The sequence below is a fragment of the Prinia subflava genome, chromosome 2, assembly GCF_021018805.1.
Source record: "Prinia subflava isolate CZ2003 ecotype Zambia chromosome 2, Cam_Psub_1.2, whole genome shotgun sequence".
Classification (NCBI taxonomy): domain Eukaryota; kingdom Metazoa; phylum Chordata; class Aves; order Passeriformes; family Cisticolidae; genus Prinia; species Prinia subflava.
The window spans coordinates 102,736,184-102,858,079 of NC_086248.1; the positions used below are offsets into that span (position 1 = coordinate 102,736,184).

The window sequence follows — 121,896 nt, forward strand, 5'->3', positions numbered from 1 at the left end:
AGGAATTCTGGGAGGACAGGCTGAAATTTGGGATGCGGCTGCTGGGCAAGCTCAAGGATCCTGTTCTCCACTCCTGACTAGATTCAGATGTTTTGGACGAGGTCCCACTGGCTTTCCATTCCCTTTTCCCTCAGACCACGAGGTTTGTTCCAATGGATTCCAAAGAGACCAGGATGAGCCTTTTCCTGGGCAGTTCCCACCCTCACGCCTGGGCCTTGCAGATGTTGGGTCAGATGTGAGCACGTCTGGCACCTTCACGTGAGGGGTGGCCAGAGATGACACCATCCCAAGCTTGGCAGCTCCCACCTTTCCCAATTTCCTGCTTTCTCCTCTTTATCAGGTGCCTCTTCCCTGCTTTGGCTGCACAGGACTTGAAATTTTGTCCCCACCAAAGATGAAGATGTTCATCCAGGTGTTGACTGGGAGCTGCTCTGATTCCTTGGATTTTTGATCCTTGAGGACATTCCTACCATCCCAGACACTTAGATCCCATTTTCCCTTTGTCTGTCCCACAATTCTCCCACCCTGTTCCACCCATGGAGCACATCCTGCTGGGAATGGTGATGCCCATCCTATTCCACGTGCCCACAGGGACAACCACAGCCACAACATCCTGCTCCTCAGACAAAGCCTTTGTCTCAGGAACACGAGGACATGGAGCAATTCCAACATTTGTATTCAGCAACATGGGCCTGGAAAAGCGACTGGATGTGGGATCGACTCTGAAGGCTCCACTCCCACATCCAGCCATCTCCCTCTCCCTTCTCTCCTTCCACACAGATAAAATTAATCTCTCCTAAGGAAAAGAAGCAGGAAAATTGATTTTTTTTCCCATAAAAAGAACATTTTTAGGAATACCAGGACTGCTAAAAATGAAAAATTTTCCATGGTGTCTTATTTAAACATTCACGGTTGGAATGAACAAGTTCCCGGCTATCTCCACCTGATTTCTTCTCTTTAATATTTAACTAATATTTATTTTAAATTTAATTTTGAAATGATGCTCTTATTTGCATTGGGAGCCATGGCTGGGGAGGCGGTTCCCATTTCCCAAGGGATAGCCGGAGTCTGGATGGGCTTTTTCCACCTCCATGCCTTGCAGACACACGGGTGCCTTCCCTCCAAGCTGGATAATTATCCCCCTTCCCCTGATAATTATCATAATTAATCCAGGATAATGAACTCTCCCAATTGTGCTGCTCCTCCAGAAGAAAGGCAGGATTGGGTTTTTCCCTTGAATTCAGGAAATTGGGAGATGGCGGCTCTTGAAGAGCCGCCCTTCAGGAGGATTGTCGGAGACAAAAGGCAACTTGTGGGATTTATTGAGGTCTTTCTCTGATAAGACATGGAAATTATGGATTCATCAGTGCCTAGAAGTACTTCAGGAAGAGGTGGGAGATGGTGGGGGAAGACTGACGCGGGAAGAGGGAAAGGTGAGGGTGGAGTGGGATAAAAAAGCTCCCATTGCTCCTTCTCACGGGCTGTATTCCCAGTTTTTCCTCTAGGATCCATCTTGGTAAGGTCAAGAGCTCTGCTGGGTTGGGAGCATTCCCAGGAGCTCCCAAGCAGAACAAACCATGGGAAGATCAGGATGAGGATGAGGATGAGGATGAGGATGAGGGTGAGGGTGAGGGTGAGGGTGAGGGTGAGGGTGAGGGTGAGGGTGAGGGTGAGGGTGAGGGTGAGGGTGAGGATGAGGATGAGGATGAGGATGACAGTGAGGGTGAGGGTGAGGATGAGGGTGAGGGTGAGGGTGAGAATGAGGATGATTCACATTCCTGAAGTTGGGAATTAAGATGAGCATGCCCACCAAAGCTTTCCTGGAAAAGCCAAAAGCACATCCCAAGGTCACATCCAGCACCAATCTGGGAATACACACCAGGATCCCACTCCTGAATTCCAACAATTCCATACATTGGGAAAAGCTACTTGAAGGAGGAACCACCGATAGTCCCTCTTTTTCCCTACCCACAGAACCTCAACCCTAGAACAGGTGCCAGAATTCCACCAGGAATTACACAATTGCACCGGCCAATTTGACTTGACTATTTGAGGAACTCTCCAACAAAGTCCCCACATTAAATGGGACTGCTTAATTCCAAGAAAGATTTTCCAAGGCCTTAGCAAGGCTAATGAAGGAAAAGCCGTGAGCGTGCCAAAATTTTGTCTCTTTAATATCCTAAGGTTATCCATCCTTTTAACTCTGGAATGATATCCTTCAATCCTAGGATCTCAGGGGCAGGCAAATTGGCTTCATCCACAAGGATACCTGAAGATCCAGAAAGTTGGGATACATCCCTATTTCTGGCATTTTCACTCCCTGTTTTAAGGTTCCTTCCTGGTCTGTAATTATGTGATATGCTGATGAAGGGAAGGAGCTGGTGGAATAAAATAAAACACTGGAAAAGCCCAATGGGAATAAAGCCCCATTATTGGGAATGGTGCACCGGCAGTTATCCCGATGGGAATAAAAACTTCCTGGGACAGCATTCCTAATGCTCCCTAGGGACAATGAGGTGGGGATCCTGGGATGGTGGGATGAGATCAGAGATCAAGAATGGGCAAAATCCCCTTGGAGAGCCCAGCAGCCTCTGGAAAAGCTCCGGAGCAAAATCAACAGAGGGCATCTGCTGGTTGTTTGCTGTGGGCCACGTGATGCCCATTCCCGGCTTTCCAGCAGCACGTTTTGCTGGATAAACAAGATGCGCAGGCATCTGGAATGACGGCCGGAGGAGCTGGCTGGCTGCAGAAAACCGGGAGTTAACGGATTCATCCCCAGCTCCCACAGCACAGGGAAAAGGATGAACAGAGGGAGATGCCCAGACCTAGAAAGAAAGGGAAGAAGGTCTTCCTCACATCCCAGGAAAATCCTGCCATGGATATTTTCTCCCGGCAGGCAGGGGAATTTTCACCTGACTGAAATATCCAGGTTTTGGGTTCATCCCGGGAAATATTTTTGATGTTTAATGATCAGTTGCTGAAAACTGACATGTCCTTGGGTTCCCAAGAAGAAAACAAACAGGAGGAAAATGGAATCTGAAGCCTCCTCCCAAAACCCTGGGCTTTAATAGCTCCCTGTTATTTCCTAACAAAACCCCTGTGCTGCTGGAGAGCTTCCATCCTGGCTGAGGTGCTATGATTCCCACCAGGAATTTGCTGCTCAGGGAGGGAGATAAATGACCAAAGGAGGGTCCAGCACATCATCCAAGGAGCAGAATTAAGGGACCCAATTCCCAAATTCCTTACACATCCGATAAAAGCAGAGATGTGTCCAGTGCAACCAGTCCCAGCCATTTGGGATTGATGGGATTTGGAATGGGTGCCGGAACAGGGAGACAGGAGTGTGTCCCAGCTTTCTCAGTGCTCTGGGAGACTGCTTTTCCAAGGAGATCCATTGGAGACAGCCTCTCCGAGGATTCTGATGGACATTTATAGCCCTGTGAGTCATTCCCGGCCTTGTTTAAACCAGTTAGACCTGGCCAAGACCTTGAAAATAGCTCCATTTATCCCAAACGGCTCCATTCCCGCGCTCCAGGTATAAATAGCCGACAGAGCTGCTCCGAGCTCAGCAATGCAGGCACTGCTCATTCCATGCCACCCCCCATGTCCCCTCCTGGCAGCCTGCTGCCAGGGCACCCCATTTTCCCAGGAATTAGGTATCCCTTGCAGAGCCTGCAGGAAAAAAGCCAGAGTGGAGATTTCTGTTTTCAAAAAATCCACGGGAGCTTGGGATCAGGCCCTGTCTGGGAGTCTGCGGTTCCATGACCACTAATAGCAGGCCAGGATCACCCCATAAATCTGCTCGGGGTTGGCACAATCCCTATTCTGTGCCTTGGGATGAGGGAACAGTGGCGCCGCAGTGACAGCAGGACTCCCGGTTCCCCTTGGCCTGGCACGGCTGGATCACAGTGGGAATTTTGGAGCCACCCCATCCCAGCACCACCCTGCAGGTTGCTGCCACCTGCAATGATATTTTCATTCTGTTCCACTCTTTTCCAGGGAAAAAAATTCCATTTCTACTGGGGCTTGAAAATCTGGGGAAGCTTTGACTGTGGGATCAGCTTAATTTTACCAGACAAATGGAAATCCTTTTTTTCTGCTAAAAAAATTATTTTCTGATGGAAAGCCAACTCAGGTTGAGGAGGAGCCTTTGGCACCAGCTCCCAGCCCTAGGAAAGGCAGAAAACAGGGGATTTCAGGCTACCTGTCCTGAGTGGGACGGGGACAGCTCATCCCAGCCAGGCTGGCTCCCATGGCCAGAATTCAGAATATTTCCAAGAATTTTCCCCCCTAAAACAGAGACAGTGATTCTCTTCCAGTAAAATTCAGAATTCCTGTGTCCTTGGGATCTCATCCCCTATGCTGGTGGCCCATAAATCCTGTGGATTTGGGCTACTAAATCCAGGGATTTTGGCCTTCAAAATCCAGTGATTTTGGTTACTAAATCCAGTGCCTTTGGACTGGTAAATCAAATGCCTTTGACTACTGAATCCATTTCCTGACACCACAAAATCTGGTGTTTTGGCTACTAAATCCTGTGCCTTTGGCTTCTGAAAACCAACATTTTTGGAGCTACTGAATCCAATGGTTTTGGACTGCTAAATCCAGTGCCTTTGGCCTCCTAAATCCAGTGGTTTTGGGCTATTAAACCCAATGTTTTTGCCCTGGTAAATCCAATGTTTTTAGCATGTTAATTCCAGTGATTTTGGCCTCTTAAATCCAGTGTTTTGGGGGGCCACTAAAGGCAGCATCCTTGGGCTGCTAAATCCAAGTGCATTTCCGGGGAAGAGCTGTTCTGCAGAGGGATGGAAAAGCTCTGTGATGGCGGCAGCTCCAGCTCTCTCCAAACATTTCTCCCCCCTCACACAGATTTTTTTTTCCCTCAGAGGAAACAGTGCCCAAATCAACACCCGCCCCAGGAACAGTTTTCCACGGATCAGACGGCACTTTCTGCTGGAAAAACTTCCAATCAGCTGCATTCCCGAGCTGGGCTTATTTTTCACAGTTTTCTGAGTGCGTTTTGTTTTGGTGCCAGAGTAAAGAGCTGCAGGGACAGACTCCAGGCCAACCTGCAGCAGCAGCATCCTCACTGGATTTTGGGAAGGAGAGTGGGCTCTGACCTACATTCTCAACTTCGAAAAAGACAGGTTATCCCTTAACATCCCACTATGCTTCTCCTTGAATATGAAGTTGAGATTTGGAGGCCGAAGGAAAACCACCCTCTCCCCCAAAAGCAGCCTCCGGCTGTTTTGCAGCTCCGGCTGTTTTGCAGCTTCCCAATCCCTTTTCCAGAGGGTGGAACAACCTTAACCAGAGCTTTTTAAAGCTCTCCCACCTCTGCCTCCTCTCTTCCTCCAGCTTGGTGTCCCGGCGGCGGCAGAACAAGACGGCTACAGAGCCCGCTGGAAGCCGGTGGCGCGGAATACACTGGGAGGCCTCTTTTTTCCTTGGAAAATATTTCCCTGCCGCAGGCTGCGGTGACAGCAAACATTCCTGCCGGGGCTGGCGCGGGGAGGCATCACTCTGCGGGATGGCTGGGGCTCCCGGGGCGGCTCCAGCCCTTCCCTTCCCAGGGTGCAATCCCGCTGCTGTTCCCAAGGGATCTGGGCCCGGCCGCACAAAGGCTTTTTATGCTTCAAGCACTCGGGGTTGTTTTTCCAAGGGGGAAAAGAGGAGCTGGTGTGGCCCCCTGGGAATATCCAGGGGAGCCCTGGTCGCTCTGTGTCCCCTCGGCTCACCAGGAAAAAGGGAGGACTGTTAAAAAAAAACACCTCGGATCCGGAGCAGGGAAGTCAGGGCTGTGGTTGTGAATCAACAGAGCTGCTATTTCCAGCTTTTTGGGAGCAGGGATGGTGCCTCCCCTCCGTTGGACAGGTGTGTGCCAAGGGATTTGGGGAGCTGCCAGAATGGTGGCACGTGGCACACGCTTGGATTTGTTCCTTCTGTGAGCTTCCATGGGCAATTCCAGTTCTATGGAAGAAAAGCCATGGGGATCCCAGGAACTCTGCTGGTACCAATCCAAAGGGCTCAGCTGGACCACAGCAGGAGCTCCTGGTTTTCCTTCTCTTTTACAGCAAGGAAAAGCCATTCCCTGGGGCCATGCAATGATTCCGGTCCCACCCTGCCCTCATCCCACAGGGAAGCAGCGAGGTCTCCACTTATCTGCAGGAGCAGCCTCCCTGTCTCCATTCCCAACATTTCCAGCCCCATTTTCCAGCTGATTCAATCTCTGCCGAGGAGACAGAACTTCCCAAGGTCTCCCACCAGGACTGAATTCCACTCTGGAGAGGACCCAGAAACACTACACAGCTCATCAGTCCCGGCTCCACTTGGGAATAGTGGGGCTACTCCTTATCTCCAGAGATAGTGGCTGGGGATGTGCTGGGAGAGTCCTCATCCACCGGGATTTACCTGATGGGGCACTGAGATTCTGGTTTATATTTTGGGGTTTATCCCAGCTTTCACTGAAAGGGTGCAGTCACATCTGAATTTTCAGGGTGAGGGTGCCAGAGCATCCAAATTTCCACACTGAGCATCCCGATTTCCACAACGAGCATCCCAACTTTCACTGGAGCACACAACTTTCACTTCAGCCCCTTTTCCCCCTCCACTTCCATGACAAAAGACCCCCTAATGGGATAACATTCCCAATCCACAGGCACCATCCCTGCCCTGTGAGGCATCCCTGCATCCCGAACTTCCACTCCAGTGCTTGCCCTTTTAGGCTTGGGCCGTGGGGAGGGGGGGTGTTGTTTCCCACTGGTTTTCCCAGCTGGCTGGGAAATCGGGATGCAGCCATGACCCCCTGAGTGCCAATCCCAATCTCTGCTCCCATTAACACCTCATCAGCTCCCGGGGATCCCTGCAAACACAGCGCCGCTATCCAAGGAAATCCGCAGGCCTTGTGATGCAGAGCCCCCGGAGCGGGAAGAGGATGAGGAGCGGGATATTTCCTGGCCCTTGGATGTGCAGCTACTCCCAGGGCCGGCACCTCAGTGGGCAAACAACACCTGGGAGAGCAGGGAAGCCAGGATGTGGATTCAGGAAGCATCCCTGCATCCCGCTGCTCCATGGAGATGCTAACAGGCTCCCCATTATCCCGGCTTCCCGCTGCTTCCGCCACGGGATGGTCCCGCTGCTCCCGCCACGGGATGGTTTCGCTGCTCGATAAGGAGCAGCGCGAGGGGCTCGGCTGGTACCCAGCCACCGGCCTTGGGAAGGAAGGGAAGGAGGGATCCAGGATTTATTCCTGCGGTCAGGAACAAGGCGCTGACAAACAGCCGCCGCTGCCACCTCCTTTGTTGGGAATGCTGCAAGAAGCATCCGGAGGCTGCGGCGGAGATAAAGCAGCCTGACAGCTCCAGGGAGGTCAGGGCTGGGAATTCAGGATGCTCATCCATCCCTGCTCACCGGGAACGGAACAAAATTAGGGAGGAAACATCCGCTGGAGCACCCCCAGCTCATCCTGCTGCTGCTGGATCCATCCCGAAGGATTCAATCCCTGCAATCTGCTTCCACTTCCCCATGACATCACCTGCAGGCTCTCCCAGAAAATTCTGATACACAGGGATCCTTGAGTCCCACTCCTAGGCACCCCAGAATTCCACCCTGTGCCTGAAGGCATTTTCCAAGCATTTCCTAAACAGGATTTGCCTATGGAAAACCTTTGGTGACCCAAAAAGGGGATTTTTGGCAAGGAATGTCCATGCCAAGGATGTGTCAATGGGCATGAAGCATGGGACACACTTCCCATGCCAAGCTACAAAACATTCTTATGGAATTTTGTATCTCGCTGTGCTGGAGCCTGTGCCATTTGGAAAACTGGGAAAGGGGAATCAAACCTCAGGCCGGCTGGAGTAGGATGCTCAGAATCCCTCGGGATTGATCCCTGATGGAGCTTGGGATGGGAGCCAGAGGCAGCATTCCCATTATTCCCATCACTCCCTAGGAAAGTGAGTATTGCACCCTGGAAAGGCAAAAAAGTCTGGCTCACACTCAGGATTTATCCAGAGGGAGACATGGAAGGTCCAAAGGGAAAATCAACCCATTTGGAAGCAAAAAGGGAGCAATTCCTGTTATCTCCCAGTGCGCTCCAGCTGAGTGATGAAATCAAATGATCATCCCACGTTCCGGGCAGATAACGCCTTCTCAATCCCTCAAAATCAGCTCCCACTGGTGGATTCTCCATGCTGGAATTTCAACAAAACTCCCAGAGCTGCCTTGTTCCAAGAACAGGTGGGTTTTTGGGAAGAGCCAGTTCAGGAGCTTGGTGTATCCCATGGGAGGGGCAGGGATGGGAATACTGGAGGGATCAGCCCCATCCCCTCCCTCCTCCCTGAAGGAATTGTGTGATTCCAGGTGCTGACATCATCAGGGAGTTCTGCCCTTCGGCTCCCAGGACAAGGCAAACCCCAAGGCACATCCCAAGGGTTTCCCTGCCATCCCATCCTATCTCGGTCTCCTCCTACAGCACTTCCCCATGGGAAAAGCAGCTCTACCTGTGGGCTGCTGGAGCCTCCAGGGCTGGAAAACCCACATTCCATCTATCCCAAATCCTTTGGGATTCCAAGTCATGGATGAGCAGAGCCCAAACTCCATCTCAAACTGGGCCCTCCCATAAGGATAATTTTCCAGGAGTTTCCCAGGTTTCAGTTTAAAATATCCCGAAATATTCCCCAGACACAGAATCCAATGTTTTGGGAATAAACGCATGTGAAGCATCATTTTTAAAGGAAAATCATGGAGTCACAGTAGATTTAAGGATGGAAACATCCAACCATTCCCTCACCACTAAACCACATTCCCAAGTTTTAAACCTCTGCAGGAACTTAGATACCTGAGCATCTGTGCCAGAGTTTTCCAACCTTTTCCATGAGAGATTTTTCCCTAAAATCCATGGAAAAGAGAAGGTTGTGTCCCATCGCTCCCTTAGACATGGCCACACCTCCAGCACTCTCCCATTGCCCCCAGTTTTGCCTCCCAAGGATTTATCCCAGAAAAAGAGATTAGTTCCCTTCCCAGCATTCCTATTATCGCAGAATTCAGTGGACACCTCGCCAGGTGGGAGCTGCTGACGGCCGTGCTTGACTGAAATAATTTTATTTGAACACAATTCCCTGTTTCAACATTTTTAAGGAGCAGGGGTTTATTTAAGATGGATTCAGTTTTAATCAGTTTAATGGGATTTTCTGGTTTTTCATGGAAGCGCTTCCAAATGGTCCTGATTAACTTTTCCGAATCAATACGCTTAAGGGCAAAGCATACAATTATCCCAGCAAATGAGTTCCTCCTTGGATCCTGATGGAGTTCTGTCTTGGATCTGGACCTGGATTCCCTTCCCTGGCTTGTATTCCATGAGGGAAAGAGGCAGCACCCCAAGGATCCCTTTCCCAACTCATATTCCATGAGGAAAAGGGAGGATCAGACCCAGTTCCCCTTTCCCAGCTCACATTCCCTAAGGAAAAGGGGCAGCACAGGTGAAAATCAGAACCTGGATCCCCTTCCCCACATTCCCTGAGGAAAAGGAGCACCACAAGCACTGGAATGCCAGAAGAAAACCTCTGGCTCTTGCCTCACCTTTCACATCCCAGTTTTTATTCCAACACAGTAAACACCCCAAAAATGCCCAAATCCCTAGAAAAGCTGGGTTGGGATCAGCCCTGATACTGGCACTGGGATAACCTTAAACTACCCCACAGGATCCTATATTCCTGTTATCCCAATCCAAACACAGATGTGGGATCGAGTCCAACTTCCATTCATCTGCAGGCCATGGATCACATCCTGATTCCCATTTATTCCTGCCAGATCCAATATCCCCTGGCTTTTGGCAAGGTGCAGTGTTTTTCTGAACTTCCCAAGGTGCAGAATTCTTTGGGAAATGTCAGAGTTCCTGGTGGATTAAGCAGGAGCCGGAGCAAACAGGAATGACATTATTGTAATTCCTGCTGTGCTGGGTCATTTTCCTGCGATATCATGGCTCTCATCCTAAATCCTACTCCTTGCATCATCCTTCCCATTCCGTGCCCCCAGGTTTTTATTTATTCATCCCATGGATAAAAGCAAAAAGAAGGAAAAGAGAATTTCCTTCCTTTTTCCTCGCTTTTTCCTTCCTTTTCCCTTCATTTTCCCTTCCTTTCCTTCCTTTTTCCTTTGTTTTTCCTTCCTTTCTTCTTTGCATTTGGGTGAATTCAAACCCCACTGAAATTCCAAGTTTTTAAAATATCTTTTTAGGGAAATATTCCCAAATTTCCCCAGCAAATCCTGCATTGTTATAAGAATCCACAGCAGCAATTCCCAGCACATTCCCAGCCATGGGATCAAAGGATCTGAATATGGAATTGATACCGGGAAAAATCAGGCCCCTTGGCAGAGCCAGGACCATCCAGTCCCTAAAATCCAGCCCTTCCCACTGCTCCGGGAACAGGGAACAACCCCTACCAGGGCAATATGGATTCACTGCTTTTTTAGGGAATTCTGGCTTCTTCCAGGATATTCCCAGCTTCCCTTTGGGGTTTATCCCTCTCCTTGTCCCACCAGCTGCTCCAATCGCCCAAACCAGTGGCAAATCCATGTTTTCCTGTTTTTTTCTGTGGGATCCACCAGCTCACAGAGGATTCCTCAGGGATGGGATCCATCCCTCACATTCCCTCTTCCCACCAGGATCAGGTTTGGGGCTTGCATGAACCACATCCTGGGGAATCAAAAGCTTGGGAATTGCCACCCTTCCTGAACTTCTGGCAGAGGATGGGTGCAGGGATACAGGAGGAAAACACTCCTGGAGTTGAATTCCATGGGATATCCAAAGGGAGGGCTCTTCCTCGAGGACACAGGGATTCTGGGAAGGGATTGGGAACGCCGGGACATTCTCTTGGGAATGCTGCTCCAGCCCAGTTTGCACCAGGGAATTTTTTCCCACCCAGCTGGTGCAGGGGCAGAGCCGAGTGGGAAAAGCCAGATTTAAGTGAAAATCACTCCTGGAAAAACAGGAAAACCGTGGAAAGAGACAACTAGGATCTTCCAGCGGTTTTTCCAGTTGTTTGCAGATGAATTTAAAGTGGCAGTGGTGCCATATAATGGGGGGGTTGGGGGGGTGGGGGTGGGGCGTGGCTGTGATGGCTGTTTCCTCATGGATGAGCAGCTGGGATTTCCGGGAAAACCTTCTCCTCTCGGGAGCAACTCAGGCTGCAGTAATGGCTGGAAAAGGAGAGAATCCATGGATTTGGGCAGGAAAAGAAATCAATGCCTGAATTAAAAGAAGGAGCAGCTTCCCAGTGAGGGCGTATCCAAGGTTTCCAGGTGTTCCAGCCCATCCCAGTTTCCCCATCCCATCTCTGGGGGTATGGGTAGCTTGCCGGCTCCCTGATTTCCTCCCTCTGGAGCTGCTCCAGCTTTTCTATTTCTGGCCTCCATTCATCCCCAGCTGGCTTTCCATAAAAATTCCCAGTGCCTCAGACCTGGCAGCCAGGAAAACCTCCAGGAGTCCATAGGAAGCGGCAAAGCCTCTGGATCCTGTGATCCAAAATTATTGTGGAATGAGGGAGTGGGGAGGTGATGTCAGCCTGGATTTTGGGTGGATAATGAATCCCTCTGTCCTGGCTCCATCCTGTTCTTCCTAAAAATTTACCACAACCACAGAGGGAGAATCTTGGAAATATTCTGGGATTTCATATGCAGCTGTCGCTGCCTTCCTTCTATTCTGTATTCCCAGTTCTTTCCCTTTCCATAAGTTTTGGGATACAGAGATCCCAGCAAGGAGAACCACACCTTATTCCCAGCCCAAATTCCCACAGAATTTGCTTCCCAGTGTTCCTTTGCCATTCCCAAGTTGGAAATCCAAGTTCATCCATTGCTGTTGAATCCAGCAGGATTCAGGCAAATTCCAGGTGCCATTTCAATATTAATCAAGATCCCTCTGAACCTGTGAGGATTTTTTCCAGCAGATTTATGAAAAAGAGCCAGAGAGAATTGCCTCATCATCCCCAAATTCCTTGGGAGCTGAGGATCCTTGAGGCTGGGATCAGACTGGAGCAGGGACAAAGATAATTCATGGACTGGTAAGAGCCACTGGAGCTTCCCTGCATTCCTTGTACATGGCCCCATCCCAAAGCGGAGCTGGATCTACTCCTTATTCCACTCCACAATCTTGGGATCCCTGAGCTTTGGGACACCATGGTTGTCCCCCATCCCTGCATCTTGATCCCCCATCCCAGTGAGAATTTTTTTGAGGAGCAGACACAGGAGCATTGAGCAGGGTCTGGAATGTGGCAACAGCTGCCAGAGCCCAGGAGCTCCCGGGAAAAGCGCCAGGCCCGGAATAAGGAACTCCAGTGTGGATCCCAGACTGGATAAACACGTCCCAGCTCCCACCTGGCATTGAGAATGAGGCCCTGACCTCTGGCTCCACTTCCCGATGGGATAATGCTGCCTCCTCTCCCACCGGGAAAGGGAAACGGAGGCTTTGACACTTTTCCCAGGTTTTCCACGGAGAAAACAGCAGGAAAATACCCTGAGGAGCAGCCATGGATCCACAGAAGCGACATCCAGGATCCGAACACCATCAAAATTTCAAGCTTCCTGAATTTTTGGGAGATATTCACTTTATAAATTCCTAAACTGGATAAATCCTTTTTTTTTTTTCTTATCATTCATCCTGGGATTCTCCCAAAGTATTTTTCCAATATATTCATATACTACACAGGAATTTTTGGGAATTCCTTTACTTCCCAAAAAAAATCCTGATTTTTTTTTTCCTCAGGATGGAGCAGAAGGCTCCAAGTTAAGAAGGGGAAAAGCATGGGGAGTCTCAAGTTTGTTACCCAGAAGACAAGGTCAGATTTTGGCCAAGAAACTGTTCCCAATCTAGGTTTTCACACAGTTCCCAAAAAATTGGGAGTTAAGGAGGGAAAAAAAAATATTCAAAATTGGCTTTTATAGAATTTGGGAAGGATCCTATTCCCACAGTTCTTGTCTTTCTTGGGAATGCCTTGGAGATTTTAATCAGCCTTAAAAAAAAATCCAGAGGAAAAGGATCGAACATTTCAAAACATCCCAAATCCCAGGATTTTGCGGCTCCCAGGAGAGGGCAGCAAATCTCCACGTTTCAGGCTGTCCTCGGGAAAATCAGGAAGGGCGGGGGAAGGGCGGGGGAAGGGCGGGGGAAGGGCGGGGGAAGGGCGGGGGGAGGGCGGGAGGGGGAAAAGGGGAGGAAATTTGGGAGCAGCCCATGGAATTGAGGCTGGATCACTGTCCTTTAGGATCCTTTCCAGATATTCTTGAATTTTGTGGAATTCGTGGATTCCGAATTGTTGGAGGTTCACGGAAGATCCAGGGGATGGAAAAGTGATTCCATAGGGGATTTATCTGGAAAAGGGGAGCAGGGCTCTTTAAATAGGAATTCCTCCAGGAAAATCCCACCTCATTTAGGGGTTCATTATTTCCCAGCATCCAAAGTCTCCTTTCTACATCTCCTGCTTTTTCCAAATCCTTGGTGTGGATTTGGGATCCAGCCCCGGTGAGAAAGAAGGACAGGGATCCCTGGACAGGTATAATGGGAATAAAGAGGAAAATTAACTGGATTCCAGGTTAAGGAGAGCTGAACAATTCCCTTGGACATCGGGAAAATCAAAATCCACTAAATCTCAGGATGGTTTCCTTGGAATTCCTTGACTTAGAGGCTCCCTAAAAACCCTGGATCTTAAAATCACAGAACTGCTGATCCAAGATCCACGGATTCCTGTGGAACCACCAAGCAAATCCCACTTTTCCCTCAGCATCAGAGCAGGTTCTGAGGTTGGGATCTGAGCTTCTGAGGGTGGGATTGAGGAGAATCCAAGGACTTTTAGGAGTTGGGCTCTCTGCAGGTCCTTTCCCATTAGGGATATCCCATGGGTATTTTATGGATGCTCCTGGAATGAGAAGCAAGCCAAAACTTCCTAATCAGAGCATCCCTATCCCACAGCAAGTCTCCAATCACCTGGAATTGTCCCGCTGAAGCCAAGGTTATTCCTGCTCCTCCCAACCCAGAATTTTCCATGGAATTCTGGGATCACTGCATGGCCCAAATCCATGGCAGAGTTTCCTCCTTTACAGTAAAGAAGCTTTTAAAGGTTTCCTGTTGCTCTGGGAGGTAGAGGGGCCCCACAGAATCTGTGGCTGCTTCCATTGTTTAATTACATGTTTTCCGGTTTCCGGCTGCAGTGGGAACACCCAGAGCTCACGGGCTGGCACCCGGGAATTTCTGTGTCAGCACAGCATGATCCCATTGTCCTTTATCCCACTGGAACACCCCATGGAATTGGGGGTGGAGATGGGGTGCTAGCATTCCCTGGATCCTGGGTATTTCCAGCAAGACCAGTGCCAGCTGCACCATTAACCACGGTCATAGATTTAAGCAGTGAGGAGAAAATCCACCTGTTTTCCCAGGATTTCCAAGCCCATTCCCAGGAGTATCATGTGGATGTTTATCCTTATTCCCAGCAAGGCAGTCGGCCCCCAAATGGGGTCATCCAGCCAGCTCCAAGTTCCCAAAAATTTCCAGTGTTGTGATTTTGGGAGGACTGAAGCAAGTTTGCTCCAGCATTTCCTGGCCAGGATTGGCACAAATTGGATAAGGAACATCTGAGGAAAAAGGGAATGTTGGAAAAAAGGAGGATCTGGGGAGATTTCATTCCCTACCACTCCATGACAGGAATTAGGTGGGAATTGGGCTCTGCTCCCAGGGAATAAAAGATGGGATAAGATGGAATGGCCTCAGGGGAGGTTTAGGTTGGATATTGGGAAAATTTCTCTCCTAGGGTAGTGGTGGAGTCCTTCTTCCAGAATGGGTTTAAATCCATGTGGATGTGGCACTGGGGGTCCTGGATCAGTGCTGGTTTAATGTTGGATTCCATGATTTTAGAGGTTTATTTCAATTTCAATTTCAATTTCAATTTCAATTTCAATTTCAATTTCAATTTCAATTTCAATTTCAATTTCAATTTCAATTTCAATTTCAATTTCAATTTCAATTTCAATTTCAATTTCAATTTCAATTATTCCTTTGTTCCATGACTCTACTACTATTTGATTCCATGATTCCATGACCTGGGCTGAGCTGCTGCCAGGGATTTTTTGGCACAAATATTCCTAGATCCCTCTCATCCAAAAAAAAAACACCCCAAAACCCCCCAAAATCAGATTTTTTTTAAAAACCCCCAAAGATGGAATTTCCTCCCATTTTTACTCCTTGCATTCCCAATTTCAGCACAGACTCCGAATTGGGGTGGAATTCCCGGTGGATTTGGATGTGGGGCCAGGCCGAGCTGGTCCTCACCTCTCCAAACCCGGAATCCCGGGATGCAGTGCCGCAGGAAAGGAGCTCCAGGGGGAAGGATCCGAGGGCCCTGCAGCGCAGGGCGCAGGGAAGACGGGAATGCGCGGCGGGAACGCGCATCGGGAATGCGCGGTAGGATTGCGGGATGAGGGATGCGTTGCCAAGGCAACCATTCCTTCATCTCCTGCCTCCCCCCGGAGCCGCGGGGAGATGCGAGGGCGGGGTGCGGGACTGGGGATGTGGGATTCGGGATTTGGAATGCGGGAGGGGGAATCGGGTTGCGGATCCCGCCCTCCGCAGCGCCGGGAGGGAGCCGCTGGAACGGGAATGCTCCGGCCGGGAGCCGCAGGACAGCGCAGCCCGGCGGGAGGAGGGCGGAGGGCACTGCGCTGTTTTCCAGCGGAAATCCTGGAGCAGAAAGTTGCGTCGCGTTTATTTTTTCACGGAAAGCCGATGCCTGCGGCGTAGGGATGCGGGAGAGGGGAAAGATCCCGCATGTCGACCCCTGCTCTGTCTTTCGCTTTAAAAGGTCCGTATCTTCTCAGTCATCTGATCCAGGTCAAGCAGGACTTTCCGTTGGCGACAGATCCCACCAGAGCATCTTCCCAGAGCCTCTGCTTCCCCCCGGTGGGAAGGCGTGATGCTCCTTCAATTCCTGGAATACTGAGAGGTAAAATATTCCCGGCTGGCTTTCTCCTTGACGGGGTGAATGAAACCCCGGAGCTTTGTGGGGGCTCCTTAAGGTAGATGGCATTGATTCCCAGGCCAAATGGGGATTGGTTCCTAGGCCTGGTTGGGATTGAATCCCAGGCCAGGTTTGGATTCCCAGGCCATCCCACCTGGTTTGAGGAGCCCCATGCAGGCTTAATTCCCACCCCACCCCACAGCCTCTGAGATCCCAAAAAACCAGGATGCTCCAGTCTGAGGAATGATGTGGAGGTGTCCGGGCAGGGAGGGGGTTGATGGAAGGAGTTGGAGGGTGGTGGATGGAGGTTCCCAATCTGGGGGGGGATGTGGACACCGGTATTTCCGTGCCTCACAGCCCTCACTCCTGTGCCCTGCCTGCAGGTTGACCCCATTGCCAGTGCTCTGTTGTCCATGGATCACCTTCCACCATGAGCACAGACGTGGAGCAGCTCCTGGCAGCCGGAATTCCCCTCTGGAGCATCTCCAGCTGGGCCGGCTCTGAGCCACCCCCCCACAACAGCACAGCAGTGGCAGCAGGAGAGGCCGGCCGGCCCCCGGCAGCCCCAGAGCGCAGCGGGAGTGCGGCAGAGATTGCGGGCATGGTGATACTGCAGTGCATCTACGGCCTGGTGTGCCTGCTGGGGCTGCTGGGCAACGCGCTGGTCATCTTTGTCATCCTGCGCTACGCCAAGATGAAGACGGCCACCAACATCTACCTGCTCAACCTGGCCATTGCCGACGAGCTCTTCATGCTGAGCGTGCCCTTCGTGGCCACAGCAGCAGCGCTGCGGCACTGGCCCTTTGGCCGTGCTCTCTGCCGGACTGTGCTGGGCGTGGACGGCCTCAACATGTTCAGCAGTGTCTTCTGCCTCACCGTGCTCAGCCTGGACCGCTACATCGCCGTGGTGCACCCGCTGCGCGCCGCCTCCTACCGCCGCCCGCGCGTCGCCAAGCTGGTCAACGGCGGCGTGTGGCTACTGGCACTGCTGGTGGCCTCGCCCATCCCAGTGTTTGCCGGCACAGCGGTCACCCGTGACGGCCGCGCAGTGGCCTGCGACCTGCTGTGGCCCAGCCAGGCGTGGGCGGCCGCCTTCGTGGTGTACAGCAGCGTGCTGGGCTTTGTGCTGCCCGTGGTGGCCATGGCGCTGTGCTACCTGCTGCTGGCCGGCAAGATGCGCGTGGTGGCGCAGGGTGTGGGCTGGCAGCAGCGGCGGCGCTCCGAGGGCAAGCTGACACGCCTGGTGGTCACTGTGGTGGCCATGTTTGTGGTGTGCTGGCTGCCCTTCTACGTGGTGCAGCTGCTGGAGCTGCTGCTGCCTGGACGCCTGGACGCCAGTGCGCACAATGCCTCACTGCTGCTCAGCTATTCCAACAGCTGCGCCAACCCCATCCTCTATGGATTGCTCTCCGAGAATTTCCGCAATTCCTTCCATGGCGTGCTGCGTCGCTGCCGCGATGCTGGCCTGTGCTGCTGCCGTGCCGCCGATGGCAACGGAGGGGATAGCGAGGATGAGGAGGAGCCGCTGGATTACTGCGCCGCGCCCCGCGGGGACACCAAGGGCTGTGTGTGCCCCCCAATGCCCTGCCAGCAGGACCCCCTGCGCCCCCAGCCCTGCTGCACGCCTGGGGCCCTCCTCCCCAAAACCACCCCCTTCTAGGGCAACCCAAAATCGGGGATGAAAGGGGATCCTGGATGGGAAGGGCCTTCCATGCCGGGTCTGATCGCCGGTTGTGCTGCGCTGCTCTCCAAAATAAAAAGCCATAAGACTGGCCTGGGATGGAGTGAATTCCATGGACTGAGTGGTTATTGCTGTTTTTCTGGCATCCAGGAGCCTTCACCACAGATGGGGAGGATCCCAAAATCTTATGGAGCACATGGCCCTTCTGAGTAATAAATAATTAATTCCCATTTCTTCCCAAGAGAGAAGGAGACACTGGGAAAAATCCCAAAGCCTGTCGGCTCTGCTGAATCCACAGGAGAATGACATTCCACCATACACACCTCCCTCCCCCAAATTCCTGGGATTTTAGCACACCGAGGACCAAATATCCCACCCATCCCCCCCACACACACACCCCAGCCCCCCCCAAAAAAAAGAAAAAATAAAAAAAAATCAGGAAAACCAAATTTTGATGAGCTTGGAACCCCAAGATAAGGAACAGCACATGGAGGTCCCATGGAACAAGCCATTTCCAGCTTATTTGGGGTTTAACTTTGTCCTTGGAATGGTATCGGTGTTGTCCATTATTTATGGCTCATTTCTTCCATTTTAATTCCACTATTAAGGGGAAGTAATCAGTTGGGAATGTTTTCATCCCAGTGCTGCCCTGAATGATCTGAGGTTTTCCAGAAGGTTTTCCAGAATTTCTGAAGGAATTTTTGGGAAGGGGAGAAAGAACACTCCCTGAGCAGTTCCTCTAAACCAGACTGGCAAAGCTTTATTGGCATCTACACAGGATCTCCACGAGACAATTCCATCACACAGGGTAAAATTCCAATAAATAAATAAGGATTTACAAATGGGCTCCGGGGTTGGGGGGAGGGGAGAGAGGATAAAACAGGGAGTGTCGGGAATTCAGGACTTCAACATGTAAGGAAGGAATTTGTGATAAGATAAAACTCCGCAGTGGGAATTCGAGATAAGAGGGCAGGAGGGGATTTTGGGAGTGTGGTAGCAAAACCTCAGATCCACCCAGGAACAAGCTGGGGTTTGAGCTGGATAGTGAGGACAGATCCATGGGTAGCAGATCCTTCAGGTGGGATGATGCCTTTTAGCAAGATCTTTCCACTCTCAAACCCTATCCTTTCTTTCTCTTCCTTTTACTTGGATATTTTCACAAGTGACACCTTTATATTTTGATATCTTTTTCTGGGTAATCACGGATAATTATGGGTAATCACAACAGCTCCCTCCTTCCCACTGCAGCCAAACTGTCCTAAAATAAACCTGGCACATCCACAGATTTACAGCCCTCACTCTGTATGGTTTGACTTTAATCCATCCCAAGGGATCCATGGACACGACCTTCACTTACCCAGCCTTCGGGATAATGACCTTTTAGGAAAACTACAACACCTCTATTTTGATTTTCCTGGGAATTTGCAGTGGAGGTTTAGCATTTCAGGGGGGATGCTGCATGCTGGGAAGTTCATAGCGTGGGAATGGAGACTGTAGGGGAACAGAACCCCCTGGCTCTGATCCCAGGCTTCCAAGACTTCTGCCACTCCAGGATAATATTTCACTGGCATAGAGCTGCCGGCGCTCGCTCCAACGTTCCTGCCCCAAAGACAGCCAGAGCAGGACCCCCTCTGGCTCCCCAGGGAAGGATGGAGCTGGAAAACCAGATCCTTCTCCAGAATTCCCCCCCATATCGTGCCTGAGAATGAGCGACGCACTGGATCCCGCCCCGTGGGAATGTTTTGTCTTGGGATTAGTCAGCCCTGCACGAGGGAACAGGGGAAATCCCTGTGGGCGAGAGAGGTCATAAAAATATCCAAAATCCAACAATTTAAGGCAACAACAGCAGAAAGTCATGGAAGGAACTGGATATGGCTCTGCAGCACCCCCAACCTTTCCTACACAACCCACCTCGACAGCCCTCATGTCCCTGTTTAACCTCCACATCCCGCAAAAAATAATGAGAGGGGATGGGAATTAGGAATTTGAGTCCCACCTTGGTGGCACAGAGCCGGGTCTCTGTTCACCAGTGGCTTAAGGTGACAAGTGCCTCCCACAACATCTTCGTTCCTCCTTCCCTCAGCTTAAAACAAACAAACCCCATCCCAAAGAAAAGCAGGAGCCTCCCAGCTCGGGAAAACCATCCAGCCCAGGGGAGGGGGATTTGGGTCGAGGTGTTCTTCCAAAGTCCCCGCCTTGATCATCCCGGGCTCTCATCCCACGGATTTAGAGTCACTACCACATGGAACTGTTCCTTCTGAGTTTTTCCTTGAGGTTTTCCCGAGCGCCGGCTCGGGGAAAGCCGAAAGCCAGGGAAGCGGGAAAGGAGCGGGAGCAGAGCAGCCTCTGGGTGTTCTGTTGTCCCTGCTCTCCGGCCCCAGCATTCCAAGACCCGGCTGGGAAGCAGCCAGTATTTCTGGGAGCTGGGCGATCACAGCTTTTCCCGAATTATCATTCAAAAATTCCAGCCGGGGGCCAGGGGATAGGGAATAAATGTCACCCAGTTCGGCCTCCCAGTGTCCGTCCTGTCCGCTGTTCTTACGGCTTCTGTGCGGAGGGGACGGGCTGAAGTCCCAGCTCCTTCTCGTGGGGGCCGCTGTATTTGTAATCCATGGAGCCGTGGGAGCAGCAGCGCTTCCTGGCCAGGTGGAATCCCAGAGCCAGCAGGGCCAGGAGGCTCAGGAGGGCACCGCCGGCGATGCCCACCAGCACCCCGGGGTGCAGCTGCTCCGCTTTCGGCGGGGGTCGGCTGGGGACGCGCGTGGGCGGAACGGGCTCGAAATCTCCCGAGAAGGGTTCCTCGCCATCCCCGTCCAGGATAGGAATGCAGTCGACGCCGTAGAGGTGGAAGCCGTGGGGACAGTGGCACTGAAATCCGCCGGGAGTGTTGGTGCAGTTGAACTCGCAGTGACCACTGTCGCACTCATCCACGTCCACGCACAGCTCATCGCCGTCCAGCAGGAAGCCCTCGGGACACTCACAGGCCCTGCCGGCGTCGCACACGGCCGGGCACTCGGTGGCGTTGCAGTGCAGGCGGCAGCGGGTGGCATCCTGCGGATCCACGGCGTAGCCGGGGTGGCAGCCGCAGCGGTAGCCGTGGGGCAGCTCCTCGCAGCGCTGCTGGCACGGCGCCTCCCAGCAGGGCGGCAGGTGCTGGCAGTGCCCGTCCACCATCCTGTAGCCGCTGTGACAGTGGCACTCGAAGCCACCCTTGGTGTTCACGCACTTCTGCTCGCACGGGCCGGGCTCGCTAGCGCAGTCGTCGATGTCCTCGCAACTGATGCCGTCGGCCGCCAGCCGGTACCCGACGGAGCACATGCACACGAAGGAGGTGTCGGCCACCACGCAGTGATGCTGGCACTGTGCCCCCTCGCAGGGCGAGCGGCACCCGCGCCCGTCTGGGCCCAGCACGGCGCCCTCGGGGCAGGAGCAGCGCGGCCGCCCGCGCTCCTCCGCGCACGAACCCGCGCAGCCACCGCCGCCCAGCTGGCAGGGCCACGCTCCCGGGGTGTCGCGGCCCCAGCGCGGCCCCGCGCCGTCCTCATCCTCGCACCGCAGTTCCAGCCCGAAGTCAGGGATGAACGCCACGCTGCGCGGAGGCAGCGCCAGGAACTCCGTTCCGTGGGCGCCGAAGGGGGTGGCGTAGGTGACGGGGACATCGCGCGGGGCGGCCAGGCGGGGACAGCTGCCGCCGTAGGTGTACTGGCAGAGGAAGCCGTCGGCCGCCTCCTCGCAACGCCGCTCCTCCCAGCGCAGCTCCCGCGACACGGTCACGCAGCGCTCGCCGCAGCGCTTCCCCGACGCCGCCCAGTTGGTGTAATCGGTGCTGCGGTCGCCGGTGACCCAGCGGAAGCCGCGGAGCCGCCGATCGGGATCGGTGCAGGGCAAGGAGGGCGACAGCGAGAGCCCGAGCCAGAGATGCCCCTCGCGGTTCTGCAGCAGCAGCGCGATCGCCTCCTCGGCCACGGTGGAGCGCACGGTCATGAGGTGCCCCCCGCCCCGCTCGCAGCCCTTACTGGCGCCAGAGAAGGGCCGGGACACCCAGAACACGGCGAAACACTCGTGCTCCAGGCACTGCGCGCCCGCGGGGGACAGGTCCCGCGGCTGTGCCAGCGCCACCGTCCCGAGCAGCAGCAGCGGCAGCAGCGGCAGCAGCGGCCGCATGGCCCGCGGAGGGGGCGGCCGGCGGCGCCCCGAGCTGAGCATGAGCCGCTCCTCCCGGCCGCCCCCTTTATAGCGGCCCCGGCGGGGGAAGGAAGCGCCCGCGGGGCCAGGAGTGACTGCGGCGGTGAATCCCGGCCGGGCGCTGCCCCCGCCCCCGCCCCGCGGCCCCGGGTCCCCTCCCGCATCCTCCCGGCGGCTCCGCCCCGGCGGGGCCAGCCCGGGAGCGCGGGGGGGCCCGCCGGGGGGTCCCGAGGGAGGGATGGGGGACGCGCTGGGGAAAACAGGGTGAGTCTTGGGAAAAGGGGGAGCAGCAGCGGGATTTCGCTGGAGGGGGCCTCGGGGTGGGAGCAGTGCCGATGGGAATTGTCACCCCGCTGGGATGTCATGCAGTTGCTGCCACACTGCTGGCACTGCGGAGGTCACAGCTCAAATCCTGTGTCCAGCTCTGGATCCAGCATGGAAAGAAGAGAGGTTGGAACATGTCCAGAGGTGGGAATGGAGCTGGGAAGGGACTGGAGCACAAGGAGGAAGCTGGGAAAGGGGTTCAGCCTGGGGAAAAGGAGGCTCCAGAGGGGACTTTTTGCCTGTCCACAATCCCCGACAGGAGGGTGGATCCAGGTGTGATCAGGATCTGCTTCCAGGGAACAATGAACGGGATGCAGGGAAACAGTTTAGATTTGATTTGGGAAAACTTCTTTAATAAATAGCTAACATATAATTATATATTTCCTTCTATAGTTATATATAATTTATATAGTTCTACTATTTGGTATTATTGTTATTAAGCATTATTATGACCCTTTTCCCCATCCTTCCTATTCCCCATGCACACCTCCAAATGGGTATCCTGTTCCATCAGTTTATCCTTGGGGGATCCCTCTGTGCTGCCGGAACAGAGCCAGGAGCAACCTAAAAATACAACCTAAATATCCCAAGCTTCTCCACTCCACAAAAAGGGGATGTGAGGCTGTTTTCTCATGGAATTCCAACAGCCTCAGGCACTACAATTAGTCTTTGGGATGAGCAGCAAATCCCAAATTCCTCCGATCATGGCAAGGAAGTTTCTTTATTAAACTTTATTAAATTTGATTGAACTTCATTGAACTTTGTCCTTTCTTAAACCCTTGGGGTTTGTTTTGTCCTCTCACAACCCTGGGTGCTTCCTGTAAATGCCGTGAGGCTGTGTGGAAAAGAGAAGTTGGGAATAATAATAATAATAATAATAATAATAATAATAATAATAATAATAACCCAACCCTTATTTAATCCCATTGTACATGTCACATCTGCCACAAAAATGGAAAAGAAATGCCCATGGGATTTAATTCCAGCTGCAGGGATGAACCTAAAGGAGAAAGTGTCCATGGGAGAGCTTGGAACAAAGAATTTATCCAAGCAGGATCATTCCCAGGAATCTCCTGGAGAGCTGGATAACTCTGACTGTTCCTGGCTTTAGGAACACCTGTTGTTCCCACAATTTTCATTTCATTATTTCAAATTCTTCTTCCACTTCTCCTTTTATTTGTTCTTCTGGTTTTTTCCAGAGAAAATCACCAAGCAAAGGGGGAAAACATCCGAGAAAACCATAGGAAAAGAAGGAAAATGGAATGTGGTGGATGGAGAAGGGGAAAAAAAAACCCAATAAATTTCTGCTCTGTCTGGGTTTTTTTTTTTTTTGGTTTTTTTTTTTCAGTAGCTGCAAACCCAGATAAAAAATTCCTTGTCAAGGTTTTCTCCAGGAAAAAACAGAGCCTTCCCAAACAATGATCCCAATCGTCTGGCCTTGCCCCATTGACAACGTTTGTCTCTAAAAGATAATCAGAATGGGGTGGGAGGAACAGGATTAATCACGGTCTCATAATTCCCTTTTATCCCACTGCTCCAAGGGCTGAGTCAGGGTGCCACCACTGCCCTTCCTCCCTTCCTGCTGACAGGCTGCTTTTCCTCTTCCCCAATCCCATTAATCATATTTTCCCTGCCTTTCCCTTTGGTTCTGACTCATCATGGCTGTCCCTGTCACCCTGCTCAGAGTGGGCACTTGGAATGCTTGGCCTGACCCCTGGATCAGGGAGTTTGTGTCAACAGTGGGGAATTTTTGGCTTCATTGCAGGGTTTTGGGATGAGGTTGCTCCATTGGAATGCTGGCAGTTGTCCATGAGGGAATGGAGAGCAATGGAATTGAAAATAATATGAAATATCATGTGATAATAGGATCTAAAAGGGGTTGGTCCTATTATATGATCCCAAAATAGCCCTTGTGCAGAGCGGTGCTGAAATCAACAGGATTGCTCATGGATTTGGGGCCTTGGTTGTGGGATTGGGACCTTGGTCATGGAATCAGGACCTTGGATGTGGGATTGAGAATATGGTCATGGGATTTGGGCCTTGCTCACAGCTTTAGAAACTTGGTCATGGTCTTAGGACCTTGCCCGTGGGTTGAGGTCCTTCCTCATGGGCTTTCCTCATGGTTTTAGGAACTTGGTCATGGGATTAGAATCTTGCTCATGGACTTGGGCCCTTCCTCCTAGGTTTAGGGCCTTGCTCATGGGCTTGGGACCCTGTTCGCAGATTTAGGGGTTTTCTTGTGGCTTTGGGACCTTTTTAAAGGGTTTAGGATCTTTTTTATGGGTTTAGGACATTCCTCATGGATTTAGGACCTTCCTTGTGGCCTTAGGATCCAACACAGCCCATCCCAATGCTCCCACCCCATGGCCTCTGTGGAGATGAAGGGAATGGCCCCTGCCCAGGACCACAAATACTGGGAAAGGCTGAGATCATGGGATAAGCTCCAGAAAAGGATTTGGAATAACCACCCACCCGCTGTGGGGAACACGAGGATTAAGAGCACCAGACCATTGATTTTTAGGAATATCTTTATTAAAACCTGCTGCAAACATATTTTGTTTCTTGGTATTTCATCCAGAGAGAGATGTTGGGATAACTGTATCCTGTATATCTAAGAGCTTCATTCTTGAAAACAAAACACTCATCCATAACAAAAAATTCCAAGGAGCAGGATGAACGTCCCATCTCCTGTGGAAGACAGGGCACCAAATTATCCTGCTCCAATTTGTGGGATTCACCAGTCTCTGGATAACTCCCTGAGGAGCCACAAGATGTGACAGGAAAAATGAGAGATATGAGGCTGGACCCAAGTGGAATTGCACCAGGAGGGAGGATGCTACAGCAGGAAATATTCCATTAGGGGAAATGCAACCTAAACCCTGCTCAAATTCCTGTCTTCCCCTAGATCCACCATCATTCCCCACTGGAATACACAGAGGTTGTAACAGAAACCAGGATTGTGATTTTTGGGGAATAAACCGCACACCTCAGGTCTTTCCCAGCTCTGATTCCACCCTCATCCTTCCTTTTCCTTTTTTATAGCCTTATATCCCATTGAAAACCCCAAAGCTGTCACTTCCCACAGATCCCAAGCTGGCATAATTGCATGGGATAATTAATTTCCTTCATTGATCCAGCTAGTCCCAGTGCTCTGCTGGCTTGGGATTTGGGAATGTTCGGCAGGATTTCCAAGAATCCTGCTGCTGCATTACCCCCCATTCTCCCAACCCAGGCACATGGAAACCATTCCTATCAGCTCCATTTTCCTGTTTGCAGCTCACAATGGAGCCTCAAGACAAGAAAAAAGCAGGAAAGGGTTTTCCTCAGCACATGGAATGACAGGATGCAGCTCCCTGCCCACTGCAAAATCCTTTGTGTTCCATTCCTGGAGCAATTCAGCTCCAGGGACAAAATAATTCCAACAGAAACTTCAGGAACCTGCTGGAACCTTCAAATCCTGTGGCTGATCTTTTACAGCCCTTCAGAGCATGGATAAACCATGGAGGAGGTGCTGATGGATGTACTCCTCAGGATTTGGGGGAGAACTCCCAATGAAAAGGCTGGAAGAGTCTCATGGAATTTTGGGAAGTACCTGGGGAGTAACTTGGCCCAGAGAGTTTTTTGGAAGTTACGAGTTTTATACAGAACAATCAGCAAATATTCCAATTCTACCATGTTCCTCACACAGGGAAAGAGGGAAAACACGCTCAGCTTGGAGTCAGGAAGGATCCTTCCCCAAAAAAAAAGATCCAACAGGAAAAGCCCAACCTCCCATGTGGCTGATGGGAAGGAGAGCATTGTTTTCTCTATTTAGAAGTGGATTTAGGCAGGATACTCTGGAAATGAGGAGGTGGTTATTCCAAACACAGCTTTTCCTACCTTTATGCCATTCCTTGGCTCTGTGCTTAACAGTTTTCCCTGGTTTCAAGCGACAGATTTGTAATAAAACACAAAAAATAACCCTTAAACCCCACCCTGGTTATGCCTGGGGGCCTGTTCAAGCTCTGCTGAGGCACATCCCAACTTCAAACCGTTTTCCATCCCAATTTCAAACCCTTTTCCAGGAGAACGAGGCAAATCCAAGGCTGGAACGCAGCCATGAGCAGGGGGAGCAGTACATAAGGCGCTGCAGGAGAATTCCAAGTGAGCAGTTTCCCTTTAGGAACACGATCCAATATTCCGAATTTGCCTTTTGGGGCAAAGATGAGGAGACAAATTCCACCCCATTCCCTCTCCCCTCCCGTTAACCCTTGGAGCAGCAGGACTGCAAATCCCACCGCAACAGCCAGAGGAGCTCACTTCGGGCACAAAGCATTCCCTCCCACCCTTTTATTGGGATTTTTAACCCCCTCCTACCTGCGCTCCCCGCGGCTCTCGGGCTGCTCGGGCACCCAGCAATAATTATCGGCCGCGTTTTTGGCCGGCGGCTTCTCCTTCTTGGCTGCCCTTTTCCTGCAAGCCACGAGCGCCAGGGCAAACGCCAGCAGGAGCAGGATGGCCACCAGGCTGCCCACGATGTAATACAGCAGCAGCTGTGGGCCGTCGGCTCTGGGCTCGTCCGAGCCGGCTCCCAGTCCCGCGGTGGGCATTCCCAGAGTCCACGGGATGCTCGTGGTCCCTGCGATGCGCGTGGTGCGTGGGATGCCGGAGGTCTGGGGGATGCCGGAGCTCTGGGGGATGCTGCTGGGGCTCTGTGGGATGATGCTGGAGCTCTGTGGGATGATGCCAGAGCTCTGTGGGGTGCTGCTGGAGCTCTGTGGTATACTGTTTGGGATCGCCTCTCCGGGACTGCAGCCGTGGCCATCTCCGTCCTGGAGCGAGTCAGGTGGGCACAGGCACTCGTAGCCGCCGAGGAAGTTGCGGCAGGCGCCGGGACACGGATCCCGCAGGCATTCGTCCACATCCAGGCAGGAATCTCCTCCCGGCTGCCGCTGGAAGCCGGGCCGGCAGGCGCAGCGAAAGGAGCCGGGAATGTTGATGCAGAGCTGCGGACACGCGTGGGGCTGGGCACACTCGTCCACGTCGTGGCAGTGGCGGCCAGCGGGCCCCGCGGGGCGGTAGCCGGGCCGGCAGTGGCACTGGAAGCCGCCAGGAATGTTGTGGCACTGGTGCTGGCACGGCCTCGACTCGCACTCATCTACATCTGAGCATCCGCGGCCGTCGGCTGCCAGGGCGTACCCAGGCTCGCAGCCGCACTCGAAGCCACCCGGTAGCGTCCGGCAGGATCCCTGACAGGGATTGGGATGGCAGGAATCCTCGGGAACGCAGGAGGCCATGTCGGCTGCCAGCACATAGCCGGGGTGGCAGGCGCAGCGCGGGGACTCGCCGGGCCCGTCCAGGCAGAGCTGCTGGCAGCCGCCGTTGCGGTGGCCGCAGGTGACCGGGCACAGGGGACCCGGCGGGTGCCAGGCGAAGCCACCCCCGGCCAGCGGCCCCTTGCAGACGGCGAAGGGCGAGTCCCGGCCGCTGTCGCACTCCACCTCGGCCAGCGTCCCGAAGGGAGCGGCGGCCAGGCGGGCGCTGCGCACCCCGAACGGGGTTCGGTAGGTGACCGTGCCGCGGCCGGCCAGCGGCAGGAGCCCGCACATTCCCTGGAAGCTGAACTTGCAGATGAAAGCCGGGAGCGAGCTCTTGCAGGCCCGGTCCGCCCAGCCGCCGGCGCCGTGCGGGCCGGCCGGTCGCAGGGCGACACAGCGGGCGCTCAGGCAGGTGACCGCCGGCTCGGACGCCCACTCCGAGAAGCTGCCCGGCTCCCCTCCGGCCACCCAGGAGAAGCCTCGCAGCGGCTCCTGCGGCTGCACGCAGTGGCCCCTGGGCAGGGTCAGCCCGAGCCAGGCCGGGCCGGCCCAGCGGGCCGTGGCCAGCAGCTCCCGCAGCCGCGCGGCCTCGCCGGCGCTGCCCACCGGCGCCAGGTTGCCCCCGTTATTCCGGCAGCGCTCCTGGGCGCTTTTCCAGTCGTTCTCATCCCGGTGCAGGGTGTAGCAAGCGCTGTCGGCACATAGCACCTCCACGTCCTCCCCTCTGGAGCACCAGGCCAGCAGCAGCAGCAGGAGAGGCCGGAGCGTGGCCATCCCGCCGGACAAACGGACAAATGACCAGAGGAGTCACATCCCGGTGTCCCACCGAGCTCTCCCGAAACACATCCTGTACTCCCGGGTTTCCTATTTATCACCGGAGGCCGCGGCTTCCTGTAGCGTGGAGCCTCGTTGGGCTCCCTGGCTTCCCTTTCCCGCCGGCTCCTCACTCCCATCCCAAAGTTTCGGGAAAAACACGACGCGTTCTTGCCTTTTTCTTTTTTTTTTTTTCTTTTTTTTTTTTTTCTTTTTTTTTCCCTTGTGGTGTTCCTGCCTTTTTTTTTTCCCTCCAAGAATTTGATTTATTCCCTCCGGCAGCAGCTGAGTTTTCCAAGCCCTAATAGGGACCGGGAGTTTTCAGGCACGTGTTGCTAAAAGGGGAAGGAAAACATCCCAGCTGAAAAGCCGTGGGATCAGTGGATTTCAGCCTCTAAAAAAGAAGGAATATTCGGCACGGCCTCTCCCACGCACGCGCGAAGATTTCAGCACTTTTTTCCTTTTCTTTAAATAGATGGAAGAGCCCTAAAATAGGAGCTGGGTCGTGGGAAGGTCCTGGGAATACCAAGCTCAGCCAGGCTCTGGTGCCATCCCATACAGCACTGTCCTGGCATTCCATGGATGAGGATTCCTCATAGAATTTTAGGTTTAGGCTGGAAAAACTCATCTGTCGGCAAGGCAGTGACAATTCCACTAGAACGGGTTGTTCCAGACCTTGATGTAGGGATGTTCTGTGTTAACAACGGGGCTGATCCCAGTTCCCTCCCTGCATTCCCAAGATTTCTCCTGGAGCTTCCCTCTGGCAGCAGCAAATTCAGGATTTAACCCTGGGGATCTTTTCCTGCTTGGCTCAGCCGTGGATCCACTGCCTGCCACAACCCATGATTTCTTGGGTTAGGTGGGTTTGGAATTCAAAATTGGAATTTTGAATTTCTTTGGGTTGGGTGGGTAGGGAATGGTCGTGACCCAACAGAAAAATGAAACCCAGGAATCTGCTCCTTCACTTTCCTCCTAAATAGAAAAAGCTGCCAAAAACCCCAATAAAAACTGTGGATTATTCCCAGATCCGCTCATGCACAGCATTCCTGGGAAAGCCTGACTGCTGGGATATCTTCTGGAATATCCCATCTGAGTGAAGGTTTGGGGATCCACAACTAACGCTCCCAAACTGGAGCACTGTAGGACAACTTCCCAAAAAAACTGGGAGGAAGAAACCCCACCTGAATGCTGTTTCTAATTGGTTTTATCCAGAATTTGAGGAAGGGGGGGAATAGTTTTGGACTTGGAATAAGAGAGCTCAGCACAGAAGGAATTTCCTGCTGCCAGCCCAGGATATGGCTCTGCTGTTGGAAAAACATGGATCGTGGTTTGTCCACCAAGCCGATCCCACAATTTTCCAACAAACAACTTCTTTCCACAACCCAACTTGGCCTTTTTTATCCAACCAAGTTTTTCTGGACAAAATCTGGGGATTTTTAACTACAGCTGCTGTGGATATTCCCAAACTGGGAAAAATCCCCAAATATTTAAATATAATTTAAATATTAAAAGTCACTTCAGGATAATCAAGGAATTGGTGGGAATGTTCTTCATTAGGATGTGTAGGATGTTCAGTCAGGAATCGTGTCCCAGGGAAGAACTTTTTGTCCAAAACCATGGAATATTTACAGAATACTTGCAAAAATAAGGCTAAAAGCTTTTTCCAGTGGCTTTATTTTATTAAATTTTAAAAAAAATTTCCCTGTTTCCAAGTTTCATGTATAGGAAAGCTGCCTCCCATCACTTTTAGGAAGATCTCCATGTTCCAAGCTTATGTGTGAATATTTTTTGTGACTTTTTGGTGCTGCTTTGATTTTTCTGAATGCTCCATACTCAAATTTTCTTGGATGTTCCCATTGAAAATCCAAGTCCTGGCCCCAAACTTTTAAAAGATTTTCTTTCCCAACCCCCCCTTGGCTGAACACACCCATAACCCCCCTTTTCCCATAGGAATCCAATCCCAGGGATCTCCTGAAGAGAGGAATTCCCACCAAAGGGAATATCCAATACTATTAATTAAAGCAAATAAAAAATCGGGAATTGCTGAAAATGAAGGAATTGGTTAAAAAATGTCGCTCTGAAGTTAAAGAAGGAAAAGGGCTTGGAATATGTGATGTCAACGGCGGCAAATCCCAGGCTTGGGATGAGAGACAATGGAGCCGGAGGGGAGGACACCTGTGCAGGAAAACAATTGGAGGAACCCGGCTCCCTCTAGAGACATCCCAAGGACCCGGAGCCGAGGTTGGGAAGCTCTGGGAAGGCTCTTGGAATGGAGGAGCTCCTGTTACATGAAATTTTGGGAATTTGGGCAATGTAGAGGAGCAGAAATTAATGGGAACAGAATTTCAAGTGCCAGGAAAAGGAATTGCTTTGTTTAGGTTTTCACATCCCTTCTCCTCTGCTTTGGGGGGATCCCACCTGGAATTCTGCATCCAGATCTGGCTCCCAGCACAGGAAACACGTAGAGCTGTGGGAGCAAATCCAGAGGAGGCACCAGGATAGTCAGAGGGATGGAACAGCTCTGCCAGGAGGAAAAACTGGGAGAATTGGGATTGCTCAGCCTGGCAAAAACAAAACAAAACAAAACAAAAAAAGCTTTAGGATGATCCAATTGTGGCATTCCAGCTTGGAGCTGAAGGAGCCAAGGAGGAAAACAGGGAGAGATTATTCCCAAGGGATGGAGTGACAGGAGAAGGGAAATGGCTTCCCACTGCCAGGGAGCAGGATTAGATGGAATATTGGGACTATATGGGAGGGTGGGGAGGCCCTGGCACAGATTCCTAGACAAGCTCTGGCTGCCTGGAAGTGTCCAAGGCCAGCTTGGAGCACCCTGGGATAGTGGGAGGTGTCCCTGCCCATAGAATGAGATGAGGAATTAAAATCCCTTGCAACTGAAACCATTCCATGATGTTTTTCACGGAGTGGCTGAACACCCACCTAGATAGAAATGAGGAAAGGAAGGAGCAGTTCCCATCCCAAATACCCTGTTCTTTCCAGCGATCTCCCTCCTTTTCATGGAAGCAGGGAATTTGTTCCTCGGAGTCCAGATTCCAGGCTGGCATTTTCCATCCTTCCTCCCTTTATCCTCTTTTCTTGTCCATGTTTTTCCAATGTTGGAGCAACTTCCAGGCTAAAGCTGGAGGACGGGAGATGTTCAAAACAACCTGGAGCGAATCCAGGAATTCCGTATCTCTCCAGATAAAATCCAAGACAAAATGCCAGGAACTCCATGGGGTTTCTGCCAGGTGGGAGGGAGCTGCTCCAGGTGTTTTGAGCAGCTCCAAAGATTTTGCTGGATGTCAAGTCAGGACATGAGCTCTGAGTTTTGTCCCGTTTTTCCAGGCCAATTTTTGTTTAGAGCCAGGAACTTCATTTCCATTTCCATTTGGAAATGGTCACTGGGATTCCAGGGAGGAGAAATCCCACTGCTCCCCAGCAGATCCATGCTTCGAAATTTCTTTTGGATAGAAGTGGGGAGCTCTTTCCTCCTGGAAGTGAGGAAAGGAGCACAGCTGGAGTATCAGTCTGGATAGCAGCTGGAAAATTTGGAATCATGGCTCTGGAAGCCTTCCATCCAAGAAGGAAAAGCTCCTCAGATCCAAGTGGGAACTGGACAATCACCCTGGAGAAAATCCTCACTTCAAGGGATGTTTTTCCTCTTCCTTTGTTATCCAAGGGATTTTTTATTATTCTTGAATTTTTCCATGTGTTTGGAAACTCGAAATTGCTGACTAGGTTGTCCTGGGTGGTCTGGGGTGGGAATGTGGGGTGACAACAACCTCTCCTCCAGATGGAGCCAATTTAGGAAAAACAGGAATTCAATCAGAGGCTTCCACCGGGATGGATCCCTCCTCCCATCAAGATATTCTCCAAGGGGTATTTCTGGGGGAGTTCTGGAGTAGCAGGGGGGAAGATGAAGGAGAGGATGGACATTAAATCTCAACTCAAATTCCCAGCTTTTCATTCCAACAAGAGATTTGGGGATATTAATGTTGGAATGCCACCAGGACACCTGGAGAGTGCACACACAAAAATCTCCAGGATTTCTCCAAACAATCCAACCCATCTGGAGGGGCTGCACTCAGATTTGGAGCCCAGAGCAGCCGGAGCAGGGGAATTGCTGCAGCTCTGCAAAATTTCCTCTTATTCCCAAATTTCCTAGTCATCCAGGATGAGCCATCAGGGAATTTGGCAGCTCCTTCTGTTCCTGAGGGAATTCCAACTCACCTCAAGCAGGGATTGTCTAAGGAAAGGAAAATTGGGGGAATTTCCACCCCAAAATACAATGAAAATGGACAACTCTCAAAGGATAGGGAATTCCTGTGTGGCTTTTACTGGGATTTGTGTGTCTGTTCCTTGTGGGAAGCTGGAGGCAAGAGGAACATCTTTAGGATATTTGGGAGCATTTCTTTGCATAAATTAGGATTTTCCGCTGAGCATTCCCACTTTTAGTTCATCCCATTTGGTGGAAGGATCAGTTTTTCAGGTGGAATAATAAGGAATAAATTAATGATAATGATAATGATAATGATGATGATTATTATTATTATAATGATATGAAGAAGAAGAAGAAGAAGAAGAAGAAGAAGAAGAAGAAGAAGAAGAAGAAGAAGAAGAAGAAGAAGAAGAAGAAGAAGAAGAAGAAGAAGAAGAAGAAGAAGAAGAAGAAGAAGAAGAAGAAGAAGAAGAAGAAGAAGAAGAAGAAGAAGAAGAAGAAGAAGAAGAAGAAGAAGAAGAAGAAGAAGAAGAAGAAGAAGAAGAAGAAGAAGAAGAAGTGTATTCAGAGGCAGATGCTGCCTGAATAAACATGGAATTACCATGGGATGGACACATTCCAGGGGATCCATGAGGAGTTGATTCCTTCTTCTTTCCCCTTCTGGCTCATGTTTTTTTTTTTTTTCCATGGAAAACAAGTTTTCCCTGCCTACAGAAGCTCTGGGAAACAGAATTCCCAATTTCCACCTAAAATCAGGATCAGGGGATCCAAGGTGGTCCCTGTATTCCCATGTGGTGCCAGGGCAGGGAAGTGCTGAGCTCTGTTATTAAATATCGATTTTCCCCCCTTTGGAGGCTGTTTGCTCATCCCACAGAATTCCCTGACTGTTTTCCCTCTCCCTCGTGTTGGAATTCCCACATTTGTGGCACAATGCAGACTTCAAGTCCTTCCCAAATTCCCGAGAGCAACAAAAGGGATGGGGTTAAAGCGGAATCTGGGCTCGCTCCGGCTGCTCCAGCTCCACCTTGCGCTGAGCCAATCGGGATTTGCTGCCATTCCCGGCCAGAGGGACTGGGAGGGCCGGGAATGACTCAGCCCTGGCACAGTCCCAGCGTTTCCAACACCCCCGGCTGGATTGTTCCCTGTTTTCCCATTTTCCTCCCGCTTTTCATACGCTGTCCCAGCCCAGCTGCGCCGAATCGCTTTTCCCGCTGATGTGCAAAATCCCGGGAAGGAGGTGTCTCTGGAATGTGAAGGGAAAGGCAGGGCTGGAAACATTTCCGAGGCTCGGGAAGCGCCGGGTGTTGCCCGGGCAGGGCGGCAACAACTGGAAGGAAAAGCAGGGTGGGATTCTCCAAAGGGATGAGCGGCTCCTCCTCTGCCCAGCTTTCCCGGGATCATGGCAGTGGCGTGGGATGGGCTGGGAGAGAGGGATAAAAATGAAGACATCCCAAAAAATCAGGGCTGTGGCTCCACAAAAGGGAAAATCCAACCTACAGTGGAAACGGGATAATGAATTCCTTGTTTTCCAAAGGGGTTGGAATGAGATGGATTTTAAGGTCATTCCCAACTCAATCCAGCCTAGGAGTATTGTTCTCCCAATCCTGATCTTCCCAGAATCTCCTCCCCACAGATGATCCTGTTTGGAATGTGGGATCCCTTTGCTGGATCATGTCGCGGAACAAATTCCATTTTAAAAAAAGGGAATTATAAATATTGGCATCCACTGGGAAACCCAGAGCCCCCACGTCAGGATGTGGCTGGTCCAGCCCCTCTCCCCACCCAAGGACAGATCCGAAAATTCAGAAGGGAGAGGAGCCGAAAGTTCAAATATTCCTTAAAAAAAAAAAAAAAATTGGCAGGAAAATGGCTTGAAGCACATGAAAACATTGAGGTCATTCCCAGCAAGAGCTGATCCCAGCAAAGCCTACATTGCTCCCACCGGCAGCATCACTATTCCTGCTTCCCACACTGGGCCCTTTTCCAGGTTTTTCAGTTCTATCCTGCAAATCTTCCTCCTTGGAGAGGAGGAGGAGGAGGAGGGACAGACTCTGGCATGGCCTTAGATTTGCCCTGGGAATGGGGCAGCACTTGTGATTCCAGGGATAGGAGGGGAATCCTGAGGGAAAAATCATCTGTTTTCCTTTCTGCTGATGGAGTTTGTGGCTGGGAGGTGAGAAAAATGGGATATTCCCACTGGAATTTTTATTGCTGGACTGAAAGTTTATCCCAGTTCACTTTGTTTCCCCATTGGGTGCTGACTCTGGGTATCTTTTTCAACCAGGAATAGTGTGGGATTCTCAGTTCCATATTTTCCCCCCTTTTTCCCATTCCTTTGCAAATTGAGAAGGAATTTCTGGAATTCCTTTACTCTTTGGATGTGCTTCCACAGAGAATCAGATGCTTTGGATTGGGAGGAATTCCACAGGCAGAAAGTGGGATTTGGTCATCTATCCATCTTTTTGCAAGGAGCTGCTCCAGGTTTTTCCAGGGAGTTCAGGATGCATGGAAACCAGCTGGGAAGTGCTGCTGGAACTTTATTCCTATCAAATCCAGCTGAATCCAGGATCAACAGGGAATTACCCTTAGGGAATATTATTCCATGGAAATCTCATCCCATATACAAGTATAAACACAAAGCCAAGGGGAGCCAAAGAGAAGTGGGAGCCCATTCCCACTTTTTGATGGGTTTGTTTTCCGAGGCCCAAGGTTCAGCTGGAAGTCCCACTTAAAGAAGGAAAAACTGGGCCAGGCTTCATTCCCAACATCCTGGATCTGGGAAAACTCTGTTTCCACTCCAAAAGTTGCATCCCAAGTCCAGCACATGGATTGGAATAACCATTCTCTGTTTTCAGCTTGCATCCATGGGAGTCAGGCCTTGGATGCTGCTGTTTGCCCACTTAGGGTGTGGGATGATGCAGCTCCCAGTGCCAGGAATTCTTGGGCATTTCCTGTCCTGCATAGCCAGGTCCAGCTCTGATCCACTTCCCAAATCTCTAAAAATCCTCTTCCTGTGTGTTCAGTTTAACTGGATTTAAGTGGGAATAAAATTCCTGTTCCCACCTGAGCCAAAAAAAGGAAATATTCTCCTGGAATGACTGATACTTTGGGTTTTGCCTGGAAGATCTCAAGTTTCCAACCCCTTTGGATGTGGAGAAATCCTTGGAAAACTGCCCCATCCCTGCCCTTGGAGCCCCTAGGAAACTAAACCTAAAAAATGCTGCAGACACATTCTAGATTTGGAATTTTGGAGGAAAAACTGTGATGGGACTCATGTGGCTCCCAGGACAGCTATCGCAGACTGGGTCCTTCCCTTCCAAATCCTTGGGAGAATCCAGGAACAAAGAATTTGAGTAGTTTGAACCCAAACCCTACAAGGTGCTTCCCTAAATCCTGAGCTGAGATCCCTGTTCCATCTCCAAGACTGAGCCTCAGAGCCTACCGGGATGTGTGAGCCTGGAATTCCCATGGGAGGATCCCTGTGGCAGGATCAGAAGTGTTCCACCTCCTTCTGGGAGCTGCTGGAATGACAGAATTCCTAAAGAACTCCCATTTCACCCTTTTCCAGCCCAGGCAGGTTTGACCTTGGTTCCCACAATTTGTGTGGAACAGATGAATTGAAAATCCATGGAAAACAGGAGGGAAGAAAAGCCCTGTGCTATTCCCAGCTGTTGGTGCACCAATTCTCTGGTTTGGATTGGGAAAAACACCTAAATCCCTTTCTTTCATGGAAAAGATTCCCAGTCCTGAGCAAAGCCTGGTGGGATTTCCAGAGCAATTCCAAGCTGCTTTTCCTTTTCTGTGTTGCTCCAAATTTTTTTTCCCTTTGGTTTTGTCTGGTTTAACACTTTTCCCTCTTCCCCCTCCTATTTATCCAAGGAAATGGGGCTGATCGGGAATTCAATGGGAGGAAGGCAGGAGCTGCTGGCTGCTCATCCGGCGGCTGCTGGGGGGATCCGGAGGTGCTTCCCTACTTTTAAATGGGATTGAGGAATAATATCCTATCAACTCCACTAGAAAACTGATGGAGGGCTTGGAAAAATGGGATCCCAAAAGCTGGAGCCAGGACAAACCAATTGTTAGGGAATTCAGAAGTTTGGGAAAGGGGGGAAAACAAAACATGCTCTACAATTCCTGGGAAAACTCAAGCAAGGTTTTAATTCCTTGCTTGGGCTCTGAGAAGAAGTAAATTCCCCCTTTTTGCAGCATTGCTGGGATCTCAGGTTTTCCTGGAATGGGATGGCCTTCGCTCCATGCTGGTGATTTATGTGGGAATCAATCCCTGCTCCTGACCCCAGGATATTTAGTCACCGACCTGGGAGAGAGCTGGGAAGCTGGGAAGTGGCTGGGGTTCAATCCCAAACATGCTCTCAATCCCTCTGGTGTTGGGACAGGGCTTAATGGCCCACGAAAATGTCCCCAGATCTTCCCAGAATCCCAGACTGGATTCTGGCCAGAGGTCACCACTGCTGGGGCAAGACCTGCAGCTCCCTTTGGATTTGTTCCATTATAACAGAAGCTGGATTAACAGAATTTAGGGATCAAATCCCTGCCTTAAACCTAGTTTTAAACCCCATCCCAAGGTTTTCTTGGAGCTGTTGTGGGAAGCCAGGGTGTCACTCCATGGCCAAGGCAAGAGCTTCCAGCTCACAGTGGAGCAGGACACGGATCCCAGCAGGATTTGTCCGGAAAACTTGGCACTCCCAATACAATGCCCGATTTCCTGCTGGGAGGGACACGGCAAGGCAGGAAAACATCAGCACTTTTCCAGAGGCTCCGAGCTCTGCCTCCCTGCTCCCAGCTGCCTTCAGAGCAGGGAGGATCAATCCCATGATTTTTACTGGAACTGCGCTGCCATTAATCCTCACCTTGGATTCAGCTCATGGATGCATCAGAGCTTCTCATAACCTCAAGGATGAGAGCTCCATAAATAAAATTCAGGACTGTTGGGAATGTGGGTGATAAAGATAAGAGCCAGGGAGGCTGGGCAGAGTTTTCCGGCTGGAGAAAGTGTCCCAAGGCTGTGCTTTTCCCTCCTTATCACAGCTCTGCAGGAGCCAGGCACTGGTGCCAAGGGATGTGCCAGAGCTGGGATTGCCTCAGCTGGAGTTTCCCTGCCTCAGCAAGGAAAAAAAAGGGAATACAAAGTGAATATTCCCTGGGCTGCTGGGCAGGGAATCACAGCTGGAGGAAAATCTTCCCTTGATTCTAAGCCCAGCTCCAAGGTTTTTGGTTTTTTTCACCCTGAAAACAGGGAAGAAAATGCTTCCTTACAAGTTTAAAAGGAATTTTCCCTCTTTTCCAGCATTATTTATTGGTGCTTCCATAGGATCCTACTCCGTGCTATGGCTGTGGGCATCCAAAGCTGGATTTGCCTATAAAAAGGGAATGGACGGAGCAAAGGGAATTCTGGGGTTGTGATGCAGCATTGGGGAAATGGAAACAGTCACAAAAAGCATGGATTGGGATCCGTTCTCCAGCTACCAAGATGAGATTTCACTGGTTAATTACGGCCACACTCCCATGTTGGAAAGGAATGAGGGATCGTGTTACTCGTGCTCCCTGCCCTGCTGTAATTCCAAGGGTTTTACCTTTCCCGGGAGCTGACCCAGCTCTCCAGGCTATCTATGGCTGCTTCCAGTGCTCCCTACGGAATTTGGTGAAGGCCAGCTTGGAAATGGGAAGAGCCCTGTGGATAAGCATCTGGATCCTGCCATTGTTACCCCTAAAGGAGCGGCGGGAGAAAGGTGGGGAGGAACCAGGGATGCTCGGAGAGGGACTGATGTTTCCAAAGGGATAAAATCCTTGGATTCTTGTCCCTCCCGGCCACCTGCAGGCCTGATCCCAGCTGGAGGCAGCTTTCCACTGACCTCATCGGGTAAACATTCCCTCCTCCCTGGTTTTGCAGGGAATGAGACACTGGATACACAGGACTGAAGGAAAAAATCTATGGCAAAAAAAAGGGGAGCCTGTTCCTAAAGGCTGAGCCCATTTCCAAATCCTCCTGGCATTGTCTGAGGGCTCCAACTGAAATCCAAGCTGGATCCCTTCTAGGAGGTCTGGGGGTCCAATTCCTCTTTTTTCCAAGGTATGTGCTGTGCCAAGGCCAAGCTTCCCATTAATTCCTCCCAAGGGAGCTGATTCATTTCCCAGTTAAACATCCCAAGTTTGGGTTTTCCCAAAATTACCTGGAAAAGCTGGAAAAGCCTTATCAGGCAGATACTGGGATACCTCGACAGGGCAGCTGGAGCTGGATAGAGCCAAAATGATCCCTAGGGAAGTGGGAAGTATGAACTGGAAGTGGGGCAACATGGAAAATAACAGGAATGTCATTCCCATCCTGCAAAGAAACAGAGAGAAAAGAGATGGGATGGATTTGATCCCAAATAAATGGGATTGGTTGGTTTATTGCCGGTATTGCTGCAGCATCTGTGGCTCCTCTTCCCAGCAGAAGAGGAGCCACAGATGTGTTATTCTGGATATGGGAATTCCCAGCAGCTAACCAGGATTGTTCCTATTGAATGACACATTGGCAGAATTGGAACCAGGCACCATCTCCAGGATTTTTAATGGGAGGAGATGGAAAAGTGGTATCCCCTGGCTCAGCTGATGATTTTAGGAATGTGCAGTGCTGGCACTGCCTTTCCTTGGAGCTTTTCCCTGCCTGATTTCCCAATCTTTATTTCCAAATCTGTAGCATTCCAGACTGATCTCCTATGGAATTCAGGCTTTAAATTTTCCTGGCATTTCTGGCTCTGAGTGGGAATACCAGAGTTTAAACACTCCCACCTGGATTTCAAAAGCCATTCCCTAAAGGTGGAGAATCCACCCTATTCTGGGGTTATCCATCCGGGATCAAACAGCCATGGCTCCAGGGATGAGGAGTGAGCGGTTTCTTTTGGTGGGATTCACTTTCCCCCCTGAAGTTGTTCTCCAGATATCCTAGCTGTTTCCTGGGGATAGCAGCTGCTTGTTCTTCCCATTTTTGTGGGATTTTAGAGATTGTTCTTCCCAGTTCATTCCCTCCTCCTCTGGAAGTCTCGGTGCCAAACCGGGCAGCCCAAACCCCCTGTGGGAACAGCCTGGAATGTACTCAGAGCTGCTGGAAAAATCCTAAGTTGTGGTCCCGGCTCTGTTGCCACAGTAAGAAGCTCTTGGATTCCATCAGCACAGTGGGATGGGGTCATTCCCGGTTTCCCTGTTTGCTCCAGTCAGGATCCCAGCAAGAACAGGGCTCCTCACCATGAGCTCCACATCCTCATCCTGCTTTTCCATAGGGAAACTGTTCCAGCCTCTGCTGCTGGAGAGGTGGGATCTGACAGCCATTCTCTGCCTGGATGCACTTGGATGGCCAGAGCAGCTTCTTGGGAAAAGAGGATTAGAGGGAACAGCCCCTTTCCGCCAGTGCAAACTCCGGCTCCTGCCAACATTTCACTGGGAACATCTTGAAAGGACTGGAAAAAACCCAGGGAACACGGATCCCCAGGAGAGATCTGCCTGCTCTGTCACAGCATGCGCAATCTGCCGTCATTCCCGCCTGGATGCAAGTTTGGGATTACTCAGGGGTGAAGTGATGAATCCATGAGTGTTCCAGATGGGAACCCCTGGGATGGGATGTGTCAACACGGAAGCTCACAAGCACTGCCATCCAGCTGGGATGAACTTTAGTTTTCCAAAGCCTGGATAAAGAGGGGTTATCCTGGATCATGTGCAGATGCCGGGCTTGGAATGAGCAGCCCTTGTGGAAGGAGCAAGGTGTGGGGATCCTCTTGGAATTCTCTTCCCAGCAAAATATCCAAAGAGTTTTTTCCACCTTTATTAGGAATGTTGAGAAGAAGGGAGTGGTGCCAAGGCATCCTCCTGTGCTCCATTCCCAATTGCTCCATGCCAGGTATACCTCCTGCACCTTGTCCTTGGAATTCTGGAATTCTGAGCTTCTACTTCTTTCCCATCCACTCCTGTTTTCCAGAGGGACAAAATTCCCACTTGATCCTTTTAGCTTAGCCTGCAGTGACCTTGTCTGAGCTCTAGGAAAAGGCAGGAAACTCAGATGTTGGCATTCCAGTTGGGAATTCTGGAGCTATAAATGGCTCTCTACTCCTATCTCAGCTACAGGTGTGTGTCCTGCATTCCCAGCTTCTTGCTCTGGAGAGGAAAGTGTTTGTGGAGTCACACAGATCCACTGCTGAACTTTTCCACAGCCTGTTCCCTTGGAAAGTTGGAAATGTGCATCCACAGCATCTCCTGGATGAGCTTGGATTCTTGGACCCGGATCCATGGACCTAAAAACAATATTTAAAGAATTTGGTATTGTTTTTCCCTTCCTTTTGGCTTCCTTCGCTTGTTTCTCCCACATTTTCCCCTGATACTTTCAGGCTCCAACCTGTTTTCCTATTTTTATTTTTTCTAAGGATGGGGTTCCATGTCCTCACATGCCTGGGAGTAGGTAGGGATTAAAACACAGGTCCTACTTATTTTGAGATGTTCTTCCAGCTTCCAATGCAAGCCTGGGCTTGACAACCCCACTGCAGCCATCCTGGTGCTCCAAAGAGATTTTTGGGATAACCTGGAGCCAACTCTCCAGCTGCTGGAAAACTCCTGACTTGATTGATCCCTCTGAGCCATAAAAGCAGATCCATCAGCCATGAAATCAGCAGCCTTTGGAATGTTGGTGGGTACCCAGTATCTGCTGCTATGGTTGCCATATAGAAAAATAAAGGAATGGTAGATGGAACTAGGTGCCACATTATGTCCAGCTCCCAGGTTTTTGCTTGGTATAATTCCCTATGGAATATGTGGATTTTTCCCTGAGGAGAAGGTCCCAGAGGTTGGATCCATCCCTTTTGGTGCTGGAGTTTGCTTTGCCTCTGGCTATCTCAGAAAATTACTCCTCACTTGGAGCCTTCTCTGTGTTTGCAGCAACGTTTTCCTATTTCCCTGCAATCCCAGTTTATAAGGGATAATGAATCCAAACAGGAAAAATCAGAGTGGGACGTTCTGGGATTTGGAACTTCAACTCCATCCAAAGGGATATTTTTTCTTTATCCACCTTGGCATTCCTTCAGCCCTGGAATTCCTGGCAATCATTAAACATCCCCAAGTAAAAGCAGACACTTTAACAAAGAGCTCATGGCCTGACCCAAAGTCATTCCTGCTGCTTTTCCAAAGGTTATCCAGCCATTCCCAGCCTCACTGCTCCCTAGGAATATGAATTTTTAAATCCCAGTTGGGAAAACATTCCTTTTAAAAATGAGTGGGTGGTCTGGGAACAATTCTGGAGATGGATCTTTGTATATTTGAAGGTGGACACGGTTCCAAAAACCATTCCTGAAATTAATTGGAATAATTATTGGGATCATTATTAGGCATAAGCACAAAGCTGAGAAATTAGCTCTGGGAAAACTCAGCAAATCCTTCTCCTCCTCCTCCAGAAATGCCTAATCCGCTCTTTTATCCTGAAGACGGGCATGATCCTGAGCTCCATGTGGGCATCCAAGCCTCATTCTGCAGTTTCAAGGTTTTCTTGGAATTCCAGACAGATTTTAATTTCTGCTGGCTCCAGTTCTGATCATCATTAACATCTGGGAGTGTGATTAATCCCAACAGAGCTGAGGTGGGACATGGACACAGCTGGAGAAAGGCGCAGCTCTGCCCATCCCACTTCTCAGGATATCCAAGCACCTCCCCACCATTCCCAACAATGTTTCGCTTTGTTTCCTTTCCTTTTTTATGGTGGAATTCATGAATTATTTCCCTTCCAAAGGGGATGAGGCCAAGGAGGGGTTGGGGAAAAAGCAAAACTCTGGGAAGAGTCCAAAAATAAACAATTTGGGAACTTCCAGCATGGACTCTCCCTCCCTGCTGCTTTTCCGTGCCTAATGACCATGCTGAGAACGAATGGTGATGGATCAAAAGGGATTAATTGGGATTTTAATGAGCTCAGACATTTGGCTTGGGATGAGCTCCCAATGTTCCATTGGCTTTGCAGGGGTGGGGATAGTGATGGATCTTGGCGTAGACCTTCTCCAAGCAGGAGAGCTGAAAGGAGAAATTATGGAATAGGATAAAGGCAGATGGGAATTTCTTCATGGAATGTGGTGTTAGCATTAGAATTGCTCAGGGGAGTTTGGAGTTCCCATCCCAGGAGCAGTCCTGGAATGGGATGAAAACAAATGGGATTTTCTTCATGGAATGGGTTGTCAGGCTTTGGAATTGCCCAGGAAGGTCTGGAGGCTCATTCCTGGAAGTGTCTTGGAATGAGAGATGAAGGAGATGGGAATTTCTCATGGAATGGGAGGTTTGCATTGGAATTGCTCAGGGACATTGGGAATTCCCATCCCTGGACCAGTCCTGGATGGAATAAGAGTTGAAGGCAGATGGGGATGTCTTAATGGAATGGGTTGTTAGCATTGGAATTGCTCAGGGAGGTTTGGAAGCCCATTACTGGAGGTGTCAAGGAATAAGACATGAAGGAGATGGGAATTTCTTCATGGAATAGGTTGTTAAGGATTGGAACAGCACAGAAAGGTTTGGAATTCCCACCCCTGGAGGTGTCAAAGGAATACCTGCATGTGACACTCCTGGGCTGGGTGACAGGTTGGACATGATGGTCCCGGAGGTTTTTTCAACCTCAGTCATTCCATGGGATTCTGTGGGACTAAAGGCAACCTCCCGAGCAGCATCTGGGGCTGAGCTTCCCCAGCACGGCCCAGGGTGACTCATCCTGAAATTCCCCAAAATATTTTGCCAGGTGCTTGTTTCTCCAGGCAGCTGCTCCTTCCCTGTTTAGTCATTCCTGTGCCAAGATTCCACACCCAAACTGGGACTAAAAAGGGTATTTTCTCATCTCTGCAGGAGCACCTGGAGGCAGGAATACTCTCCCTGAAAATACTTGGGTTCAAGACTCAGATATAAACTGAAATTCCTGGTTTTTTTCCCAAATAATTTGGATTTGCAAACCACAGTGAGCGCTCAGCACTAAGGAAAAATAATCACTGAGGGAAAAATATTATTGCTGGGAAGATATATATTTACATTTTAAAAATTTGGGATAATTCCAGTAGCTAAAAGTCAAGATGCTTCTGTAGGAGGATGAGAAGTTTGGGATCTTGGGAGGGAATGCTGCTTTCTGGGGAACAATGGAAAAACACAGCCAGCTGTTGGAAAAATACCACTATCTTGGATGTATTTAGATTATTTTCCCTACAATTTTCCCTGGTGAACAGCTGGGATCAGCTGGAATTTGTCTGGAATCACCTCCATGAAATCAGCAACTCTTTTAATCGGAGTCTTGGAACATCAGGAGCATAAATCTGGCAAGAAATCCCTGTTTTCTTGCCATTAGGAATAACTTTGGGAGTTGTTTTGCTGGTTTTCTTCTGACTGGGAGCAAGGTGCTAATCTGAATTTATTCCCTGGGATCCTCTGCATTCCACACGGCTTTATCACAGAATATTGAGTTGGAAGGGACCTGTGGAGAAGAGGGGGGAAAAAATAGGGATTTTTCCCCCACCTCCTTTTGCGAGTGGAGTATTTGTTTTATATTGAACTGTAACTAAACAGGAGGCAGGTCCTTTCCGAGCAGGAAAAGTATTAACATCCTGTCCTTTTGCCGGAGACTAAACATTATCCACCTGTTTTCCAGATCCCAGTTGGAGAAATGGGATCTTCAGGATATTCCATAACCCTCAGACTCAACTATTTCAAACTCAGCTATTTAAAAAAATCAATTAAAACCATTTCAATTTGGGCTTGACTGGGAGTGTTAAGGAGTTAAAAATACATGGAGCAGACCTTCAATATCCATGGAATGTGATGGAAAATCCTTTGTTTCCAGAGGCAACTTCTCAGTTTGATGCACAGGGTTTATCAGGGGTTAAAATATCTGGGAGAAGGAGGAAAAGAAGTTTGCAAAGTGCCTAGAGCTTAAAGATGTGTGATAAACAAGCAAATGAGCTGTGCCCAGGATTTATTTCGTGCTAGAAGGAAAACATCATAGATACACTCCTAGAATCTGGATTTCCATTGTCCCAACACATCACTTGTCAGGAGTGTGGGATCAGGATTCCAGAGAATTAACCCCAAAGCAGCCCCACTCCCTCCTCCCCTGAAGTTGTGGGAACACATCCTATTACCAATGCTGCCACACAGGAATGAGCTCCCAAGAAAGGAGAGGGAACATCCAGAATTTACAGCCCAGAGCCAAAATCCTGGGCGCCTTCATGCCTGGGGTGGTGCTGAGCTGGCCCTGGGCTCATTCCAGAGAAACCTTCCCAAAACTGGGACCTTGACCTTGGCGGGAGCCCTTTCAGTGACTCCTGGATGTGTCCTTGCATCAGAAACACAGAGTTGGCATCCGAAGTGTTGACTCCATAACCCCAGGGAACACAGAGCGGCTTTTAATTGATTTGTTAATTATTTTTTATTTAATTATATTTTATTTAATTTATTTATCACCTTGACCCATAAAAGTCATTGGTTTTCCAGAGCTCCAAGTGTTCAGCCTGGAGAAGAGAAGCTCTGGAATGCGGCAATTCCAGGACCTGAAGGAACTACAAGAAACATGGAAAGAGATTATTTCCATGGCCTGGAATGATGGGACAAGAGGGAATGGTTTCCCACTGCCAGAGGGTAGGGATATATGGGATATTGGGAAGGAATTCTTCTCTGTGATGGTGGTGAGGCCCTAGCACAGGTTTCCCAGAGAAGCTGTGGCTGCTCCATCGCTGGAAGTGTCCGAGGCCAGGCTACAGTGCCCTAGGATAGTGGCAGGTGTCCCACGACAGTGGGTGAGACTGGATCATCTTTAAGGTCCCTTCCAACACAAACCATTCCATGATCTTGGAATTTGACGGTTGGATTTGATGATCTTAAAGGTCTTCTCCTATTCCCTCTTGGTTTGCCCTGGTGTCCAGGTTTTTCCCTCCAGAACCTTGGTGGGAATTAAACTTCGCTAGTTTTTAGGATTCTAAAATCTCCTTTTCCAGAGAAAACACACATGGACTTCCCTCGGTTCTCATGTTTTTCAAGTGGCACCAGGATATTGGAAGTGTTCTGCCAGGCTATACAGAACTCCTACTCCTTGAGATTGAACATGAGGGGGAAAATCCATGGGATGTTTGATTTGTAGCACAATCCCACGCCAAAATTTCTTATGAGGAACAGGACAAGAGGCTAAGCAATGCTCAGTGCTGACACATGGAGCAACGGCTGCTCTGTGCTTTCCATCAGGATTTTCTCTGGAATTTGCATTTTTAGCCCATGCTAAAAGCCCTGTCCCTGTTTCAGTGATGATCCAGAGGTTTGCGTGCCTCTTGAGAAAAGGCTTTAGGAAGCTCTCTCTGCAGTGCCATGGTTGATGTCCATGGTCAGATTCCTCCGGATTAAAGGGATGAGCAGGGCCACAGTCCAGGCTGCTCTTTCCAAAGTCTGCAGCATCCTCTGGTGGAGCCATAAGGAAGGGATATCCATTCAGGGAAAACACACAAGGACGTTTCCTTGGGGGACTCCAAAATGTCCCCCAGCTTTGCTGGGAAGAGCCAAAATTGCTAACGCCCCGGCACCACTTCCCGCTGTGCTCCAGGGGGAAGGAATCTGGGGAGAATTCCATTCTTTGCTTTGCTGGAGATCCTGGCTGACCTCGAGCCACAAACACCCAATGGATCAGGAGCAGAACCTGACTGGCAGAGCTGACTCCCAGTTTTTCTCCTTTGCCTGGTTTTAGTCACCATGATCAAAGCTCGAAGTATTTCTCCACTGCCAACCAAGGGAAGTGCTCAGATAAAATCTGAGTTCCCAGGCTCAAATTCTTTCCTGGATTTTGCTGATTTGGCTTAACAGGTTGTTTTATTTCGCCATCCTGGAGCCTGGAATGCTTCACCCACCATGGGACACTCAGGATTGGCATCTCCCACAGCTGCCTCCCACATGTTTCATCCCTTCTGCTGAAATTCAAAAACTAAGGATTGGGAAAGAGCAGTCATAATGTTCTTCCTTCTCTCTCCCCACAGGAGAGACATGGAGAATTCTAGGGAGCTCTTGAAGTGCATCTGAGCACTCGGAACACTTGGAGAATCGAGTGAATCTCCTGAGAAACAAAACTGGTGGCAAAGAACAGAGTGAAATCCAGCCTTGGGAAAATCCCTCCTGGGATGGACACACAGACACAGCCCAGCAGTGTATCCAGAAATCCCCTCCATCCTTGTGGAACCCAGACTAAATTGGTCAGGAGCTTCCCAGCTCCTTTGGGTGAGAGCTGCCAAGCATACCAGTTTTCCGATAAAGGAAAAGCAAACACCATTCCCTTGTGCAAAGATACAGGAATATTATCCTGACATTTTCAACATGGATCACTCATATTGCTGCTCGTTCTTCTCATTCCGACAACTGTGTCTGGGCAATAGAAACATTCCCTGGCTACAAACAAAATAATCAGGATTGAAAACGTGGGTAACACAGATATCTGCCTTTCCTGATTTATTTTTTATGAAGGAATTTATCTTACATTTCCTCAGGGAATTACAGTCAACCAACATTTTTCCAAGCTGTTAAAATGTGAAGATTTTAAAACTTGCACTTAAGTGGGGGGAAAAAAGCTTCTAAGGAGGAAGTTACCTTGGAAAGAAGATTGGAAGTGCTTGGCCACCCACTTTAAAATTATTTTCTGTGATAAAAGACAGGAATGTAGGATCACCAGTGGGAAGAAACAGGGAGACCCTGTGCTTCTCCTAATCCCAGATTTACCCCACTGAAGTTCAGAGCTTTATACCGGTTTACATAAACATCTCTCTTAACTCTGGCACTGATCCCCCAGTACCCGCAGTGGGAGAGACTGAGGAGCTGCCACAGCAAACCGGGAAGTATGTAACGCCCCTGAGGACGCGCATCACCGAGGCAATTTAATCTGATAAAACTCGGCTTTGGAATTGCCCAGGAAGGTCTTTTGGGGAGTGTTGTGGGAGTGGGTTTTTTTGCGGATTCGGGTCGATTCAAGGCGGGGATTGGGGATTTAAAGGTTTGGGTTTTTTGGTTGTTTTTTTTTTTTTTTTTTCCCAGTTCTGTGGGAACGCCCTGCCCACACTCAAAATGGCGGCGGCGCTGAGGCGCTGAGGCCGCGGCCCCCACGGCGCTGTCGGGCGGGAGCCGGCGGAGGGGTAAGGGCAGCCCGGGGCTGGGAGGACCCTCGGGATGGAGCCCGGGAGCGCCGGGAATCAACCCCGGGAGCAGCGGGAGGGATCCCGGCTCCTCCTGCCGGGGGGGAGGCGATTCCCGCCTGCTGCTGCCTCCGAGAGCGCACAGGTGACCACTCCTCAAGTCCCGGCGCGCTGAGCCTCCCACTTATGCCAAGGGCTGGGATAAACATTTCCTATCTCTGCTTTCTTTGCAGCCCTTCCCAGATACCTGCACACAGATACAAATCTTGTGGCTGCACTTAAAAGCCAGAAGATGATGCTGGCTGTGCCAGCGGCACAAGGAGCAACACCGCGCGGCGACATTTCCAGAGGATGGTGAGAGTCGGTGCTGTGCCAGCCTTCAATTCCTCGGGGGAGGAGCCTTTCCAGGGGTGTCCCGAAGGTAAAGTAGTTAGGGAGAAATCCAAGTGCTTTGTGTTCAAAAAAAAAAAAAAAAAAAAAAAAAAACCACAAAAAAACCCCACAAACCAGAAAAAAACCCCAAACTTTAGGAATTTGGCTAGCTGTTTGCTGGAGGGAGAATAATGAAAATTCTCTGGAGCATAAACGGAGATTTTTCTGAGCACAAATTGAGATTTTTCCTGGAACATAATTAGGGATTTTCCTGCAGGATAAATGGACATTGATTCTGGATGATGAATAGGTGTGCTCTGGAGCATAAGTGGAGATTTTCAGGTGGATAAAATGGATTTTTTTTGCAGCAGGTAAATGGAGATTATAAAAATACACAAATATAAATATTTTCTCAGAGATTCAGGCCACTGTTGAGCTTTATTTTTTAAAGGAATTGTACCAATTCCAGTTGCATTGATTCCAATTCCTCATCAGGAACTCCTCAATTGAATTGAAATACGGTTTGAATTTTGCATCAGTTCTGATGCAAGTAAAGTGTCTTTGCAAATAATCTCTTGGATTAATTATGCTTTCTGCAAATCTTGCACACGTGTGCACATTTTTAAAGTATTTATTCCCAAATTGCCACAGAAAAGGCTTGAAAGAAGTTACAAACAAACCCATAAAATGAGGACGAAAGGGGATTTTCATTTAAATCCTTGGAGTGAGTGTTTTGGAGACTTAAGGATTTGGCAGCACTTTGGAAAACTAAAGATCAACTTCCAAATGGGAACAGAAAATACAAATCTCAGGTTTCTTCTGAAGGAAAAAATGGTGGGAATTGATGGATTTGTGGAAAGATGCTTCAGTTGCTGGGGTGGTTTAATCCAGAAGCAGCTGAACTCAGCGATGATCTTGGAACTTATCTCTTCCATCGGGCTCCATATCAGATCCTGGTGTTAAAGGTGCTCCTGTGGGAGCATGGATCAGGATCTTATTGCAGATGGGAATCTCGCAAACGAGCAGCAGGAAATTAGCACGTGCTGCTCTCATTGATTTCTCTAAGCACTGCACACAAACCAGGATTTCCAGCTGGAAAACACGGAGGCAGCAGATGGGCTGGAAGCTCCTGTAGATTTTGGAGCTGAACCTCTGAATCTGCACTGCTTCCAGTGGGCTGGGGTTGTGTCTCCACGTGGGAATAGTTGGCAGGTGTTGGATTGGGAATGTTGCAGAGATCCCTGCTGTCTGTGGGAATTACCCAGTAGGAATCTGGATGTGAGCAATCCTTTTCCAATAGAATATAGGCAATGCTTTTTTGCCCACATTCCCTCAACTTCTGCTGCTTGGAGATGGTTTAGTTCAGGTGGTGGTGATCCATCAAAGCTTGGAGGTCTCTGCCAACCTCAGTAGTTCTACAATTCCACCTGTGCAGGGTGAACAAGGAATTAGGGCATGGAATTCCCCTGGGCTTTCCCTGCTGTACTTGAATGGAAAGATAGGAAAAATCATTCTAACGTTTTTCTGTTTCTTCTGGCAGGATGGAGAAGAAAATCCTGATGAAGTCCAAGGTTGCTGCTCCCAACCTCCTGAGGGCTCTGCATTCCCTGTACCAGCTCGGGCACCTCTGCGACGTGACGGTCCTCACCCAACACCTGGGAATTCAGGAGGAATTCCTGGCTCACAAAGCTGTCCTGGCAGCTTCCAGCAACTACTTCAAGGGGCTCTTCCTGCACCAGGAGATGCTGGACACCCAGAAGTGCACGGTGACTCTGCAGGACATCTACACTGAGGAGTTCACCTCCTTCCTGGAGTTCGTGTACACGGCAGAGGTGGAGATCGAGGCAGGTAAACTCCAGCGGATGAAGGAAATAGCAGAAAGGCTGGAATGCAAGGATTTGCTTGACATCTGTGAAGAAGTGAAGGCAGAGGGCAGGAAAGGCTTGGATTTGAGCCTCCACCTGAAAGGGCAGAGGGGTGAAAACAGAGGATCACACTGGCCTCACATCCAGCAAGAGGAGAACCCGAAGAACTCTTCCCAGATTGTGGCAATTCCCATGCAGAGGAAACTTTGGGATAGGCAGAAACATAAGGAGCTGCTGCCAGGCTATGAGCTCATTGGAGGCCAAGTAGGAGGCCTGGAGGAGGAGGCTACAGCTTTTCCAGCCCCAAAATCCAGGCCAGCAAAGCTGCCCAAGTGCCACAAGACACATTCCCCAAGCAGACTGGATTTGGATATGACCAGCCTGGAAAACAAGGATGGCCATTCCCTCCGCAGGGGGCAGGAGCGGAAGCGGGAATCGCAGGCATGTCCCTACTGTGACAAGGCCATCAGCTCCAAGGGCGGGCTGGCCGGGCACATGCAGACACACACTGGAGACAAGCCCTACCGGTGCCAGCGCTGCCCCGCCAGCTTCGCCCACAGGGCTGCCTACACCTCCCACCTCAGGTACGGCCCTCCTGGGAACGCGCTTCCTCGGGGCTCCAGGATAAATCATTCCTGGAGTCCTCCCTGCCTTAGTTCCTGAATTCCTTGGATCGAAGTGTGTTGAAATCAGGATTTTTCTCTTGGCCTTGCAGAGCGGATGCCTGGATTGAGGTCTCCCAGATGGGGAATTTAGGGACTTTCACATTGGATTAAGGGAGACTTGTGCAACCAGATTTCTTTGGCATCTTCAGATTTGGGGCTTTAAATAAGAGTTTTGTGCCTCTGTCTGGGGATTTAATCTCTATTTCCTTTGGTTCAAATCCGTAATTTCATAGCCTGGGAGGAAAAGTCCATCCTGCATTCCAGATCAGGTGAAAAATACAGATCTTCATGAACTGAGGCATTTTAATTGTCTTTAATTATCTAGTCCAGCTCTTCCCAAACTCTCCCTATTTGCAGACTTTCCAAACATGCTGGGAATTTCTTAAATGGTGCAAGGAACAATTCAAAGGGAAAGACTCTTCCCTCAGGGCCTGAAATGAAACAATTAAACAATTAATGAGTTTCAGTTAAACTTACTGAAGTTGTGCTCCATTTTTAACAGGAAAATCCATGAGTCTGGGCAAGAGAGGAAACTCCTGCCTGTCTACTGGATGGTGGTTCCACCTACACACAGCCCAAACCCCACAGTCTGTGACAAAGATTGTGACAGAGAGACTTGGGATGGGACACCAGAAACCTCAGGGTGTGAGGAAGACCCTGGGAATTCATCCATTGCTGTAGCAGAAAGGAGCAAGGAGCAAGAGGAATTCCAGGAAGCTGAAGGAGCTGAAGCAGGGAATGAAGATGAAGGTGGAATGAGTGTGAAGGGCGAGGAGCAGGGAGACTATGATATGGGATACTCGGAAGTTGAAGGAAGTAGGGACAATGAAGAATGTTCTGAGGAAGAGGAGGAGGATGAAGCTTCAACAGAAAAGGACAGCAAAGAACCTGAACCAGGGTTTAAACTAAAGAAGGCCAGTAAAAGTGTGGCCAGCAAGAAGTCCATCTACGTGATCCACTGTGACAAGTGCCAGGAGCAGTTTGTTTCCCGGAAAAAATACGTGGATCACTGCCGGGATGTGCACCAGAGCCTGCCTGGCAAGGCGTACCAGTGCGAGGTGTGCAGCAAGGCCTTTGCTAGCTACACCAGCTGGAAGGAGCACTGCGCCTGCGTGCACAGTGAGGAGAGGAGGTTCTCCTGCAGCCTCTGCCAGGCCACCTTCAAGAGGAAGCGGGATGTGAGGACTCATTCCGTCCGGAAGCACGAGGGCAGAGCCAAGCGGCCACTGTGCTCTGTGTGCGGCAAGATCCTGAGCTCCCGCACAGCGCTGGTGTTCCACATGCGGACGCACACGGGCGAGAAGCCCTACGAGTGCAGCGTATGTCACTCCAGGTTTGCTCAGCCCTCCCAGCTCAAGATCCATACCAGGTCAGATTCCAGCATGCCCATTCCTTGCCCTTAGAGCAGGAACACCAGGATGTTTGGATCAGTGGGATCCATGATTAATTCTCTTATGCAAAGGCTTTGGCTCCATGTTGCATTTCCCATGGTCAGGATTTCAACATGGATACCCTGTCCAAACTTGCAAGGAATATCTGTCATTTGGGACAGGCTCTAAAATCCCACGATGGCCCTCAGTGATGAAGAGTGAGTCAGGGATCCTGGATAAATGGATCCAGAGCCATGCTTGGTCCTGGAGCAAGGATTTGCCACAAGATTTCATCTCCATGTGCAACTCAAGTCCGTGCTGCTCAGCTGAAGCTTGGTGGGATGAGTTGCTCCCTAGTGGTGTCTGTATGGATGCGACCTCTCCCAGGAGAGGGTGAATCATCCCGTGAAATTTCCCATCTTCAGAGCAAGATTGATGATAATCCTTTGTCCTGACAGATCAAAATCAGGAATGATTTTGGACATTATCCTGTTTGGGTTGGAATAAGTTAAGACCAAACATTAGGCTCAGATTTTTCTGATTCTCTGTCATTTTCTGTCATTTTCCCTTCTTTCTCCTTTCCCATGCTCTGAGCTGTCTGGGAAAAAAGGTGGATTTTGTAGGGCCTGAAAGTGAGGAAAAGGCAAATCTTAAATGAGAATTTTAAATTTTAAAAGGTAAATTTTAAATGGGAGTTTTACTCCTGGAGTGTAGCACCTGTACCTGGAAATCCTCCGTTTTCTGAGGGAGCAGAATTTCCTTTTCTCACTACAGTTAAAATCTAAACATCGTCTCAAATCCAGTATTTTAGGGATCAAGACCTAATTAATTACTAATCATAGGTGTTTTGTCTCCATTAGATCCCACACTGGGGAGAAGCCCTACATTTGTGAGGACTGTGGTGCTTCCTTTGCCGACAAAGGGAAACTCACTGGCCACAAAAGGACACACACAGGTGAGAATTAAGTATTATAGGTGGTTTTCCCATCCCTTTCCTGTTTTATTGCCGAGATATGAAATAAATGCTCCTTTTTCTTTTTTTTTTTTTTTTTTTTTTTTTTTGTAACTCATGGAAGAGTATCCAAGTACCAGGAAGGAATTCATAGGGATAGAAGGACTTTTAGCCTGGAGAAAAGGAGGCTCTGGGGGGACTTTGTTGCTTTCCACAATTCCCTGACAGGAGTCAGAGGGAATTTGGGCTCTGCTCTCAAGGAGCAAGTGATGAGAGGAGTGTTTTCATGTGGTGCCAGGGGAGGTTAAGGTTGGATATCAGTAAGAATTCCTTCATGGAAAGGGTTAAAGGATTATCAGGCATTGGAATGGGATGGAGTCCCCATGCCTGGATGTGCTCAGGGGACAACTAGATGTGGGGGATCGAGGACAGGTTGGACTTGATGACCTTGGAGGTCTTTTCCAACCAGGGTTCTGTGATTTTGCAGACCAACTCTGAAGGACAAAATTCCTCTTGGAGAATTTCCAATGTCTGGTTTCTCTTCCCTCAGGAGAGCGGCTCTTCAGGTGTGATGTGTGCGGGAAGCACTTTGCCACTAACGAGTACCTGAAGTGCCACAAGCGCTGTCACCTGGGAGCCAAACCCTACAGGTGTGAAGTCTGTGGGAAAACCTTTGGACTCAGAGCCTCCCTGGCCCAGCACAGCAATGTCCATGCAGGTAATTCCAAGGCTGGGAACAGGAATGATGGCTTTGTGGTACTTGCCAGTGTGGGTGGGTGCATTTCATCCCATTGCTGGGTTAGGGGATCCCAAAATCATTGAGTTTGGAAGAGAGCTCCAAGGTCATCAAGTCCAAGCTGTGCCAAATCCCCACCTTGTCACCAGCCCAGAGCACTGAGTATGACGTCCAGGCATTCCTTGGACACCTCCAGGGATGGGAATTGTGTTGGAAAGCAGGGCTCGTCCTGACCCTGGCTCACAGAAGCATAGTGTGGTATCCTAAAACACTGCGGCCTGGATTGTGCAAGCTTAAGGAATTTGGAGTAGAGGATGGCTGTAGCCTTGGCAGATATTGGAAAATATTTATCATGGAATGGTTTGTATTGGAAGGGACCGTAGGGATCATGTCATTCCACCCCCTGCCACAGTCACCTTCCGCTCTCCCAGGTTGCTCCGAGCCCCATCTAGCCTTGGACACTTGTAGGGAAAGGGGCTGAAGTGCCTGCTGCTCTCTCCTAACTGCTCCTAACGCCGTGTTTGCTGGTATTGTTCCCAGAGACCCGTCCCTATTTCTGTGAGCAGTGTGGGAAGGCCTTTACGCAGCAGGGGGCTCTGCGGCGGCACCAGCGCATCCACACCGGAGAGAAGCCCTACAAGTGCCGAGCCTGCGAGAGGACCTTCACCGACATGTCCACCCTGCGCCGACACGTGGCGGTAGGACACCCCACGGGATCTTCCTGGTCCTCAATGCCACCTGCAGGGTGCCAGTGTCACCCTGGCAGCGGGAATTTCCAGCCCTCAGGAGGGGCTGTGCTAGGGATGAGTTTCAGGGCAGGGTGGTGAGCCGCCATCTTAAAATCTGTTCCTGAAGTTTGTGGGATTTTCCTCCAAGGGCAGAGCAGCTGCCACTGCTGGCTGCCAACCCAGTCATCTCCCAGTCCTAGGGGAAGAGTCACCATCGCTGGAAGTGACTGGATACAGCCACTTCCTGATGATCATCGTCTCTGAGATCCTTCCCTAAAAGATTCCATGAAAATGTTTGACGAAGGACTCAGGATTTTAGATTTTTTTAATGGATTAACTGCAAAGTCTCCAATGCTTTGACCCTCATTCCAGCCCCATAACACAATGGTTTATCCAACCTTGTGCCACACATGAATAGTAATTCACACATTCCCAGCATTCCACTGGAAAATGCTGACCTCGGCTGTTCCCAGGGACCTCCGGGTCCTGGAAGTGACAGCAAAGACAGAACAGGAGGTTCCCTTCCAACTCCAAGTCAATATTTCGCCTCTGTGCTGAAATTCCAGCTGATTTTGGAAGTATTCCATGGCAGCAGAGCCAGAAATTTGGTATGGACTTGGCAAAAGAGCCTTGTTTGCTTTTGAGTTGAGACTTGGAGCGCAGGATCGTGGAGTTATCCCAAATTTGTTGGATTTAGCTCTGGATAAAGTTAAATGTTTGGCAGTTAAAAATCAGATCTTATTGTACTCCTGTCTCCCACTACCTTTTTTTTCACAGATCCATGACCGGAATGCTCAATGGAGAAGCTTCTTGATCGACCTCACACACAAAAAAGACCACAATTGGTCCAAAATAGAGACTTTTGCAGAAGCACATCCAGGAGAAGATCCCATGCCAGAAATTTGGTCGGTTGACCACGGGAAACTTTATAAACCAGAAAGTGCTAAAGCAGCAGCACATGTGACACCTGGAGTTGGGGGCACTGGGGACACTGAGACCTCTCTTTTGTACTTATGAAGTCAGTTTTAACCCCAAAAATGTGCGTTTTGGGGCAGAACGGTGGGAATTATCCTTTGGAATGCAGGGAATCATTCCCAGTGATCACTGCAGCTGCCTTGGGAACTGCGTTACAGGTGGTAGAGGGGTAATTCCTCATGAGGGTATTTATTCCACTGAAATGTTTGCATCTGTCCAGAGGTTTGTTTCTCCCCTAGCTGTGGGAGCATGCCATTGGGAATGCGCAGGGCAGGGTGTATGTTTATACAACAGCGCGGTGCCGCAGCTGTAAATCACCAATGCCTCCTTTAATAAAGCTGTGAGTGCCGTCCAGCCCGTCCCTCCTTCTCTCGCCCGGATTTCCCTGGAGAACACGCCGGGATTTGGGAATGCCAAAGCGGGGGTGGGCTAAGCTGCGTTGCCTAGCAACGCCCGGTTTGCCTGGTGACGTCGCTTCCGGCGCGCCGCCGCCTCGGCCGGGGTCGTGGCGCGTCACCGCTTCCGGCCGCGCCCGGGGCTAAGCGGGAGCAGCGGCCGGGAACGGGCCGGGAACAAACCGGGAACGGGCCGGGAACCGTGTGAGTGCGGGAGCCAGGGCGGGCAGGCCTCGCCCGTCTTCTTTTGCTCCCCTCTTTCCCCCTTATTCCTCTCCTCTTTTTGCCCTTTTTTCCCCCTCCTCTTTCCCCCCCCAATTCTTTTCCCCTCCCTTTTCTTATCTCCCCCTTCCCTTTCGTGTTTCCCCCCTTTCCTCTCCCATTTTTTCTCCCCGTCTTTTCCCCTAGCCCAGCATTTCCATGTGGTCCGGGATCCTTTGCAAATGAGATTGGAAGTGGGCACGGTGAGGTTCTCCATGACTTGCAGCAGCCTGGGAATCCTTTCCCCATTCCCCTTTGGGCTGGAGCTTTTCGCCTCTTTCTAGCCAGTTGTGCCTCTGGAAGGGGAGGTATTCCTGGGAAATGGACAGTGCTCAAATGGGAATTAGAAGGGTAGTTGTGACATAACACAAGAAGTAGCTGAAAATCATTTTATTGGGGTAAAAAAGTGGCATTTTGGTACCACTGATTGTTTATAAAGTGTTGGGTGAGACATCACTTAATTCCCAGGACATGGAAAGAAATTGCTCAGATTCCAGTAGGAACAGGGTTAGCCTCAACAGCTTCCTCTTTAAATCTGTAGATATATGGTTTGTTCTGGGGTCAGACATTTGGGAAAACACTCCAAAACTTCTGCTCTTTTACAAACTTTGGAGCGGCCTCAGACATTCCCGGGAAGTAGGGCCTGATGGAAGGTTGGAAATGAGCCTTCAAAATGTACAGGCCGTGAGTCCATTTTGAGGAATGCCCATCATTTTTGGGATTTTCAGTGTGTGAATACCATTATGCATCACATAAAAGCTTGGGATTTTTTGTGGAATTTTCAGGCAGTTATTTAGGATTCCAGTTAAATTCTGCTTAATCTTGCCTTCTCTTTATTGCCTGGTGGGGTCAGGAATCATTCCTTAATTCCAGGTGCCTTAACTTGGATGCAGCTCTGTTTGCTCCATCCCTATCCTGGCTTCTGACAGCCCAAAGGGTTTCGTGGAAAATTATAGTTGGGATTTAAGCACAGATTCACTCACTCCATGGTTTTGTTGAGGAGTTGGGAGACTGGTCCGAGGTTGGATTAAATTGTCTTGGAGCTCTTTCCAACCCCAGCAATTCCACGAAACTCAAACCCCAGCCGCCGCAAACCAGCGGAATTCTGCTGGCTGACGTGGGATCTCATTAGCAGGGAGAAGAAAGATGGAAAGCAATCCCGTTCTGCTGGAATCCAAGTCCTCCCCCATCAACCTGCTGAACGAGATGCAGCAGCTGCGGCTGCTGGGCCACCTGTGCGACGTCACGGTCAGCGTGGAGTACCAGGGCGTCCGCGCCGAGTTCCCAGCACACAAGGCCGTGCTGGCCGCCACCAGCAAGTTCTTCAAGGAAGTTTTCCTCAACGAGAAACCTGTGGATGGCCCCCGGAGTAACGTGTTCCTCAATGAGGTGCAGGTGGCGGATTTCGCCTCCTTCCTGGAGTTTGTTTACACGGCACGCGTGGAGGTGGAGGAGGACAGGGTGCAGCGCATGCTGGAGATCGCTGAGAAGCTCAAGTGCCTGGATCTCTCCGAGACCTGCTTCCAGCTGAAGAAGCAGATGCTGGAATCCGTGCTGCTGGAGCTCCAGAACTTCTCAGAATCACAGAATTCCGAAGAGGAAAGCGCCGCCCGCCTGAGCACTGCACCCATGGCAGAGGCTGAGCGGGAGCCTCCAGATTCTTCCATAGCCATGCCTGGTTGTGGAGCATCTCCTGATGGGCTGGCTGCCAAATCCAAGGAGAAGATGGACAAAAAGAAGGAAGTGCTGAAGGCTCCTTATGCCAAGATCCGCAGGGCGAGTGGACGGCTGGCCGGCAGGAAGGTATTCGTGGAGATCCCGAAGAAAAAATACACCCGGAGGCTGCGGGAGCAGCAGCGGAACGCTGAGGAGGAAAAGCAGCCTGAGGGCGAGGAGGGAGAGCAGGAGCAAGAGGAGGACTCCAGCAAACCTGAGGGGACCTCCCCAGAAAACCTTCCCAAAGGCGAAGAGGACAAAAAGAAGCGCGGCGGCGCCTTCAAGTGCGGCACGTGTCAAAAGGAGTTCCTGTACGAGAAGAGCTTCCTGAAACACATCCAGCAGAGCCATGGGATCTCCTCAGCGCTGGAGTTCCGCTGCGAGACGTGCGCGCAGACCTTCGCCAACCGCTGCAACCTGCGCAGCCACCAGCGGCACGTGCACAGCAGCGAGCGCCGCTTCCCCTGCGAGCTCTGCGCCAAGCGCTTCAAGAGGAAGAAGGACGTCAAGAGGCACGTCCTGCAGGTGCACGAGGGCGGCGGGGAGCGCCACCAGTGCCACCAGTGCGGCAAGGGGCTCAGCTCCAGGACGGCCCTGCGGCTCCACGAGAGGACGCACACGGGACACAAGCCCTATGGCTGCCCTGAGTGCGACGCCAAGTTCTCCCAGCCTTCGGCGCTGAAAACTCACATGAGGTAGTAGCTTTCCCTGAACTCAGGGGTTCAGCCCTCAGGGCCACCCAAAATCCCTGTTTTCTCCTCATAACCCACCTGGGCCAGGCCTGTGCTGCAGAGAAATCCAGGTGTGATTCCTGCAGCACATCCTTAGACTCAATACCAAGACAAGCGTGGAAATGTTTGGGAAGGATTTGGCAGGGTTTTTAATGGGCAAATGCCAGATTTGGGGGTGAAGCAGCAAAAACAATGGATCTGGGAACAGGAGGAGGTGACGTGTCACCGATGTCACCCACACAAAGCTGATCCGGCACCCACTGGGTTTTAATTGTCCCAGGGCATTTTTTTTGGGAAAAAATCATCTCTGAGTTTTTGTCAGTATTTTATCTCTCTCAGGGCATTTTGATAAGGGAGAAATCATCCCTAAGGGGTTTTAACCTGATTTTATCAATTTTATCTTTCTGAGGGCATTTTTATCAGGGCAGAAATAGACTCTGAAGGGTTTAACCTGGTTTGATCACATTTTTTATCTGTCTCAGGGTAGAACCCTTTTCGTGAGGGCAAAAATCAACTCTGAGAGGGTTAACCTGATTTTATTAGTTATTTTATCTATCCCAGAGCATTTTTATCAGGGTAAAAATAATTCTGAGGGACTTTAACCTGATTTATCAGTTATTTCATATGTTGTAGGGCAGACATTTTGATCAGGGAAAAAAATCCTCTCTGAGGGCTTGAGCCTGATTTTATCACCTTTATTTTGTTTTTTTGAAGGTGTTTTTGTCAGGGCAGAAATCAACTCTGAGGGGCTTGAACCTGATTTTATCAGTTAAAATCTTCTCTGAGGGATTCAACCTGATTTTTTTTTCTGTTCCCAGAGCCCTTTCAGGAATTTTGGACCCTGGAAACTTAACACTGCCTTAATTTGGGTGTGGTGGCAGCCAGTGGTGGGAATTTTTCATCCTTTGGGATATATTTTGTCACATGGATGTGCCTCTCCAGGAAAAGCAGCCATTCCAACCCCCTGAGAAGCTTTCCCTCACATCCCAAAGGATTGGGCACCACAACCTGGAGAGAATTTTCTAAATTTGGCTGCGTTTCACCTTGAAAAATTCGGTTTTACCATAACATTTTTGGATGTGGGCGTTAATCCAGCAGTGAGGATCAATGGGAATGAGGGAAGGGCTCCTCCTGGAATGTGAACGTTCCTTTTTCCTTGCAGGATCCACACAGGGGAGAAGCCATTTGTGTGTGATGAGTGTGGGGCCCGCTTCACTCAGAACCACATGCTTATCTACCACAGGCGCTGCCACACAGGTGAGGCTGAAAAACTGGGAAAATCCAATCCCTGACATTCTAGGGAAACTGTTGCCTTCAGAAAATGCTGCTTTTAATCTGTTTGTTTATGGATAAAATGAGATGTTGTTGTCTCTTAGGTGAGATTTGTCTGAGAAAGGTTCCCAGGGATATCCCGTGATTTTAAGCTGAGCGAGGGTTGATTTAAATTGGATTTTGGGAAGAAATTCCTCCCTGGGAGAGTGGTGAGGCCCTGGAACCGTCTTCCCAAAGAAGCTGTGGATTCCCCATGCCAGGAATTCCAGGCCAGGTTGGGAGTGGATTGGAGCAACATGGGATTGGGGAAGATGTCCCTGCCATGGGATGGTTTGGAACTGGGTGACCTTTAAAGGTCCTCACAGTGAACATACATTCTGGAATTTTTGTGAGATATTTAAGAGCATTCCCAGAACTCTGCTGGTTTCATCCGTCTTTTCCCCCTTTTTTAGGGGAAAGGCCTTTCATGTGTGAAACCTGTGGGAAGAGCTTTGCCTCCAAGGAATACTTGAAACACCACAACCGGATCCACACGGGATCTAAGCCCTTCAAGTGTGAGGTTTGCTTCCGGACCTTTGCCCAGCGGAATTCCCTGTACCAGCACATCAAAGTCCACACAGGTAGGATGTGCCCCTTTTCTTGGATACACACCCCTCACTACTGCAATCTTCCAGCAACAAATTCTCAGCCAGGTTTTTCCCCATGTGCGCTGCTTGATGTATCATGTTCTCCTGTTCTCCCACTAGTCCTGAGTAACAGCAGTTCCCTGGAATGCTTCCACAGGCTGTGGAGATACCTTAATAACCTGCCAGGATCATTGGTGATGGAGAGCTCTGGTTTAACTCCAAAGGTTTATCCAGGGAAGGAGGAAAATGGGATCTGCTTCCAAAAAGGGAGTTTGTGGTGTGCTCGGACCGATCCTGGGGCTGGGAGCTGCTCAGGGGTTCTTGTTCACAGAAGAGTGAATAAGGGGGAGGAATACTTGGATTCTGGGCAGGATTTGAGTCTCTAATGGAAAATCCATGTAAAAATGCTGTGGCAGCACAGCTTTATGGGGCTGGGAGGAGCCTGCTGCCTCCAGATGGGTCACAATGTGACAACATTTGTACCACCAGGATGTTTTCCCTGACCATTCCCTGCCAGCCAGGGTTTGCTGGGCATTCCTGAGGCACAGCAGCTCTGCTCTGCCCGCATACCCAGCCTGTCTCCCATGCCACATTCCCAGGGGAGCGGCCGTACTGCTGTGACCAGTGTGGGAAGCAGTTCACGCAGCTGAACGCGCTGCAGCGGCACCACCGCATCCACACCGGCGAGAAGCCCTTCATGTGCAATGCCTGCGGCAGGACCTTCACCGACAAATCCACGCTGCGTCGGCACACCTCGGTACGATCCCGCAGTCCCAGCGTGCCGGGAGCACGTTCCCACGTCCCGGCAGCGGCAGCTCGGCGCTGGCACGCCTCCTCAGAGCCACATTCTGTGGATTGATGGAAGCCTGCAGCAGACTTTCAGTTCAGACTGATGGAAGTTGGGGTTCAGTGAGATGTTGGGAAGGAATTCTTCCCTGGGAGGTTGGGAAGGCCCTAGCACAGTTTTCCCAGAAAACCTGTGGGTGTTGCATTCCTAGAATTGTTCAAAGCCAGGTTGGATGGAGCAACTTGGGATACGGGAAGTTGTCCCTGTCCATGGCAGGGGGTGGGACTGGATCATCTTTACGGCCCCTTCCAACCCAAACCATTCCATGACTCTGAAACAAAAACTTTTTCTACCAAGATCATATACAAGCTTGATCCAAACTTCTTGTCATCCCATATCCAACCTTCTCTCTCCTGGTTATTCCTTTACAGATCCATGATAAAAACACCCCCTGGAAGTCCTTCCTTGTCATTGTGGAAGGAGCCGTGAAGAATGATGAGGGGCACAAAACGGAGCTTCCTGACGAGGAATATGAGGTGTCCCCCAAAATCCCAGAAAAGCTGCTGTCCTTCCCGGAGAACAGCCCCTACCAGAGCCTAGCAGCAGTGCCGGGAAGTGGGAATTCCAGCACGGACTGTAAGGCCTCCGGAGCACAGGAATCCCTGTTGGGAGAACTTACCGTGCTCCACACACAGACAGACTCTGGGCAGCCCCAGCTCCATGCCCTGGTGAACATGGAATAATTCTGGATTGCCTCTTGCTCCTGAGGGTGCACCCCTTGCACAGTCCTTGGCCTGAGGGAGGCTGGTGGTGGTAAGCTGGGAAAGAGTGGATTTCCAGCTTTCCTCTGGAAATTCCTTCCTCAGCTCCATCTCCTGATGGTCGGGCAGGATGGCACCACACCAGGGAATTTATGAGAGTTGATTCCCTGGGAATTCAGGGGCTGGATCAGGTACCTTGGTGGTGCAGTTTTGTTTTCCAGGGAATTCAATGCCACGTGGACAATCAGGAGAAGCAATGTTTCTCCATTACATTTGCTGTGTTTTCCCCAGTGGAATTTCATCCAGGAAAGGCCTGGCTAAATCTGCTTTTCAGGAAATGTTGGTTTCTCTCTGCATTTGCCAAAGATCCCAAAGAGTGGGAGCAGCTTTGGAGTTTCATTCCAGGAGTTTGGAGTCCCTGAGCAGTAAAAAGGCACGGGTGGCAGCCAAATGCTACTTCCTTGGTTTTACAATGCCATGGAAACTGGAGCAGCCTGGCACTTGGATCCTCTCAGTTCTCACCTTCCAGCTGCTCCAGCTCCAATGGAATTGGGCACTTAGGCCAGAATATCTCCTACAATAAAGTCTAGGAAAAGGAGCTGTGCTGGAAAAGGCTCTCATTTCAGAGGCTTTTCTTGCTCCATTTTTAGTGGAATAGGATTTGGGAGATTTCCCATGGGCAGGGAAGGAGCCTTGTAGTGTTGTCCAGCTGGGCTGACTCCTGTTTTTTTGTAACAGCAACTCACTGCTATGGTTTAATGCTTCATGCCTCGGGATGGCTTTCCCACAGCTTTTCCCATTCCTTCTCCAATTTCTTTGCCTGTTCCTGTAGTATTTCCCCAGCAATTCCTCAGCCGAAGCTGTGAGCAGAATTTGGGGAAAGGTAAGCACAATCTAGCCTGGTGAGATCCAGCAATAAAGACCCCTGTCCCCTCCCCACCCCGCCCCATGGCACAGCACTGTTTTTTGGGATAAAGGGATGGCAGAGGCATTCTTATGGAATTCTAAGTTAGAAAAAAGGGAATTTTTGTACCAGAGGACATTTCCAAGAGGTTATATTCGAGATATTTATTCCTGCTGGAGCTCAGTTTTTCCCAGTGGAAGGAAAGGGGTTGTAGATATATTTGAAGGCTGAGCGCTTGGATTAGGAGCTGGGGAATGTTTTGTACCTCGGGAACATAGGGAAGTGAGTTACTTGTTTGAGCTGTTTCTATTAAACTGTGGAATATGGAGACCTCCCAGTGACTCAGTCGTATCCAGTGGGACACTTTGGGATATTGACAGGCTTGGAAAGTTCAGCTGGAGAAGAGAAGGTTCTCTGAAAACCTCAGAAGGGGCCTACAAGGAAAAGTGGGAGGGATTCTTCATCAGGAATTACAGTGATAGGACAAGAGGGAGGGAATGGCTTCCCAGTAACAGGGGGAATTGAGGTGGGATGTCAGGAAGGAATTCCTCCCTGTGAGGGTGGGGAGGCCTTGGAAGAGTTTTCCCAGAGAAGCTGTGGCTGCCCCATCCCTGGAAGTGTTCAAGGGGCTTGGAGCAAGCTGGGATAGTGGAAGGTGTCCCTGGAACAGGATGAGCTTTAAGGTCCTTTCCCACCCAAACCATTCGATGATTCTAAACAGGAACTGAACAAATCACCCCCCCCCCAGCCTCCACCATCCCACCACGCTCCAGCCATTTGAGTTTTCCAGAAGAACCACTTCTCCCTCCTTCCATCCATGATTTTCACTTTATTCATGTACAGAGTCACACCAAACATAATGTTCTTGCTAAGGCCATTTCCTTAAATAAGTTTTCCGAGTAGAGAGTGATGGAAGTGGGGCAGGAATACAGTGGGAGTGGCGGAATTGTCACCTGGGAACCGTCACAATTCACCATGGATACAGCAGAGGACATGCTGGAGCTACTCACACACAACTACCAGGTGTAGGGATGGAGTAACAGCCCTCCTGCTCCTCCTGTCCTACAACACCGACACAGGGAATGGCAACTGAACTGAAAAAAATGCCAGGAAAAGTGGAGCCTCCCATGCTATGCTTCCCCTCATCCCGGCTCCCACAGTGCTGGATGCCAGACAAAGCAATTCCTAAGGGTGGGGATGGATGAAATCCCTGTGCTTCCAAGCTTGGAGCTGGGAGATCCCCCCACCCCCAGCCTCCCAAGTCTGGGCTTTTCCATCTGTTTGGGATGAACACAAGGACCTGTGGGAAATAAAGAGATCAGGAAGGATGGGAAAACACCAAACCAAGGAGAATTTGGCGTAGATCAGGATTTTTTGTTTTCAGAACTTTAGAGCCCAAAGACCCAAACTCTTATCCAAAGCCCAACATTCCAACCTGACTTTTTCCAGATGAAAGAGGGGCTGGAGCTGCCTGGAGCCTCCAGAGCAGCCCTTAATTAATGACTTCACTCTTCCCAAAGAGTGACAAATTGCACTAGCTCCCGATGCCTCTGACACATCCCTGAAAAACCAGGCAGCTCAACGCTCCCTCCTTAACCACACATCCACCAATTCCTGCAAGAATTTTTCAGCTTCTCCCAAGCAAACTTCACCCCTGCCACCCAAATTCCAGCAAGGCTCCTGTGGGATCAACAACCGCGTGCAGCCGAGGGGTCAGAATTTAGGAATTGTGCCCGGCACATGTGGAGGGTGAGGTACAAAAATAGATCCTTCCTTGGGTGGAATTATTTGAAAAGTAAAGGGATGGGATGCACCATGAAATGAAGTGAAAAATCAATCCAAGAAAGATGGAAACCAACTAGCACCTAGGGCTGACACTGATCCCAGTGCTCCTGGAATGCCTTTGGCATGGTGAGGATGTGCGGGATATTCCCAATTCCCAAAGCCTCTGGCTATCACCACTTCCAGACCCCCAAATCCAAGTGTATCCAACACTTGTGAATGGGAAAATGGGAACACAACAGGCTGGAAGCGCTTAATTGGTACTGTGCTGGCCTGGATGGAATATTTACATGCTGGAATCAACGGAACAGCGGGAAAACTGGGTGCTGCAAGTGCAGGCACCGAGATGAGCAGGACCAAACACAAGGAGGAGGAGGAATTCCGCTCCAAGGGCTTCTCCTGCCTTGCATCCGCCTGGAGCATCACCACAGAGCGGGGGCTAAAGAAACACAGTGAGCCATGGGAGTGGGAAGCTACGAAAGAAAGCGCGGAATTGGGTCGGGAACTCCCGAAAAGTCCTCGGCTGGAGGCAGGAAGGGCCCGCGGGCATCACTTGAGGTCGCCGTCGCCCTCGCCCTGGATGGTTTTCTTGATGCGCAGCAGCATCGTGGTGAGCCACTGATCCAGCCGCGAGATGGAGTCGAATTCCTTCACCTGGCACCAGCAAAAACGTGGATCAGGGAGGGGGTGGGAAAGGGAATGAGGCGGGAATGCCGCGGGGATAGGAGGGGGGAGTGGCAGACATGGGCTTGTCCTGGGAATAAAGGGGAGGGAAAGAGGAGAGAAATGGGAGCGGGGGAATGCAAAGAAGGACAATAAAGCAAAAGCGGGGAGGAGGGCAAAGAGCGCGAAGGGGAAAAAAAAAAGGGGGGAAAGGGAGGAGAAAATAAGGGGAAAGGGGAAAAAAGGGGAAACAAAGGCAAAGGGAAAGCAAGAGCAAAAGCATCTCCAAACCCACTCTGAGCACTTTAAGCTCCTGTCAAACACCAAAGGAGCCGGAGCAAACCCAGGCAGGATCTGAACTATCCATGAAAACCCAGGAATGTTAAAGGAGGAAGCTGGGACCTTGCTGGAGCAGCTCTGTCCCTGGCCCCTCTTTGCAGATCCCCAAATACTGAACAGGGCACAGGCACCCCAAAGAAGAGAAGGAAGAAGCAGCAAGTGAACCCATGAGTACTCACTGCCTCGGTGTAGGCCTCGCTGTTTTGCTCCTCGTGAGCTTCCAGCAGTTTCTGGGAAAACACCAGGAAAAATTAGGGAATGCTCTGTTCCTGCATATTCCCTCTCTGGCATCTCATCCCAGGGAAGAGACCCATGGAAAGCACCCACTACAAACAGGGATCTGGGCCAAACCCATGGAAAAGTGAGGCTGATGTCCTCTAGAATGCTGGGATAAAGGAGAAAACCCCTGAAAAAGTGGGAAAGACCCCTGGTTACTCACTTTCAATAGCTTGCATTCCCGGGAATCTGTGAAAGCTGGGAACATTTCTTCGTATTTCTCCAGTGCAAGCTGGAAGAGAGAAATCCCTTCACACATCATTCTCATTTTTTTTTTTCCCCCCAGGATTCAAAGTTCCCATCCTCAAACTTGGGAAAGTATCCACCAGGAATCCAGCGTTGACAGTGGCACATCAAGAACTCCAGCCACTACTGAGGAGGGATTTTGGGATAACAGCTGTGAGCCCACCAAGCTCCTTTCAGCTGGCCGAGGTTGGTGAAGAGGGATTGGGAATTCTGGGGTAACTGACCTTGGCATTCAGCTCATCCACGATGAAGTGGCACAGGGCAGCTTTGAAGAAATATTCCTTGGCGCTGTACTTGAGCAAAGGGTTATCCATCGTATTTGTTCCCACCTGGAAAAAAAAAACCAGCATGGAAAAAGGGGCAGGAAAGGAAAGCCTCGATTAAACCAATTCAAATTCCACCCTGAGCCACAGGGCTGTGAATAAAAGGCATGGAAAAAATGCCAAAAAGCTGTTGGGAAGCAGGGAGCTTTTAAACTTATCCCAGGGGAAGTCAGTCCCACCAGGCTGATCCCTGGTTGATGAGGAAATGGAAAAACAAGTCCATTTGGCAAAAAGCTGCTCCAGGATTAACCCACTGGAAGCACCAAGCAGCGATGCTGGTATTCACAGGTAAATATCCAACAAAAGGCAGAGTTGATAAATCCAGGAGGGAATTTTCTGCCAAAGCAAGTTGTTAATACATTCAAAGGGGAATTTTTATTAATTTCTCCCAGCCTTTTCCTGGAAACACTGAAAATCATGGATGTGGCACTTGGGGACACTTGGCCATGTAGGAGGAACAGTGGGACTCTGACATCAGAAAGCTTTTCCAAACTAAACAATTCCCTCATTCTGGCAGTTTTGCCGACCCCCCAAAGCCCTTTTCCTTGGGAAGAGGTGCTATTCCCATGGGATTTGGCTTCTGACCTGCTCGTAGATCTCAATGGCTTTCTGGTACTGCTCCAGCTGCGCCGCATAGGCCGCCACCTTCAGCAGACACTTGTTGGCTGAGCTGCAACCATATCCCAAAAGTCAGGCCCTGAATCCTGGGACTTCACCAGCCTGTACCCCAGCACCCCTTCCCAGAGAGAAAACTGGGAACCCACAACTGGGATTTAGAGGAATTCTCTTGGAATAGCCCAAATTAGAAGTATCTTGGTTCTGGGAGAGTCTGGGATGGATCCCTGTTCCAGCCCTTCCCGCTGATCCCAAGGACTTGCCTGTTGGATTCCTCTCCCTTGTAATAATCCGCGGCCTGCTCATAGTGTGCAATGGCCTGGGGACAGAAATGTGGGATCAGTCATCCTGGGATAAAGCACCCCAGACAACAGCACAAACATTCAGGGAGAGAGATGGGATCCAATGGAGCAGAGCCAAGGAAGGAAATCCTTGCCTGGAAAATAACCCCTAAATCCCATCCAGTTTTATCGTGCAAAATTCCAGCAGGAAATCTGCAGTGGGATTCCTGCTCAGGGAGCTTGGAAGTGGGAATGAGGGAGTGAGTGCTGATGTGGGAACTAAAAGTGACAGAAAATGGCTCCATGACATTCCTGAAGCACTTTTCCAATGGGAAACACTGAGGCAGATTCTCACTGGAGCATTCAGCCAGTGCTGCTGACACAGGGACACACCAGAGGCTTGGGACTGCTCCATGAAAGCCTCCAGGCTCGGAAAACCATTAACTCCAACTCAGGGCTGGATTGCAGCTACACCAGGAATTCCAGTGCTGAATGGGAGATGGGAATTCTTAAGCTCAGGGCATGGAAATCCCAGGATGGTTTGGGTTGGAAGAGACCTCAAGGATGATCTACTTCCACTGGGGGAACACCTTCCACTATCCCAGGCTGCTCCAACCTGGCCTTGGACACTTCCAGGGATGTGGCAACCACAGGTTTTCTGGGAAAGCTGTGCCGAGGCCTCCAACGACATCACTGATGATGTCACCGATGTCCCCTCACCTTCTCGATGTCCACCAGCTCGGCCTCGTAGATCTCAGCAATGGTGATGTGGTGCTTGGCGGCGATGGTGAAGCGGCCCTGGGGACGGGAGGGAAGCAGGATGAGGCGCAGCGTTCCCAGGAAGCCGCGCAGCATTCCCGGGAGCGGGGCCTTACCATGTCTGTGTAGATATCGATGGCTGCGTTTAAGCAGTTGATGGCCTCTGCAGCGTGTGTGAGAGACAACAGTGTCAGCCACATCCCACTCCCAAATCCCACCCGGCAGCTGCTCTAGGGAATATCTACCCACAGAGTGGGCTCTGGAATGATCTTGGCCCCAGCACCCCCAGCAATTCCCAAAGGGAACGAACACCAGGATGACCCAACCCCAAGTTTGCTGTCTGCATCCCCCAACAGAGCAAACTTAAAGGGATCAACTCCAAAACACTGCTGTTTTCCAGGGAATTTGGGAGTTTCACCACTCCAAAAGGACGTTATCCACCCTGAGTTTGTTTCCATGTCTCCTGGGATAGTGCTGGTGGGAGGTGGGGGATTTGATTCCAGACCTGTCTAGGGAAAAATGGATCAGAGACTTTCCCAAAAATCACAACCAGGTTGAAAGAATCCCAAATCCTTTATTCTCACCCCAACAAAAGCCAGGACTGGGGAAAGCCTTGGGGACATGGCAGAGATCCCACTGGGATCCAGCCCAGTGACTGCCTGAAGCCATTTCCTAAAGCCAAGCCAAACCAGGATGGAAGCTGCCAAAAGTCCCAACACCCTGCAGCATCCCAAATCCCAACAAACACCAAGAGGAGATGCCAGGATAGTGCTGACCTCCTGCATCATCCCAAAGCTCCTTCTGGAAAAGCAGGAATGCACCTCTGCCATCACTGAGCATTTGGCAGGGAACAATCCCAGGTTCCACTGCTGGGTTCTGCTGCCTTACCTTGTGGATCCGCTTTTTTGTAGGCATTCCCGGCATCCACAAAGCTGGTGGCTGAGTCGTGCTTGCTCTGGAGCTGCATGTGCAGCTTGGCTGCCTGGCAAAAGGCATTTCCTGCCGCTGGAAAAAAAGGAATACTGATCCCATGAATCCCGGGAATGAGCGGGAATGCACTGCTTTGGGGACCTGAGGAGATTTAGGAATAAAGGCTTCCCAAGCAGGATCACCAGCTGGCATTTTAAAATTCCTCCTAGATCCTCCAGCTCATTCCCTTTGTCCACTCTCCCAGTATTTAAATAGGAATTGCATGGACACAGAGACCATCCCCCATGGAATTATTTACAGGAAAACATTTGGGTGCTCTGGGATCACCCACGCCACCCCAGATCCCAGGATTTGGACTCACCACTCCAGTTTTTGGCGATCTTGAACATGTTGGCAGCCCTGGTGTACATCTCACAGGCCTCCTCCACCCGGGTGTTGCCCCTGGAATGAAGTGGGAATGGTCCTGAAGCTGGGCCAGGAGAGAACACATCTCCTGAGCCAAAATTGGGATTGGGAATCTTGGCCTCTCCAGGCTCTGTGAGGCTGATCTCACCCCCCACGTAAGAACACTGAAAGGGGAATGCTGGATTTAGGGTCTCTCCCAGAATTCCGAGATGCCAAAGATCAGATTTTTGGTAAGGAAATGCGGATTTTTCATGGAAACCTTGAATGAAAAGAGGCTCTGGAGGGACCTCCTTGGTCTTCATAACTCCTGACAGAAGCCAGGTGGGATCAAGCTCTGCTCCCACAGAAAAAAAAGGAATCCCAGAATCCTTAAGGCTGGAAAATCCCTCAAGCCCACAAATCCAACATTCCCCCCAAATCCACATCCCCAAGTGCCACATCCACACTGCTCTTAAATCGTCCCCACAACAGGGATTATTCCATTTCCTTTTCCATCCCTTGGGGATTCTGATGCTTTTCTCCCCTCCTTCTCTTCCTCTGACAGCCAAACATGGTTGGTTTGGAAGCACAGGCGGGATTTTTGGATCCCTCCTTGCCCTTGGAAGGCACCTCTGGCATGAGCCAAAGCCAGTGGAGGCAGCACCGAGGAATGCTACACCCAGAGAGGCCTCTGGAACAGGGCAGGTCCTAGCTTTTCAATCCCCAAAAATTAGAAATAAAAAGAATAACAGCTCTTGTGCAAGGTGATGGAGCAATTCCAAGAAGAGCCCAAGTGGAAGAATTAATTTGGCAAGCACTGAGAGGCCTGGACATCCCGTTTGCAAGGAAAGTGCCAAGAGCCGAGTCACACCCTGCCCCCCCCACCTTTCCATCCTCTTTTTTTTCCCTCCATCTGTTTTTAGCCCTGAAAATTAAAAATTCCTCTCTCGAAATCTCTGCCCGTTCCCTCCAAGGATTTTCAGGAATTTGCCACCCGGATTATGCCCCTGGAGCAGGCCCTGACTGATTAATCTGCCGGAGGCCGGAGAGGAATTTCTATTTAAAACTTGTGGATTTTAGGGCAGCCACAGCCGATTTTTCTGGGCTAATGGCTAAAAACCTCAAGGCCTTCACACAGCATCGCTCCGGGAATGTTGTTTCCTTACAAAACTAAGGAAAAGCAGAACTGAGGTGGCCACAGCATCCCATTTCCAGACACACCCCCAGGAACAGCGAGGCTGGAGCAGCCAGGCCCAGGGAAAAGGACGCTCTGCCATTTTCTGGGATAATGCCAGCCGCAGCCCCGGGGTGCCGGGTGTTCCCTGGGATTTCGGGAGAGCTCATCCCTGCCAGGGCGAATCCCGAGGATGCCGGAAGATGATTCCCCCCCGGGATAAGGCCGGGATGAGCGCGGGGCCGGACGCGGGGAGGGAACAGGAGCCGCAGTGGCCGAGCGCGCTCGTCACATCCCTGCGGCCATGGATGGCCAGGAGGGGCTGGTTGTTCCAGGGGGATCCGGGTTTGGATCGGGATGGGAGGGCTCCGTGTGCGCACCCCTTCCGTGTCCTGGCAGGGATAAGGAAAACCCTCACCCCCACTGGGAGGCAGGAGCTGGGAAAAAGAGGGAAGACGTCAGGAAGGGGAGGATGGAGGAAACGGGAAAGGGAGGCAGGAAATAGGGAAGGGGGCGGATCTAGGAGATGGGGAAGGAAGGGATGTAGGAGATGGGAGGGGGGGCAGGGGCTCAGGGGGGTGATCCAGGAGCCGAAGGGGAGCGGGAGCTAGAAATGCGGGTGTGAAGGGGCTGCAAGGGGCACAAGAGCTGGAGAGGGGGATCCAGGAGCCGGGGAACCGGGAGGAGATGCAAGAGACTGGAAGGGGGGAGCAGGAAATGGGAAGGGGGATGCAGGATCCGGGCAGGGGGGATGCGGAAGCCGCTCACCCGAAGAGCCCCCGCAGGAAGGAGTGCGAGCCCTTGACCCGCTTCTCGGCCTCCGCCATGAGCTGCACGGCCTCCCGCTCCTTGCCGGCGCTGTCCATCGCTCCCGCTTTGCCTGCTCTCCCTCCTCCTCCTCCTCCGCCGCGGCACCGGGAGCGCGGCGGGCGCGTGCGCGGGGCGGGGCGCGCGCAGGATGCGGGATGCAGGATCCGGCGGGGATCGGCGATGAGCGGCCCCTCCCGGCGGGTGGGACCCGCGCAGCCGCGGCGCTCTGGTTATTCCCTAAGGGGGATTTCTTCAGGAGCTAACTGAAAAGATGGCCGTGCTTGATGCCGAGGGAACGGGATCCCAGCTTAGTGCTGGCGGTGGGATCTGTGTCAGGGATCCTTATCCTCAAGGTCATTTGTGTCACTTTGCGAGTTTCCGGGGAATTACCTCACCTGTAACGCAGGAGAGCTGAAGCTCTGATTCCCGGGAGGTGGGCTACACTTTCCTGGGACTATTCCACACTAATCAGGTAATCAGGAGAAGGCTCGCCTGTGTCCTGCCCCCGTGTCCTGAGCGCACATTTGAGTTGTTCAAAAACGCCCCTGGAAGGAGTGAGCCCTGTGCGGGGAAAACTGGGATATTCCTCCCTGATCCCTCCCCTGCGCACCCGAGCTGAGGGAATCCCATAGCCCTGAACAACGAGTCGAACCACAGCTCCCGGCGTGCCCCGCGGCCCGGAACGCCACCTCCCCGCGCCCCTTATCTCCATGGCGACGCTGGCGCATCCCGGCGCCGCTCCCATGGGAACGTCCCGCATGGCGTCCCGAGAACCGCGGGAACTGTGGAAGAAAGACCTCGGGCTCCCCACGGCTCCGCTGTCCCGGGTCCCTCCCTGTGAGGGAATGCCGGCTCTGCAGTGCCGGAAAGACCCTGTGATGATCCTCCGGGAAAGGAAATCCCGGCTCCGGTATCCCAGGAATCCCAGGTTAGTGACCTGGTTTCAGGACTGAGCGAAACTAGAGCCGGGAGCGCTTCCCAAGCCAGGAACTGCCATCCCAATCCAGGCTCGCTGGGAAAACCGGGAACTGTTCTACACTGGATCCCAATTAACCCAAGGGGTTTTCCCTTTTTCCAGGCAGGACATCATGAAGCCTTTTTCTCTCTCTGAGCTCGGGCTCCCAACAGAAAACAAAGCCATCCGGGCAATTCTCTGCCCCATGGCTATGGAGCTTTGCCACCTCCTGCTCGCCCTGGAACGGGAAGATGGGATTTGTCCAGCCTTTCCTAATTTGGGGGAAAAGGCGGGAAAATTAGCCAAAGCTATGGAAGAACTCACTGTTGTGGCAAGGAGGTGAGGTGGATGGGAATCTCCCAGGTGGATTTGGGGGCTGGGAAGAGATGGAAAAGGTGGCAGGGAGTGTGCACCTCCTGGAGAGGTGGGATTGGGAGTGGGGAATAGACAGGAGTGCTGAGCCCAGTCTTTCCATTCCAGGCTGTCCGAGGATTCTAGTGAGGAAGGGAACATGGAGAGGTGTTCCATGGGTGAATCCCTGCTCCAGGCTGGGAGGGATGTAGTGCTTGCTGCATTCCAGCTCCAGGAGCATCCCGACAGCCGTTGGCACCAAGAGCACCTGGCAGTGGCTGCCAAGAGGAGCCTGATAGAGACAGCAAAGGTGAGGAGGACACTAGGAAGGGACATGAGCAGGGGTAAGCTCTAGCAGATCCATGGAGCAAACCACACCTCCTCACCCCTCCAGGGATGAAACGAGAATGGAAATTCCTGACCTGAGTGGTTTTTCTGCCTTGTTTCCTGGTTAGATCCTTCAGCTGGAAGATGCAGCAGGGATGAGGAGGATCACTGGCGCTGCCAGCTGGCTTCTGGAATGCCTGAGTGCGCTGCAGGATGCCTGGGACGCTCCAGGGCTGCTGGCTGCATTCCAGGCCTTTTCTGAGGCCGTGCTCCTGCTGAGCCGCCTAACAGCCAAGCGCCTCCAGGAACTTGGATATTGTCCTGGAAGGAAGAGCTTGGCCCAGACCCTGCAGCTGCTCCACAAGTGTGTTCCACTCATCCACACAGCCAAGCACAGTGCCCTGACACATTCCAGGGATCGCCAAGCTAACCTCTCTCAAGATTCTGTTTTCCAGCTGACAGAGAGGACCATCAGGGAGCTCCTCTCCCTGCTCCTGGAGCCACAGGACAGGAGTGGGATCTTCTCCCAACAGGTGAGCAGCCTCCAGGCTCTCCTCTCCCACCCCGACCCCCTGCGCCTCTCTGAGGGTGCATTCAGCTCACACTTGGAAGCAGTCATTCTCCATGGAATGCTGCTGGCAGAGACATCCAGTCTGGATCTGCAGCTGGAGCTGTTGGAATGTTGCTGGGTCCTGCTACAGCTGAGGAGGAGCATCTGTAGCTACATAAGCCAGAGGGAGGAACAGCCAGGACAGAGCCAGGGAGAAGACAGACTGGAGTGGGAATGTCACAGCTTGAGGGAGGAGCTGGAAAATCTGGACCAGGCAGTGCTCAGGGCCACGCTGTGCCAAATCCTGGATGGCTTCTTCGAGGAGAAGGAGCCCCTGAGGCAGCTGGTTGAAGGTGTCCTTAGCCTTGCCCATTCAGGATGTTTTCCAGCAGAACCAGGAGGAATTTTGAGGGAGCTCCAGCCCCTCATTGCTGCCTTCTTCGCTCAGGCCCAGCGGATGCTCAAAGCAGCTGATCTGGTCCTGGCCAGGTGTGCCAAGGCCCAAACTGCCCGGGAAATCCAGGAGGGCATGGAGCACCTGCAGAGCCTGCTGGCGAGCCTCCCTTCCCTGCTCACAAAAACAAGAGGGAATATCAAAGAGCAGCTCCAGGCCCTGTGCTGTGCCTGGGCCAGAGCCACTGACAGCCTCCTGCACTGCTTTGAGGAGACCATCGGCATGAGACAATTCCTTGAGTCATCTATCCAAGAGCTGGCCAAGCACAAGGAATGGTGTGAAGCGGCGCTGGAATGCCGGGATCCTGAGGGATTCTCTTGGCACTCTGCTTGCCTCACGGGCTGGGCGCGCTGGGTGGTTGGAGCCACCACCCGGCATGTGGATAGGGCCACAGATCCCATCTTCAGGAATGGTTTGCTGGTGTGGGCGGAGCAATTGGCCAAATCCATACTGGAGCTGGGAGCAGTCATGGCCCTCATTCCAGGAAGGTTTTCCTGCCTCCAAAGCTGGGATGCCTTTTCCCAGGCAGCCAGCTCCCTGATGGACTCTGCTCTCCGTGTCCAAACTGGGCTGGATGGATCCAACCACCCAGAGATCCTCAGCCCGCTCCGTGAGCAAGTGCGGAGCACCAAGGTGGAAAAGGGGCTGGAGCTCAGCCTGTCTCACACTGGGATACGAACTAGTACAGATGAGGCAGGATTCCAAGGAGATATCCAAAGTAATCCATCTTCACCACCAGCTAACTTCTATCCCCTATGGAAAGGGGATACACACCCTGTCATTACAGCTCTCCTGGAAGCATCCAAAACCAGTGACATGGACACTGTCCATGCTGCTTGCTCTGTCCTGCTAGAGCTCTCCAATGCCTGTGTGGAAGCAGCACGGGAAGCGCTCCCCATCGCTGAGCCCCCTCAGCTCCAGGTGCTGGAGCAGCACCAGGATATCACAGCACTGACCCCACGGATCATCAGCCTGGCCATGGAAATGCCCCCTGGGCAGCTCCCTGCTCCAAGCAGGCTTCTCCAAATGGTGCTTAGGCTCTTGGGAAGGATCGAGGAGACTCGGGAATGCCTGGCAGCTGTGGCAGGCTCATGGAATGGTCTCGCCCAGCAAGTGCTTGGATTTATCCTGTCAGGTGACTCTCCAAGGGGGAAGCAGGCTTTGGACGAGACCCTGCTGGGTTTAGCAGGAGCAGTGCAGTTGGCGGGAGACATTGCAAGCACAGCCTGCAGTAAGGAAAATCCCTGTCCCTCCTATGTCCAGGAGAGCTTTCGGCAGCTCCAAGCCAAGTTTTCCCGTGCTCAGCTGAACACCAAAGTGTTCCTGGAGAAGGCAGCATCCTTCAGGGAAGCCTGTGGGATGGAAAAGGCCATCCTGGAGCTGCACGGAGTCCAATGGGCCAATGGCATGCGTGTCCTGCTGGATGCCATGGATCACTTTGTGGGTAGGGATGTCCTGTTCCTGAGGGAGCTGAGCAGAACCGTGAAGAACAAGGTTGGCCCACGGAGCCTCCTGGCTGCTGTGGCTGAGAATTCCCTCAGGTTGCAGGAGGCTGCCCGGCTCTCCTACTTATCCTGCCGTGGAGACCATGGTGCCAGAGAAATCCTGGTGCTCCAGGAGGAGATCCAGATGCTCATGGAAGCGCTGCTGGATGTGTCTAACACCCTCCTGCTCTCCCCACTGCCTAATGCCAGCTTGGTCATCCGCTTTGAGCTCCTGCGGAGGGACGTGGCCCTCAGGGCCAAGGCATTGTTGCTCCACATGGAAAGGGTCAACACAGAACAGCTGCAGCTCATCCAAGATGTGGCTGGAGCAGCTCTGTCCAACCTCACCCAAGGGGAGAGGGAAAGGAGTAAAGAAGGTTTTGAGGAGAAGGCAAATCAGCTCATGGCTGATGTCCAGTGGGTCAGAAACACCCTCTGGGATGTTCTGGAGGCTGGTGCTCAACTTACATCGCAGCCTAGTCTGCTGTCCGTGGCTGACCACCTCTTGCTCCTCACGGCTGATGTGGTGGAAAGCACCCGGCGGCACTTCGGGAGCCACCAGGACACTGGGGATCCCTGCCAGGATACTGGGGATCCTCACCTGGACAGCCTGGTGTGGTACTGGTCAGCCAAGGCACACTACCTAGTCATACAGCTCCGCGTTATCCATGGAATTGACAGGGACATCCTGCGGCGCCTCACAGAATGCCTGCAGTGGGAATGCTTCTCAAGATCACCCAACAGCACAGCTGGACTCTCCCCAGCCCCAGAGCCCGCTGAGGCAGCAGGAATTCATCCATGCAGGAGTAGAGGAGCAAGTGCAGCCATGCAGGAAGTGGGTGAGCTGGTATGGGAGCTCTTTTCCCTGGCAGGGTGTTGGTCAGAGCTGTCCGTCATTCTTGGTGCTCCCAGCATGGAGCAGGAATGTGAGGGATGCTGGCAGGGCCTCTGGAGGTCAGCAGGCTGACCCTGGGCCACCTGGGCAGCTCAGGTTGCTGGCAGCCCTGGATTCCTGGATATCCGATCTGTCAGGCACTCCTACATCCATCCCTATCCACCACTTCGGAGGCAGGGGCGCTGTAGCACTCTCCCTCACCTCCACACATTCCCTCTAGGAATACCAGCAACTCCATTCGCATGGGTGTCAGGAGCTGGAAAAAGCTTTGGCACAGACCCTCAGCAAAGTGCTTTAGAGCTCTAATTGTGCTGGGAATCAATTGCAAATTGTCAGCTTGCAGGACACCCTAATCCCATTTGGAGATGGCTCCAAGGGCTTTGGATTTAGGGAGAAGGGCTGGTGGGAAGGTAGAGTGGACCCAGCAGGGGGTGGGCAGCTTTCCCACCAACTTTACTCACCAAAATCTCCTTTAGAAACACCCAGGTAGAGGAGACCACTTGGCATTGCTATGTCCACACATTCCAGGCTTGGAATCTGTTCCGTTACTGTCTCAACAACACCAGGATAGCCCTTCCAGCCTCTCACCTGCAAAGCAGGAGAGAGGAAACTGTGACAAGTGGCAGAGTGGCTCCAGCAAGGCGTCCCAGGTGACCCAGGACATGGCCACGAGGATGCTCCACATGGCTCAGTTCCTGCGGAGGAAGGGCCCCATTGCGGTAAGCAGCATTTCATCCCTCCCATTTTCCCTTAAGATCATGCCAGCTCCATCCCAAATTCCTGTGTCACCCAGCTTTTGGGAATGGCACCAGCTCTATTTAAACAAAATACCCCAAATTCCTTACTCCTGGCTGGATGTGAGCTTGGCATCCTCTCCCTTCCTCAGGATGTATCTGATGAATTCTCCTGGACCCTACCCTGTCCTGCTGTAAAAGCTTTTTCCCCAGGACTCTGCCCAGTCCCATTGATTTTTATCCCATTCCAGAGCAAGGAGCAGTTTGTTGCCTGTGCCAGGCAAATGGTTTCTGATGGACAGGTGGTTGTTAAGTTTGGGAACATCCTTGCCAAGCACTGCCTGGACCAGAGATGCGCCACAGAGCTGCTCCGTGCTGCTGAGCACACCCAATCCATCAGCAGTCAGCTTGGCATTGTGGCCAGGTGAGCGGCCAGCAGCTGGGATCACCTCTTGCAAGGGATCCAAGAGGGCTCCCTTCTCGAAGGAATGCGGGTGGTGGTCCCCAGAGGTCCTAGGGGAGGTGGGTATTGTCCAAGAGTTAAGGAACAATTTGGAGGTCTCCCATCCCTCCATGGGTTTCCCTGCTGTGATGGCGCAGGGGACAAGCTGGGTTTGGAATAACAACACTGTCAGGATATCCAATGTCCTTCCCATAAAATCCTTTGGAATGTCTTTGAAGGGTGAAAGCAGTGACTGGGGAGAGCAAGGCCTCCTCTGAACTGCTGCTGAGCAACATGCAGAACCTCATCCAAGCAGTCCAGCATGTCCTGAGGGCAGCCGAGGCAGCGTGTGTCAAAGTGAGTCCATCATGGAATCAGTCCCAGAATTATTTGGGTGGGAATCAGTTGCTCCAAGCCCCATCCAACCTGGCTTTGAGCAGTTCCAGGGATGGGTCAGCTACAGCTTCTCTGTGCCAGGGCCTCTGTACCCTCACAGGGAAGGGTTTCTCCCTAACAGTGAAGGCTGATAGCAGCAATTCCATGCTGTGGGAGCTTCTCATCCAGGTTCTTCTATGGGAGCTGGGATCTGGTGGCTGTGGGACTCCAGCTGGATCAAATATTCCTCCTGGAATACTTTTATTTTGTGCCTTCCTGTCTCATGTCCAAAGGTCACCCTGCATCATCCCAAGCATTGACTGTCTTTGAAGTCACCTTTACCTGCTCCATCCCCCACTTTATTTTTGGGTCATAGAGCACCTTTTATTTGGAATTAGTCCATGCTATCTTCTTTATTCCCAAAAGCCAAATTCCCAAGAGTTTCCCGTGCAGCTGCAATCAACAGCCACCTGATCTTACTGTAATGTCTGTGAGAGCCAATTTTTCCTGAAAACAACTGGAAAACAAGTGCAAACACCACCAGCCTCTTCCTGAGGCAGCATTTCCACCTGAATCCTATCATCCCCTATAATTCTACTGCTTTTCCTGGGATCAGCATCTTTTTGAAGGAAACAGATTTTTTAGAATCCCATTTGCTGAACAATCAGCCTCAAGGGTGACAAAGCTCCTCCTGTGCTTAATTAAATTTAATACTTCCTCTATTTGCCCATTTTTTAGTTTGCTGATGCCAGCCTGGATTAATTAATTAATTAATTTTGACTATCCTAGATCCCAAAGTCCTTTATGACCTGGAATTTTCCCTTTGGAAAATTCCCTGCTTATCAACAAACTGCCCTCCTTTCCTCTCCCTGTATGAAGCTTTTGAAGCATTTTAAAGCATTTTAAAGCATTAAGAGCCATGTGGATCTCGCACACACTGGCACATCCACACTTTTCCATAATTTAGGATGCACAGGGATATATTAAATTCCTTTGTCCAACAGGGTTTGGGACAACCCTCAGCAGACCCTGAAGAAGAACAAGTTGCTGCTTTCTGCCAGCAGTGGAAGAAAAACCTGACACAGCACAGAGCCAAGGAGGCTTTAAATTCTGACCGGGATGAATTGGGGCTCCGGAAAACTCGAGGGGCAAAGGCTGAGCCCACCTTGATGTCTCTGGTGCAAGAGCAACCCCCTCAGAGCAGGAATATCCCAAAGCATCCCAGTCCTAGAAAAGGATATACAGTTATGGACAGACACTTGTAAATCCAGAGAGGGGCTCCTGATGGCACTGGAAGCACAGAATACTTTCCAGTGTGAAGGATTCATGCTGGAGCATTTCATCGTGGCAGGAAAATCTCGAAACAGGCTCCATGGGGAGGCCAGGAATCTTATGGTGAGTGATTTACCCCCAGATGGTGAGATGGGATTGACAGGGCTTTGGAGAATCTGATCCAGTGGGAGGTGTCAGAGGTGTCCCTTGCCCATGGCAGGGGTTGGAATGGGATGAGTTTAAGGTCCCTTCCTACCCAAACTATGCCAGGATTCTGTGATCCAGAGATGCTCAGGTTTTCTGCTTTCAACCTTTCCTCCTTCACATATCCAGGAATACAGCAGTGGGGAGCACTTTGTCTCACCTGCTGCCCCTGAGCCTGCAGATTTCTTCCCAAAATCCCACTTAGCCCCAGAATGCTCTCTTATCCAGAGTGAACATTGAATCCCCAAGATCACCTACTTCACAGCTTCCAGAGTATCCCAGACTGGTGACACTGCAGCTCCTGTATCCTGGCTCTCACATTCATCCTTCCCAACCTCACGATTACAATTTGGAAGTTCTGCAGGAGAGGTGGAAAGGAGCTTCCCCTGTGGAATACAATCCAACACCACAGCAGATCACAACTGGCTTCATGGCGGCTGCAGCCCATTCCAGCCCACCCTGGTGTCCCACCTGCATCCCAACCACTTTCCCCACACCAGGAATTCCATTACTTGTGTGGTAGCAAGGAATCTCCTCCTTAATTCCAAAGAAAAGCAGCAGCAAGCGCACTGGAGACTCTGGGAAGCTATCTGCAACAGATAAAGCAGGGAGCAGAGGTGGATGGAAGAGTGAAGCAGCTGGAAAGAAGGAAGGAAGGAATTACACATGGAGACAATAGGCTGTGAGGACCCACAGACCTTTGTATCTGCATCCTATTTCCACACTATTTTTCCCTGCAGGCTTGGTTTTTTGAGGAAAACCTTAACCAGCCAAACCAGTGAGCAGATGAAGAAATAAAGGACTACTAATAAAGAACTAATGGATTACTCCAAAATAACAACCCAGTTCCCTGTCTATTCTCTACTTTTCCAACACAAAAGAAATCATAAAATTAATGGAATTCATGCTCTGGCAAATCAGGAAGGCAAACTGAAACTGCGATTGCCTTTGGAGATGCCTCCTCTGCCATGCAGGAGTCACTGGCTTCCCTTGGCTCATCCATGCAAGGTAAAACCTCAGAATTTGGGATAAACACTCTGCTGTCCCACTAGAAATACCACTTGGTCAACAAACAAGAGGAAAAGGTTCAAGGCCATCACTTGGCCAAGGGAAAAACAAGAGGAAGAAGTCCACCAAGGAAGAAACTTAAAGCAATGTTCCAAAGGGGTGGGAAGCAGATGATTGATTGAGCAGCCAGCACATTTTTAGAGGAAAGGCAGCTGGCTAGGAATGACTGCATTTCCTCTGGAGAAAAAGCAACCCCAAAGGCAGGACAAGAGGTCTGGAGGGCAGTTGTGCTCTCCCATGCAAAACCTGGGGAATTCAAGACATGCAGGATGTTCCATGATAGAAAAGGGCAACTCTCTTCATGAGACCTCGGGATCAGGTACAAGGTTATGTTAAAACCCCAAAAAGCCCGGCTTTAGTCCCCCTCATCCCAGCTACTACTGTATGCACATGGAGTCGACACCAGGCATTAACTGTACCCTTTTTAATTGTTTTGTTAAAAATGTCATCGAGACACCATGAATACAAGTACTGCAGTTACAGCCATACAAAAAAAGCAATACAAATTAAGCAGCTGAATACAAAAATACGTTGAAATACATGAACACCACAATGGAACTTGGAGCACTAAATCCCAATTGTGTAGGCGTGGAAAAAAATTAAATAAAAACCTTTTTTTTTTCGTATTAGACAATGTAGTTTTCTCCACTTTGAACAGTTACTTTTGCTAGTTATGTACTTCACAATTTCTTCTATGTACAGCATAGAATAAAATACTTTTAAAAGATATGACATTTTTCATCCTCAATATGTGATATAGTCTCTTTTACACTAATCTTGACTGCAGGAATAAAAACTGTCCGTGTCTTACATCAACTCATTGGAAAAGGAGGAGTGATGCTTTCCTTTGAATTCATTTCCATGGGGTTTTCCATCAGTTCAGGGGTTTGGCAGTCCTGGAATGGCATCTCTCCTGGGAATTCATGTACATAATATTGCTTGGATCTATACAAATGTGGCAATTGGATCTAAGTGGTGGTTGGGAAAAAGGCAGCTCACACATATACAGCTCTGGGAATTTTCCATGACTTATTTACAATGAAAGTGCTTTTCTCAGCTCTAACACGATCCGGGGGGATTGGTTTCCTTTCTACAGGTCAATTATTAATCTCCCTGAAATTGGAAAGAAAAAAGATTCTCTAGAAAATACCACAGCTTTGCAAACACTCGAGCATACTGGAGAACTGCATGTGGTTCGGAGATTAGCAGCTGAAAAGTGGTGGGAATTATAATTTAAAAATAAATAAAGCCAAAAGAGGTAACCCAGGTACAAAACAGCAGAGAACTGCAATATCCACAACAGTAAAAAGACTCCAAAGCCATCTGCTAACAAAATGGGGAAGCGGTTGGATCAAAAGTCTTGAAAACATCTTTTAAGGATTTATCATCTGACTCCCCGTTGGGATCACTCTCTGGGGCCTGTGTCACCTGTCCGGGCTGCCTCACCTGCCTGGGGTCGCTGTACTGCGGCCGGATTAATCCCGACAGAGCCTGGATTGGGAGATTATGGACGGCAGGAGCAGCGCTGGAGTGTTTAGCCTGAGATTTACTGGTACTGTTTGCCTTGTCTGAAGCAGCTTCTGCTGATCCTTCTGTGAGTTTTTCCGTGTTCGAGGCAACCTTCTGCTGGGACGCATCTTCCACAAGACTTGGCTCATTCTTACTGGAATTTTTCAAAATACTTTTTTTCTGGTTCTCTCCGTTCTCTCCCGAACTGGCTGGAGCCGTGTCCAAGGATGTGCTGTGATCCCTGGGATCATACAAACTGATCCCGCTCAGGATGGAGCCGGGAGATCCCAGCCTAACACCGCTGGACGATAATTTGGGCGCATAAGGAGGCAGAGCATCGGGGTCGGATTTCAGAGTCGAAGCTTCAGAGGGCTGGGATGAGCTGGCAGCAGCTCTGGCAAGGCGGGGGTCAAACTTGGGAGGGTGGGAATCCTTCCCGACTACATGGTGAGCGTCTGCACTTGACAGTCTGTGGAGTCTGGGATCAACGTTCTTTTGCAAGCGAGGATCTCCCAGTTTGCTGGAGCTACTGGCATGGGAATCTGTGGATGGATCCAAGTAACCACCCCGGCCTGTAAGGCTGTTTTTGGCCTTGGCAGCAAGCCGGGGATCGGCTGGCATCGCATTGGGGTGCGGATCGTTCTTCAAATTCCGCAGTTTATTCAGTCTCTGGTCGGCAATGAGCGGAGGGAGAGGTAAATTGATGGAAGAGACAGGGTCAGGTTTAGGTAGAGGGATTGGGAGCAAGTCCTCAGGGGCCCACACAATGTGCTTGGCAAAGTTGGGTTTCATCAGGGTCACATCCATCTTAATGTGGCTGAACTGCCGCAGCTGGGAGCGGGGATCCCGTAATGTGACGCCCGGCAAAGGTTCCAAGGGAATGAGGAAAGCTCGTTCCCTCAGCTCCCTCTCTGAGTCCTCCTCATCATCATCCAGCCCTTTCTGCTTGACCTTCACTCCAGTGTGGGCGTGGTGCAAATCCAGCTTGGCCCCGGCGAGGGAGGAGCCAGAATGGCCACCCTCAGTGACCTTGTGCATCCGCGGATCGCGGGCCAGCCGGGGATCCAGGGACGCCGACTCCGAAGGCTTCCTGGGATTGGGCCTCGGAGAGGCCCGGAGTCTCGGGTCAGCAGCCTGAGGCCCCACACCTTTGTCTTTTGCCAGCCTCGGATCCGTAGGCATCCCAAGCATGTGCTGCTCTGTGGAATGTTGTTGCCGATTCCTAAAGTTTTCACTTTGTTTCTTTAAGGTTTTGAGGATTGATTTAACACTGCTCCCCTCTTCCTCCTCACTACTGGAATACCAGTTGACATTGTCATCTAAAAATCAAAGAAATGCCACAAGATTTAGATCATTGCAGAAAAAAACCCTAAGAGAATTCAACATTACCTAATGCGAAACTTCTCAGTAAAGTCAAACTGGAAAGATCTGATATTAAATCACTCCCTGTGTCATAAAAATCACAACCTCAAATGACCAAAATCCATTTATTCAAAGAAATGCCATAACAAAAAAAAAATCTGGAGGTAGTGGAGATAGAATGCGACACAGCTTGGCAGTGTCTCCATATTGATCAATATTAATTTGGGAAAATAACCTGCTTTCAAACAATCCTTATCAATACTAGTAAAAAAATCCTATCTAAAATCTGAGTCTTGATGGGAGAAGGAAAAGTAAAATGTTCCCTTGGAGTGGTTCTTTAATCTAGGTAAATTATGAATTTACTGCCTTACTTAATCCAAATCCCAAAGTTTGCGGGAGAGGTTAAGATTCAGGAAGGGAAGAAATTACAATATTTTATTTTAAAGGATATCAGAGAAGGAAAAATGCAGCTCTAAAGGAAATATATCAAGAGTGCAACTGAAGAAACAGGATCAAGGATGCAGTTCCAGTCCTAGCAGCAATAAACAACCCCTCTGGTCCAACAAGGGATTTTCCCAAGTAATTATCAACCAAAGGATATTTCAGAAGTGCAACTAGATCCAAAAATTATTCATGGGAGCTAGGATGGACTGAGCCTACACCAGAATCCTAGAACAAGCTGGGAAGAAGAGCTGAAAATACTGCTGCTTGGACATTCCCAAGAACTGTGAACAGTGACATGACGCAAGTCAACATCAACCGATTTGCTGACTACAGCCATTAAAGTACAATGAGAATTCCAACAAAATCCTGCTCACCTTCATCTTTGCTCATGGCCCTCTGGCCCTGGCTGCTGGCAGAGTCCCCATCCCGTTGGTGCTTCTGGCTGAGCCTCACATACAGGGCCTTCTGCATGGCTGGCAGGAAATCAGGCACATTGATGCCCTGGTTGTGGCCCATGTGGCCACCCATGCAGTCTGACTCGCTCCCGCCCGGATGCGACTCCGAAGCCATGAGGTGAGCCTGGTGATCCGTAAATTCTCCGTGCCATGCTCCATCTGCAGGACAAAACTCCATTTAGCAGTTATCCTAGAGAAATGTTGACAGCTACAAACATGGAATCATGGAATGGACTGTGTTGGAAAGGAGCTTAAAGGATATCGAGTTCCATCCCATGGGACGACACCTTCCCCTATGCCAGGCTGTTCCAAGCCACATCCAACCTCACCTGGAACACTTTCAAGGATGGGCCAGCCACAGCATCTCTGGGAAAACTCTGTCAGGGCCTCCCCACCCTCACAGGGAAGGATTTCTCCCCAGTATCTCATTTCAACCTAAGACATAACATGACTTCACAACTGACCAGCACCAGCTGAGAAAGCCAGAACACGGAAGACATTCCACGAAGTTTCTATTCAAAATTCATCCCGCAGATGTCCTTACCTCCAGAATTATTGGCTGGCTGGAAGTTGTGTACAGCTTGGTGGGAATAATAGTTGTCGTAGAAGTCGGCTGCATTCTGCATGGGCTCGTACTCCCCGGGCATCTGCTGGTACTGCGGCCCCGGGGGACAGTGATTGTCCCTTGGCATGTTCACCATGTGTCCCTGCACTCCGGGGGAATTGTAGGATCCTCCCATCCCTGGCTGGGTGAGGGGTGGCCCACCCTGCTGCCCCTGCATGGGCATTCCAGTCTGGTTCTGTGGGCCCATGTATCCTGGGGGAACGCCCTGCATGGGGGGGCTCTGCGGCATTCCCGGCCCTTGGGGGCCTCCGCAGGGATGATGCCCAGGTGAACCCGGGTGCATCGGGGGCCCGTTGTGTCCTTGGGACATGCCAGGACCTGGCCCTGGACTCGAGCCCGGGTTGTACATGTGCTGGGAATGTGGGTCATTGCCCTGGAATGGCGGTCGTGGGGGTGATGCACTGTTGTAGAAGGTTGGTGGCCTGGAAGCAGAAGAAAATCAAGGAAATCAAATTTTGGATGTACAAACACTAACAGCTGGCTCTCTTCACCCGCTCCCACTCTTATTATTTGACCTAACATTGGATAAAATTCCCAAAGGAGCATTATTTTCTAACTACACCCATTCTACATTCCTTAACTTGGCCAAAAGCACTTTTTATTCCAATATTTGCTCATTTCCATCAGTTTTGTCCATGAAAAAAACAACTACAAAAAGAATGGAGCAGGAAATGAACTGCTCCACCTGGAGATGGAGATGCCAAACCAAGAGTGAACTTCTGGAAGGGCAGGCCTACGTTCCTTTCTATGGAAAACATGAAATAATCCTGGTATCAACTATTTGGAGATCCTTAACTTAGCCCAGAATCATGACAGGAACAATGATTAAAGATTAAATTATGAATAATCAGGAGAGTTCTCCCCAGAATTCCAACACCTACTTCTTCCCAATTTTGTGTGCCAAATCCACAGTGGGCTTCACAACAATTTCAAAAAGAGATGGAATTTTCTTATAATCTCCCGAAGGATCTTGGTAATTTTCCATGTCGGACTCAGAGAAGTGATATTGCTCTGGGGGGGTTGGCAGGAGTCCAACCCCTGGTGGGGGTTTGGGAAGAGGAACAATGCCCCGCTTCCGGAGTTCCTCCAGCTCCTTCTCGTCTTCATTTTGGGGTTCCTCCTCATTATTCAAAACCTGGAACAAAGCCATGTGGCAAACATTCCATCAATTTTCCAGTATTCCAATTCAATTTAGACTTGTGCCTTTTATTGAAATATTATTTCCATATTTAAATGAACAGCTTTCCTCTTATCTGCTACAATACTGCTGGATGTTGGCATCCAACTCAAAGGAATTCTAAACCCATTTTTGAGAGTTGTTTTCCAGAACACCAAATCCCAGCCAAGAAAATACTTCTCCATTTCAGGAATGAACAATTTCCCACAAGTCCACTTCCTTCAAACAGGAGTGAAAGGAGTTATTCCAAGATTCCTCATGTTTTTAGTGTTGGATTCACACTCCTTTAAGGCCTGGTGGGCAATGACTGGAGAGGGAATATCCCAATACACCAGAGCTCAGAATTTCCCAGAGCACATAGGAAAGCCTCCTCCATTCCTCCCCCACTCTGAATGCAGCAATCCCAATATTCATAATATCCAGATCGCTCACCTTATCCAACAACTCCTTGGTTTCTGCAGTCAGGGGCGCATGAGAGAATTTGCATTTATCTCCTTGATAACACTTTGCTCCTGTGTGGTAGAACTTGCAGGGGAATTCATGTGAGGAAAGAATTAAGGATTCCTAACAGTTTGGGAAGGTTGTAAAATCCAGCTAGCAGCTATCCCTCAATTCTTCATCAGGAATTCATCTTTATGGTAGGAATTCTGGAAGCGAATTCTGGAAGCTCATAAACAACTTATCTCTTACTTCCATTTAAAATTCTCCTAAAAATCACACTTCAGTGGCCTTCAGATTTCATTTTCCAAATGTGATTAAAATGGGAAAGGTCTCAATTCCAGAGGAAAACACCAAAATAATAACAAAGAGGAACAGATCAGGGGTTTAAAAGTGTAGATAAATGTATTGAAAATTCCAGGAATCTTATTTTTGAAAATGTTACAAATCAGTAATATTATATTTACTTTTTCCTCTGAAGTATTTGAGAAAAAGAATCTTGTAATTAATCTACACAGTAGGTGGTAGAGTCTCTTAAAAATACAGTCACCTTTAGAAATCATTTGTATCAAAATAAATAGAAATAAAATAATAGAAATTAACATTTCAGGTGAACTTGGAAGTACTTTTAAAGGATATTGTGCAAATAAATGCAGTTCTCTCCTTTGGTGCAGTAACCCTGGATGTAAAACTTACAGATTTCCTTTTTCTTTTCAATCTCTGCATCATGATCGAATTTACACTGTTCTCCCTATAAATAAATTGAAAAATAAAACATGCAAAACCCACGATCCATCTGAAATGCTGAGTAATTTAATTCCATAGTAAAAAGAACATCCTTCTCAGCTGAATTTAAAATTTTCATCTTTACTAACACTGAATTCCATTATAAGCAATAAAAACTGTAAATAAGGGAGGTCTGGACATAGAGAAAATTATTGGATTGGAATTCAAAGGAACAGATGGAATGGTGACAGAAAACAATCTCTGTTCTCTGCCTCCACCTAGGAATCTGCATTAAAAAGGCATTGAAATAATATTTTACTGAATTACTTTCATATATTCTGTTATTTTTTAGGATTATTATTTTGCTGGATTGGGGTTTGGGTATTTTTTAGGATTTGTTTTCCTGAAAAAGACACTGAGTGCTCTTTCAGTTCCTTCTAAAACTGAAGGTGGCAGCAAATAGTCACCTGAGCCAAAGGTTCAGATGACTTTAAAGACAGCAAACAACACAACATTTCCAATCATTTTCACTTTTATTTCTACCATGTGGGTAAGAAACAGAAAATTCCATCGCTAAATCCCAAGGAACCAAATAAAAATGAGAAGAATTCAGTGGCTGAGTTTTCTAACAATCTCACTTTTTAAAGTTTAGCACCACAAAGCAATTCCTTCAAAGCTCCCAAATCAACAGGAAATAATTTAATATGTTCAGGAATTGTTGCCGATTTAGAGATTACAGACTTGTGAGATATGATGTCATTAATACATTATCCTTCTCAGGGTAAGTTTAGGATGTTTTTATTGAATATATTAATAAAAATCTATTTTTATTACAATTTAGTTCAAAATGTGTAATAGAAAGGGATAATTTTTCACAAATAATTCCATCAGAATTCCTCAGCACATCAAAAATCAAAACACTGAGTTTCAACACCCAAGTTTGATAAAAACTTATTTTAAAAAAGAATTAAATTTACCTTAATGCACCTCCCTTCAAGGAAATATTTACAGATCTGTTTGCCCTTGTGCTCCACTGTGTGCTGGTTAATGAACTCCTGGCTCATATTAACCCATTTCTTTACTGGTTTGCCATCCTGAAAAAAAGAAATCCACATTTTATCAGCTCCTTTTTGGAACACTGGTGATACAGACATTGGGGATAAGGACTGGAAGTGCAGGTACCTCATGGAAGCCATCCGATCCTTTATTGCCACCTCTGCCCCTCCCACGATCTTTGCGCTTCAGCTTCTTTTGCATTCCACGTCCTCTTCCAACGTTGTAGTTGTTCCCTCGTTGGGAAATGCCTGGAAAACAGGGATAACCTCTTAAAAGGATCACAGAAATTAAGTTCTCTCAGAAATGGTTCTCTCATGGCATCAAAGAGTGACAAATGGATTTAATCCTTCTCTTTCTGCTGTTGGAGATGTTATTTCTGGCCAGCCAGAATACCCCAGGAAAACAATCGCCGGCAGCTTCCCTCATCGAGGTCTCCATCCCAAAATGCCACCGAAACTTCCCTTACCTTTCTGAATCCCTTTCATGCCCTGTTTCTTCACTGGTTCCTTCGGGAATGGAGGCCCCAAATCTCCACTGGAAGTCTCTTTAGCTTGTCTGTATTGTTTGAGCTGGTCAGCAAAATCCTCATCCTTTTCCTCCTCATTGTAATTGCCAAAGTTTTCATCACTGTAGTGACTGTAGTTGTCATATTCCTTACTTTTGACATTTTTTTTATGCTGTATTTTCTGGGAACTCATGTAATTCCCTGACATGTGTCCATGCTGTAAGGAAAGAGATTACATTAGGAGGCAATTCCATGTTTCCACACCCCATCCCTTTAAACTGCTCTAAAAATCCATTTCTGGGGCTATTTTATCATTACCAGATTTGCCCCCAAAAAAATCAATAATACAGGAAAAATCAGTTATTCAGGAAAAATTAATAATTTTAATTCTTTGGCTGAAAAAAGCCAAGAAAATTGAGCTCCCAAAAAGCAGAATCAACTTCAGATATTGAAAAGCAGCTTTTCAAGAGTTCATTTCTTTGAATCCAGCCTGAATCCAGTCTAAATCCAGTTCAGGCAATAAATATATTCCTTAGTAATAAAGATTCCTTAATTTCTGTTGCCTGATGGAGGAAAAATTGGTAACAGGCTTATTTGCTACCACAGATCCTGCTTTACATCTGGGAATCTCCTCAGGGATATGAGAACTGGATGAGCTTCCAGAAATCCAGGAGAACAGGGACTGGGATGGAGCCAGACTTCCAACTGTCCAACTATAAACACTTTATATTTGTATTTTTGAAATGTCAGCTCAATAAAGATATGAGGAATGAGTTTCAAACTTCCTACCTGACTGAAGGAGGAATCATAATCCCTGTAGGAAGAGCTGCTGCTTTTTTTGTGGGGCCTCTCCGTGCGCTCCATATCAGAGTCATGGCTGTAGTCAGAACTGTCATCGCTGGAAGGGGAGTTATGCTGGAAAACAGAACAAAAAAGCTGGGAATTTTGAGGGAATCATCTTCTTTCCATAAATATAATGAGCACAAAAGTGACAAATTTACATTTTGCATCTTATCCTAAAAACTCGCAAATCCCTCTGGTTCAGATTCCAAAACCTGGGCTTAACTCTGAATAGTCAAGACCAGTTTAAGTCGCACTGGTAATAAAACTGTTTTCATTCCTTTGTCAATTCCTTGGATTCTTATCCTGGACAGCCACGAATCAAATCAGCATTTCCAAAATGTTAGTTTTTTCCTAACCTTATGCTTATCCCGTCTTCTCCTTTTGGATTTTTTCTTTTCCTTCTCTTTTTTGCGTTTTTTCCGGGACTTCCGGTGGCCTTTCTCATTTTTCTGTTTATCATCCCCTTTTGAACTGTGTTCCTTCACATCCTCATAGGCTGCATCATCTATTTCCCCATCTTCCAGCTCTCCATCTTCCCTGGAAGAGAGAAACCAGAAAGACAATAAAATTGCATGTTATTATCCATCTCATCTGTCACTGGAAAAAACAATTAAGAAGTACAAAGCAATCCCAAGCTGTGATTTTTGGGATAAATGGATATAACAGGGAGAAGAAATGACTGCTGTATGACCTGGAATTTCTTGGAATTACATTAATGAAACAAAACTGGAACATTAATATCCCTGAAACACCTGCAGCTATCCAAAAAATCCAATTATGATTTGACATTATGAGTTAAACTCATTCCCTCAAGGATCAATTAAAATATCTCCTTCCATAAAATACCTACTGAAAATGTTCCTCAGGAACAAAGCTGTTCCCATGTCCCAGTTCCTCTGGGAATTACACTCATGGATTTCCATTTTTGGGATGCATCCAGGACTGGAATAACTTTCCAGATAAACCAATCTCAGTAATACAATCCCTTGGATTGCATAGCAGAGGGAAGATTTAAAAAGTCCTCTAATCCCTAAATTCTTTCCACAACATCCTAGCATTTTCCAAGGACTGAGCTTCAAGAATGTAAAAAAAGAGGGAGGGGGGGAAAAGAAAAAGAAGGAAAAAAGAAAACCACAAGAACTGGATAAATATGGATTGAAAAGATAATGATCAAAAATACCATTTCTAGGAAAATAAGTTATTTTTCAAGGAAATGCCAAGGCAGGAATTCTCTTCTGGTTTAGCTGCTTTTATTCCCATTTAAATCACAATCTGGAGCTGTGCACTAGGAAGGGAGAGAAGAACCTCCCTTTTATGAGTTCCCTCCCTCTCCCACAATATCCAGATACTTAGGAGCTTGATGACTATGTGAAAACAATCCCAGAAAACATCCCCACTGTCTGAGTTCCTAGAGCATCTCCCAAACAAACCAGAAAGGCACAGAAGCCAAATGATCTTCCAGGGGAAAGCAACCTGATGAAATCCCTGGGCAGTTCCACAAATCTCTGGGAAGGCAGAATCAAAACAAACCAATTCTGGTATTTTAATTTCATTTCTAACCTTCAAACCTGGATTTTAGCTCCCCTTCCTTGTCCTTATTTCAGGTCATCCTTAAAAATAGAATTCCTTATGCCCAAAGAAGATTTATTCCAGAAGCTCCTTAAATCCAAGATCAAAATCCAGGATCCATTTTCTGAAATATTCAGGGAATCTTTACCCTCAAATATTATTGAAGTCTTTACATTTTCATTCCCCATCATTTCATTTTAAAATCATTTTATTTTATGTTAAAATTCCCTGAGGGCTAAAATTCCCAAATTTTGACACCAAGGTGCTGCTTAAGAAATTAGAAATTAAGAAGGAAAGTAACTCCAAACAACAGAGAATTTTCACTGGGAAAATCAAATAAAAGCAGAGGATGGCTGGGATCAGTAAAAAGTGTAAGTAAATTAATTCCAAGCTACTTTCTGGGAAATCTGGCATTGATTTGTGTGTAAATAAACTTGCCTCCAACTTCTTCCTTACCCTGCCATGGGTACCCACATAGAACCAAGAAATCCTCACAAAATTCTTGCATGAAAAATCTTTCCAGGACCCCTATGCTGGAAGGCTCAGACCCTTCATCATGAAAATAATGTCAACAACAGGAATTGACTAAAACTAATTCATTAATTAAAAACATCCCTGTCTTGAGGAATCTGCATTAAAACAACCTTCCAACTTGGAATAAAAGTGTGGCCAGACACATTTTTTTAATTTTTTTTTTTTAACTAAGTAATTTCTTTATCATTCAACAGATCAGCTCAAACCAAACTATTAACAGAATTCCTGCTGTACAAATTTATCGGGAATTGTGAGGTTCCCAGTATGGGTGTTCCCTGCAGTGAACTGGTTTTACTGGTCCTACATTTGCACACCTGATATAATACAAAAACTTGGGACCTTTTTTGCCGTGAATGAACTTATTTTACAGAACTGAAGTTTTAGAAAAAATACAAGTTATGATCTCCCAGGTCCTGTGTATTGTTGCTCTTCACCTCATAAATTGAAACATTATAACACAACACTTGTAAATTAAAATTAATTGGGTTGTTAGGCAGCACTTATTGGCTCTATTTCACAATTACCAGTGTCACAACTGGTTGTACTGGTGGGAACAGCTGGTGAGAGGATGAAAACTCTTAAGCTGGAAAAACTCTGCTCCCAGCACTACCCAGAGTCACTCCAACTTGTCCCCAACGATTTGAGAACTCCAGATATTTTCAATCCCTGAAACAGTGAAAAGCCACAGCCTGATTGCAGGAACTCCACAGCAGAGCTCTGCCCCAGCTCCAGAGACCCCAGCAGATTCCTGGTGTGCACTCGGCTTGGAAAATAGAGCATGACAACTTCCACGCTTCCCAAGGACAAGCAAGAAGGGGAAAACAAGAACCAGGAGGCTCTGGGCTCTGCCTTGAACTTGCACTAAACTCCAGGCCCATTTTAGGGATCACTTCCTGAGAAAAACCAGGAAGCAGAAAACAAGCACCAGTAGCTCTTGGCTCTACCCTGACCCTTGTACTAAATCCCAGGAGCATTTCCCAAGGACAAGCAGAAAGGGGCAAACAAGAACCAGCAGCTCTGTGTTCTGCCCTGACCCTTGCACTCAACCCCAGGAGCATTTTGGGACTACTTCCTAATTTATAACACAGAACTCGGGACTCTTTTCTCCAGCGAGGAAATAGTTTTGCATTTACCTACAAGCCTTTTTTCTTTTTTTTCCTGTCTGTTTGTTTGGGTTTTCTCCCAGTGTTTTCCAGTCCTCTGAAATACCACAAAGGGTTGTGGAGCTGTGAGGGGGAGACCAAACTCTGGGAATCCCAAAACCCGGGCATTTTTAACTCCTGCAGCTGTGTCAGGAATGCTCAGGGTAGATGGAGGCTCAAGCACTGGTAACTGCCACTCTGGCATAGTATTTTTAGAACTAGTTAGGAAGGCCAGGGCTGCCTGGAGAAAGGATTTGAATTTCCAGCAGCTGCAGGAGAGAAAAGGAGGGAGGGAAGGAGGGAGGGAGCAACAGAAGTCCTTTGACCAGGAACAGGACTCTGGCTTTCTGCGCATGGGGATTGAGAGGTGGCAAAGATAACGTCAGTAAGACCTTAATCTGCATGAAAAAGATCCAGTTAAATGTGTAAGGTGGAATCTGGCAAGAAAATGACGTTAAATATGGCTCTAGTGAGAGATTGTGGTATCAACAAAAACAGCCAAAAATAAAAACCCGCCCAACTCGGAGCACCCTTTCCTGCCTGAGACAGAGAACAATGGTGACATTCAATAGACACTCCCTGGAAAGTGCAATTTATGGAAAGAATGGCAAATAGCCCCCCTTCTCAGCTAGAATAAATCAATGAAGATGTAAAAACGCATGCACTCCAAAAGGAAAAATTAAAACCTTGCTACAAAAAATGCACTTTTAATGCAGTGACACCCCCCTCCCCTCCTTGCATTCCCCACCACCCCGCTCCAGCCTGAAGGTGACCTGCCCCCCAAAAACATCGTTAACCCCCTCAGGCACATTAACAGAGCATCATCATCATCAGCATCAGCATCATTACCAGCATCACCCCACTAAGTACCACCATTATGAGAAGCGGAGAGAGAGAAGAATGTTACTCGACCTTTCGTCCCCTGCATGTTGCCTGTCAGAGTCGGGCATGTTTGGGTCAAGAACTGGGTTTGGGGGTTTGGAGAACAAGCTTTCAAAGGCCATTGTGCCTGGCTGTGGTGTGGTGAGGAGGAGGAGGAGAAGGGAGGTGGAGGAAGGCAGGGCCCCGCCGCTGCCCGCGGAGCGGAGCGGCGGGAGGAGGCGGCGGCGGCGGCGACGCGCACGGCCGCGCTGGGGGCGGCTCGGTGAGGAGGAGGGCCGGGCCCCTCAGTGAGGAGAGATGATGAAGGTTTGCACTCACGGTTACTTAGTGAGACACTAACGGGCACTCAGCGCCCGGGCCCGGCCGCCCCGCGCGGGCGCTGCGGGGAGGCGGTGGCGGCGGCGGCGGCTCGAGCGGCAGCCCCGGGGCACAGGAGAGCGGGAGGACACACACACGGGGGGAGGGAGGTGCTGCTGGCCGGAGATGGCGGCCCTAATTCTTCCTTACAAACATGGCGCCCGCGCGAGGCACTCGCACAAAATGGCGGCGGCGGCTGAGGGAGGAGGAGGAGGAGAACGGCGGCGGCAGCAGCGGCGGCAGCGGCCCCCGGCGCTTTGCCCGCACACGCTCGCTCAGCGCCCGCGGCCCGCACGCGGCGGCGCCGCCGCCGCCACAGCGTCTTCCGCGCCCGCCGGGGCCGCGATGTCGCCGCGTCCCCTCACGCCGCTGCTGCCCGCCGCGCTCCTCCTCCTCCTCCTCCGCCGCGGCCCTGGGCCCGCCCCCCGCTGGCCGCCATTGGCCGCGGTAGCGGCGTTTCGCGCGCTCATTGGCCTCTAGCCACGCCCGTCAAATCTCGCTGTGACGTCACGCGCGGGCCCCGCCCTCCTCCGCTTCCCCTCGACCGCAGCCGCCGCCGTGCGCGCGCGAAGGGGGCGGGGCCGCGCGGCGCGTAGTGTCACGTGCCCCCTGCTCATCACGTGATGGCGGCGTACCCCGGGAATGGTGGGGGAAAAGGGGGGAGAAGAGAGGGAAAGGGGGAAAAGGGCGGCGGCTTCCGCCTGACGAAAACCGGGACGGGCACCGGGAGCGGGCCTCTCATTCCGCTGCTGCGTCATGGCCGCCGCTCTGCTCTCCTCACGCACTCTGGGCAGCGCCTCCTTGCGGCGGGTGTGTGTGAGGGGAACCGGCCCGTGCGTCATTAATTAGTGACACTCGTAATTCGTAATTCAACAAGAGTGTGTGACCCCAGGGCGGGACAAAAGCGGTCCCCGGAGTCGCTGTCAGGGACAGGGCGTGGCACAAACCGGAATAAAGTGGTTCAAAGACAGTCATTTAATAAAAATGTGGTGGGCGAAGGGAAGATGTGTCGTGTCAGTCACCTCAATGACGTTTCATCAAACGTTCCCGGGAAAAGTTACATTTTTTTCCTTTTCCAGGCTGTCTCCCTGCTTCTCGGGGCTTTTCAGGACATGGGACTTGGCTTTTTCCAGTGCTAGCGATCGAACAAAGTTGATAAAAACAAGGCGGAACTCTCGCATGGGTTCCCATGGGATTCCAAGTGGGAGGAACCTCAGATCTTTAAGGGAAGAATTGTCTCTCTTAGGCCTCACACACCTGAGCAAGACAAACCAAGGGTCCAGATCATCAGGGAAATCTGGTAAACCGAAGAAAAAGGCTAGAAAACAGCATTCCTACAGCTCCGGGACTGAATATGCTCCAGGGATGGGGTGGTGGTGGCTGGGGAGCATCATTAGTGCTGCTTAGGACTAATTAGCCCCATCAGCACAGGTGGAGCCCTGGAGTTGATGCCCACAGGACTCAACATCATCTCCCCAGGCAATAGGCAAGGAAAAAAGGGATTCTAAATCTGGACTAGAAGGAAAAATCCTAAATTTTTGGTTTAAATTTCTGAGGTGAGAAATGGTGATTTTGGAACCAAAGGGAAGCAGAAGCATTCTTGCTATTTTTTCAGCTCTAAAATATTATTATCCCAAATGAAAGTTGTATTTCAAGACTGGAAGAGCCTCTCTCTGCAAATTCCAACTTTGGGAAGTCTGAAAGATGCTGGAGTGGCCACTCTGGGAAGGGAAAAAATCTTTAGACAACTGGAATGGCAGCCAGAGGTTGAGATAGGCAAAGAACCGAACTTAAACTTTTCCAGGGCTGGAAGGGAGAAACCAGTTCACCCTGGCCTCAGGAATCAGGAAAGTGTTTTCAGTTTGGGATCGTGCCGCAAGGAAAAGCCTCCAGAGCGCAGTCCAGGCGCCCATCTCCAGCTGTGTTATCCAGAGAAAGCAGCAGATGGAAACTATTCTGCCCTGTCAGGAGCTTGTCCTCTCTCAGATTCCTGCTTTTTGGCTCCCATATTTTGTTATCATCCCAAAATAGGGTCATGTCCTGTTGGAGGAGCATGTCCGGCGAGGCTGGAAAGTGGCAGGGAGTGGGAGAGGGAGGAGAGGGAGAGAAGAAGGAGAGGAGCAGCCATGCTTCTAGGCAAGCATTTTCTCTTAATTTTTAGGGACATTTTTGAAGCACTCTGGAGTTTTCCCTCCCCCAGCACAACCCTGGGATACATTTCCCTGCCTGGCTCCACGTCTAGCCGGAGCTCCCGCCAATCCAAACATCCTCCATCCGCCGACAGCAGCCCTGAATGTCCCTTCTTGTTCTGCTGGAGAGATCCAACCCCTTCACAAGCTCCTATACTCCTCAAAAATCCAGGATCAGTCCTCCAGAGGAGACAGATCCATCTTAGGAAGTCTCTTTCCCTGGGACAAGGAGTGGGAATGGTTATAGTGGGTGCAGCTCAGCAGGATGTAAGAGAGTGTGGATTCCCAGGAGAAAGGATGCTCAGGGATGAGGATTCCCAGGATGAGGATTCCTTGGGGGAAAGGATGCTTCAGGCTGAGAATGCTCAGGGATGAGGATGCTGTGGTGGGAATGAGCCCCCTGCTATCAGCCAACCCCTCCCAAACAAAACAAAGCAGGAAAGTAAAACCATAGGTAATAGGTTCTTGCCCTCCCAGACCCCAATTCCCCTTGGACTGCTCTGGGTGAGCATTACCCCCATCCACACATCCATCAGGTGCTTCACTCTGGTGACATCCTTTACATCATCCTTTAATAGTACTAAATCCAGCGGGATGAGGGAACATGCAGAACATGCACAAGCAGGAGGGTGAGTCCCCCTGGGAAAAGCTGAATCACAGCTTTCCCAGCATTCCTATGCCAGGATGGAGGCTCTGACTGATAGAGCAGGCAATATTCCCACCTCCACATGCAGCTGAAGCTCTGCTGTGAGGAGGATCCATGGGCAATCCCCATTTGGGAGGTTTAAGGAGCAGGGATAGCCCTGGAATTCCTTCTTTTCCCCACTTGACAAGGAGGGCACCCAGGTGTTCATGGAGTTTTCCAGTCCCAATCAATCCCAGGGGACTGAGGCACCAAACCTCAATCCCTACAGGCTGCCAGGGGGATTCTTAGCATTCCAAAGGGACGGTGGAAGTGTGTTTTAGGAAGCAGAACTGGGTGCAACAGGGAAGGAGAGCAGGAAAGGCCATGAGCCTCCCTCTTCCCTCACACTTGGCTTCACTGCTTCCTAAAGGAAAAAATGGGAATTCAAAGGAAATCAGGGCTGTGGCTTCCATATGCTGTTGTAGGACATCGTCTCTCTGGAGCTGGGATGAGGATGGGGCTTCCCACTGCTTTTCCACCTCATTTGGTGGTGTAAATCCCCCTGGCAGGCATAAATCCACATGTGAAGAAGAACTTTGGGACAGAGGGGATGCCAGCTGGCTGCAGAGCACCTCCAGCCTGTACTTTCCCGGGCAGCCATGGGATGCTGGGCGAGGAGCAGGAGTGACCCCTAAAACTCATAGGCTGAGACAAAGAGGGTGATTTTGGACAGGTGCTTGGTCTGGAACACCCGATCCAGGTACTCGGCCATGTCCACATCTATGTGGATGGTGTGGGGCCCCTGCAGGCTCTGCACCAGCAGCAGCTCCCCGGTGTGCCGGTCTGAGCGCTGCACCACAAAGTGCCCGTGGTTGTTCCCACCCACGATGCCGAAGCGGAGGCTGTCAGGGCCCGGCCGGCCAGGAGCCGCCGCCGTGGCCATGCGGAACAGCGGTGCTGGAGTCTGGAGCTTGGAGGGAAGCGAGAGGTAGTGGAAGGAGATGGTTTTGGGTGTCTGGTGGCACGAGCGGCTCTCCATGGGGCATGGGTTGCGCTCGCACTGGCTGCAAAAGGAAAAGCAACAGGATATTTTCAGGAATGCAGCATCCATGCCCCCTGCCTCGCTGGTATTGGATACGTAGGGATGCCGTGCCATGGATTTTGTGCGCAACACTTACAAGGGGGAGGTTTTGACATAGGAGATGTTGCCGGTGGCTGGGGGACACTGGGGGGTGACGCACTGGAATCCCCCCCCAGTGTTGATGCAGGTGCTCCCACTCGTGCAATTATCCTGGGATAGGGAACACTCATCAATATCTGGAAAACAGGGGTGGGAAGCAGAGTCAGGGCCTGGAAGCCTCCAACTGAGTTCACCTTTCCATCAGAAAATAGTTTAAAATGACTCAAACTATGGGAGCATCCTGGAATTCCATCTCCTCTCCCAAAGCTCTGCCCCAAGCCAGCATGGGTTAAGAGCAGCCTTCTCCCACCCGGAAGGCAGCTGCTTTTCCAAACTTTCTGCTCGATTGTTTGGAAACACCATCCCTTTTTATTTACTGAACACCCGTGAGACACCTGGGAGGAGCTGGAATGCAAAGGATTTGCTGGGAGCATTAGCAAAATGCCATGGAACACAGGAAAATCAGGGAGGAATAGGGAATTAGGGATTTTCTCACCCTGAACTGGAGCAATCAACGCTCACAGCAGTTTTGGCCTCCCACCTTTCCCACTCACTGCCTTCCACCCGCACCTCAGTTCCCTTTGGACAGGAGGAGATGCTGCCACTCCCTGAACTGATCCTGGAATTCTGGGGGTTTAACATTACTTTTGGTTCTTCCCAGGAATTCCCTGCTCCAGGAACATCCCCACAGCCACAGCAGGGTCGTCTTCAAGGAGGTGCAGGCCCAAAGTGTCACTCCATCATCCAGAAAGGTAAGGGAGAGGGGAAGGAAGAGGAAGAGAGGGAGAGGAGCAGCCATGCTTCCAGAAAAGCATTGCTTCCAGAAAAGCATTTTATTTTCATTTTTAGGGATTCTTTTGAAGCATTCTGGTGGAGTTTTCCCTTCTCTTCCCCAGCACAACCCTGGGATTCATCTCCCCACCCAGCTCCACATCCAGCTGGAGCTCCTGCCAATCCAAACATCCTCCATCTGATGCATCCCACTAAGTGTCGCTCCATCATCCCCTTCCCCTCTATACCAGCCTCTGCCTCGGAAATGGAGAAAAAAGTGGGGCAAAATGACAAAGCACTTGGGGCCAAGTGTATTCCAGCCCCCTCACCTTTACAGCTCTTGCCGTCGCCCAGCAGGACATATCCAGCGGGGCAGGAGCACAGAAAGGAGCCAGGAATGTTGATGCAGGCATGGGCACAGAGCCGGGGTCCCCCTTCCTGCTGGTACACTTCGCACTCGTTGAGGTCTGCAGAGACAGGGACTCAGCAAGGTCTCACTTCAGCCTCCTGGGAAAACCCAGAGACCGACCGCGGGCGGGAGGAGCGGGCAGTGAGGTGTGTTGGGAATGGGCTGATGGCAGATTTCAGGGAATGGGATCAGCAGCACAGGGGCTGCTTGAGGGCTGTGGCCAGCGGTGTCCCGCAGAGGGCGACACCGGGCCCAGTTTGAACTCAGCCATCTGTGGCTTGGATGAAGGAGTTTGGAGCCTCCTGAAGCAGTTCGGAGCAGCGGCCCATACCTCCAGAGCGGGTCTGGAGTCTCCCTCACTGGAGATATTCCAGAGCCATAGATATTCTGGAAACAACCCCGTGCTATGTGCTCTGGGATTGTGGGGCTAAGCCACGGTGGTCCCTTCCGATGTGACTCTGTGACTCCGGCTCACCCTGGCAGATCCCGTTGGAAGCCGTGCCGCTCATGTGGAAGCCGGGATCGCAGCTGCACTGCTGAGTCTGGGCGATCTGGGCACAGCGGGGCTGCCGGCTGAAGACCGGATCATCCATCACGCTCCAGGTGGGAGGAGCTGTGGGAAAATGGCAGGATGGGATGAGGTGGGGGATTAAATACTCCCATTTATCCCCCAGCAAGGGTCACCCACCAGTCTGAACCTGGTACTGGCAGGTGGTCCCGGTCCACTGCGGGGGGCAGAGGCATTTGATGTGGTTGAGACCTTCCAAGCACGTCCCACCATTCTGGCAGAGGCTGCTCAAGCATTCGCTGATCTCTGCAGAAAAAGCAGCCAATATTCCATTTTATCTCCTTTTGGGAAGCAAGCCTCAGGAATGCTGCACACACCAGGATGCTTTGGTACCCTATTGCACGTCATAGCCACTATACCATTTCCCCTCATCCCTCCTTCTGAGCTGCTCCAGCTGTAATTCCCAGTTTTCCTTAAGACTGAGAAATCCTAAAGCCATGGGAGCTGCAGGATCCCTGGAACTTTTGGGGTCAGCTGTGATCCCTCCCCACTTTGAGTACCCCAATAGCTCCCCCATGTTTAAATAAATCCACTTTTCCAAAGGACATTCCAGGGCAGGGAATGAGCAGTACCTGCACAGCGGGGCTCCTGCCCTGTCCAGCTGCCGTTGGCCTGGCACATTCGTGTGCTGGAGCCCAGGAGCTGGAATCCTGGATCACAGGCAAAGTGAACCTCATGACCCACCAAATATTTGGTGCCAAACTTCCTCCCACCTGCAGGGGCTTGGAGGGCAGGACAGGAAGCTGCGAGACCATGGAAAAGGGGATGAGTTTGGAGGGAGCCCTATGCTTCCTTCTTTACCTGCTATTTCTCTGGAATACTCCCCCAAGGACTCACCAGCGGGCAACTCTGGGGTGGCTTTGGCCAGGGAGGCATGGATGGTGCTGAGGCGGCTCCTCACGGCATGCAGCCCCTCAGAGAACCGTGTCTCCTGGCCCTTCAGCAGCTGCTGCATCTGCCGGATGGCAGCCAGGAGCTGCTGCCTGCTGATGCAGCTCTGCAGGAACAGGGATGGGGACAGGTATGAGGACCTCTCTGTGCTGCCACTCCTCCCAGGAGCCAGCCTGCTGCCCTTGGGAGGAGGCTGGTGTGGGAGCGCCACAGCATCCAATGTTCCCTGAGCACCCTGACTTCGTATTTTCCCCTGCATTTACCCAGATCCAGGAGTTTTTTCCACCTAGGCCTGCACTCCAGGCAGGGCTGGGATCACTTTGTGGGAGAGATGCTATAACTCATGTTTCATCCTGCTGGAGCTCCAGCCCTGTCTCACTTCCACATGACAAAAGAAGAGGAAAACAGCTGTCTTGTGAGCTCTGCTGGGGCCAGGAACGCTGGTGGGACTCCTGCCTGCAAACCAATCGCTCCCACGGGGCTGACTCATGCCGGAGACAGGCACCGTTATTATGGGATTCCTGTGGAATTGACTTGAAACTGGGGAAAAAGAGCAAAGCCATTCCCAGAGTTCAGAAATCTCGGCACGCAGTGAGGACAAGCACACAGGGACTGGGCTAGGGGCTATGGAATTCCAGGAAAGCAAGCGGAGCTGGTGGGCTCTGTCCCACCTGGTCGAAGGGAGGTCTTCCCCTTTTCCATAACTACACTGTGGAATGATTCCCGTTTCCAAAGAGCTGCTGAGGGTTGAGGGAGGACAAACACAGCAGGCCAAGCAATGAACTCAGTGTCCTCTGCTTCCCCAGGAGCAGTTTCGGGAGTCCCGGGCAGCCGGGGGAGATAAGCCGGGCTGTGCTGGCAGCTCTGGGATACCCCGAGCCCAGAGGAAGGGAGGCAAAAGTAAATAGATGCTGGCGCGTCCATGGCTTTAATAAACAGCTCTTTGTTAGGGCTGGGTTTAACTCCAGGAGCAAGCGTGAGCTCCGGCGGGATGCTGAGCCACCGCAAAGCTGAAAAATTTCCCCCCTCCAAAAGCCTCAAACGGGGATTCTTTGCTCTCGGTGTACTCGGGGGCAGCTTCAGGTGTGGGCTAAGAAGGGCGAAAACAGCCCAAATGAAGCCGCGCGCGCATTAAGCGCGGCTCAAGCGCAGTTTGCGAAGTTTAAGCGCAGACTGGGGCTTTGCCCACCTGTTTGCCGGGGCAGGAGCGCGGGCAGAGCTGCGAGGCTGTCAGGGCGCACGGGCAGCGGGGAGCAAGCGGAAAGCAGAGAAGAGCCCCGTGCCCCCCCCCCCCAAGCCCCTCCCGGGGTCCCGGTCCCCGCTCACCTGGGCGGCTGGCGTGGCCGAGAGCGGCAGCAGCAGCGGCAGCAGCAGCAGCAGCAGCGGCGGGAGGCGGCCCTGCGCCCCCCGCGGCCCCGCCATGGTGCGGTGCGACCCCGCCGCTCTCCGGGACCGGCTGCCCCGCGCTCTCCCCGCCCCGCCCGCGCCGCCCCCGCGCTGCCCCGTGCAGGGGACGCGGCGCTTCCCCGCCCCGGCGCCGGCCCGGCCCCGCGCATCCCCCGGGACACCGGCGGGGTGCTGCGGGCATCCATCCCCCGGGACACCGGCAGGGCGCTGCGGGCATCCATCCCCAGCGGTTGGGGTGCCTTTTCCCTCCAGCAAAGCTGTTTCTGGTGCTGCCGGGACGAGCGGGCACCGTGCGGGAGCCCCTGGCAGCCCCCCGCGCCGGACAGGGAAACTCTTTCCCAGCCCTGCACCCCCTCCCCAGCTGAGTACTCCCTTCTCCAGTTCCTGCACCCCCTCCCCCAGCCCGGTCTCCCCGAAGGAGAGGCAAGAGGTGCTAGGTCCAGCTGCTCCAGTTGCTGCCAAGCAGCCCCAGCTATGGAAGCAGCAGAATTCCCCCCAAAAGGAGAAGGGGCGGCAGGGAACAGCTAGGCCGTGGCTGGGGGCTCCAGCCCTCCCAGGACCACCCTCAGGCTCCTGTTTCCCTGGTGCTGCAGCAGGAGCGATGGTTCCTAGGCACGCGGATGGGATGGATGGAAACACATCCATCCAAGGGAGAAGGGAATGTGGGAGCACCAGCTATTCCCACTGGGGCTCCTGTTGCTGTCTTTCGTGGGGATCTCTTGCAGTGTAAAATCCCCCAGCAGGCTGTAGAGCTGGAGCCCTCAGCATCCAGGGGACTGCCCATCCCACAAACCTGAAGACATGATAGAAAAGGCGGAAAACACCAGGCCCTGCAAGGCCATCTGCCCCCTCAGCACCGTACACCCCCCTTGCTCTTCTTCTGGAAAAGATGAATAAATACAGCAAAATAATTCCACTGTTAATTCCAAACCCCTGGGACTTCAACCCAGGAAAAAGCTTCTGGGGAGAGCCAGCCTTCACCAGGAAAACTGTGCAGGAGATAATAAATAAGAGACAACTCTTTATTAAAATATTCCCTCTGTGTCCTTGCCATGGTGGCACTCACACTGTTCCCAATGGCATTTCTGAGTCCTCTCCACAGCTCCCAGCACATAGCCGCTCCGATGCTGGCAAAGTGCTGGCCTGGCTCCATCGGCTCCCCGGTTCCAAGCCCTGGCAGGGAAGCAGTGGCACATAGGGCTCCTCCACAGGGCCACCGAGCTGCTCCTCCACAACGTACCTGGAGTCCCACGGCTCGCTGGGATGCACATCCACAGCCACCAGTGCTGCCTCTGCACTGGGAGAGCCAGGCTCCGACACCTCCCCGGTGTCCAAATCGGAGTCCGCTTGTGGGAAGCCCGAATCCTGCGTGGAGTCTGGGCTCTGCTCGGGAAGGCCGGTGTTGATGTAGATTACATCCCCGCATGCCTTGGTGCTGGGCAGGTTTTCCAGCAGCTTCTCCAGCTGGACTTTGAGCTGGGAGAAAGTGGGGCGAGTGGCAGGGTCGGCTCTCCAGCACTCAGACATTATTTCATACCTGGAAATCGGGGGAGGAGTGTGGTTAACAGGGGATCCCAGCATCCCAGAATGGTTTGGTTTGGGAGGGACCTTAAAGCTCATCCATTCCCACCCTGCTGCCATGGGCAGGGGCATCTTCCACCATCCCAGGTTGCTCCGAGCTGTCCTTGAGCACTTCCAGGGATGGAGCAGCCACAGCCTCTCTGGGCAGCCTGCACTTCTCTGGATTAGGGGAGGTATAGGGGCTAATTCCCAGTTTCCCTCCAAGCTGGGCAAGCCTTGAAATTCCCATTAAATCAAAGTGAAACCAACTCCCTCTGCTCAGGTTGTTTGCCAAGAGCATGGATTTATGCAAGCAGCCCAAGCTGCTGTTAGAAGTGTGAGAAGTCTCTTCCAGTGCAGCCCTGGGATCTGTTCCCTGGGAACATCCCAGCTCTGTGTGTGGGATGCCCAGTCCTTCCCTTGGTAGGTGCCTGCTCCCATGCTGGATGTCAGAGAGTCCTGGAAGCGTGTCCCTGCCAGCCTCTCTGCCCTCACGCAGGCTGGATTCTTAGAGGTTCCTTCACTGCTTACTTCAGAAACTGGCAGTAGAGAGGAGCCTTTTAGGAAATGAACTCCGTTTATACGGTTGAGATTCAAAGCTCTCAGCCATGGGGGGTTAAATATTTTCAGCTCTAATGAAAAACTCAGGAAAGAAGCTTGAGAGAAAGGCCTTTGCTGAGCTGCTCAGAAATCCAAAGGTTTGTGTATTCTGCATTTCCCCCTTCCAGGGGGACAGAAATGTATAGATTTGAGGCAAGGAAGGCCTTAGAGGGAGTTTTGTGGGACAAAGAGAAGCATCACCAGCCAGGACCTTTTGGCCAAAACAAATCCAAAAATAAAGAAATACAATACTAAGAGGTCCCATCACTGACTGTTCCTGGTGACCTTGCCAGCCCTACAAATGCAGTGCTTCCCCTCGGGATATCTCTTGTGATTTTTGCCTGGAGTTCAGCAGATGCTGACACATGCTCTGCTCCAGGATCCAGCTTTCCTTAGGCATGTCGGGCAAACATTAAGGGGTTTGTTCCCAGGAAAATCCATTTTCCCAGCTGGGATCCCAGGACTCACAGCTCATCCAGGCAATCCTCGGGTTTCTTCAGGCGCTGCCCATGGAAGAGGTACTCATAGATCTCGTGGTTCTGCACCCCTGGGTACGGCGTCATCCCGCGCGTGGCAATCTCCCACATGGTAATGCCAAATGCCCACTGCCAGCACAAAGGGAAAGGCCGATGCTGAAGGGACACTTCCAGGAGGAATGAATGAACCTTTTCATGGGGAAAGGTCACTGCCTGGCATCCAAGGGACAATGGGCAGAGCTGTGGTGCTCCCAAAATTGGGAATGATCAGGATAGAGGCGAGCAGCCCACTCAAGGAACCAACTGCACTGGCAGCAGAAGGGCTCTGACAGCCTCCTGCACTTCCAGGGAATGACATCCACAGGAGCATGGTGTGGCTCAGCCCAGTGGACTGTCTCTCCAGGCAAGGGGACCTACCACGTCACTCTTGGTGGTATAGACACGGTCAGCCAGGGACTCGAGGGCGATCCACTTGACCGGCATCTTGGCAATGCGGCCCTGCCGATAGTAATCCCCGCTGTAGATCTTCTTGGAGAGCCCGAAGTCTGCCACACACACCGTCATGTCATCCCGCAGCCTGGGGGCAAACAGGGATCAGGACAGCTCCAAACCCCAGGCTGAGCTCTGTCTCTCAGAACCAAGGGAACTTTTATTAAAAGGAGCAGAGTTGTGCTGTAAATCCACAAGGTTCATCCCATGGGATAGAGTAGAGGAAAACACTCACATGCAATTCCGAGCTGCCAAGTCCCTGTGAAGGAAGTTCCGACTGCTCAGGTATTCCATGCCCAGGGCAATGTCCACCATGAACTTCACCAGGGTCTGCAGGGGCACAAACTGGGGAGGGAAGGTGGGGATTACACACTGTTGATCCGAAAGGCTTCCCTCTCCATGGCTGCCATCCCAATGGATGAGCCCACGGCAGCAGATGAGCTCTCATCCCTCAGACCGTGCCATTCATTGACTCACAAGCCTGTAGAAGCTGCAGAGAGGGACTCCCTTCCCACCTTGATCCCATCCCACTCCTCTGCTCCCAGTGCTCCCTACCTGGGGGGCCATTTCCAGCCGGGAGCGGAGCAGGAAGCTGTGCAAGTCTCCGTATTTCATGAATGGCAGTATCACCATGGGCTTGGGCACCTGCAGGGAGCTCAGCTCGATGCACACCCCTGGGAAACATGGACAACTCACACAGTGCCCTGGAAAAAGGGATCCAGGTCTACTCAAATCCCATCTGGAGGGTGGGGAGGCACAGCCCATACCGAGGAGCTTGATGACATTGGGATGGTCAAAGTCCTTCATGCACGCTGCTTCGCTGAGGAACTCTTCGATCTCCCTTTGGGAAAAGTTATCCACTGGGAAACAGAGAGAAAGAGCTTTAAAACCCCGGAACAGTGGGAGGATGCCGTTCCTAAGATACATGCTGGGAATGTTGGTATCCAGTGGGACAAACACCAAGACCTGTGCGGCAGAGAGACAACTTACACTTCATGGTCTTCACAGCCACCTTCTGTGGAGGCCCTTCGGGCTGGCTGAGCCGTCCCTCCATCACGGATCCAAACTCCCCTGCACCAGAGGAAAGAAGGAATCCTTTTATCCAAAGCACCACCTTTCATGATATCACCAGATCCCTAAGATCTGGAATGCTCCAAGATGGAGCCAAAAGGCTTGTTCCTCATCAGTGACACAAGGACAATCTGGGCTCATGGAAGGTTCCTTGCCCATGGCACAAGATTGGAATGAGATGAGTTTTACCCACCCTCTCCCAGGACCTTTCCCAGGCTCAGGGCATTTCTGTCCATGACAACATCCTGCAGCTTCTGCTGGAGCTCCCTGCTGACACCCAGGCTTCCCACTGCAAGAGAGGGGGACAGGAGCTCAGGCACCTCCCACCTACTGCCGCTTTCCCCTCCAGCTCTTTCCAGAGAGATAAAAATGTATCCTTACAGGTCAGTTCCACGGCTCTCCGGCAGTAGGACTTCTTGGCTGTGTAGTTCACTGCCAGCTCCGAGTCATTCCTGCTGAAAGCATTTCTGAGGGAACACAAACACATCTGCTGTGGCTGCTTCAGCTGTTTGAAGGAATCAGTATGGCAGGGGCAGGAGCCCAAGAGATCCGTAGGAAAAAGGGAAATGCATGTTCCATTTCCTTTTTCCTGGATCACCACCACTGCCTGCAACGTCTGAGCAAAACAACAGCTCCACAAACACCACTGAACCATCAAGGAGTGAATCACAGAGCTTTTGGGGAGGATATAGGATATTCATTTCCTACTCAAGAAGCAGGAATGTTGCTGGAGCCCTGCAGAGTCCAGCTTTGGGAAACAGAAGCAGGGCAGGATGCTCCAGAGCTGGGAAAGTGGGGAAAGAGTGACAATAACCAGTTACAAAAAGGATCCTTACTTGATACCAGTTTCCAAACTAGGAGCACGGGCAGTTAAACACCATTTGGGAAGTCATGAGGATAAGTGAGGAGTGTTGGGTTACTGCAGCAGAAAACAGCCCTTTGTCTGTGTTTTTAAACAATGCTGGACCATTGAACCCAGGCGTGGGATGAGGCAGGAGGGTTTCTCCAGGACATGGGATATTATGGAATCAGAGTCATGGAGTTGAAAGGAATCCACAAGGATCATCCAGTCCAGCTCCTGGCCCTGCACAGACACCCCCACAATCCCACCCTGTGCATCCCTGGGAGTGTTGTCCAAATGCTCCTGGAGCTCTGGCAGCCTTGGAGCCATGATCATTCCCTGGGGAGCCTGTTCAGTTCCCTCTGGGGGAAGGAACTTTTCCCAAAATCCAGCCTAACCTCCCCTGATACAGCTCCAGCCATTCCCTTGAGTCCAGGTCACCCTCTGGTGACCAGTGACATCCTCTGCTTTCTCACTTCCGTGCCAAAACATCTCCCCCACCAAATTGCACAAGTTCACTTCCCTTTAAAAAAAGGAATAGCAAGCAAAAGGTGAACTGCTGAGCTAAGGAAGGAAGGGGAAGGAAAAACCCACTTAATCCTTCACCATGGGCATAAAAAATGTCATTTGTGGTAACAACATCAGTCCTGGGGACAGAATCCTTATTCCCAAATCTCGCATGGGCTGCTGGCCACCCACCCCTTGGGGGCCGCTCTGTTTCCCATCCCTTACCCATATTTTGTCTCCACGCATCGTTTCTGGATGACCACGGACAAGCAGAGGAGGACTCCAACAGCAATTGTCCCACAGATAAATCCCAGGGCTATGACAAAGGAGTCAACATTCCCAGAGGCTGGAGTCGAAGAGGGGGCTGAGGTTATTAATCCTAAGAAAATAACCTGTTAATGGAGCTGCTGAAAGAGCCAGCCTGCAGCACCCGGGGCTTGGGGTAGGAATTCCCAAGGGTTTTCAGCGGAGCCCAAAGGGTTACACAGGAAAAAAGGGAATGAGGAGTGAGGCTTTCCTGCTCCCAAATCAGGATCCTTGGCTGACAGGGAAAGCATCCGAAGAAGGATGGAGTGATGTCAAACAGCCTTATGGAAAGCACACCCTGCATTATTCCCAGCATCCAGCCCTGCACCTCCTTACCACTGGCAGGGATGAAGATCTCCACAGGAATGCTGAAAGGTCCTACTCCCCCCTTGGTGACAGCGGCCACACGGATGGAGCAGGTGGCGTTGGTGGCCACCACAGGCAGCACGGCCACACTGCCGTTCAGCCAGGCCTCGTCGGAGATGATCTCCTGGAGAGAGGGAAGGAAGAAAATCCTGGGCTGGGGAAGGCAGGGAAACCTGGGGATTTACTGAGAATTGTCCCCCTGGCAACCTCTGGAGCTGCTTTGCTTTCCCAGCCCAGAGGAAGTGCAGCACACGGCTATTTACGGAGAAGAATAGCCCTGTGTGCAAGGACCGGATGGGATCAGTAATGGAGCTGGGCAGTGCTTCCCATTCAATCTGAGCATTTTTGGCCCTCTCTGCTTCACAACAGCGGCAGCCAGAGCCAGAAAAGAGGCAGGGAAGGATCTAGCAAGAAGGGAACGGCTCTGGATTGTGACCCTCAGCCTTTGTTGTGGCCAGTTTGGCTACTGGAGCTCTGTAAGCCTCAGCACCACGGATCCGTGTGCTCCTGGTAGGATTGTCCAAGTGCTCTGGAAGTAGACTCTAGGGCAGATATTTTCTGACTTCTGTGGTTTTTGTGTCCAGCTAATTATAGTCCAACTTTTTATGTGTTTCCTTGGCTGGTACCATGGAAGGCAGTGTGGCTTGGTAAAAAGACGGGAGCCTTTCCTTGCAAATTCCATCCTTTCCCGGTCATTTCAAGCTGAGAAAGCGCTGCTGCTGCTCCCTGCCGATTTCCAACTGCAAAACAGTTGCCCAGATGCAGCCAAAATATCTGGCAGAGTAACGTGCCCAGCAACGTCTGGCTCCTTCCTGAACATCTCACAAAAAAAAGCAGGAACTATGGGGGATCAGTGGACAAGGAGAGGAAATGGAGCTGAGGGGGATCAGTGGACAAGGAAAGAGAATCAGAGCTTCTCAGAGGGAACCAGTTTCTGTTCCCTGGTCCAAAAAAGCCACAGAAACAGATGTGAAACACCCAGGCCCTGGGAATGTGTGGGCACCTACTGGCAGCAACAGGAGCTGGGACCTGTTTTCACCTCTGCTTCCACATTCCTGCCTTCCTCCTCCTTGTTTCCATATGGGATCCCTTCCCTACGACTAGCCTAAAATTGGGATTCTTTCCCTGTCCTAAAGGGCTCTGCTGTGTTGTCAGAGGACAGACCCAGACCATGAGCACAAAGCAAGGCTGATCTGCCAAATTTAATGAGATTTTATGAGTTTTGTGGTAGTTGAGGAATTTCTTCCTGTCCCAACTTAGGCAGCCTTGGCTCCAACAAGGACTGTTGGTTAAGGAGGAAAATAAACTAACTTTTGGGAATTTTCTGATTGTGAAGAGGCCTGCAGGTGGCCCTGTGACACCAAAATCCAGCTTCTTCCTGACTTTATCCTGCAAAAACTGGTGGTTATTTTGGGGCAGTCCAGATTTAGCCTGTGCAGGGCCACAATTCAGGGACTTTATTTCATGGAATCATTCTCACAGAACCATTTAGGTTGGAAAAGACCTCTAGGATTATTGAGTCCAACCCTAGAAGGAGCTTTTTGAGGAGTCAGAACTTCAGTCTTGTGCCTCAGACTCATGGAAAAATTGAGAACTGGAAAAATTTCACTCCATAAGCTGGAAAAAGGGACAAAAATTAACAAACAACAACAACAAAAATAATTCTCCCAGGGCTTAAAGGGCAAGGCCTGGATTTGGCCTTTTGCTGGAGAGACAACTCCTGTCAGCACTTTTTCTTTGAGTCACAAGACCATGATTTTGTTCCCCTGGCTTCATTCAGGCTGGATCTATACAGAGGAGCAAAAGGAGAACAGAAAGTGCAGCATCCGACAAAAAAATGGGGATGAGTCACTGTTTCCAGCTGGGGTCACTCCGCCAGCCTGGCATAGAGGAACCCAAACCACAGTTGGATCCATTCCTGCTGTTATCCACGGGCTCTGGATGGAATCTTTTGCCCAGAGGCCAGGACAACCTTGCCCTAGTGAATTCATGCAGCTACTTCCCAAATCCTAGAAAAGGCAAGCAGGGTGTGCCAGGTTGATTTCATGCATTCATGGAGAGGCCTTTGGGCCAAAGAGTTCCTTGAGCTCTGAAATTCTGTGCTGTGGGTTAAGGCAGGGATAAATCCCATCTGAGTAAGGAACAGCTGAAATTCCAGGGAATTTAAGCCCAGGAGTACTTTCAAGCCAACATGAAAGCCCAAGACAGCAAAGAAATGAGCTCCAAAAGAATCTATGGAAGCACCAAAACCCATCTGGACATCCCTGCTGGGAATTTTTCCAGGATTTAGCCATTCTTCCCCATTTCCTGGTGACTCACCATGCCCTCGGAGTTGTGCCACCTGTACCAGAGGTGGTAGCCCTGGAGCTCCCCATGGATCCTCTCCAGGGGTGGCTTCACCCAGCGGATCTCCAGTGAGGAGCTGGATTCATTGAAGGACACTGTGACGTTCAATGGCGGCGTGGTCGGAGCTGTGGGAATCAATGGGAAAGGAGGAGAGGGAAGCTGTGAAAATGGGTGCAGAGATGTGGAAATCTGATGGAAAACGAGCTGAAGCTCAACCAGAAAGCCCATGGAAAATGGGGCAGTTTCCTTTCCCACCCTAGGAACAATCAGGACTCCAGAGCTGCCTCTCATTGAGAGGGATTGAGGCAGGGAAACCCTTCTGAGTCCTCACTCCCCGTTTCCTACCTCCCTCGGTGGTGCTGGCCGTTATCCAGGGACTGAATGCCGACCAGCCAACCTCATTCCCGCAGGAAACACGGATGTTGTACTCTTCCATGGGCTCCAGCTGCTGGATGTGATACATGTGGGGAGGCACCGAGGTGTGGAAGGGTTGAAGGGAGACGTTGCCTCTTGGAACAACTTCCTTGACCTTTAATTGGAAAATCAGTTCACAAACAGGGATTAGTCAGCAACAACCTGCAGGGAGAGATGTTGGAAAACAGGATCCAGAGCACTGCCTCCCATTTGAACTCTGCAGAGAAAAGTTCCTGCAGGGAAAGCTCATGGCAGGACATTCACAGGGCACAGGGAGAGGGCTCCAGCATGTGTGGAGCTGGGAACATTCCAGGGACGCTGGGAAGGAGGGAGGGATGATTTGCTGTTTTTTGTGGCATGGAGCAAAAGGAGCTCCAAATAAAATAACAGGCAGCACATCCAAAAAAACCAAAACAAAGCTCGTTTTTTGTGCAGCACATCATTGGAAAACAAGATTTATCTCTGTGGGATGTCATGGGACTAATCCCAATCTTTGTCACATTTACCAGCATATATGAATTCAACATCTCAAAAAGAAGTCCTACTTTTCACAGAAAGACAAATTCATGGATGTGGAGCCCCCATCAAGCTGCCCACAGAGCACTTTCCAGGAAACCTCTCATTTTGTGGGAAGCACTACCTGCACTGGGACAGTAGGAGGAAAGAGGGAAGAGCAAGAACAAGGACAATCCAACCAATGTGCACAGGGCCATGCACTCCTCTGAAAAGCCTCCATCCATGATTTTGGGATGGCAGGACACCTATCCTTGTGCTCAATCAAAAGAGCCCTCCATGGTATCCCAGGATGGTCTCAGCATCTGTTTTATAGCCAAAATATAAAAGAATAGCCTTCATCCTCAGGTTTTCAAGGAGAAATTCCCAGATATGCTCCACATAGATATTTGGAAGACTCTGCAAGCCTGGGGTTGCTTCAGCCACACACTTGTCCTGGTTACACACTTCCCAGCCAAGCAGCATTCCCAAAGTCAGGATTTTGAGAGGCAGGTTTCCCTCAGCTCCCCATTCCTTACATGTAATGGGAAGGAGCTGAGGGCTTGCCTGTCTCCTGAAAAAGTCAGGGAATACCACCTATATCCCCAAACTGTCACAAGATGCTCTGAGGGAGGTGTGCAGTGACCAGAGGAACACACACGATGTTTCCAGGACCAGACATCCTGAGCATCCAGCCTGATCCTCAATTGTCTTCTGAGAATAATCCATCAAATCCATGGATTTTGGAAGGAAATCAGGATGTTTGCAAACTGCAACAGTTAGAATTGGCAGGTAGGCCAGCTGCAGCCCTTGGGAATGAGTCACTGGCTCGGTGGGCCCAGGAATTATCCAAGGGGACAGCAGCAAAAGGGCTGAGTCACAGCTGTGTTTTTGCCAGAAACCCTCTCCTGTTTTCCACTTTCAAAGGCCATTTCCTACGGACAGACTATGAATGTTAAGTCATAGGAAATTCCTTGGCTCTCCACCCCACTTCCCAAGCTCCGGCTAGAAGACAGCAGCAGGACATAGTGCTAATATTAGCCCTGGTACCTTTCTTCCCTGAAATTCCTTTCACTTTTACCTGGCTTCAAAGGTTGCCTCTCTCCACATGTTATCCCAGCTGGAGTGGAGATTTTCCAGGATAAAAATTATATCCATGAGACAGCAAGATGGGCTTGGACTGCAGCCACGTGCAGCAGGCGGAAAACGCCTGCAGGCTCTACGCCGGGAGGTGGCATTCCCTGAGTTGTCCAGGACACAGACAATCCCTCAGCTCCTTCCCAGGTGCTGAGGGAAACCTGCCCCACCAAATCCCGACTTCGGGAATGCTGCTTGGTTGGGAAGGTTGACCAGGTCCATAAAACATTTGACAACCTGACTGTGTTGCCCATAGGAAAGGGGTTCCAAGAGCTGGACAGAGAATTGGAACACGGGCATGGAGCGACGGGACAAGGGAGAATGACTTCCCACTGACAGAGGGCAGGGATAGATGGGATATTGGGAAGAAAATGTTCCCTGTAAGGCTGTGGCAGAAGCTGACCAGAGAGGCTGTGGCTGCCCCCTCCCTGGAAGTGCTCAAGACCAAGTTGGAGCAACCTGGGATAGTGGAAGGTATTGGAAAGGAGTTGGAACTGGATTTTTAAGGTCCTTCCAACCCAAACCATTCCAGGATTCTGTGAAATCTGTGCAGCTCATGCCAAACACCACCAACTTCCACCTGCCTCAGAGCGTTTGTGTGGGGGAGTTGCAGGGATATGTGAATTCTGGATGCTTACCTGGACACTGCAGCTGTTAAAGGCAGAGAAGGCATCAAAGCCTGGCACCCAAGATATCCTGATTCCATGGGCTGTCCTGTTGACAACCTGCACACTGACGGGAGCTGATGGAATTCCTGCAGGGAGAAGCCAAGGGCAGTCAGCCAGAAGCCTAAACACAAACCTGGCATGGCGGCTTTTCACTGGAGCTCCCAGGGCTTGGTGTGTGACCCCACATCCGAATTCTGCGGATGTGCCGGACCACTGGTTAGGGAAGCACAAAAATGTCACTTTCAGGACTATTTTAGCCATTTCTATATTTGTGACCACTCTGGGCAGCTTAAAGGCCATGACTTCTTTTGGGGAACACCTTCATCATGTTGCCAGAGTGGGCTCTCATCAGGAATGTCAGCAATTTCCACTGTTTCCTATGGAAAATTCCTATGGAGCACCGCCCTGGTTATGAAGGAAGGAAAGGAGCGATGCAGCCCTTCCGAATCCTGCTTTGAAGCTGACAGTTTTGCTTTCAAATTTAAATTTTGGTGCTTTCTCCCTCATCCCAGTGCTAGGATGACCAAACCAGAATGATCATGTTACAGCCAGATCCTGCTGGATTTTAATTATAGGATTGAAGCCAGGATCTCCCTCAGCTTGTGAAGAATGAGTGCTAGGACGTGTGGAGACTTGGACACAGGGGTTTAACAGGGAATGGGAGCTGACCTTTGATGTTGACCAGGCCCGGGCTGGACGCAGTCAGGCCTTTGCTGTTGTGGGCCTCGCAGCTGAACAGCGCCGGCTTGTTGAGTCCTGCCAGGAAAACACAGCCCTGTTCCCTGGATATCCCAAAACCATCCCAATACCACCAGCAAACACTCAGGGTTTCTTTTCTCAGCCTGTTTTCACTTCCCTCCATGACACTTCTGCTGCCAGTGCCCAGGGGTGACCCCAGGCTCAAGCTGCCCCACTCCCACACCGGGGGCACGCGTGTGCCGTGCCTGCTGGACCTGTGGAGACGGGATGTCCCTACCAAGCCCTTGCACAAGCCCCTGAGGAAGGGGTTGTTTTCCTCCCAAAAGGGGAAAGGCAGAAAGCAGAAGAACCCCTGTCACAGCCTGGTCAGATGATTTAGTGCTGGTCAAGGGTTGCTCAAATCCCCCAGCTGATGGCAGAGAAGGACCACTGGAAATACCCAAGGGCAGATTCTCCCAGCCTGGGTGAGGTGACCCTGGGCTTGGGATCCCTGTCCCATGCCCAGATGGAGTTGGGGACTGTTGGCTCATCTCAGCAGTGCCTCAAGGTGCCAGGAGAAGCTCTGCTCCAATGACCCAACCTAGCAAGTGCCAGACAGATGCAAGGACATCCAAAAGGAATGAGTCGTCTCTTCTGGCTTTCACAGCCTTTTAAAGGCTGCCTGTTGCTAGATGCCAAGACTGGGCAATTATAGCCCAGCTCTTAATTAACAATGGCCTCCTCCTCACCAGCAAAGCAAGAAATACCCCATCTTTTGCCTCTGCAGCAAAACCAGAGTGGGGTTTATGGGACACCAAGGATTTTTTTCCCTGTGTCCCACCATGGACGCACAGCACAGGGGGCATGCCAAACTCTTCCAGAGACACAATGGGGGGACTAACATTCCAGCAGCCCAGGAGAGCAGCCAGGTTCCTGTTGGCACAGCCAGAGGCTGGAGGAAAAATCTGCCGCTGGCTCTGGAAAGAGTTGGTTGAGTATCCTGCCTCTTCCAAGGAAGGGATTTCTGGCAACAGCCAGAGGGGGTCAGATGGGGCTTCCTGTCCCAGAGGGGCCCCAGGGCTGTGCATGGCACAGGAACAGCCCCTCCTGGCAGGGACCAGCTGTGGGATGGCACAAGGCACATTCCCAGCAGTGGCGTCCCATGGCACGGACACTCCATGGCAGGGGCACTCCCAGCTCACCTGGCACAGTCAGGACTGATGGGGAGATGTGGGGTTTCTGGTTGACCTGGATGTTGTTCTGGAACCAGTAGATCTCCACAGGCTCTGGAGGTCCCACAGCCTGGCAAGTCAGGTTGAAGGGGCTGTTCCTGGTGACATTCAGCTGCTCAGGCTGACGGATGAAGTGGGGGAGACCTGCATGCACACAGGGAAGCAACGGATTCCCCATTTCTGGCTTCCGGCTCCTGGTCACTCAGCCAGAACACAACTCCACAGATGCTCCAGCTCACCTTCCAGCTGCACCAGGATGGGATCAGACACCACCTCCACGCCCGAGATGTTGAGTTTGCAGACATAGGAACCGTTATCTGAGCGCTGGGCACCAAGGATGCTGCCAGACAGAACAGACACCACTTCAGGGCTGGTGGCTTTCCATCTTCCCTGGGAGCCAGCCCTCAGGGCACCCCTCATTCCCACCTGCTCCAGAAGGCTGACAGCACTCACCTGAAGGTGGAGGTCATGGCCACCTCCTCCTCATCGGGGATCTCAAAGTGGCTGCTGGCGATGCGATCCAGCACGTGCAGCTCCTGCCCGTCTTTCCAGAGGGAAATTCCTGGGGCATCGGGCCGGAGCAGCTCCTGAGGCACTTTGATGGAGCAGTTGAAGGTGACGTCCTTGTGCTCGTTGATGACCACATGTCGCACCGTGGGATTGAAGCTGAGCTGTCTCACAGAGCTGCCTGGGGGCTCCTCCCTGGTGCTCCAGTGGGGCCAGTGGCCGAGCAGGCTCCGCTGGGAACGCCGGGAATGTGCTGACAGGTACAGCCTCACACCTCCTTCTCCGTCAGCATCCTCTGCAAGGGAACACCTGGGGTTTGTCACCACCCCCAGCAACTTTGGGACACCTTGCAGCAAAACAACCCCACTGCTTCCAAGAGTAATTCCAAGAAGGCAGCTCATTTCCATTTCCCAAAATATTGTCCCAGGATTCTGAACAGGCAGCACCTCCAGAAAAGTCTGTTTTAAAACAGACAGGAGCAGCCCAAGCTAAAGAAAACATTCAGCCATGTTTCTTTGGGCAGAGGAGAGGCAGGAGCTATTTCTGCTGCATTACACCCCCAGGACTGGAATATAAAAGGATCCCTGGGCAGCAGGAATTTGGGACTTTACTCCAGCAACCCCCTTGCAGGGCCTCATCTGAAGCATTTTCAGCTGGGGCAGAGGAAGAGCTCCTGGCTGTAATTTTGCTGATTTTAGGCTCTGCCAGCAGCCTGTCCCTTCCCAGGACAGGGAGAGCAGGACATGCTCTGAGTCAACTTTTGCTAAGTGCCTCCACTCCACTGCCTTTCCCAGGAAAAGAGCTGCAGATAGATTAAGAAATGCCTTTGGACAGTGTATAGGAGCCAGCTGCTGCTCAGTGTTGCTCTCCCAGGGTCTTCTCCGATATTTTTTCCCAAGGGAAAGCTCTTTTTGAGGACTTCATACCCCCACCTCCAAATCACCAAATGACATTTTCCCCCTACCTCCCAGCACTTCCCATGGCTGAGATGAAGAGCAGCTCCATGTAAAGCAATTCTCCTCTAAAAGTATGTGTATTTTTGAAGAGATCAGACCTAGGGGATCCACCACATGGAGGCTGATTTTCCTGGACCATTTCTGAGCTTCCTAAGGCTTTCCCAGCCATCAGCAATCCCGAGCCGAGTGGTAAATCTCCCATTCAGCAAGCAAAGGCATTGTGCCAGACAGGAATTTCAACTAAATTAGTTCCCTTTTCCAAGAAAGAAAAGCCAAATAACCACTCACAGTTTAAAAGATAAAGACAGCACAGGGTTTTTTCAACCTGAGCTCAGCTGAGTTTGTTTTTGCGCAGGTTTTAGCCCTCAAACATCAAACAACAAGTTTTTAAAGCTACGTCATCACTGTTGTGAGTAATGGGGCACAAGCCTGGTGTGTTTTTCCCAGAGCCAAGAAACACAGCCCGATTTTGAGGCTGGATATATCCCTTTGCTAAATCTCTCCCTATTTTTAACCCTCAAGAAATGCTGCTTGAGGACAGAAGGCCAGCAGAGTTTTTCAGTCCAGAGGGAAGGGGGAGGCTCTCCCTGCCTCTCCTGAAGCACAATGGGTTTCCCTTTCAGAAAAAAAAAAACAAAAAGAGCCTCAGCTTTTCCAATCTGCATCCCTAAGCCTCCCATCCCAACAGAAACAGAGCCCATGTGACTGCTGCAGAGACAGACATCGATTTGAAGCCGTGTTTCCACAGCTCCCAAAGGATCTGCCAAATGCAAACAAGTGGTGACCCCAAATTCCCTTCCCTCTCCTGCTCCTCCCGGAGGTCACTCAGGCTGGAGCCGCTCCCTGCCTGGCACAATCCAGGCTCTAACTGCTGTTTTCATGCTCCATTTGAAGGGTTCTGGTTCTGGCTGGAGCAGCTCCCCCGGCACAGACCCCTGGCTGCGGAGGACACGGATTTGTGCTGTGTCTTGGGATGGTTTCTGCTTCCCTGGGCTGCTTCAAGCTTAAATGCAAAGAGCAAGGAGGATCTCAGCCTTGTTTTCACATTAATTAAGTGGGAAGAGGTGTTTGCTGGCCGGGGAATGAAATACTTTCCTCTCTGACTCATGTGAGTACAAGAATTCCTCATCTCCAGCACTGCCTTTGGGTACCCCAGAAATCTGGGATGGGGATATCCACACGAGCCCTTGGAAGGGACTCGCCCTGTGTGGCAGGACAGCCCTTGCTTGAGTCCAGAGCAGTTAGGCTGGCTCTAAAATCCCAGGCTAAAGCCAAGGAGCTGCAAGCCTGGCATGCCTGTGTGGGTGTTGGAGCAGCTCCCGTCCTAACCACAGCCAGGCCTGAGGCAAAAGGTGGTGTGGAAATCAAACCACTTGCAAGGGCACTGCTGCTCTCCTGAAACACCTGGAATTGAAGCAAAACTCCAGGGCCAACAGAGGCAGTTCTTGCTGCATGGGTCCTGTGTGCCTTTCTCCCCGGAAAGAGGAATTTTACCGGGAAAATCAAGTGTGATACGGGATGAAGAACAACATTCATTAGGGATGACGAACAACAAGCAGCGAGCTGCACACCCCGCGACTGAAACAACAAGGTCTTTACTGCAGTCATGATGCATCCAGGTCTGCCAAAATGTTGGCTGCATCCCTAGCCCTGGAATTCCCACTGCTGGGAGTAATTCACCTGCTGACTATAGCTTCTGCTCAGGCACTGTTGAGCAGGAGGAATGAGGAGCCCCTGCCTGTGGAGTTTCCTGGAAGAAAAGTAGACCTGGAAGTGTCAGGTTAATGTTGGACTCAATGATCTTTTCCAAGCCAAACAATCCTGTGATTGTAAGAAATTAATCTTCCCCAGGGTCACACCTGAATCCAAAGAGATCTTCCTTATTCAAATACCTTTTGTACAAACCAGCTCAGGATTTCTGGTTACATCCACAGAGAGTGCTCCTCACTGCAGGCTCCTGCTGTGACAGTGATGACTTTAACTCCTCCCTGCCCAAAGCAAACACTCACATTCCTGCCTTCCCTGCTAAATTCCATCTGCACAGCAACTCCGAGACCCCACCAGCACCCCTGGGGTTCCACAGCAGCTCCCAAAGGTCAGACAGCCCTGATCACAGGATTTTTTAAAGTCCAAAAGTTACTTTATCTCCTCATTTCTTTCTACTAATGGAGTTGAAAAGCCACCAAACTGCCCGCACTGCAAAGTGCCACAAAGCACGGTGATTCCCGAGAAATTTTCCCAGCACCACTACGTAGCTGGCTCATGGCTAATGAGATAAATCGCAGACTGATCTGCCACAGTTTGCAGTCCCTGCTGGTCGTGGTGTCCCTGGCAAGTGGAGGCACATCAGGCAGTGAAGTAGTGGGGCAGAGACAGAGCTTTGTCCTGGGACAGCCAAGTTGTGTCGTAACGACATCCAAATCACGTCCCAGAAGAGCTAGACCCTGTGTCCCAGGACAACAAAGTTCTGTGTCGCAGGACAGTCAGACCATGTGTTCGAGGACAGAGAAACCATGTGTCCCGGGACAGCCGACCGTGGGTCCGAGGACAGGCAAACCGTGTGTCCCGGAACAGACAGATCCTGTGTCCCAGCACAGCCAAACCGTGTGTCCCAGCACAGGCAAACCTTGTGCAGCAGAACAGCCAGACCCGCTCCAGGATGCGGTGCAGCCAGAAACCGTCGGGAGATCCCTGCGCAGCTTTTCCTCGGGACCCGCCGGGCGCTCAGCAGAGGCGGGGTGCCCGTGGTGGCCACGCCACAGCCCGGCCCGGCGCAGCGACCGCGGGGAAAGCGCTCCCCGCGCCCCAGACAAGCTCCGTTCCCCACTCTCCGCCGCCCCCCTTCCCGGGGCCGCCCCCGGCTCCCTCCGTGCCCCCAGCAGACTCACCGGCTCCTCCGCGGGGCGGGCGCAGGGCCGCCAGCAGCGCCCAGAGCAGCGCCCAGCGCCCGCCGCCCATCGCCCGCCAGCACAGCCAGCGCCACCGCCTCGCTCCGCCACCGGGACTGCACCGCTCCGCCACCGGGAACAAGGCTGGCAGGGCACCACTCCGCCACCGACACCAGGCGCAGGACCGGCAGCGGCCCCGAGCGCGGGACGCGCTCCGCTCCGCCGCCCTCGGGGGCCGCCAGCGCCGCCGCCCCGCCCCATCCCGTCCCGTCCTGACCCGCCTCCCGGCGGGGGAGGGACCGGGTAGCACCGGCGCTGCGGAGCCACTGCTGAGTCCTGTCCCCAAGTGTCACACGGCTTTTACACCTCTCCGGGGTGGGGATTCACCATTGCTCTGGGCAGCTGTGCCAGGGCTGGACAGTCCTTTCTGTGAAGGAATTTTCCCAGTGTCCAACCTAAACCTCTCCTGCTACAGCTTGAGGCAGATTCCTCTTGTCCTGTCACTTGTTACCTGGGAGCAGAGACTGACTCTCACCTGGCTACAACGTCCTCTGCCCCATCTCTGGCAGTGTCCAAGCTGGATGGGGCTTAGAGCCACTGGGGCTAGTGGAAGGTGTCCCTGCCTATGGCAGGGAGTGGAATAAGCTTGAAAGTCCTTCCAACCCAAACCATTCCATGATTCAGACACTTGTAGAGAGTGACAAGGCCCCCCTGAACCTCCTTGTCTCCAGGCTGAGCACCCGCCCCCATCTCTCAGCCGCTCTTGGTGCTCCAAACCCTTTCCCACCTCCATTCCTATCTCTGGATACACTCGAGCACCTCCAAGTCTTTCTTTTCATGCAGGGCCCAAAATTGCCCCCAGTATTTGAGGTGAGGCCTCACCAGCGGTCACACAGGTCACTGCCCTGATCCTGTGGCCACACCACTGCCACTGGCCTCCTTGGGCACCTGGGCACACCTGGGCTTATGTTCAGCCCCTGCACACCACAGACCCTTCCCAGCCACTCATCCTCAGCCTGCTCCATGGGGTTGTGACCCAAGTGCAGGACCAGTCACTTCACCCTATAGAAACTCACCCCATTGCCCTCTGACCTGTCCCAGCATGGGAATGCTGTGCTGAAGGCACTGCTTCTTCTCACCTGGCCCACACCAGCAGGACAAGAGGGGACAGAGACAAAACCAAGGAAAGGAGGAAGACCCAGGTGAAACCAACATGAGCCATTAACCCAAGGCAAACTGAACACATCTCCTGTGGCATGGGAAGGAAATAAGGGAGTTTCTGGATATTCAGACCCTACCCCAACACTGGCCTTGCATGGGGACATTTGGAACCAAGGTGTATTGAGGCCATGAGTGTTCCCCCTCCACGGGAAGGGACTGGGATTTGAGGAACCAGCAGCCTGATGATGTGGCTGAAAGGCACTGGTATTTCTCTGCACCAACCTTTTTGCTCCCTGAACCTGTGACACAAGTCACTGCCTGCTGCACTCTTCCCAAAGAATAGGACCATACCTAATCCAGTTTGAAGCCTTTTCCAACTGGGAAGAAAAACCTTCTTAAGCTCAGTGAAAAAACCCAACAAATCACTCCCAGACTTCTTTGACTCGCAAAGCTGCTTATTCACTGCACATTCCCAGGCTTTGGTGACAGGCATTGAATTTTCCTCCCAGCTTCCCACATCTTGAAGCCATCAGCAGCCAAGGAAGGGTTGATGGAGTTGGAGGCCCCGAGGAAAGGGGAGAAGGAAAATTCACTAAAACTGCTGCAAGAAGTTGGAGCATGAATTTCCGTGCAGATCCAGCAGCACTGCCATTCCTCCAGATGTTGGGCACATTCCCTGTGGATCCAGCATCCCCCAGGGAGCAGGACAAGACGAGGGACAGACATTTGTCCCATGCCTGTCATTTGTGGTCAGCCTTTGCCACACGAGCGCACTTTGATCTGGCTGCATTCCTCACTGCTCCTGCTGGCTTTGCAATTTTTGGGAACAAAGAATTGGAAAAGCTTTTGGACTTTGTGGGCTGCAGAGTGGGAATGGCCCTTGCACCAGGATTCAGACACCTCACTAACACGGGATGAGGAAGAGAAGCAGTTTGTGCAAAAGAGGAGTTAAAAAAACAAATAAGAACATGCAGGAGCATAAAGAGGATTTCAGCAGCTCCCCAAAATCCCCTGATTTGGGTCATTTCTTTGTAGCAGATTGGGTTCTGCTCCAGCTCCAGA

At 50.9% G+C, this 121,896-nt stretch overlaps 10 protein-coding genes across 26 annotated transcripts; 4 read left to right on the forward strand and 6 right to left on the reverse strand.

Annotated features, from left to right (window-relative positions):
• The first annotated feature begins 15,664 nt into the window (after positions 1-15,664).
• Positions 15,665-17,909, forward strand: SSTR4 (somatostatin receptor 4). Its single transcript, XM_063391307.1, has 2 exons — positions 15,665-15,983; positions 16,382-17,909. The coding sequence occupies exon 2, from the start codon at positions 16,429-16,431 to the stop codon at positions 17,656-17,658; it is 1,230 nt and encodes a 409-aa protein (XP_063247377.1). The 5' UTR covers positions 15,665-15,983; positions 16,382-16,428; the 3' UTR covers positions 17,659-17,909.
• Positions 17,910-18,419: 510 nt separating this feature from the next.
• On the reverse strand, positions 18,420-21,993 carry THBD (thrombomodulin). Its single transcript, XM_063391306.1, has one exon. The coding sequence runs from the start codon at positions 21,883-21,885 to the stop codon at positions 20,218-20,220; it is 1,668 nt and encodes a 555-aa protein (XP_063247376.1). The 5' UTR covers positions 21,886-21,993; the 3' UTR covers positions 18,420-20,217.
• A 2,694-nt stretch (positions 21,994-24,687) lies between these two features.
• Positions 24,688-28,456, reverse strand: CD93 (CD93 molecule). The gene has a single exon (XM_063391308.1). It carries the CDS (start codon positions 28,257-28,259, stop codon positions 26,541-26,543), a length of 1,719 nt encoding a protein of 572 aa, XP_063247378.1. The 5' UTR covers positions 28,260-28,456; the 3' UTR covers positions 24,688-26,540.
• An 18,678-nt stretch (positions 28,457-47,134) lies between these two features.
• Positions 47,135-55,686, forward strand: LOC134547416 (zinc finger protein 665-like). Of its 3 annotated transcripts, none has more exons than XM_063391321.1 (8): positions 47,135-47,666; positions 47,900-48,087; positions 49,579-50,487; positions 51,071-51,901; positions 52,799-52,893; positions 53,441-53,608; positions 54,167-54,324; positions 55,132-55,686. In XM_063391321.1, the coding sequence occupies exons 3-8, from the start codon at positions 49,580-49,582 to the stop codon at positions 55,369-55,371; spliced, it is 2,400 nt and encodes a 799-aa protein (XP_063247391.1). In that variant the 5' UTR covers positions 47,135-47,666; positions 47,900-48,087; position 49,579; the 3' UTR covers positions 55,372-55,686. The 3 variants fall into 3 exon arrangements, with proteins under 3 accessions (XP_063247391.1, XP_063247389.1, XP_063247388.1); XM_063391319.1 differs by having other exon boundaries at positions 47,140-47,811; positions 51,071-51,937; positions 55,132-55,685; XM_063391318.1 differs by having other exon boundaries at positions 47,140-47,666; positions 51,071-51,937; positions 55,132-55,685.
• A 103-nt stretch (positions 55,687-55,789) lies between these two features.
• Positions 55,790-63,472, forward strand: LOC134547417 (GDNF-inducible zinc finger protein 1-like). Of its 2 annotated transcripts, none has more exons than XM_063391322.1 (6): positions 55,790-55,926; positions 57,118-58,396; positions 59,595-59,689; positions 60,157-60,324; positions 60,930-61,087; positions 61,549-63,472. In XM_063391322.1, the coding sequence occupies exons 2-6, from the start codon at positions 57,132-57,134 to the stop codon at positions 61,858-61,860; spliced, it is 1,998 nt and encodes a 665-aa protein (XP_063247392.1). In that variant the 5' UTR covers positions 55,790-55,926; positions 57,118-57,131; the 3' UTR covers positions 61,861-63,472. The 2 variants fall into 2 exon arrangements, with proteins under 2 accessions (XP_063247392.1, XP_063247393.1); XM_063391323.1 differs by having other exon boundaries at positions 55,815-55,928; positions 57,121-58,396.
• A 119-nt stretch (positions 63,473-63,591) lies between these two features.
• On the reverse strand, positions 63,592-71,457 carry NAPB (NSF attachment protein beta). Of its 2 annotated transcripts, XM_063391324.1 has the most exons (11): positions 71,323-71,457; positions 69,358-69,437; positions 68,955-69,071; positions 68,183-68,229; positions 68,028-68,105; positions 67,290-67,345; positions 66,997-67,081; positions 66,313-66,417; positions 66,006-66,074; positions 65,746-65,796; positions 63,592-65,218 (listed from the first exon to the last, which is right to left on the reverse strand). In XM_063391324.1, the coding sequence occupies exons 1-11, from the start codon at positions 71,418-71,420 to the stop codon at positions 65,114-65,116; spliced, it is 891 nt and encodes a 296-aa protein (XP_063247394.1). In that variant the 5' UTR covers positions 71,421-71,457; the 3' UTR covers positions 63,592-65,113. The 2 variants fall into 2 exon arrangements, with proteins under 2 accessions (XP_063247394.1, XP_063247395.1); XM_063391325.1 differs by lacking the exon at positions 68,183-68,229 and having other exon boundaries at positions 71,323-71,377.
• Positions 71,458-71,744: 287 nt separating this feature from the next.
• On the forward strand, positions 71,745-81,207 carry LOC134547413 (uncharacterized). 10 transcript variants are annotated; one of them, XR_010079464.1, is made up of 9 exons: positions 71,745-72,292; positions 72,443-72,658; positions 72,800-72,980; positions 73,126-76,332; positions 76,857-77,099; positions 77,366-77,538; positions 77,796-77,913; positions 78,936-79,326; positions 79,537-81,207. XR_010079464.1 is itself a non-coding variant. In XM_063391311.1 (8 exons), exons 1-8 carry the CDS (start codon positions 72,075-72,077, stop codon positions 79,194-79,196), a joined length of 4,617 nt encoding a protein of 1,538 aa, XP_063247381.1. In that variant the 5' UTR covers positions 71,745-72,074; the 3' UTR covers positions 79,197-81,207. The 10 variants fall into 10 exon arrangements, 6 of the variants coding, with proteins under 6 accessions (XP_063247381.1, XP_063247379.1, XP_063247383.1 ...); XR_010079465.1 differs by having other exon boundaries at positions 79,636-81,207; XR_010079466.1 differs by having other exon boundaries at positions 79,673-81,207.
• Positions 80,885-94,199, reverse strand: ZC3H6 (zinc finger CCCH-type containing 6). Of its 2 annotated transcripts, none has more exons than XM_063391317.1 (12): positions 94,061-94,199; positions 89,972-90,152; positions 89,562-89,687; positions 88,734-88,989; positions 88,394-88,515; positions 88,189-88,305; positions 87,123-87,236; positions 86,480-86,587; positions 85,752-86,005; positions 84,790-85,292; positions 84,165-84,404; positions 80,885-83,303 (listed from the first exon to the last, which is right to left on the reverse strand). In XM_063391317.1, the coding sequence occupies exons 3-12, from the start codon at positions 89,634-89,636 to the stop codon at positions 81,802-81,804; spliced, it is 3,291 nt and encodes a 1,096-aa protein (XP_063247387.1). In that variant the 5' UTR covers positions 89,637-89,687; positions 89,972-90,152; positions 94,061-94,199; the 3' UTR covers positions 80,885-81,801. The 2 variants fall into 2 exon arrangements, with proteins under 2 accessions (XP_063247387.1, XP_063247386.1); XM_063391316.1 differs by lacking the exon at positions 94,061-94,199 and adding an exon at positions 93,773-93,911.
• A 2,639-nt stretch (positions 94,200-96,838) lies between these two features.
• On the reverse strand, positions 96,839-102,221 carry FBLN7 (fibulin 7). Of its 2 annotated transcripts, XM_063391328.1 has the most exons (8): positions 102,059-102,221; positions 100,679-100,838; positions 100,414-100,584; positions 99,962-100,087; positions 99,749-99,886; positions 99,194-99,331; positions 98,092-98,230; positions 96,839-97,977 (listed from the first exon to the last, which is right to left on the reverse strand). In XM_063391328.1, the coding sequence occupies exons 1-8, from the start codon at positions 102,152-102,154 to the stop codon at positions 97,605-97,607; spliced, it is 1,341 nt and encodes a 446-aa protein (XP_063247398.1). In that variant the 5' UTR covers positions 102,155-102,221; the 3' UTR covers positions 96,839-97,604. The 2 variants fall into 2 exon arrangements, with proteins under 2 accessions (XP_063247398.1, XP_063247399.1); XM_063391329.1 differs by lacking the exon at positions 102,059-102,221 and having other exon boundaries at positions 100,679-101,006.
• Positions 102,222-103,147: 926 nt separating this feature from the next.
• MERTK (MER proto-oncogene, tyrosine kinase) lies at positions 103,148-119,881 on the reverse strand. Of its 2 annotated transcripts, none has more exons than XM_063391327.1 (19): positions 119,674-119,881; positions 115,776-116,124; positions 115,562-115,662; positions 115,293-115,466; positions 114,082-114,168; positions 113,383-113,498; positions 111,047-111,230; positions 110,675-110,826; positions 108,326-108,479; positions 107,909-108,029; positions 106,717-106,802; positions 106,529-106,624; positions 106,255-106,335; positions 106,032-106,124; positions 105,820-105,938; positions 105,500-105,609; positions 105,193-105,352; positions 104,768-104,904; positions 103,148-103,676 (listed from the first exon to the last, which is right to left on the reverse strand). In XM_063391327.1, exons 1-19 carry the CDS (start codon positions 119,741-119,743, stop codon positions 103,202-103,204), a joined length of 2,865 nt encoding a protein of 954 aa, XP_063247397.1. In that variant the 5' UTR covers positions 119,744-119,881; the 3' UTR covers positions 103,148-103,201. The 2 variants fall into 2 exon arrangements, with proteins under 2 accessions (XP_063247397.1, XP_063247396.1); XM_063391326.1 differs by having other exon boundaries at positions 107,909-108,062.
• Between the last annotated feature and the right edge of the window lie 2,015 nt (positions 119,882-121,896).

Excerpts from the sequence above, each read along its gene's own strand:
- SSTR4 (XM_063391307.1), top strand. The coding sequence starts at position 16,429 with ATGAGCACAGACGTGGAGCAGCTCCTGGCAGCCGGAATTCCCCTCTGG.
- THBD (XM_063391306.1), bottom strand. The coding sequence starts at position 21,885 with ATGCTCAGCTCGGGGCGCCGCCGGCCGCCCCCTCCGCGGGCCATGCGG.
- CD93 (XM_063391308.1), bottom strand. The coding sequence starts at position 28,259 with ATGGCCACGCTCCGGCCTCTCCTGCTGCTGCTGCTGGCCTGGTGCTCC.
- LOC134547416 (XM_063391319.1), top strand. The coding sequence starts at position 49,580 with ATGGAGAAGAAAATCCTGATGAAGTCCAAGGTTGCTGCTCCCAACCTC. Across the intron at positions 52,894-53,440 it reads CCACAAAAGGACACACACAG|GAGAGCGGCTCTTCAGGTGT; the intron begins GTGAGAATTAAG and ends CTCTTCCCTCAG. Across the intron at positions 53,609-54,166 it reads GCACAGCAATGTCCATGCAG|AGACCCGTCCCTATTTCTGT; the intron begins GTAATTCCAAGG and ends TATTGTTCCCAG.
- LOC134547417 (XM_063391322.1), top strand. The coding sequence starts at position 57,132 with ATGGAAAGCAATCCCGTTCTGCTGGAATCCAAGTCCTCCCCCATCAAC. Across the intron at positions 58,397-59,594 it reads GCGCTGAAAACTCACATGAG|GATCCACACAGGGGAGAAGC; the intron begins GTAGTAGCTTTC and ends TTTTCCTTGCAG. Across the intron at positions 61,088-61,548 it reads CGCTGCGTCGGCACACCTCG|ATCCATGATAAAAACACCCC; the intron begins GTACGATCCCGC and ends ATTCCTTTACAG.
- NAPB (XM_063391324.1), bottom strand. The coding sequence starts at position 71,420 with ATGGACAGCGCCGGCAAGGAGCGGGAGGCCGTGCAGCTCATGGCGGAG. Across the intron at positions 66,075-66,312 it reads TGGATGAGCTGAATGCCAAG|CTTGCACTGGAGAAATACGA; the intron begins GTCAGTTACCCC and ends TCTCTCTTCCAG. Across the intron at positions 65,797-66,005 it reads GGGAATGCAAGCTATTGAAA|AAACTGCTGGAAGCTCACGA; the intron begins GTGAGTAACCAG and ends GTGTTTTCCCAG.
- LOC134547413 (XM_063391309.1), top strand. The coding sequence starts at position 72,075 with ATGGCGACGCTGGCGCATCCCGGCGCCGCTCCCATGGGAACGTCCCGC. Across the intron at positions 72,659-72,799 it reads CTCACTGTTGTGGCAAGGAG|GCTGTCCGAGGATTCTAGTG; the intron begins GTGAGGTGGATG and ends TTTCCATTCCAG. Across the intron at positions 77,100-77,365 it reads GGAGGAAGGGCCCCATTGCG|AGCAAGGAGCAGTTTGTTGC; the intron begins GTAAGCAGCATT and ends ATCCCATTCCAG.
- ZC3H6 (XM_063391316.1), bottom strand. The coding sequence starts at position 93,864 with ATGGCCTTTGAAAGCTTGTTCTCCAAACCCCCAAACCCAGTTCTTGAC. Across the intron at positions 88,516-88,733 it reads CATGAAAGGGATTCAGAAAG|GCATTTCCCAACGAGGGAAC; the intron begins GTAAGGGAAGTT and ends CCTGTTTTCCAG. Across the intron at positions 85,293-85,751 it reads GCACACAAAATTGGGAAGAA|GCCACCAACCTTCTACAACA; the intron begins GTAGGTGTTGGA and ends TTCTGCTTCCAG.
- FBLN7 (XM_063391329.1), bottom strand. The coding sequence starts at position 100,991 with ATGCAGGGGAAAATACGAAGTCAGGGTGCTCAGGGAACATTGGATGCT. Across the intron at positions 100,088-100,413 it reads GCAGGAGCCCCGCTGTGCAG|AGATCAGCGAATGCTTGAGC; the intron begins GTACTGCTCATT and ends CTTTTTCTGCAG. Across the intron at positions 98,231-99,193 it reads CGACGGCAAGAGCTGTAAAG|ATATTGATGAGTGTTCCCTA; the intron begins GTGAGGGGGCTG and ends CCTGTTTTCCAG.
- MERTK (XM_063391326.1), bottom strand. The coding sequence starts at position 119,743 with ATGGGCGGCGGGCGCTGGGCGCTGCTCTGGGCGCTGCTGGCGGCCCTG. Across the intron at positions 116,125-119,673 it reads CCCGCCCCGCGGAGGAGCCG|AGGATGCTGACGGAGAAGGA; the intron begins GTGAGTCTGCTG and ends GTTCCCTTGCAG. Across the intron at positions 111,231-113,382 it reads TTAACAGCTGCAGTGTCCAG|GTCAAGGAAGTTGTTCCAAG; the intron begins GTAAGCATCCAG and ends TTCCAATTAAAG.